Here is a 121,108-nt window from a genome sequence, read left to right on the forward strand (position 1 = left end):
GGGTCCCGCCAGAACCGCATTGTCACAGGAGGTTTAGAATGGATATTAGGCAAAACCTTTTTCACTAGGAGGGTGGTGAAGCACTGGAATGGGTTCCCTAGGGAGGTGGTGGAATCTCCTTCCTGAAAGGTTTTTGAGGTCAGGCTTGACAAAGCCCTGGCTGGGATGCTTTAGTTGGGAATTGGTCCTGCTTTGAGCAGGGGTTTGGACTAGATGACCTACTGAGGGCCCTTCCAACCCTGATAGTCTATGATTCTAAGCCAAGCTGTATGGTACAGAAAGGAGTCCCGTGGACCCGCCATCTGGCACGCAGCTCGGTCTGGCACCTGCCACGTGCTGCCGAGCTGGGCCCGCCCCTGTGCAGACCTGGGAGGACTGGAGCGAGGGCAGGATGCCAGGTCTCCTTCCCCACCACTCTCTGGTGGCAGGGGGCACACGCAGGGTCATTTCCTGCTGGCCAAGGGCACCGGCTGTCTCAGCCTGGGCCAGGCCGTGCAATGAGTTTGGGGCGCTCGGCCCCGAGAGCTGGGGCGAGGTGTTCACGGCACACCCTGCCCGGCCCCAAGGCAGGAGAGAATGAATGTCCCACCAGGGCCAGGAAGGGAGGCAGGAGCCCCATGGGGGCTGCAGGTGCCATCAGTGAGCCCGTCTGCCTGGTGCAGCTGAGCACTTGGGTGTGTTGAGGGGAAGGGCCCCCAGCAGTGAGCGGATTTAGTGCAGCAAATGGCATAAGGGGACGGAGTGGGCCTGAAGCTATGGAAAAACCTCCTCCCCCAAAGGGTGGTGCCAGCCTCGTGTCTGTCCTAGTAAGATGGTTGGTCCCGAGAGGGAAAGTGTTCTCCCGAGAGCAGCCGAGAAGCAGGTTTAAACAGATCTTTGCTCTGTAAAAGAAAAGCTTAAGACAGAAAGGCGAGACTTAAAGAGCCATATGCAACAAAGGCTACAACGCAACGAGAGAAAAACGGAGCTCGAGCAATGACTGGGAAAAATACCGGAAAAACAACTGCCGCCAACGTAACCGGTAGAAAGAAGATGATGACACGGACAAGACCCAAAAGCTTTATATAGAAACACCGAAAAATAGCAATAGTTTTCTCCAGCCCAGGTTTGTCTGTTTTTGGCACCGCTCGCCAGGGGAGAGCGCGAACGCAGTCCCCCACTACCACAAATTATGCAGTCGAGTTTCCCGCATTTGGGGAAATCGCAGGGGTCAGCACACCCGCAGTGCAATGGATGAGCCTCACCCTGGGAAAAACCACCTTCGTGATCATGGTATCTCCCCTGCCAGGTAAGTATGAGCTCCGCCCGCCCCGCCGCCGCCCGCCCTCGCTCGCCCCACACTTTGAACACACGGGGCGGACCGCCGCGCCCCGACCGCCGGCCTCGCCCACACCGGCCCCCACTGCCGACAGCTGCCCCGACGCGTCCGCGAGGTGCCTCCCTTCTCCACGCCGAGCTCCCGGGGCCAAAGTCGGGCCCTGCTGGGCAGTCCGCCTCCGCTCCCACAATGCTCTGCTCGCACACAGATCTGCATACGTGCTCACGCAGCTCCGCCCCTCCACGCGGGCCCCCCCCCCTGCGTGCCCGGTCCGGATGCTGTCCCTCGAGCCAGGGCGGCGGGGACCCCTGCCCCACTCTGGCACAGTCATTGGTGGGGGGCAGGTCCTCAGCCCCCAACAGCATTTGGGGGTCCCGTGGGGGCGTGACCCGGACCCCAGTGCTGTCCCCGCCCCCTGCCCTACAGGAACGTGCCCTGCAGCCTGGGCGAGCCTGGCACCCAAGGGCTTACAGCTGCTGGGGGCGGGGGGCACAGGTTTGAATCCCCCCAGGGGCAGCACCCATCACTCACTCCCCCCCCACCCCCGCATGAGGACAGGCTGCGTCAGAGCCCCCGCAGTAGGGAGAGGGTCACTCTCCAACTCAGCTCCCTTAGCTCCCAGCACCCCCAGCCTGTGTGTGTGGACAGTCCCTGCCCGCCCCCGCCCCAGGCCTGAGCTGGCTCCAGGGGGCACAAGCGAGGGCAGGGGTTCCGAGCAGCAACTGGCCCCTGCGTGGTGCCAGGGGTGGCTAATCCCCGGCAGAGCAGCGGCTGGCTCCTCCCTGGGCCCAAGGAATCCTGGCTGGTGGGGTGGGGTGGGGGGAGCTCCCATTTTCCCCAGGCATTTTCCCACTGGGAGCCAGAACCTGGGCAGGGGATTTGGGGGCAGGTGCTGGAGACAGCAGGTTTTCCCCACCCTGCCCAGCTCCGCCTCAGGTTAGACCCAGGCCCAGCCCCAGCCTGGTTTCTATGGTGCCATAAAGGGACTGGCACCCGTTTCACACACACACCCAGGCCAGTGAGATAAGGAGACAGCTGCTGGAATAACCTCTGCCCCCCACCCCAGCCAGGCTGGGCAATAGGCATGAACAGGGGCCCTGCACCCCACTCCTTGTGGCCTTTGGACTCCATAGTCACTGGGAGTAAAGGGCTCAGCAGGGTGGGGTGAGGTGGGGGGCTGAGAATGGGCAGCACCCAGGTTTGGAGATGCGAGCGGGAGTGGGGGGACCCACGCAGGCATGTCAGAAAAACAGGGCTCCGATGAGAACAGTAGGGGCTTCAGGTAAGAAGTTAGGGCCAGGCTAGCAGGGGCCTGCAGATCAAGATTGAGGGGCACTGTCAGAACTGAGGGGAGCCCAGAGCTGGGCTAGCAGGGGGCTGCAGGTCAGTATTGAGGGGCACTATCAGAGCTGAGGGGAGTCCAGGGCTGTGGGTCAGGGTGGGGGGCATTGGTAATGCCAGCCAAAGTCAGGCAGCAGAACAACAGAGGGTGCTGTAGGCTGGGGCGGGGAGTGTAGGGGCACGGACAGAGCTGGGGGGTGCACACAGGGCCCCAGCTCTCACTCTGCAGCTGGAATAACTCGCTCCCTAAAGCCGCAGAGTCCCCCCGCCCCGGGCTCCAGAAGCCTGCACCAGGGGCAGCAACCAGGCTCCTGGGGGTGGGGCACAGACAGAGCTATGTGCTTGTGTCAGGTCTAGTCACAGCTTCTCAGCTCTGGGCCTAACCTGGCCGGGGCAGGGGGAAGCCAGGTCCCGCAGGGGCAGGGCCGGGGAGCCCCGTGGCCTACGGCGGGGTGGGGTGCAGGGCTGATCGCTCAGCTCCGGGGGGCCTGTTCAGGGGAAAACCAAGGGCCCAATACTGCCCTGGCCCTGCTGACCAGCGTGTTCTTACTGTGTTCTTTGAATGCTGAGTGGGGACTGTTGGCTTGGGACGGTTACAGGGGAGTTTTGCTGGGACTGTCTGCATTGGGGATGGGAGACTTTCCTTGAGCAGATAAGATGAGAACCCAGGAAGGGGGTTGGAGGCCAGGTGACACCTGGGCCCGGGAACCTGGACAAAGGGAGGGGGAGGAGCTGGGGGGAGGCTGAGTGAGAGGCTGCAGGGAGTTTTCAGTTTGGAGCTGGCTGGGAGACTGGAGGGGAGCCCACATGGGGCTCTGGCCTCCCTGATGGACCTGACTGAGGGGGTCCTGTTGTCTGTAGCAGCAAGGCCTGTCTTGGACTGTGTTCCTGGCGTCTGAATAAACCTTCTGATTCACTGGCTGGCTCAGAGTCACGGTGAATTGTAGGAAGCGGGGGGTGCAGGGCCTTGACTCCCCCTCACTCCGTGACAACCAGTTACCCTGTGCACACCTGCATCTGGGCCCAGGAGCTCTCGGCACTGCCTGGTGTGGGGGGTGTGGGAGCAGGGTTACAGGGACTGTTTTAAGGCATGTGATCCACCCTTGATGTGACCCACACAGGAAGGGTTTAGGGCACCAGCCTTCCCACCCCCCCAGTTGGGCGAGGAATTGCAGCCCACCCAGCTGGGCCAGGCCCAAAGGGCTGCACTTGGCTCTAGGTTGAAGTGTGCCCAGTAATGAGCCAGCTGGTGCTGAACGTCCCGGCAAGCGACTCATGATCTTTGAAAAGGCTTGGTGATCGGAGGAGGTCCCGGATGACTGGAAAAAGGCTAATGTAGTGCCGGTCTTCAAAAAAGGAAAGGAGGAGGATCTGGGGAACTACAGGCCAGTCAACCTCACCTCAGTCCCTGGAAAAATCATGGAGTAGGTTCTCAAGGAATTAATTCTGAAGCACTTATTCGACATCAGTGAGGCCCTGTCTGGAGTACCGTGTCCAGTTTTGGGCCCCACACTACAAGAAGGATGTGGAAAAATTGGAAAGAGTCCAGCAGAGGGCCAGAAAAATGATTAGGAGTCTGGAGCACATGATTGTTTAGTCTGCAGATGAGAAGATTGAGGGGGGATTTGATAGCTGCTTTCAGCTACCTGAAAGGAGGTTCCAAAGAGGATGGATCTAGACAGTTCTCAGTGGTACCAGATGACAGAACAAGGAGCAATGGTCTCAAGTTGCAGGGGGGAGGTTTAGATTGGATATTAGGAAAAGTTTTTTCACTAGGAGGGTGGTGAAGCACTGGAATGGGTTCCCTAGGGAGGTGGTGGAATCTCCTTCCTTGTGTCATAAACAGATAGCTAAGGGTTAATGTCTCTTTTATTTGTAAAGGGTTAACAAACAGGGAACCAAACACCTGACCAGAGGACCAATCAGGAAACAAGATACTTTCAAATCTGGGTGGAGGGAAGCCTTTGTTTGTGTTTTTTGGGTTTGGGTTTGTTCTCTCTGGGTCCTGGAAGGGACTAGAGGTGCAACCAGGTTTCTTGCCAACCTTCCTGCTACAGTCTCTTATATATTCAGAATAGTGGGTATTTAGTAAGAAAGGCGGGTATAGTCTTTTGATTGTTTTCTGTATTTGCAAATGTGTAGTTTGCTGGAAGTATTTTAAATTGTATTTTTGCTGAGGGGAGGCTTCTTTCTAGTGTCTATAAGCTGAATGACCCTGTAACTTTTACCATCTAAATCACAGAGATAACTTTTACTTTTTTTCTTTCTTTTTATTAAAAGTTTTGTTTTTAAGACCTGTCTGATTTCTTCCCCTTGTTGAGGCTCAAGGGAATTGAGTGTGTACTTAACAGGGAGGGGAGAAGGGTGGAATCCCTTTGTTTTAGATTCACGGAGCTTGAATCTGATTCTCTCTCCAGGATTACCCAGGGAAGGAGAAGGGAGGGGGAGAGAAGGGGGGGAACCACTCTGATTTCTCTGTGTTGTGATTCAAGGAGTTTGAATCACGGTGATCTTCTAGTGTATCCAGGGCAGGAAAGTTCTGGGAGGAAGAAAGGAGAAGGGGAGGGAAATGGTTTATTCCCCTGTGTTGTAAGACTCAAGGAATTTGGGTCTTGGGGTCCCCAGGGAAGGTTTTTTGGGGGACCAGAGTGCCCCAAAACACTATATTTTTGGGTAGTGACAGTGTATCAGATCTAAGCTGGTAATTAAGCTGAGAGGAATTCATGCTGGTACCCCAATTTTTTGGACTCTAAGGTTCAGATTGGGAAAATATACTATGACAGGTGGTGAAGCACTGGAATGGGTTCCCAAGGAAGTAGTAGAATCTCCTTCCTTAGAGGCTGTTAAGATCAGGCTTGACAAAGCCCTGGCTGGGATGATTTAGTTGGGAATTGGTCCTGCTTTGAGCAGGGGGTTGGACTAGATGACCTCCTGAGGTCCCTTCCAACCCTGATAGTCTATGATTCTAAGCCAAGCTGTATGGTACAGAAAGGAGTCCCGTGGACCCGCCGTCTGGCACGCAGCTCGGTCTGGCACCTGCCACGTGCTGCCGAGCCAGGCCCGCCCCTGTGCAGACCTGGGAGGACTGGGGGTGGGGGGTGGGGGAGATGCTAGGGCTCCTTTTCCACGACTCTTGGATGGCAGGGGGCACATGCAGGGTCATTTCCTGCTGGCTAAGGGCACCGGCTGTCTCAGCCTGGGCCAGGCCATGCAATTAATTTGGGTCGCTCAGCCCCGAGAGCTGGGGCAAGGTGTTCATGGCACAACCAGCCCGGCCCCAAGGCAGGAGAGAATGAATGTCCCATCAGGTCTGGGAAGGGAGACAGGAGCCCCACGAGGGCTGCAGGTGCCATCACTGAGCCCGCCTGCCTGGTGGAGCTGAGCACTTGAGTGGGTTGGGGCAGCCCCGCAGCTGGGTGTGCTGGGGGGAAGGGGGGACCCCCCCAACAGTGAGCAGATCCAGTGCAGCAAATGGTATATGGGGAGGGGGTGGGCCTAAAGCTATGGAAATACCTGCTCCCCCACAGGGTGGTGCCAGCCTCGTGTCTGTCCCAGTAAGATAGTTGGTCCCGAGAGCAGCTTCTATTTGCAGCGATTCCTACGTTTTCTTCTCACTAGAGATGCCTATTTTTTTCGCTGCGATATTTACTGCCTACATTGTTAAGCATCGCTTCTTCCCAAAGCACAGACCTTCGCTCTGGGAAGAAACAAGGCTTAACAGACCCGCAGGCAGTAAATACCACAGCGAAAAAAAAAAAGCATCTGCAGTGAAGAAAAAAAGTAGCAATTGCCGGAAATAGAAGCTATCAACACAGAAAAAACAAGTAAGCCACAAACTTTCATTCGGTAAAAAAACCAGAATATACAGAGCACAGCAAACAACCCACTATAAAAAGTTTTCCTCACTCATTATTGATCTGTTTTTGCCACCGCTCGCCAGGGGAGAGCGCGAACGCAGTCCCCCACTACCACAAATTATGCAGTCGAGTTTCCCGCATTTGGGGAAATCGCAGGGGTCAGCACACCAGCAGTGCAATGGATGAGCCTCACCCTGGGAAAACCACCTTCGTGATCATGGTATCTCCCCTGCCAGGTAAGTATGAGCTCCGCCCGCCCCGCCGCCGCCCGCCCTCGCTCGCCCCACACTTTGAACACACGGGGCGGACCGCCGCGCCCCGACCGCCGGCCTCGCCCACACCGGCCCCCACTGCCGACAGCCGCCCCGACGCGTCCGCGAGGCGCCTCCCTTCTCCACGCCGAGCTCCCGGGGCCAAAGTCGGGCCCTGCGGGGCAGTCCGCCTCCGCTCCCACAATGCTCTGCTCGCACACAGATCTGCATACGTGCTCACGCAGCTCCGCCCCTCCATACAGGTCCCGCCCCCTGCGTGCCTGGGACCAGTTCTCTTCCGTGGCCGGTCCGGGTTCTGCCCGTCGAGCCAGGGCGGCGGGGACCCCTGCCCTACTCTGGCACAGTCATATGGGGGGCAGCTCCTAAGCCCCCAACAGCATTTGGGGGTGACGTGGGGGCGTGACCCGGACCCCAGTGCTGTCCCCGCCCCCTGCCCTACAGGAACGTGCCCTGCAGCCTGGGCGAGCCTGGCACCCAAGGGCTTACAGCTGCTGGGGGCGGGGGGCACAGGTTTGAATCCCCCCCAGGGGCAGCACCCATCACTCACTCCTCCCCCACCCCCGCATGAGGACAAGCTGCATCAGAGCCACCGTACTAGGGAGAGGGTCACTCTCCAACTCTGCTCCCCCAGCTCCCGGTACCCTGAGAGAGAGACTGAGCCCCATGCAGGCACATCAGAAAAATAGGGCTCCGATGAGAACAGGCGTGGCTGCAGGTTAGAAGTTAGGGCTGGGCTAGCAGGAGGCTGCGGGTCGGGATTGAGGGGCACTGTCAGAGCTGAGGGGAGCCCTGGGCCGGGCTAGAAGGGGGCTGCGAGTCGGGAATGAGGGGCACTGTCAGAGCTGAGGGGAGCCCAGGGCTGGGCTAGCAGGGGCTGCGGGTCGGTATTGATGGGCACTGTCAGAGCTGAGAGGAGCCCAGGGCCAGGCTAGCAGGGGGCTGCGGGTCCAGATTGAGGGGCACTATCAGAGCGGAGGGAGCCCAGGGCTGGGATAGCACGGGGCTGCGGGTTGGGGTAGGGGCACTGGTAAAGCCAGCCAAAGTCAGGCAGCAGAACAACAGAGGGTGCTGTAGGCTGGGGCGGGGAGTGTAGGGGCACGGGCAGAGCTGGGGGGAGCACACAGGGCCCCAGCTCTCACTCTGCAGCTGGAATAACTCGCTCCCTAAAGCTGCGGAGTCCCCCCGCCCCGGGCTCAGAGGTCCTCCACCAGGGGCAGCAACCAGGCTCCTAGGGGTGGGGTGCAGAGCCACGTGCTTGTGTCAGGTCTAGTCACAGCTTCTCAGCTCTGGGCCTAACCTGGCCGGGGCAGAGGGCAGCCAGGTCCCGTAGGGGCAGGGCTGGGGAGCCCCGTGGCCTACGGCGGGGTGGGGTGCAGGGCTGATCGCTCAGCTCCGGGGGGCCTGTTCAGGGGAAACCAAGGACCCAATCCTGCCATGGCCCTGCTGACCAGTGTGTTCTTACTGTGTTCTTGGAATGCTGAGTGGGGACTGTTGGCTTGGGACGGTTGCAGGGGAGTTTTGCTGGGACTGTCTGCATTGGGGATGGGAGACTTTCCTTGAGGGAGGATACCTGAGCAGGTAAGATGAGAACCCAGGAAGGGGGTTGGAGGCCAGGTGACACCTGGACCCCAGAACCTGGACAAAGGCTGGGGGAGGAGCTGGAGGAAGGCTGAGTGAGAGGCTGGAGGGAGTTTTCAGTTTGGAGCTGGCTGGGAGACTGGAGGAGGGCCCACATGGGGCTCTGGTCTCCCTAGCCCCCCAGATGGACCTAACTGAGGGGGTCCTGTTGTCTGTAGCAGCAAGGCCTGCCTTGGACTGTGTTCCTGTTGTCTAAATAAATCTTCTGATTCACTGGCTGGCTGAGAGTCACGGTGAATCGTAGGAAGCCGGGGGTGCAGGGCCTTGACTCCCCCTCACTCCGTGACAACCAGTTACCCTGTGCACACCTGCATGTGGACCCAAGAGCTCTCGGCATTGCCTGGTGTGGGGGCAGGGTTATAGGGACTGTTTTAGGGTGTGTGATGTGCCCTTGATGTGACCCACACAGGAAGGGTTTAGGGCAACAGCTCTGCCACCCCCCCAGGCGGGCGAGGAATCGCAGCCCACCCAGCTAGGCCAGGCCCAAAGGGCTGCGCTTGGTTCTAGGCTGAAATGTGCCCAGTAATGAGCCAGCTGGTGCTGAACGTGCCGGCAAGCGACTCATGATCTTTGAAAAGGCTTGGTAATCAGGGGAGGTCCCGAATGACTGGAAAAAAGCTAATGTAGGGCCCGTCTTTAAAAAAGGGAAGGACGAGGGGTCTGGGGAACTACAGTCCAGTCAACCTCATCTCAGTCCCTTGAAAAATTATGGAGCAGGTCCTCAAGGAATCAATTCTGAAGCACTTATTCGACATTGGTGAGGCCCCATCTGGAGTACCGTGTCCAGTTCTGGGCCTCACACTACAAGAAGGATGTGGAAAAATTGGAGAGAGTCCAGCGGAGGGCCAGAAAAACGATTAGAGGGCCAGAGCACATGATTGTTTAGTCTGCAAACGAGAAGATTGAGGGGGGATTTGATAGCTGCTTTCAGTTACCTGAATGGAGGTTCCAAAGAGGATGGATCTAGACAGTTCTCAGTGGTACCAGGTGGCAGAACAAGGAGCAATGGTCTCAAGTTGCAGTGGCGGAGGTTTAGGTTGGATATTAGGCAAAGACTTTTTCACTAGGAGGGTGGTGAAGCACTGGAATGGGTTCCCTAGGGAGGTGGTGGAATCTCCTTCCTGAGAGGTTTTTAAGGTCAAGCTTGACAAAGCCTTGGCTGGGATAATTTAGTTGGGGATTGGCCCTGCTTTGAGCAGGGGTCGGACTAGATGACCTCCTGAGGTCCCTTCCAACCTTATCAAGGTCTATGATTCTAAGCCGAGCCGTATGGTACAGAAATGAGTCCCGTGGACCCGCCATCTGGCATGCAGCTCGGTCTGGCACCTGCCACGTGCTGCCGAGCCAGGCCCGCCCCTGTGCAGACCTGGGAGGACTGGTGGTGGGGGGTGCGGGAGATGCCAAGGCTGCTTTCCCACCACTCTATGGTGGCAGGGGGTAGATGCAGGGTGATTTCCTGCTGGCTAAGGGCACCGGCTGTGTCAGCCTGGGCCAGGCCGTGCAATGAGTTTGGGTCGCTCGGCCCCGAGAGCTGGGGCGAGGTGTTCACAGCACACTGAGCCCGGCCCCAAGGCAGGAGAGAATGAATGTCCCACCAGGGCCAGGAAGGGAGGCAGGAGCCCCATGGGGGCTGCAGGTGCCATCACTGAGCGCGCCTGCCTGGTGGAGCTGAGCACTTGAGTGGGTTGGGGCAGCCCCTCAGCTGGGTGTGTTGGGGGAAGGGGGGGCCCCCCAACAGTGAGCAGATCCAGTGCAGCAAATGGTATATGGGGAGGGGGGGTGGGCCTAAAGCCATGGAAAAACCTGCTCCTCCACAGGGTGGTGCCAGCCTTCGTGGGTCTCAAGAGAGAAACTATTTTCCCCAGAGCAGCCCAGAAGCAGGTTTTAAAAAGATCTTTGATCTGGGAAGAAACGATGCTGAACAGACCCAGAAATGGCCACAGCGAGAAGAAAAACGCATTTCTAGTGAGAAAAAAAACGTAGCCGAAGAGCAGCCGCGCGAAACGGGAAGAAGAAACTCCCGACATAAGAAACCCCCAAAGACCAGAAACTTAGTTCCGCAAAAAGAAAAAGAATCCCAAAGCAGAGCAAACACCCCCTTACAGAGAGTGCCCTTCACTCCTTCTTGCTCTGTTTTTGTCACCGCTGGCCAGGAGAGAGCGCGAACGCAGTCCCCCACTACCACAAATTATGCAGTCGAGTTTCCCGCATTTGGGGAAATCGCAGGGGTCAGCACACCCGCAGTGCAATGGATGAGCCTCACCCTGGGAAAACCACCTTCGTGATCATGGTATCTCCCCTGCCAGGTAAGTATGAGCTCCGCCCGCCCCGCCGCCGCCCGCCCTCGCTCGCCCCACACTTTGAACACACGGGGCGGACCGCCGCGCCCCGACCGCCGGCCTCGCCCACACCGGCCCCCACTGCCGACAGCTGCCCCGACGCGTCCGCGAGGTGCCTCCCTTCTCCACGCCGAGCTCCCGGGGCCAAAGTCGGGCCCTGCGGGGCAGTCCGCCTCCGCTCCCACAATGCTCTGCTCGCACACAGATCTGCATACGTGCTCACGCAGCTCCGCCCCTCCATACAGGTCCCGCCCCCTGCGTGCCTGGGACCAGTTCTCTTCCGTGGCCGGTCCGGGTTCTGCCCGTCGAGCCAGGGCGGCGGGGACCCCTGCCCTACTCTGGGACAGTCATATGGGGGGCAGCTCCTCAGCCCCCAACAGCATTTGGGGGTGACGTGGGGGCGTGACCCGGACCCCAGTGCTGTCCCCGCCCCCTGCCCTACAGGAACGTGCCCTGCAGCCTGGGCGAGCCTGGCACCCAAGGGCTTACAGCTGCTGGGGGCGGGGGGCACAGGTTTGAATCCCCCCCAGGGGCAGCACCCATCACTCACTCCTCCCCCACCCCCGCATGAGGACAAGCTGCATCAGAGCCACCGCACTAGGGAGAGGGTCACTCTCCAACTCTGCTCCCCCAGCTCCCGGTACCCTGAGAGAGAGACTGAGCCCCATGCAGGCACATCAGAAAAATAGGGCTCCGATGAGAACAGGCGTGGCTGCAGGTTAGAAGTTAGGGCTGGGCTAGCAGGAGGCTGCGGGTCGGGATTGAGGGGCACTGTCAGAGCTGAGGGGAGCCCTGGGCCGGGCTAGAAGGGGGCTGCGAGTCGGGAATGAGGGGCACTGTCAGAGCTGAGGGGAGCCCAGGGCTGGGCTAGCAGGGGCTGCGGGTCGGTATTGATGGGCACTGTCAGAGCTGAGAGGAGCCCAGGGCCAGGCTAGCAGGGGGCTGCGGGTCCAGATTGAGGGGCACTATCAGAGCGGAGGGAGCCCAGGGCTGGGATAGCACGGGGCTGCGGGTTGGGGTAGGGGCACTGGTAAAGCCAGCCAAAGTCAGGCAGCAGAACAACAGAGGGTGCTGTAGGCTGGGGCGGGGAGTGTAGGGGCACGGGCAGAGCTGGGGGGAGCACACAGGGCCCCAGCTCTCACTCTGCAGCTGGAATAACTCGCTCCCTAAAGCTGCGGAGTCCCCCCGCCCCGGGCTCAGAGGTCCTCCACCAGGGGCAGCAACCAGGCTCCTAGGGGTGGGGTGCAGAGCCACGTGCTTGTGTCAGGTCTAGTCACAGCTTCTCAGCTCTGGGCCTAACCTGGCCGGGGCAGAGGGCAGCCAGGTCCCGTAGGGGCAGGGCTGGGGAGCCCCGTGGCCTACGGCGGGGTGGGGTGCAGGGCTGATCGCTCAGCTCCGGGGGGCCTGTTCAGGGGAAACCAAGGACCCAATCCTGCCATGGCCCTGCTGACCAGTGTGTTCTTACTGTGTTCTTGGAATGCTGAGTGGGGACTGTTGGCTTGGGACGGTTGCAGGGGAGTTTTGCTGGGACTGTCTGCATTGGGGATGGGAGACTTTCCTTGAGGGAGGATACCTGAGCAGGTAAGATGAGAACCCAGGAAGGGGGTTGGAGGCCAGGTGACACCTGGACCCCAGAACCTGGACAAAGGCTGGGGGAGGAGCTGGAGGAAGGCTGAGTGAGAGGCTGGAGGGAGTTTTCAGTTTGGAGCTGGCTGGGAGACTGGAGGAGGGCCCACATGGGGCTCTGGTCTCCCTAGCCCCCCAGATGGACCTAACTGAGGGGGTCCTGTTGTCTGTAGCAGCAAGGCCTGCCTTGGACTGTGTTCCTGTTGTCTAAATAAATCTTCTGATTCACTGGCTGGCTGAGAGTCACGGTGAATCGTAGGAAGCCGGGGGTGCAGGGCCTTGACTCCCCCTCACTCCGTGACAACCAGTTACCCTGTGCACACCTGCATGTGGACCCAAGAGCTCTCGGCATTGCCTGGTGTGGGGGCAGGGTTATAGGGACTGTTTTAGGGTGTGTGATGTGCCCTTGATGTGACCCACACAGGAAGGGTTTAGGGCAACAGCTCTGCCACCCCCCCAGGCGGGCGAGGAATCGCAGCCCACCCAGCTAGGCCAGGCCCAAAGGGCTGCGCTTGGTTCTAGGCTGAAATGTGCCCAGTAATGAGCCAGCTGGTGCTGAACGTGCCGGCAAGCGACTCATGATCTTTGAAAAGGCTTGGTAATCAGGGGAGGTCCCGAATGACTGGAAAAAAGCTAATGTAGGGCCCGTCTTTAAAAAAGGGAAGGACGAGGGGTCTGGGGAACTACAGTCCAGTCAACCTCATCTCAGTCCCTTGAAAAATTATGGAGCAGGTCCTCAAGGAATCAATTCTGAAGCACTTATTCGACATTGGTGAGGCCCCATCTGGAGTACCGTGTCCAGTTCTGGGCCTCACACTACAAGAAGGATGTGGAAAAATTGGAGAGAGTCCAGCGGAGGGCCAGAAAAACGATTAGAGGGCCAGAGCACATGATTGTTTAGTCTGCAAACGAGAAGATTGAGGGGGGATTTGATAGCTGCTTTCAGTTACCTGAATGGAGGTTCCAAAGAGGATGGATCTAGACAGTTCTCAGTGGTACCAGGTGGCAGAACAAGGAGCAATGGTCTCAAGTTGCAGTGGCGGAGGTTTAGGTTGGATATTAGGCAAAGACTTTTTCACTAGGAGGGTGGTGAAGCACTGGAATGGGTTCCCTAGGGAGGTGGTGGAATCTCCTTCCTGAGAGGTTTTTAAGGTCAAGCTTGACAAAGCCTTGGCTGGGATAATTTAGTTGGGGATTGGCCCTGCTTTGAGCAGGGGTCGGACTAGATGACCTCCTGAGGTCCCTTCCAACCTTATCAAGGTCTATGATTCTAAGCCGAGCCGTATGGTACAGAAATGAGTCCCGTGGACCCGCCATCTGGCATGCAGCTCGGTCTGGCACCTGCCACGTGCTGCCGAGCCAGGCCCGCCCCTGTGCAGACCTGGGAGGACTGGTGGTGGGGGGTGCGGGAGATGCCAAGGCTGCTTTCCCACCACTCTATGGTGGCAGGGGGTAGATGCAGGGTGATTTCCTGCTGGCTAAGGGCACCGGCTGTGTCAGCCTGGGCCAGGCCGTGCAATGAGTTTGGGTCGCTCGGCCCCGAGAGCTGGGGCGAGGTGTTCACAGCACACTGAGCCCGGCCCCAAGGCAGGAGAGAATGAATGTCCCACCAGGGCCAGGAAGGGAGGCAGGAGCCCCATGGGGGCTGCAGGTGCCATCACTGAGCGCGCCTGCCTGGTGGAGCTGAGCACTTGAGTGGGTTGGGGCAGCCCCTCAGCTGGGTGTGTTGGGGGAAGGGGGGGCCCCCCAACAGTGAGCAGATCCAGTGCAGCAAATGGTATATGGGGAGGGGGGGTGGGCCTAAAGCCATGGAAAAACCTGCTCCTCCACAGGGTGGTGCCAGCCTTCGTGGGTCTCAAGAGAGAAACTATTTTCCCCAGAGCAGCCCAGAAGCAGGTTTTAAAAAGATCTTTGATCTGGGAAGAAACGATGCTGAACAGACCCAGAAATGGCCACAGCGAGAAGAAAAACGCATTTCTAGTGAGAAAAAAAACGTAGCCGAAGAGCAGCCGCGCGAAACGGGAAGAAGAAACTCCCGACATAAGAAACCCCCAAAGGCCAGAAACTTAGTTCCGCAAAAAGAAAAAGAATCCCAAAGCAGAGCAAACACCCCCTTACAGAGAGTGCCCTTCACTCCTTCTTGCTCTGTTTTTGTCACCGCTGGCCAGGAGAGAGCGCGAACGCAGTCCCCCACTACCACAAATTATGCAGTCGAGTTTCCCGCATTTGGGGAAATCGCAGGGGTCAGCACACCCGCAGTGCAATGGATGAGCCTCACCCTGGGAAAACCACCTTCGTGATCACGGTATCTCCCCTGCCAGGTAAGTATGAGTTCCGCCCGCCCCGCCGCCGCCCGCCCTCGCTCGCCCCACACTTTGAACACACGGGGCGGACCGCCGCGCCCCGACCGCCGGCCTCGCCCACACCGGCCCCCACTGCCGACAGCTGCCCCGACGCGTCCGCGAGGTGCCTCCCTTCTCCACGCCGAGCTCCCGGGGCCAAAGTCGGGCCCTGCAGGGCAGTCCGCCTCCGCTCCCACAATGCTCTGCTCGCACACAGATCTGCATACGTGCTCACGCAGCTCCGCCCCTCCATACAGGTCCCGCCCCCTGCGTGCCTGGGACCAGTTCTCTTCCGTGGCCGGTCCGGGTTCTGCCCGTCGAGCCAGGGCGGCGGGGACCCCTGCCCTACTCTGGGACAGTCATATGGGGGGCAGCTCCTCAGCCCCCAACAGCATTTGGGGGTGACGTGGGGGCGTGACCCGGACCCCAGTGCTGTCCCCGCCCCCTGCCCTACAGGAACGTGCCCTGCAGCCTGGGCGAGCCTGGCACCCAAGGGCTTACAGCTGCTGGGGGCGGGGGGCACAGGTTTGTATCCCCCCAGGGGCAGCACCCATCACTCACTCCTCCCCCACCCCCGCATGAGGACAGGCTGCATCAGAGCCCCCGTACTAGGGAGAGGGTCACTCTCCAACTCTGCTCCCCCAGCTCCCGGCACCCTGAGAGAGAGACTGAGCCCCACGCAGGCACATCAGAAAAATAGGGCTCCGATGAGAACAGGCGGGGCTGCAGGTTAGAAGTTAGGGCTGGGCTAGCAGGAGGCTGCGGGTCGGGATTGAGGGGCACTGTCAGAGCTGAGGGGAGCCCAGGGCAGGGTTAGCAGGGGCTGCGAGTCGGGAATGAGGGGCACTGTCAGAGCTGAGGGGAGCCCAGGGCTGGGCTAGCAGGGGCTGCGGGTCGGTATTGATGGGCACTGTCAGAGCTGAGAGGAGCCCAGGGCCGGGCTAGCAGGGGGCTGCGGGTCAGGATTGAGGGGCACTATCAGAGCGGAGGGAACCCAGGGCTGGGATAGCAGGGGCTGCGGGTCAGGATTGAGGGGCACTATCAGAGCGGAGGAAGCCCAGGGCTGGGATAGCACGGGGCTGCGGGTTGGGGTAGGGGCACTGGTAAAGCCAGCCAAAGTCAGGCAGCAGAACAACAGAGGGTGCTGTAGGCTGGGGCGGGGAGTGTAGGGGCACGGGCAGAGCTGGGGGGTGCACACAGGGCCCCAGCTCTCACTCTGCAGCTGGAATAACTCGCTCCCTAAAGCTGCGAAGTCCCCCCGCCCCGGGCTCAGAGGTCCTGCACCAGGGGCAGCAACCAGGCTCCTAGGGGTGGGGTTATCATAACCTTAGTCCCAGATTTGGACCTTAGCGTCCAAAATATGGGGGTTAGCCTGAAAACCTCCAAGCTTAGTTACCAGCTTGGACCTGGTACCTGCTGCCACCACCCAAAAAATTAGAGTGTTTTGGGGCACTCTGGTCCCCCTGAAAAACCTTCCCTGGGGACCCCAAGACCCAAATCCCTTGAGTCTCACAACAAAGGGAAATAATCCTTTTTCCCTTCCCCCCTCCAGGTGCTCCTGGAGAGATACACAGACACAAGCTCTGTGAAACTACACAGAGTGACTCCCCCTCTCTGTTTCCAGTCCTGGAAACAAAAAAGTACTTTCCTATTCCCCCAGAGGGAATGCAAAATCAGGCTAGCAATCCAACACACAGATCTCCCCATGATTTCTTCCTCCCACCAATTCCCTGGTGAGTACAGACTCAATTTCCCTGAAGTAAAGAAAAACTCCAACAGGTCTTAAAAGAAAGCTTTATATAAAAAAGAAAGAAAATACATACCAATGGTCTCTCTGTATTAAGATGATACAATACAGGGTCAATTGCTTAAAAGAATATTGAATAAACAGCCTTATTCAAAAAGAATACAAATCAAAGCACTTCAGCACTTATATTCATGCAAATACCAAAGAAAAGAAACCATAGAACTTACTATCTGATCTCTTTGTCCTTACACTTAGAAACAGAAGACTAGAATGTAGAAACTACTTCTCCAAAGCTCAGAGAAAGCAGGCAGACAGACAAAAGACTCAGACACTCAATTCCCTCCACCCAAAGTTGAAAAAATCCGGTTTCCTGATTGGTCCTCTGGTCAGGTGCTTCAGGTGAAAGAGACATTAACCCTTAGCTATCTGTTTATGACACGCCCCCCAAATTGCAGACAGTGGGGAAGCTCACTGGCGGCGATTTCCTTCTAGAACTTGAAAATAAACAGATTAATACAACACATACACCTTTACATATACCCCTAAGTGTATAACTAACAGACTTCTACATTTTAAGAACACTGTTTAACTACTGAATTCTGGGAAACTCTCACGGGAGAGTGCATCAGCAACTTTGTTAGAAGCTCCTGTGATGTGTTGAATTTCAAAATCAAAATCTTGGAGAGCTAAACTCCAACGAAGAAGTTTCTTGTTGTTCCCCTTGGCAGCATGAAGCCACTTTAGTGCAGCATGGTCAGTTTGTAGTTGGAACCGCCGTCCCCAAACATATGGGCGTAGCTTTTCCAGGGCGTACGCAATGGCATAGCATTCCTTTTCACTGACTGACCAGTGACTTTCCCTCTCAGACAGTTTCTTGCTGAGAAACACGACAGGATGGAAGTTGTGATCTGTTGCTTCCTGCATGAGCACTGCTCCTATACCACGCTCAGATGCATCCGTGGTTACTAGGAATGGCTTGTCAAAGTCCGGGGCCCTGAGCACAGGGTCAGACATGAGCATCGCCTTAAGCTGGGTAAAGGCCTTTTGACACTCATCAGTCCACTTAACGGCATTTGGCTGGGTCTTTTTGGTCAGGTCGGTCAATGGGGCAGCGATTTGGCTGTAGTGTGGTACAAATCGCCTGTAGTATCCGGCCAAGCCTAAGAAGGATTGGACCTGCTTCTTTGACTTTGGGACAGGCCACTTTTGGATAGCATCCACCTTGGCCTGTAGGGGGTTTATGGTTCCTCGACCCACCTGGTGCCCCAGGTAAGTCACTCTGTTTTGGCCTATTTGACACTTTTTGGCCTTAACAGTTAGTCCTGCCTGCCTGATGCGCTTAAAGACCTTTTCCAGGTGTAGTAGGTGTTCGGGCCAGGAGTCTGAAAAAATGGCCACATCATCGAGGTAGGCAACTGCAAATTCTCCCAGTCCAGCTAGTAGACCATCTACCAGCCTCTGGAAGGTGGCGGGTGCATTTCGAAGGCCGAAAGGAAGGACATTGAATTCATACACCCCCGCATGGGTGACGAATGCTGACCTCTCCTTGGCAGGTTCATCTAGCGGTACTTGCCAGTACCCCTTGGTTAAGTCTATTGTAGAGATGAACTGGGCACGTCCCAACTTTTCCAATAGCTCATCGGTACGTGGCATTGGATAGTTGTCCGGACGAGTTACAGCATTTAGCTTACGGTAGTCCACGCAAAAGCGTATTTCCCCATCTGGTTTGGGTACCAGAACCACTGGAGATGCCCATGCACTGGTAGATGAGCGGATTATACCCATCTGTAGCATGTTCTGGATCTCCCGTTCTATAGCAGCTTGGGCATGAGGAGACACTCGGTAGGGTGGGGTTCTGATTGGGTGAGCATTACCTGTATCAATGGAGTGGTATGCCCGTTCAGTCCGTCCTGGGGTGGCTGAGAACAATGGGGCGAAGCTAGTGCACAGCTCCTTGATTTGTCGCCACTGCAGACGTTCCAGGGTGGTTGAGAGGTTCACCTCTTCCACGCCACCGTCTTTTTTCCCGTCGTAGTAGACACCGTCAGGCCACTCCGCATCATCTCCCTGGACTGTAAACTGACAAACCTGTAAGTCTCTGGAATAGAAAGGCTTGAGAGAATTAACATGGTACACTTTAGGCTTTAGTGAGGAATTGGGAAATGCTATGAGGTAGTTTACAGCTCCCAGGCGCTCTTGGACCGTGAATGGCCCTTCCCATGATGCTTCCATCTTATGGGCCTGTTGCGCCTTCAAGACCATAACCTGGTCTCCTATTTTGAAGGAACGTTCTCTGGCATGTCTGTCATACCAGGCCTTTTGCTCTTCCTGAGCATCCTTTAGATTCTCTCTAGCAAGGGCTAAAGACTGTCGGAGGGTGCTTTGTAGGTTGCTTACAAAGTCCAGAATGTTAGTTCCTGGAGAAGGCGTAAACCCCTCCCATTGCTGCTTCACCAACTGTAATGGCCCCTTAACCTCGTGACCATACACAAGTTCAAATGGTGAAAACCCTAAACTGGGATGTGGTACAGCCCTGTAGGCAAACAGCAACTGCTGCAACACTAGGTCCCAATTATTGGAGAATTCGTTGATGAATTTTCGTATCATGGCCCCCAAAGTTCCATTGAACCTTTCCACCAGGCCATTGGTTTGATGGTGGTACGGGGTGGCAACCAAGTGATTCACCCCATGAGTTTCCCACAGTTTTTCCATGGTCCCTGCCAGGAAATAAGACCCTGAATCTGTAAGGATGTCGGAGGGCCAACCTACCCTGGCAAAGATGTCTGTTAGGGCCAGGCACACAGTGTTAGCCCTGGTGTTGCCTAGAGCGACTGCTTCTGGCCATCGGGTAGCAAAGTCCACTAAAGTCAGTACGTACTGCTTTCCTCTGGGCGTCTTTTTTGGGAAAGGGCCCAGAATATCCACAGCTACTCGCTGAAATGGGACCTCAATTATGGGGAGTGGCTGGAGAGGGGCCTTGACCTGGTCTTGAGGCTTACCCACTCTTTGGCATACCTCACAAGACCGGACATACTTGGCAACATCCTTGCCCATCCCCTCCCAGTGGAAGGACTTCCCCAACCGGTCCTTGGTTCTGTTCACCCCAGCATGGCCACTGGGATGATCATGGGCTAAGCTTAAGAGCTTCCCCCGGTACTTAGTTGGAACCACCAACTGTTTTTGCGGCTGCCATTCTTCCCGGTGTCCACCAGAAAGAATTTCCTTGTATAAAAGTCCTTGGTCTATAACAAACCGGGATCGATTAGAAGAGCTGAGAGGCGGTGGGGTGCTCCGTGCCGCCGCCCAAGCTTTCTGAAGGCTGTCATCCGCTTCCTGCTCAGTCTGGAACTGTTCCCTTGAGGCTGGGGTCACCAGTTCTTCCTCAGACTGTGGACTTGGGCTTGGTCCCTCTGGAAGCGATGTAGGTGATGGGGTTGTTTCCGTTGCTGGTGAACTGCTCTCCGCTGGTGCACCTGAGGGTATTTCAGGCTCTGGCTGAGCCTTTTGGGTATGGCTGTCTTTTGCTTCTGCCAGTTCTGGCTCGCTGGCGCCCTCTGGCGTTGAGTTTGAAGATGTGGTTGCACTTGCTGGTGCTGGTTGCTGTTCCAGTTCCGGGCCTGGGACTGGAGATGCTGTGGCTGTTTCAGTGGTAGGCATGGAATCCGGGTCCACTACCTCCGTCTGGGTCTCTGGTAACACAGACGGGGCCTCTGTGGACGGTTCAGGAACAGGAATGGGTCTGGAAGCTTGCCTGGTTTGGCTACGTGTAACCATTCCCACTCTCTTGGCCCGCCTCACCTGGTTGGCCAAGTCTTCCCCCAGTAGCATGGGGATAGGATAATTGTCATAGACTGCAAAAGTCCACATTCCTGACCAGCCTTTGTACTGGACAGGCAGTTGAGCTGTAGGCAAGTCTACAGCTTGTGACATGAAGGGGTAAATTGTAACTTTGGCCTTTGGGTTGATGAATTTGGGGTCAACGAAGGATTGGTGGATAGCTGACACTTGTGCCCCCGTGTCTCTCCACGCAGTAACCTTCTTTCCGCCCACTCTCAAATTTTCCCTTCGCTCCAAGGGTATTTGAGAGGCATCCGGGCCTGGGGATCTTTGGGGTGATGGTGGTGTAATGAATTGCACTCGCATGGTGTTCTTGGGACAGTTGGCCTTGATATGTCCCAGTTCATTACACTTAAAGCATCTTCCATCTGATGGGTCACTGGGCCGAGGTGAGTTACTGGAGACTGGTGAGGTTGAAGGGTAGGGTATCTGTGGCTTTACTTGGGTGGTATGTGGGGTCTTTGGCTGTCCTCGGTTGTAGGGTTTATGGTCTGTGTGCCCCCTGGGGTAATCGTTCCCCTTGACAGTAGCTTTCTTGCTTTCTGCCAGTTCCATCCATTTGGCTCCAATTTCCCCCGCCTCAGCGATATCTTTGGGATTTCCATCTTGTATGTACCGTGTGATGTCTTCAGGAACACCATCCAAGAACTGCTCCATTTGTATGAGGAGGTGCAGTTCTTCCAAGGTTTGAATGTTGTTTCCTGTTATCCAGGCCTCATAGTTTTTTGCAATGTAGTAGGCGTGTTTGGGAAATGACACCTCTGGTTTCCACTTTTGGGTTCTGAAGCGCCGACGGGCATGATCTGGGGTTATCCCCATCCTGTATCTGGCCTTGGTTTGAAAAAGTTTATAGTCATTCATTTGCTGCTTAGGCATTTCAGCTGCCACCTCTGCTAAAGGTCCACTGAGCTGTGACCTCAATTCTACCATGTACTGGTCTTCGGGAATGCTGTACCCAAGACAGGCTCTTTCAAAATTTTCCAAGAAGGCCTCGGTGTCATCACCTGCCTTGTAGGTGGGAAATTTCCTGTGCTGTGGAGCAATAATTGGCGCCGGGTTGTTAGGGTTGGCAGGCACATGCAGCCCAGCTTTGGCCAACTCCAGTTCATGTTTTCTCTGTTTTTCCTTCTCTTCATTCTCTTTTTGTTGTTTTTTCCATTTCTTTTTGTTGTTTTTCCATGTCTCGGCGGTGGGCCGCCTCTTCTTCTGCTTGTTTCCTTCGGTAGGCCACCTCTTCTTCTTCTAGTTTTCTTTTGTGTGCTGCCTCTTGGGCTGCCTGTTCTCTTTGGAAGGCTGCCAGTTTGATGCTTTCTTCCTTTTCTTTCATCTCCATCTGTCGCCTGTGTTCAGCTTCTTTGATTTGTTCTTCGGCCTCAATTTTTGCCTTAGAAGTCATGATTCCTGTTTTCTTGTGTTGGGGTGCCCTCCGGTGTTTATCTTCTGAACTGCAGGTTCTCTGTTGCCTCCTGAAGTCTGCCTAGCAACAGTGCCTTTAGCTAATTTTCACTGTTAAGTAAACCTGAAAAACCACTTTATTTGCATTCATATAGTGCTGGTAATGACTCTCAATGGGAGTGCTATTGTGTGACAAAAGACCCTTAACAGTCTGGTAATGGCTTCTTGCTTAACATGCAAGCCACAAACTGCCAGAGAGAGCAGAAAAAAAAATTCTCTTTGGTTCCCTTTTAAAACCAAACTGTTTCTCTCTGCTAAAAAGCCCTTAGCAGAGAAAAGAAAAATATAATATTCCTACTGGCTTCTGGATTCTGTCTATATCCCACCCGCTGCTACACCATATCATAACCTTAGTCCCAGATTTGGACCTTAGCGTCCAAAATATGGGGGTTAGCCTGAAAACCTCCAAGCTTAGTTACCAGCTTGGACCTGGTACCTGCTGCCACCACCCAAAAAATTAGAGTGTTTTGGGGCACTCTGGTCCCCCTGAAAAACCTTCCCTGGGGACCCCAAGACCCAAATCCCTTGAGTCTCACAACAAAGGGAAATAATCCTTTTTCCCTTCCCCCCTCCAGGTGCTCCTGGAGAGATACACAGACACAAGCTCTGTGAATCCAAACAGAGTGACTCTCCCTCTCTGTTCCCAATCCTGGAAACAAAAAGTACTTTCCTATTCCCCCAGAGGGAATGCAAAATCAGGCTAGCAAATCCAACACACAGATCTCCCCTGATTTCTTCCTCCCACCAATTCCCTGGTGAGTACAGACTCAATTTCCCTGAAGTAAAGAAAAACTCCAACAGGTCTTAAAAGAAAGCTTTATATAAAAAGAAAGAAAAATACATACAAATGGTCTCTCTGTATTAAGATGATACAATACAGGGTCAATTGCTTAAAAGAATATTGAATAAACAGCCTTATTCAAAAAGAATACAAATCAAAGCACTCCAGCACTTATATTCATGCAAATACCAAAGAAAAGAAACCATAGAACTTACTATCTGATCTCTTTGTCCTTACACTTAGAAACAGAAGACTAGAAAGTAGAAACTACTTCTCCAAAGCTCAGAGAAAGCAGGCAGACAGACAAAAGACTCAGGCACAAACTTCCCTCCACCCAGAGTTGAAAAAAATCCGGTTTCCTGATTGGTCCTCTGGTCAGGTGCTTCAGGTGAAAGAGACATTAACCCTTAGCTATCTGTTTATGACAGGGGTGCAGAGCCACGTGCTTGTGTCAGGTCTAGTCACAGCTTCTCAGCTCTGGGCCTAACCTGGCCGGGGCAGAGGGCAGCCAGGTCCCGTAGGGGCAGGGCTGGGGAGCCCCATGGCCTACGGCGGGGTGGGGTGCAGGGCTGATCGCTCAGCTCCGGGGGGCCTGTTCAGGGGAAACCAAGGACCCAATCCTGCCATGGCCCTGCTGACCAGTGTGTTCTTACTGTGTTCTTTGAATGCTGAGTGGGGACTGTTGGCTTGGGACAGTTGCAGGGGAGTTTTGCTGGGACTGTCTGCATTGGGGATGGGAGCCTTTCCTTGAGGGAGGATACCTGAGCAGGTAAGATGAGAACCCAGGAAGGGGGTTGGAGGCCAGGTGACACCTGGACCCCAGAACCTGGACAAAGGCTGGGGGAGGAGCTGGAGGGAGGCTGAGTGAGAGGCTGGAGGGAGTTTTCAGTTTGGAGCTGGCTGGGAGACTGGAGGAGAGCCCACATGGGGCTCTGGTCTCCCTAGCCCCCCAGATGGACCTAACTGAGGGGGTCCTGTTGTCTGTAGCAGCAAGACCTGCCTTGGACTGTGTTCCTGTTGTCTAAATAAATCTTCTGATTCACTGGCTGGCTGAGAGTCACGGTGAATCGTAGGAAGCCGGGGGTGCAGGGCCTTGACTCCCCCTCACTCCGTGACGACCAGTTACCCTGTGCACACCTGCATGTGGACCCAAGAGCTCTCGGCATTGCCTGGTGTGGGGGCAGGGTTATAGGGACTGTTTTAGGGTGTGTGATGTGCCCTTGATGTGACCCACACAGGAAGGGTTTAGGGCAACAGCTCTGCCACCCCCCCAGGCGGGCGAGGAATCGCAGCCCACCCAGCTAGGCCAGGCCCAAAGGGCTGCGCTTGGTTCTAGGCTGAAATGTGCCCAGTAATGAGCCAGCTGGTGCTGAACGTGCCGGCAAGCGACTCATGATCTTTGAAAAGGCTTGGTAATCAGGGGAGGTCCCGGATGACTGGAAAAAAGCTAATGTAGGGCCCGTCTTTAAAAAAGGGAAGGAGGAGGGGTCTGGGGAACTACAGTCCAGTCAACCTCATCTCAGTCCCTTGAAAAGTTATGGAGCAGGTCCTCAAGGAATCAATTCTGAAGCACTTATTCGAGATTGGTGAGGCCCCATCTGGAGTACCGTGTCCAGTTCTGGGCCTCACACTACAAGAAGGATGTGGAAAAATTGGAGAGAGTCCAGCGGAGGGCCAGAAAAACGATTAGAGGGCCAGAGCACAAGATTGTTTAGTCTGCAAACGAGAAGATTGAGGGGGGATTTGATAGCTGCTTTCAGTTACCTGAATGGAGGTTCCAAAGAGGATGGATCTAGACAGTTCTCAGTGGTACCAGGTGGCAGAACAAGGAGCAATGGTCTCAAGTTGCAGTGGCGGAGGTTAGGTTGGATATTAGGCAAAGACTTTTTCACTAGGAGGGTGGTGAAGCACTGGAATGGGTTCCCTAGGGAGGTGGTGGAATCTCCTTCCTGAGAGGTTTTTAAGGTCAAGCTTGACAAAGCCTTGGCTGGGATAATTTAGTTGGGGATTGGCCCTGCTTTGAGCAGGGGGTCGGACTAGATGACCTCCTGAGGTCCCTTCCAACCTTATCAAGGTCTATGATTCTAAGCCGAGCCGTATGGTACAGAAATGAGTCCCATGGACCCGCCATCTGGCATGCAGCTCGGTCTGGCACCTGCCACGTGCTGCCGAGCCAGGCCCGCCCCTGTGCAGACCTGGGAGGACTGGTGGTGGGGGGTGCGGGAGATGCCAAGGCTGCTTTCCCGCCACTCTATGGTGGCAGGGGGTAGATGCAGGGTGATTTCCTGCTGGCTAAGGGCACCGGCTGTCTCAGCCTGGGCCAGGCCGTGCTATGAGTTTGGGTCGCTCGGCCCCGAGAGCTGGGGCGAGGTGTTCACAGCACACTGAGCCCGGCCCCACAGCAGGAGAGAATGAATGTCCCACCAGGGCCAGGAAGGGAGGCAGGAGCCCCATGGGGGCTGCAGGTGCCATCACTGAGCGCGCCTGCCTGGTGGAGCTGAGCACTTGAGTGGGTTGGGGCAACCCCTCAGCTGGGTGTGTTGGGGGAAGGGGGGGCCCCCCAACAGTGAGCAGATCCAGTGCAGCAAATGGTATATGGGGAGGGGGGGGGTGGGCCTAAAGCCATGGAAAAACCTGCTCCCCCACAGGGTGGTGCCAGCCTCGTGTCTGTCCCAGTAAGATAGTTGGTCTCAAGAGAGAAACTATTTTCCCCAGAGCAGCCCAGAAACAGGTTTTAAAAAGATCTTTGCTCTGGGAAGAAACGATGCTGAACAGACCCAGAAATGGCCACAGCGAGAAGAAAAACGCATTTCTAGTGAGAAGAAAACGTAGCCGAAGAGCAGCCGCGCGAAACGGGAAGAAGAAACTCCCGACATAAGAAACCCCCAAAGGCCAGAAAGTTGGTTCCGCAAAAAGAAAAAGAATCCCAAAGCCCCGCAAACACCCCCTTACAGAGAGTGCCCTGCAATCCTTATTGCTCTGTTTTTGCCACCGCTCGCCAGGGGAGAGCGCGAACGCAGTCCCCCACTACCACAAATTATGCAGTCGAGTTTCCCGCATTTGGGGAAATCGCAGGGGTCAGCACACCCGCAGTGCAATGGATGAGCCTCACCCTGGGAAAACCACCTTCGTGATCATGGTATCTCCCCTGCCAGGTAAGTATGAGCTCCGCCCGCCCCGCCGCCGCCCGCCCTCGCTCGCCCCACACTTTGAACACACGGGGCGGACCGCCGCGCCCCGACCGCCGGCCTCGCCCACACCGGCCCCCACTGCCGACAGCTGCCCCGACGCGTCCGCGAGGCGCCTCCCTTCTCCACGCCGAGCTCCCGGGGCCAAAGTCGGGCCCTGCTGGGCAGTCCGCCTCCGCTCCCACAATGCTCTGCTCGGACACAGATCTGCATACGTGATCACGCAGCTCCGCCCCTCCATACGGGTCCCGCCCCCTGCGTGCCTGGGACCAGTTCTCTTCCGTGGCCGGTCCGGGTTCTGCCCGTCGAGCCAGGGCGGCGGGGACCCCCCCTGCCCTACTCTGGCACAGTCATATGGGGGGCAGCTCCTCAGCCCCCAACAGCATTTGGGGGTGACGTGGGGGCGTGACCCGGACCCCAGTGCTGTCCCCGCCCCCTGCCCTACAGGAACGTGCCCTGCAGCCTGGGCGAGCCTGGCACCCAAGGGCTTACAGCTGCTGGGGGCGGGGGGCACAGGTTTGAATCCCCCCCAGGGGCAGCACCCATCACTCACTCCTCCCCCACCCCCGCATGAGGACAAGCTGCATCAGAGCCACCGTACTAGGGAGAGGGTCACTCTCCAACTCTGCTCCCCCAGCTCCCGGTACCCTGAGAGAGAGACTGAGCCCCACGCAGGCACATCAGAAAAATAGGGCTCCGATGAGAACAGGCGTGGCTGCAGGTTAGAAGTTAGGGCTGGGCTAGCAGGAGGCTGCGGGTCGGGATTGAGGGGCACTGTCAGAGCTGAGGGGAGCCCTGGGCCGGGCTAGAAGGGGGCTGCGAGTCGGGAATGAGGGGCACTGTCAGAGCTGAGGGGAGCCCTGGGCCGGGCTAGAAGGGGGCTGCGAGTCGGGAATGAGGGGCACTGTCAGAGCTGAGGGGAGCCCAGGGCTGGGCTAGCAGGGGCTGCGGGTCGGTATTGATGGGCACTGTCAGAGCTGAGAGGAGCCCAGGGCCGGGCTAGCAGGGGGCTGCGGGTCAGGATTGAGGGGCACTATCAGAGCAGAGGAAGCCCAGGGCTGGGATAGCAGGGGCTGCGGGTCAGGATTGAGGGGCACTATCAGAGCGGAGGAAGCCCAGGGCTGGGATAGCACGGGGCTGCGGGTTGGGGTAGGGGCACTGGTAAAGCCAGCCAAAGTCAGGCAGCAGAACAACAGAGGGTGCTGTAGGCTGGGGCGGGGAGTGTAGGGGCACGGGCAGAGCTGGGGGGTGCTGTTATAACCTTAGTCCCAGATTTGGACCTTAGCGTCCAAAATATGGGGGTTAGCATGAAAACCTTCAAGCTTAGCCACCAGCCTGGACCTGGTACCTGCTGCCATCACCCAAAAAATTAGAGTGTTTTGGGGCACTCTGGTCCCTCTGAAAAACCTTCCCTGGGGACCCCAAGACCCAAATCCCTTGAGTCTCACAACAAAGGGAAATAATCCTTTTTCCCTTCCCCCCTCCAGGTGCTCCTGGAGAGATACACAGACACAAGCTCTGTGAAACTACACAGAGAGACTCCCCCTCTCTGTTCCCAATCCTGGAAACAAAAAGTACTTTCCTATTCCCCCAGAGGGAATGTAAAATCAGGCTAGCAATTCAACACACAGATCTCCCCGATTCCTTCCTCCCACCAATTCCCTGGTGAGTACAGGCTCAATTTCCCTGAAGTAAAGAAAAACTTCAACAGGTCTTAAAAGAAAGCTTTATATAAAAAGAAAGAAAAATACATACAAATGTTCTCTCTGTATTAAGATGATACAACACAGGGTAAATTGCTTAAAAGAATATTGAATAAACAGCCTTATTCAAAAAGAATACAAATCAAAGCACTCCAGTACTTATATTCATGCAAATACCAAAGAAAAGAAACCATATAACTTACTATCTGATCTCTTTGTCCTTACACTTAGAAACAGAAGACTAGAAAGTAGAAAGTACTTCTCCAAAGCTCAGAGAAAGCAGGCAGACTCACAAAAGACTTAGACACTCAATTCCCTCCACCCAAAGTTGAAAAAATCCGGTTTCCTGATTGGTCCTCTGGTCAGGTGCTTCAGGTGAAAGAGACATTAACCCTTAGCTATCTGTTTATGACAGGTGCACACAGGGCCCCAGCTCTCACTCTGCAGCTGGAATAACTCGCTCCCTAAAGCTGCGGAGTCCCCCCGCCCCGGGCTCAGAGGTCCTGCACCAGGGGCAGCAACCAGGCTCCTAGGGGTGGGGTGCAGAGCCACGTGCTTGTGTCAGGTCTAGTCACAGCTTCTCAGCTCTGGGCCTAACCTGGCCGGGGCAGAGGGCAGCCAGGTCCCGTAGGGGCAGGGCTGGGGAGCCCCGTGGGCTACGGCGGGGTGGGGTGCAGGGCTGATCGCTAAGCTCCGGGGGAGCCTGTTCAGGGGAAACCAAGGACCCAATCCTGCCGTGGCCCTGCTGACCAGTGTGTTCTTACTGTGTTCTTTGAATGCTGAGTGGGGACTGTTGGCTTGGGACGGTTGCAGGGGAGTTTTGCTGGGACTGTCTGCATTGGGGATGGGAGACTTTCCTTGAGGGAGGATACCTGAGCAGGTAAGATGAGAACCCAGGAAGGGGGTTGGAGGCCAGGTGACACCTGGACCCCAGAACCTGGACAAAGGCTGGGGGAGGAGCTGGAGGGAGGCTGAGTGAGAGGCTGGAGGGAGTTTTCAGTTTGGAGCTGGCTGGGAGACTGGAGGAGAGCCTGTCATAAACAGATAGCTAAGGGTTAATGTCTCTTTCACCTGAAGCACCTGACCAGAGGACCAATCAGGAAACCGGATTTTTTCAACTTTGGGTGGAGGGAAGTGTGTGTCTGAGTCTTTTGTCAGTTTTCCTGCTTTCTCTGAGCTTTGGAGAAGTACTTTCTACTTTCTAGTCTTCTGTTTCTAAGTGTAAGGACAAAGAGATCAGATAGTAAGTTCTATGGTTTCTTTTCTTTGGTATTTGCATGAATATAAGTGCTGGAGTGCTTTGATTTGTATTCTTTTTGAATAAGGCTGTTTATTCAATATTCTTTTAAGCAATTGACCCTGTGTTGTATCATCTTAATACAGAGAGCACATTTGTATGTATTTTTCTTTCTTTTTATATAAAGCTTTCTTTTAAGACCTGTTGAAGTTTTCTTTACTTCAGGGAAATTGAGTCTGTACTCACCAGGGAATTGGTGGGAGGAAGAAATCGGGGAGATCTGTGTGTTGGATTGCTAGCCTGATTTTGCATTCCCTCTGGGGGAATAGGAAAGTACTTTTTGTTTCCAGGATTGGGAACAGAGAAGGGGAGTCTCTCTGTGTAGTTTCACAGAGCTTGTGTCTGTGTATCTCTCCAGGAGCACCTGGAGGGGGGAAGGGAAAAAGGATTATTTCCCTTTGTTGTGAGACTCAAGGGATTTGGGTCTTGGGGTCCCAGGGAAGGTTTTTTCAGGGGGACCAGAGTGCCCCAAAACACTCTAATTTTTTGGGTGGTGGCAGCAGGTACCAGGTCCAAGCTGGTAACTAAGCTTGGAGGTTGTCATACTAACCCCCATATTTTGGACGCTAAGGTCCAAATCTGGGACTAAGGTTATCATAGAGCCCACATGGGGCTCTGGTCTCCCTAGCCCCCCAGATGGACCTAACTGAGGGGGTCCTGTTGTCTGTAGCAGCAAGGCCTGCCTTGGACTGTGTTCCTGTTGTCTAAATAAATCTTCTGATTCACTGGCTGGCTGAGAGTCACGGTGAATCGTAGGAAGCCGGGGGTGCAGGGCCTTGACTCCCCCTCACTCCGTGACGACCAGTTACCCTGTGCACACCTGCATGTGGACCCAAGAGCTCTCGGCATTGCCTGGTGTGGGGGCAGGGTTATAGGGACTGGTTTAGGGTGTGTGATGTGCCCTTGATGTGACCCACACAGGAAGGGTTTAGGGCAACAGCTCTGCCACCCCCCCAGGCGGGCGAGGAATCGCAGCCCACCCAGCTAGGCCAGGCCCAAAGGGCTGCGCTTGGTTCTAGGCTGAAATGTGCCCAGTAATGAGCCAGCTGGTGCTGAACGTGCCGGCAAGCGACTCATGATCTTTGAAAAGGCTTGGTAATCAGGGGAGGTCCCGGATGACTGGAAAAAAGCTAATGTAGGGCCCGTCTTTAAAAAAGGGAAGGAGGAGGGGTCTGAGGAACTACAGTCCAGTCAACCTCATCTCAGTCCCTTGAAAAATTATGGAGCAGGTCCTCAAGGAATCAATTCTGAAGCACTTATTCGACATTGGTGAGGCCCCATCTGGAGTACCGTGTCCAGTTCTGGGCCTCACACTACAAGAAGGATGTGGAAAAATTGAAGAGAGTCCAGCGGAGGGCCAGAAAAACGATTAGAGGGCCAGAGCACATGATTGTTTAGTCTGCAAACGAGAAGATTGAGGGGGGATTTGATAGCTGCTTTCAGTTACCTGAATGGAGGTTCCAAAGAGGATGGATCTAGACAGTTCTCAGTGGTACCAGGTGGCAGAACAAGGAGCAATGGTCTCAAGTTGCAGTGGCGGAGGTTTAGGTTGGATATTAGGCAAAGACTTTTTCACTAGGAGGGTGGTGAAGCACTGGAATGGGTTCCCTAGGGAGGTGGTGGAATCTCCTTCCTGAGAGGTTTTTAAGGTCAAGCTTGACAAAGCCTTGGCTGGGATAATTTAGTTGGGGATTGGCCCTGCTTTGAGCAGGGGGTCGGACTAGATGACCTCCTGAGGTCCCTTCCAACCTTATCAAGGTCTATGATTCTAAGCCGAGCCGTATGGTACAGAAATGAGTCCCATGGACCTCCCATCTGGCATGCAGCTCGGTCTGGCACCTGCCACGTGCTGCCGAGCCAGGCCCGCCCCTGTGCAGACCTGGGAGGACTGGTGGTGGGGGGTGCGGGAGATGCCAAGGCTGCTTTCCCACCACTCTATGGTGGCAGGGGGTAGATGCAGGGTGATTTCCTGCTGGCTAAGGGCACCGGCTGTCTCAGCCTGGGCCAGGCCGTGCAATGAGTTTGGGATGCTCGGCCCCGAGAGCTGGGGCGAGGTGTTCACAGCACACTGAGCCCGGCCTCACAGCAGGAGAGAATGAATGTCCCACCAGGGCCAGGAAGGGAGGCAGGAGCCCCATGGGGGCTGCAGGTGCCATCACTGAGCGCGCCTGCCTGGTGGAGCTGAGCACTTGAGTGGGTTGGGGCAACCCCTCAGCTGGGTGTGTTGGGGGAAGGGGGGCCCCCCAACAGTGAGCAGATCCAGTGCAGCAAATGGTACATGGGGAGGGGGGGGGGTGGGCCTAAAGCCATGGAAAAACCTGCTCCCCCACAGGGTGGTGCCAGCCTCGTGTCTGTCCCGCTAAGATAGTTGGTCTCAAGAGAGAAACTATTTTCCCCAGAGCAGCCCAGAAACAGGTTTTAAAAAGATCTTCGCTCTGGGAAGAAACGATGCTGAACAGACCCAGGAATGGCCACAGCGAAAAGAAAAACGCATTTCTAGTGAGAAGAAAACGTAGCCGAAGAGCAGCCGCGCGAAACGGGAAGAAGAAACTCCCGACATAAGAAACCCCCAAAGGCCAGAAAGTTGGTTCCGCAAAAAGAAAAAGAATCCCAAAGCCCCGCAAACACCCCCTTACAGAGAGCGTCCTTCACTCCTTATTGCTCTGTTTTTGCCACCGCTCGCCAGGGGAGAGCGCGAACGCAGTCCCCCACTACCACAAATTATGCAGTCGAGTTTCCCGCATTTGGGGAAATCGCAGGGGTCAGCACACCCGCAGTGCAATGGATGAGCCTCACCCTGGGAAAACCACCTTCGTGATCATGGTATCTCCCCTGCCAGGTAAGTATGAGCTTCGCCCGCCCCGCCGCCGCCCGCCCTCGCTCGCCCCACACTTTGAACACACGGGGCGGACCGCCGCGCCCCGACCGCCGGCCTCGCCCACACCGGCCCCCACTGCCGACAGCTGCCCCGACGCGTCCGCGAGGCGCCTCCCTTCTCCACGCCGAGCTCCCGGGGCCAAAGTCGGGCCCTGCGGGGCAGTCCGCCTCCGCTCCCACAATGCTCTGCTCGCGCACAGATCTGCATACGTGATCACGCAGCTCCGCCCCTCCATACAGGTCCCGCCCCCTGCGTGCCTGGGACCAGTTCTCTTCCGTGGCCGGTCCGGGTTCTGCCCGTCGAGCCAGGGCGGCGGGGACCCCTGCCCTACTCTGGCACAGTCATATGGGGGGCAGCTCCTCAGCCCCCAACAGCATTTGGGGGTCCCGTGGGGGCGTGACCCGGACCCCAGTGCTGTCCCCGCCCCCTGCCCTACAGGAACGTGCCCTGCAGCCTGGGCGAGCCTGGCACCCAAGGGCTTACAGCTGCTGGGGGCGGGGGGCACAGGTTTGAATCCCCCCCGGGGCAGAGCCCATCACTCACTCCCCCCCCACCCCCGCATGAGGACAGGCTGCGTCAGAGCCACCGCACTAGGGAGAGGGTCACTCTCCAACTCTGCTCCCCCAGCTCCCGGCACCCTGAGAGAGACTGAGCCCCACGCAGGCACATCAGAAAAATAGGGCTCCGATGAGAACAGGCGGGGCTGCAGGTTAGAAGTTAGGGCTGGGCTAGCAGGAGGCTGTGGGTCGGGATTGAGGGGCACTGTCAGAGCTGAGGGGAGCCCTGGGCCGGGCTAGAAGGGGGCTGCGAGTCGGGAATGAGGGGCACTGTCAGAGCTGAGGGGAGCCCAGGGCAGGGCTAGCAGGGGCTGCGGGTCAGTATTGAGGGGCACTGTCAGAGCTGAGGGGAGCCCAGGGCTGGGCTAGCAGGGGCTGCAGGTCGGTATTGATGGGCACTGTCAGAGCTGAGGGGAGCCCAGGGCTGGGATAGCAGGAGTTGTGGGTCGGGAGTGAGGGGCACTGTCAGAGCTGAGGGGAGCTCGGGGCTGGGCTTGCAGGGGGCTGCGGGTCTGGATTGAGGGGCACTGTCAGAGCTGAGGGGAGCCCAGGGCTGGGCTATTAGGGGGCTGCGGGTCAGGATTGAGGGGCACTATCAGAGCTGAGGGGAGCCCAGGGCTGGGCTAGAACGGAGTTGCGGGTCGGAGTGAGGGGCACTGGTAATGCCAGCCAAAGCCAGGCAGGCAGAACAGCAGGGGGGTGGATGGCCAGGCTACCAAGGCCCAAGGCTGCTCCTACCTCTCCCCCCGTCAGCCAATGAGTCAGTGAATGCCAGAGGGCACCCAGCCAGTTCTCCACTCCCTGGCCACTTAGCAACCCACACTCAAAACAAACATGAGTGGTAGCCTGGCCCTCCTCGCCGCATGCCCTGAACTCAGCTGCTGTGCTGCCCTTGGTGCTATGGCCACAGCAGGGTGTGCTGCCCCCGGTGCCATGGCCACAGCAGGGTGTAGTGCCCCCCAGTGCCATGGCCACAGCAGTGCGTGGTGCCCCCGCAGCCGATCCCCACGTAGCCCCCAGCAGCTCATACTGCTCCCCCCAGCTAACCCCCACACTGGGGCACTAGGTCAGGTAAGGCTCCCCTCTAGCTCTGCATGGGCCCGGCAGGGTATCACCCCCTACTGAATCGCCATCACCACGTCGTCCTGGTGTGCCCCAGCCAGGTCCTGCCCCAGCCCCACCCCACTGAACCTGGGCACTTGGGGCAGGCCCAGCCCTGAAGCTGCAGCCTGGGCTGAGACCCCCCCGCCCCGCCCTCCCCCACCCCGGTTTCACCCGGGGTCTTTGCTGGCTGCCTCTCTGCTGACAAGTCCCTGGGTGTGAGCAGGAGCAAAGTCCCTGAGCTGGGCCTGCCCTGGCCGGACGCTCCAGAGCACCCTGGCAAAGAAGCCAGTGGAGAAATCCAGCAGCTGCTTTGGGCTGAGCTAAAACTCCCCTGGGCCAGCCCAGGGGCTCAGCTGCCAGTTCCCAGGGCACCAAGAATAGATTCCGCCATGTCCCTGGCGCAGGGCCGGGAAAGAGGAGCTGGAGTAAGATCCCTGCCCTGCCCCCGCCCTGCCTGCAGGAGACAAGCCGGACCCCCTGGACAGGGTGGGCATGCAGGGCAGCACATCCCAGCATTGGCCCCCATTGGCCCCGGAGGAACTGACTGTCCTGGGCAATCCTGGCCTCAGTGTCCCTGCCTGGCTGAAGAAGGGAACCCTGTACTGGCGGGCCCCTCACCTCTGCCTCTGGTCTCCCTGGGGAGCAGGGGAGAGCGCTGCTGGGCTTGGAGGCAGCCTGCTGCTCCGGCTCTGCCCACCTGGAGGGGCTAGCTGCAGGCCAGGCGGAGGTGACCACACCGAGCGCAGACCCTGAGCCAGTGAGGCAGGGGGCATGAGCTCAGCGTGGCCGGGGGCGGGCAAAGGAGATGTCAAGGGCTTGTTGGGCTGCACCAGGCCTTGGCTGGGCAGGGCCGCGGGCTGACTGGGGTCCCTGGAGGTAGAGACCCATCAGTGCCACAGGGACGGCTCAGAACAGCGCCGGCCTCGGGATCCAGCACCTTGCACTGCCCCTGAGTGGCTGCTGCTACGTGTGATGGGCAGAGACTGCAGGGGGCTGGGCAGGCTAGACAGACAGATGCAGGGGGGCGGTCTGGACGTGCTGCACTGTGCCCACTGCTGTGACCCACCCAGCTGTCACGTGCCCTCACTACCAGCCTTGGAGGACCCCTCTGTGGGCCCTGTATGTCTGAGCCTGGCAGCCCTGCCATAGATGGGGAAACGGAGGCACAGAGTGAGCACACAACTTCCCTGAGGTCCCCCAGGGGGCCTGTGGCAGAGGCAGGCAATGAACCCAGGAGTCAAGACCCCCAGCTGGGGCTACAGTCACAAAGGGGAGCCTGCTGTCCCAAAGGCCTTCCCAGGCACAGCTCCAGCGGGAGGCAGTAATGACCAGCGGCCCCTTGTCCCCAGCCCGACTCACCCAGGGATGTGGGGTGCAGGGACGTGGGGTGCTGGCTATAGGCCATCAATGGGCAAATCCTCCCCAGACCCCCTTAGTCTATCCCTGCAGCCCCCTGCTAGCCCAGCCCTGGGCTCTACCCACCACCAGCTCTGCTGGTGCCCCTCACTCCCAAGACGCAGCCCCCTGCTAGCCCAGCCCTGGGCTCCCCCCAGCTCTGAGGCGTTGCTGAAACCAAGACACTGACTCAGCAGTGAGCTCCATGGAGCTTTATTGATCCTGTGTGCGCTGCAGGGCAGCCCCAGGGCCCCGAGTGACCCCCCGGAGGCCTGGTCCAGCATGTGCCAGGGCTGGCCCCCTCCTTCGGTGGCCCTGTGACTTGGTGAGGGGTGTGATGTGGCCCTGGGGCTGGTGGGCCTCCAATCCCCGTCCAGGATCATGCACACGCTGGAGAGGTCAGCCCTGAGGCAGGGCCTGTGCACAAAGGGGCTGGAAAGCAGCTGGCATCCCAAGCTAGGTCTCCCCCCAGCTCAGGGGGGTCCCTGGGCAGCGCACACCCCAGGGGAGGCAGGAGGGGGCTCACCCACGAGGCTGGGCCAGCGGTGTAGCCAGGTGGAGGGAAGAGGGGGAGCGGGAAAAAAAAAAGGCGCCACCCGCTGCGGTGCTTTTACTGACGGGGCGGTGCTCCGGGTCTTCGGCGGCACCTTGGTGGCAGGACCTTCCCTCGCTCCACAGGTCTTCGGCGGCATTTCGGCGATGAAGCTTCAGTGCCGCTGAAGACACCCGGAGCCACTTGTGCTTGGTGAGGGAGCGGCCGCAACTGGGTTGGGCCCTCTGGCTAGTCTGGGCTGCTAGCTAGCCTTTGTTACAGCCCAGGTGTATATTAGAGCAATCCCTGGGCTGCTGTAGCTGGCCCCGGGCTGCAGGAGGTACTAACCTGACCTTCCCCAGTTCCACACGAGATCGGGCTCAGACAGGAGGCTGTCACGTCACCCCACTCAGCCTCCTGTCTGGGCCACAGGAAAATCCAGGCCTGTCTCAATCCACTGCCAGAGTGCGGGGCTGTCGGCTCAGCTGATCTGGCCATGCCTGAATAGGAGATGATGGGTGGGAGCCTCTCCCCGGCCCTGCCCTGCCACCCCCAGCCATGCCAACTGGGCAGCCTACCTGGTCCTCACAGCAAACTCACGCAAGGGGGAGCGTTGTGGGCAGGTGCCATCTCAGCCCTGCCCCCCCACGCAGGACAATGGCAGCCCTGAGCCTGGCCTGGCACTGGCTGGGATGGGCCAGGCCTGCCCCCAGCTCTGGCACAATGAGTGCGCAAGGCCAGCAGCGTCCTGGGAAGTGCACTTTGCCCCGTCACTCATCCTGGAGACGAGGGAACAGCCTTTCCCTGCCCCCCGCGACGCCCGGTGCCTGCCACTGGCTGCCACCTCCTCACTCGAGGTAGCTGTGGTGCTCCCGGGGCTGGGTGCCCCTGCGGCGCTGGCACAGACGGGATGGTGCCCCGCTCCCCTTCTTCAGCACATGGCACTTCCAGGCCTCAGCGATGCACTCGACCTGCAGGGGGGACACCAGGCTGCTGCTGTGCTGGCTGGTCCCAGCCACACCGCGGCTGGCCCTGGGCACACGGCTCACAGCCGGGCCCAGCCGGACACAGGGCCAGGCACCTAGGGTTTGGGCTGCAAGATGTGCCGAGAAGTGGCAGGGATGGAGAGGGCAATGCGGCTGATGCCTGGCACAGGGGGCCGTGGGGCAGACACCAGGGTCAGTGCTGCAAATGTCTCTGCTTGTCCCTGGCAGCAGCTTCCTGACCGCAGTCGCTTGGCATCTCTTGCCAGCCGCTCCACGCCCTGGGGGCACTGTCCAGACCCACCCCCAGGGGCGGCCTGAGGGCCTTCAGCGGATCCCATGTGCCCCCCTGCCAAGGGTGCATGGCCTCACGGACACAGACAGACGGACATAGACAGATGGATGTAAACAGCCAGGGCCACAAGGACAGACGGATGGACACAGACACAGCTAGGGCCCATGGACAGACAGACAGACACAGGCAGACGGACACAGACACAGCCAGGGCCCATGGACAGACAGACAGACACAGGCAGATGGACACAGACACAGCCAGGGCCCATGGACAGACAGACAGACACAGGCAGACGGACACAGACACAGCCAGGGCCCATGGACAGACAGACAGACAGACACAGGCAGATGGCTGCAGCCAGACGGATACAGCCAGCCGGCCCCTCACCGGGATGAGCGGATCCCTCTGGTTGTGGCTCTCCAGGGCTGCCAGCTCATGGGGTGAGAGCAGGGGCAGGCGGAGCTCACGCACCGGCCCCGCTGCCACCTCGGCCACTGGCCGCTCCAGGACAGCCTGGAACAGGAGTGCAGGGTCAGGGGCCGGATCCATGACCCCGGGAGCCAGTGGGTGGGGGGATGATCTGGGGAGCCAGAGGGTGGGCGATAATCTGGCATCTAGCCCTCAGGGCAGACAGGGGAGCACTGAGGGGTGGGCAGGGACTGTCATCACCTGTGCTTGTGCCCCAGAGATTGGGGCCTGGGTGGCAGCCGGAGCCTGGGAGCTGAGGACAGGTGCCCTCACCTGGGACACCGTGGGGCCCTGCGCTCTGCTTTTCCAGGGTGGGTGGGGTGGGTGGGAGGTGGGTGGCTGGCAGCAGGGCCGGCTCCAGCATTTTTGCCGCCACAAACAGCAGGGGGAAAAAAAAAGCCACGATTGGTGGCATGTCAGTGGCAGCATAACCGCCGCTGCTTCATTATTTGGCAGAATCTGGCGGCCGGTTCTTCCCTCCGAGAGGGATTGAGGGACCTGCCCTGAAGAGCTGCATGTGCTGCCCCTCTCCGTTGGCCACCCCAGGCATCTGCTTGCTGCGCTGGTGCCTGGAGCTGGCCCTGGCTGGCAGCCAGGATGCCTGGGTTCTAACCCCAGCTCTGGGAGGTGGGGGGGGCGGGGATGGAGGGATCTGCCAGCCAGGATGCCTGGGTTCTAACCCCAGCTCTGGGAGGTGGGGGGGCGGGGATGGAGGGATCTGCCAGCCAGGATGCCTGGGTTCTAACCCCAGCTCTGGGAGGGATCTGGCAGCCAGGATGCCTGGGTTCTCTCCTGGTTCTGGGTGAGGAGTGGGGTCTACGGGTTAGAGTCGGGGCGGGTCCATTCCCAGCTCTGCCATGCACTCACTGGGTGACCTCCATGCTGGGGGCTCAGATGCCTGCTTGGCCCCAGCTCCTGGGCATGGGGGCTGCCGGCACTCACCGAGCTGACGTGGGCCCATTCCCGCACGGCCCGGATCAGGTCTGGCTCGTCGATGGCCAGCCGGTCGCTGCGCAGCACGGCCACCAGCGCTGCGGCCGACAGCTCATGGAAACTCCGTGTCTGCACCACCTCCTGCCATGCCGCAAACGGACCGGGTCACCCTTGGCAGCCTGGCAGCGGGGCTGACCCCACCTGGCACAGGGCGGGCACAGAAACCCTCCCCACACCTCCCGGACGTGTACCCTGCCACCCCCCCCATTAGCCCCTGTCCCTGTCCTGCTAGCCCTCTGCACCTCCCCCATCCCACCACTCCCTGCCCTGCCCCATCCCATCCCCCCTCCACCGCATCCCTGTCCTGACCCCTTCTCTTGGCTGCTCATGGCGCAGGGCCCATGTGGGGCATTGGCCACATGCCCGAGTCTGCTAGCGGGTGGCAGGGGGCAGGGGTATTGTCAGAGCTCATGGGAGGGCAGGCCAATGCACAGCCCCCACACACACCTTGTGCTCTTAGACCCCAGGGCTGTGCACCTCTGGCCAAGCCCTGCTGCCCTGTGCCCCCCCTTACTCCCTGAGTAACAATACCTGCGTGCAGTCCTCCACGAAAACCAGGCAGTGCTCCTGCAGGTCCGTCTGTCCATAGGTCACAGCTGCCTGTGGGAAAAACACAGACAGACAGCTGGAGTCAGCTGGAGACTGGGGCACTGGCACAGCAGGGGGCTGCGGGTCAGGAGTGAGGGGCAACGGAGGAGCTGAGGGGGAGCCCAGGGCTGGGCCAGCAGGGGGCTGCGGGTTGGGAGTGAGGGGCACCAGCGGAGCTGAGGGTGGGGAGCCCAGGGCTGGGCTAGCAGGGGGCTGTGGGTCTGGAGCGAAGGGCACCAGTGGAGCTGGGAAGCCCAGGGCTGGGATAGCAGGGGGATGCGTGTTGGGAGTGAGGGGCCCCAGCAGAGCTGGTGGGGGGGAGCCCAGGGCTGGGCTAGCAGGACTCCGTGTCGGGAGTGAGAGGCACCAGCAGAGCTGGGGGGGAGCCCAGGGCTGGGCTAGCAGGACTCCGTGTCGGGAGTGAGGGGCCCCAGCAGAGCTGGGGGGGAGCCCAGGGCTGGGCTAGCAGGTGCTGCATGTCGGGAGTGAGGGGCACCGGCAGAGCTGGGGGGGAGCCCAGAGCTGGGCTAGCAGGGCTGCGTGTCAGGAGTGAGGGGCCCCAGCAGAGCTGGTGGGGGGAGCCCAGGGCTGGGCTAGCAGGGCTGCGTGTCGGGAGTGAGGGGCCCCAGCGGAGCTGGTGGAGGGGAGCCCGGGGCTGGGCTAGCAGGGGCTGCGTGTCGGGAGTGAGGGGCACCGGTGGAGCTGAGGGTGGGGGGTGTCTGACTAGCACCTGCCTACAACCTCTCTCTGTCTCAGGAGCTCTAGGGTTCACCCCGTCGCCCCACGCAGCCGGTGGAGCCCAGTGCTCGGTGCCCGCTGGGGCATTGTTACCCTTCGCTAGGAGGGAAATGGAGACCTCAGCTGCTTGCCCGGAGTGATACCCTGGGAGCCCCAGGCTCAGCTCGGGGGCCGCAGGGACATGGGCTCTGGGGGGGGGGAGCGGCACCCCCTAGTGCTTCCCAGCAGGGAGGCTGCCCCGCCCCAGGGAGCCTGTGGGTCAGGGCCACACTAGGCTGGGCAGCTTTGCAGGGATCCCCCCCAGAGAGCTCCCAGGGTCACTGCAGCCCAAGCACTGGGCCAGGGTTTGAGGGCAGCTAGGCTGCTGCTCTGGGTGGTGGCAGAGGGGAGCGTTGCCAGGGCCCGGACCCCCTGGCACTGCCACCGGTGTCTCTCCAGGCACCTGCGATGGCAGAGACTGAGCTGGGGGAGGAGGGAGTTGTCACCTGTGGGGCACTGGCCACACGCACAGATACAACGTACACCCGGCACACACACACAGAAACACACACACACAGCGGTACAGTGCACACACGCACACAGAGATACAACACACAGCACTACAATGCACAGACACACACACACAGACGCACACACACATCAGTACAGTACACACACACGGCACTACAATGCACACACACACACACAGATACAACACACAGCCAGCAGGGGGCGCCTCAGGGCTGGACTGGAGCATGGAGCTGCTCCCCCAGCCAGCACAGGACTTGGCCACTGCTGCGACTGGCACCCTCAGCACCACCGGCCCATGGCACGGGCCAGCTCTGCCGCCCAGCCAGCGGGGTCTCGGAGGGTCCCCGTCCCCAGCCAGCTCGGCTCAGTGGCCTGGGCTCCTCGGGGCGGCTCCCTTCCCATTCCCAGCCCATTGCACCCCGGGGGGCCAGGGTGACGAGATGGCTGGGGCAGAGCTGTGCCTGCTGGCAGCACATCTCCCAATGGGCGGGGATGGGGCACTGGGTGGGGAGGGCTCTGCCACGTCTCCGCCTCCCCTGGGTCTCACTGATCACCCGCTCTGGGGTGGGGAAGGAATTTCACCACCACCACCCCCCCCGGCTCAGATAGGCAGAGACCTGGGCGGTTTCGCCTTCCCCTGGCTGCAGCGTGGGGACGGGTCACTCGCTGGCTTGAGCTGGTGTCAATGGGGGATTCTCGGGGAGCCTGGACACCCTGGTTAGAGGGGCAGCGACGCGGCCAGAGGTTCTGCGCCCAGCCATGGCAGATCACGCTGGCCCCATCTGGCCTCCAAGGCTAAGAGGCTGCGAGAGCAGCGGCTCTGCTGGGTCTAGGCCCCGGCATCACCCCGCTCCCCAAGCCCTGTCCTCACCCCCCATGACACAGTCTCTGGGTGGGGGAGGGGAGGGTGAGCCACGAGGCCTCCAGCTGTCCCAGCACGGCCTGTCCAATGCCCATAACCAGCTGGCTGGCCTGGTACCCACCCCCGGGCACACCCTGTACCCATGGGCCCCTGCCTTTCCCATCGAGTGCCAAGCATCTACGCTGGCCTGGTACCCACCCCCGGGCACACCCTGTACCCATGGGCCCCTGCCTTTCCCATCGAGTGCCAAGCATCTACGCTGGCCTGGTACCCACCCCCGGGCACACCCTGCACCCAGGGGCCCTGCCTTTCCCATCTAGTGCCAGGCACCTACGCTGGCCTAGTACCCACCCCCGGGCACACCCTGCACCCAGGGCACCCTGCACCCAGGGGCCCTGCCTTTCCCATCTAGTGCCAGGCACCTACGCTGGCCTAGTACCCACCCCCGGGCACACCCTGTACCCAGGGGCCCCTGCCTTTCCCATCGAGTGCCAAGCATCTATGCTGGCCTGGTACCCACCCCCGGGCACACCCTGCACCCAGGGGCCCTGCCTTTCCCATCTAGTGCCAGGCACCTACGCTGGCCTAGTACCCACCCCCGGGCACACCCTGCACCCAGGGGCCCCTGCCTTTCCCATCTAGTGCCAGGCACCTACGCTGGCCTAGTACCCACCCCCAGGCACACCCTGCACCCAGGGGCCCTGCCTTTCCCATCTAGCGCCAGGCACCTACGCCAGCCTGGTACCCACCCCTGGGCACACCCTGCACCCAGGGGCCCGTCTGCCTTTCCCATCTAGCGCCAGGACCTATGCTGGCCTGATACCCACACCCAGGCACACTGCCCCCATGGGCCCCTGCCTTTCCCATCTAGCGCCAGGCACCTATGATGGCCTGGTACCCACCCCCGGGCACACTCTGCACCCATGGGCCCCTGCCTTTCCCATCTAGCGCCAGGACCTATGCTGGCCTGGTACCCAACCCTGGGCACACTGCATCCATGGGCCCCTGCCTTTTCCATCTAGCGCCAGGCACCTATGCTGGCCTGGTACCCAGCCCCGGGCACACCCTGCACCCAGGTGCTCTGCCTTTCCCATCTAGCGCCAGGCACCTGCAGTGGCCTTGTACCCACTCCCGGGCACACCCTGCACCCAGGGACCCTGACTTTCCCATCTAGTGCCTGGACCTACACTGGCCTGGTACCCACCCCTGGGCACACTGCACCCATGGGCCCCTGCCTTTTCCATCTAGCGCCAGGCACCTATGTTGGCCTGGTACCCACCCCCGGGCACAGCCTGCACCCAAGGGCTCTGCCTTTCCCATTTAGCGCCAGGCACCTGCAGTGACCTTGTACCCACCCCCGGGCACACCCTGCACCCAGGGTCCCTGCCTTTCCCATCTACCGCCAGGACCTACGCTGGCCTGGTACCCGTCCCTGGGCATGATTGAGCTGCCCCTGCCAGCAGGGAGCCCGCTGCCTACAGCCCGAGGCAGGGTGGGCAGACGGGGGCAGGACGCTGACCCCACGCTGGGGGTGGGATGTTGAATCACAGTCTCACAGGGCTAGAGAGGACTGCCAGGATCATCTAGTCTCCTCTCAAACCTCCGGCAAAGGAGCTTCCAGGACCTCTCAAGGCCTCTGTTCCATGGGCCGACGGGCCTTGTGGTTCGGACGTTTGTCCTGAGATTTAACCTAAATCTGCTGTGCTGTAGTCTGAGCCCGTTGCCTCTTGTCCTGCCCTCTGGGGCAAGAGAGAACGACTTTTCGCCATCTATTTTAGGGCAGCCTGTCAAGTATTTGAAGACTGGCCACGCTCATGTCCCCCCTTAATCTCCTCTTTTCCAAACTAAACACACCCAGGTCCTTCAGCCTTTGCTGCTATGGCTGCGTTCCATCCCTCTGATCATCGTTGTCGCTCACCTCCGGATCCTTTCCACTTTCTCTACATCCTTTCTCTACAGCGGTGACCAAAACTGGACCCAGTTCTCCAGCTGAGGCCTAACCAGCGCCGAGTACAGTGGTACTGTCACCTCCCGTGACTTGCAGGCGCTGCCTTGGCTACTGCAACTGACAATTGCCTTTGCTTTTTTTGCAACAGCGTCGCGTTGCTGACTTATGCTGAGGTTGCAATTTGCTACCACATGGGCTGGACCCGGGCACATCCTGACACTGTGTGTGTATGTGCGCGCACACCCAGCCAAGTGTGTACGTACATGTGTGTAGCTGACCACGTGTGTGCGTACCTGACTTTGGATGCATGCGCGTGTGTGTGACTGATCACAGGCCTGTATGTTTTTGTGTGTGTAGCTGACTCTGTGTGTACATCTGTACCTCACCACGCATGTGTGGGCACCAACCACGTTTGTACCTGACTGCGGGTGCACCTCATTGTGTGCGTGTTGTGTCACAGTTACGCCCAATTATTTTGAGGACAAACAGTCCCACCCCCGGGCCCGCTTTTCCTGTCCCCGCTCTGGGGCTGGGTGACCACAGCCCAGGCAAGTATTTCGGTTCTAACGCCTCCAGGCAACGGCCTCCCCGCCGCAGGGTAAACAGGAAGTGCCTGACTTGCCACAGCAGCGATGTCAGAACGGCCCCAAACACCCCCGGGGGGAGCAGAGCGCCAGGGACCCGGCCCTGCCCCAAACACCCCCGGGGGGAGCAGAGTGCCAGGGACCCGGCCCTGCCCCAAACACCCCTGGGGGGAGCAGAGTGCCAGGGACCTGGCCCTGCCCCAAACACCCCCGGGGGAGCGCCAGGGGCCCAGCCCTGCCCCAAACACCCTCGGGGGACCGCCTGGGGCCCGGCATGGCTACGAACACCCCTGTGGAAGTAAAGCACCAGGGGTCTGGCACAGCCATGAACACGCTGGGGGGAGCAGAGCGCCAGGGGCCTGGCATGGCCGCGAACACCCCTGGGGGGAGCAGAGCACCAGGGGCCTGGCACAGCCATGAACACACCAGGGGGAGCAGAGCGCCAGGGGCCCGGCTTGGCTGCGCTCCAGACAGGGGCACCGTCCAGACGGATCCAGCTTTGTTGAGTGAAATCCCTTCCAGCTGCAATGTCTGTCCTTGGAGCCAGCGAGGCCCCAAGAGCCAGAGACCGACTTCCCGGGAGCTGGGCCTGGCTGGGGGACGCGGCCCAGCAGCTGCATTAGCCGCAGTCTCAGAGCGTGTGGCCGTCCTGAGCACCCCACAGCGAAATACCCCACAACTGAGTGACAGAGTCTAGGTCTGGGCCCTCGCTGAGGTCTCTGACATGGGAGCAGACAGCAGGGAGAGGGGCATCAGGGGTTCTCATGGATGGGAATGGACGGGCTCCATACCCCACCCCCAGCCAGCTGCAGAGGGCGAATGCAGGACCTCGGGGACAGGTCTGTGCACACATCACTGCCAAACCTGCCCTGGAAGGGGAGTCAGGGGAACCCCCCTGTGGGGCGGCTCCTTCCCCTACCAGACGGATTGTTCCACGCGCCAGGGCCCAACCGTCACCTCGCGCACCAGCACTTTCCAGGGCACCTGACACTGATTTCCCCTCCTGCTTCTTTCCGCTGAGCAACACTTCACGTGGTGCCAGCCGCCCGCGCCAGGGAAATCCTGCTGAGACAGACCTGCCCCAGCCGCATCACAGCAACCACAGAGCCGTGAGCCGGGTGAAAGCTGCCAGCAGAGAGAATGATGAGTGCAGCCTCCTTCTAGGGCCTGCTCAGAGAGGGCTCCCATCCGGGTCTGATGGCACCGGGACTCCATTAGCCACGATGCATCCAGCCCTGCTCAAACCCACTGAGGCATGCAGCAAGCCCTGGAGCACAGAAACGCCTGCTCCTCCACTGAGTGCTAGCAGGTGCCCGGAGCCTTGTGGCTTCCCAGTGCAAGAGAAATCTGTGACGTGGAGTCAGGGTCTATTAGAAGTGCAATTGGCTTATTTATCCACATGCACCCAGCCTGGACCAGAGCGGGTCACAACCAGCACAAGGGAAATCCCAGCTCCCAGGGGGCAGCCGCCTCAAACCATGACTCTAATCAGAGCCCAAAGCAGAGAGTAATGCTGCTGCGGCTTGCTCAGCTGCCTCTGCACAGAACCAGGGCCTCACCCACAGCTTGTCTGCCTAAGACTGAGCACTTGCTCTCACGCTTGGCTGGCTATGTAACAGTGCCCACTCCCCCCCACCCCTCCGGTAATGTTTGCCATGACCATCCACACAACAAGAGCCCATGTGGAATGTGCTGGCCTCAGAAATGTCACGAGGCAATGTCCTAAGGACATGGGGCAGCTGTAGCTGAAGAGATCGATCATGGGTCCAGCTGGCCCAGGGGCAGCTCCCCACCCACAAATGTGCCTTGCCCCTAGGCAATGCTCTAGCAGGGGGATCATTTCTCTTGGCTTGTGTAACGTTATTGATATAATCTGGGACTATAGAGAACATGGTTTGCAACCAAGGACCTGTAGTGGCACCAAATCTTATGTAAAGGGGGCCATATAAGGTGTCTAAGACCAGGTTATGGGTTGCTGGTTAGGATTATGCTGTTTGTATGTATGGATCATTTTGTAGTTGAAGTTATGAATATTGGCTCTATCCTGTCTGTATTTCAAACTTGTGCTGTGCTTCTGGGAAACATCCCAGACAAGTGGGTGTTAGCTCTGCCTAGCCTGCTCGATGGCCCATTAAGGACCATCAGCTACACAATTGACCCATTGAGAGGAGGCAGATACGCCTTGTAACTCAGCAGGGTGTGCAGGGACTTGCCCATGTGACTCCAGACTCCATGTTGCTGTAATTTTCCACAATAAGAACAAAGAGGTTCTTACACCTGGAAGAGCCTATATAAGGCTGATGCCTCATCTCCATCTGGTCTTCAATCCTGCTTCTACCTCTGGAGGGACTTTGCTACAAACTGAAGCTCTGAACAAAGGACTGAATGACCATCCCAACGGGGGATGTACTCCAGAGACTTAATTTGAGCCTGCAGTTTTACTCCATCACTGCTACAAGCCTGAACTAAGAACTTTGCCATTACTGTATGGAATTGATTCCATTTAACCAATTCTAGCTCTCATCTCTACCTTTTTCCCTTTATGAATAAACCTTTAGATTTTCGATTCTAAAGGATTGGCAACAGCGTGATTTGTGGGTAAGATCTGATGTGTATATTGACCTGGGTCTAGGGCTTGATTCTTTGGGATCGAGAGAACCGTTTTCGTTTATTGGGGTGTTGGTTTTCATAACCATTCATCCCCAGGACGAGTGGCACTGGTGGTGATACTGGGAGACTGGAATGTCTAAGGAAATTGCTTGTGTGATTTGTGGTTAGCCAGTGGGGTGAAACCAAAGTCCTTTTTGTCTGGCTGGTTTGGTTTGCCTTAGAGGTGGAAAAACCCCAGGCTAGGGCTGTAACTGCCCAGCTCTGAGCAATTGGTCCTGAACTGGCACTCTCAGTTGGGTCCCGCCAGAACAGCATCGTCATAGCTTGTTTCATGCCCTGAGCACCAGCAGCTCCTGGCGGGCTGAACTCTGAGCCCTGCTTCAGGCAACAATTCCTTCGATTTTAACTGGCCTGAGAGAGGGGCACCAGCAGAGCTGGAGTGGGGGGAGCCAGGCTGGACTAGCAGGGGGCTGCAGGTTGGGATTGAGGGGCACTAGCAGAGCTGGAGTGGGGGGAGCCTAGGCTGGAATAGCTGGCGGGTTGTGGGTCGGGAGTGAGGGGCACCGGCAGAGCTGGGGTGGGGGGAGCCAGGCTGGACTAGCAGGGGGCTGCAGGTTGGGATTGAGGGGCACTAGCAGAGCTGTATCTAGGGGAGCCAGGCTGGACTAGCAGGGGGCTGCAGGTTGGGATTGAGGGGCACTAGCAGAGCTGTATCTAGGGGAGCCAGGCTGGAATAGCAGGGGGACTGCAGGTCGGGGGTGAGGGGCACCGGCAGAGCTGGGGTGGGGGGAGCCAGGCTGGAATAGCCGGCGGGCTGCAGGTCGGGAGTGAGGGGCACCGGCAGAGCTGGGGTGGGGGGAGCCAGGCTGGACTAGCAGGGGGCTGCAGGTTGGGATTGAGGGGCACTAGCAGAGCTGGGGTGGGGGGAGCCAGGCTGGAATAGCCGGCGGGCTGCAGGTCGGGAGTGAGGGGCACCGGCAGAGTTGGGGTGGGGGGAGCCAGGCTGGAATAGCAGGGGGTGTGTGGGTGGGGAGTAAGGGGCACCAGCAGAGCTGTGGAGACTCGCGAGCCGGGTGCGGTGTGGCTCTGCATGGCTCTGCTGCAGCCCCGAGCAATGGATTCAATTCACCTCCGAATATCGGACAAATGGCAAGCCAGGCTCTGTGGTTGGCAAACAATGGGGGCTAAGGGGTGGCCCCTCGAGGCAGGCGGGGGCTGCGGTGTCAGCCTAATGCCATGCTCTGGCTACCAGTTTTCGCACGGGCGGGCGCAGGCAGCAGGCTGACACAGACCCCCAGCGGGGTCGCCCGGGGGGGATGCAGCAGGGGCGCTGCTCCAGCAGGACTCGGGGAAAGAGATAAAGGAGCAGGGTAAAGCTGGTTTCCAAGGGCCAGCGTGTCCCTAAGGAGCTGTCAGGAGAGCACAGCCTTCTTCATAGGGGGCACCTCAGCCACTGGGGCTCTGGCCTGCCCCTGGGGCCCGGTGCCCAGGCCAGTGGGGGCCCATCAGCCTGGCTGCTCTGTGAGTCAGCAGGGTCATTTGGGCAACACAGGGGGTCTGATCTCCAGGCCCATGGTACTGCCAGGCATTTCTGCCCAGCCTGGCGAGCTGGGGCACAGAGTCCTGCCTGCTCGTGTCTCGTGGCCACGCCCAGCCCTCCTCAGTCAGCGGGGGGGAATGACACCCGCCAGGGGTAGTTCTCCCGCAGGCACCAGCGGGCGACAGAGCCCCTTCCAGCTAGGAACCCACAGCTCCATTATCAGGGCCCCACCCGCCTGCCAGCGTCAGCGAGCAGAGAGTCAGGCCCTTTGAGCGATTCCGGACTGCACCGGCGCAGGCCCCATGGCTGTTGGGAGCAGAACAGAAACCCTGGCGTCAGCATGTTCTCTGGGGCCTCCTCCTCACCACCAGCCCTGCTCTGAGCCACTCTCGGAATCAATCAGCTACCGAGAGCAGCTCACAGTCCGAGGAGGAAAATCTCCCTGCGCCTCGGAAAGCCACCCCCCTTCCCTCCCCGGCCCGGCCCTGCCCTCACAGACCTGGTGCCCTCGCTGACTCTCTTCCGGCAGAGCCAGGGCCTCCCGCCAGCCCCCAGCTGAGAGCAGGCCCCCCTGCCCTGGGTGCTGTGCAGGGGGACAGACAGCCCCTGCCCCAAAAAGCCCCTCAGCAGAGTGGGAGGGGAAACTGAGACACGGGGAGGGGGAACAACATGCCCAAGTTCCCCCAGCAGGCTCGGGGCAGAGCCAAGAACAGGAGCCAGGTCTCTGGAGGGCCAGCCCAGTGCTCTGTCCACTGTGCATCACTGCCTCTCTGTCAGCGCCTGCTCTCAGCCCTCCCCTGCCCTGCAGAGGCAACCTCCGCTCTGGTGGGAGCCAAGAGCAGCCTGGGTGGAGGGGTGCATCCCCTAGGAGGCCAGGGCATCACCAGCCTGCTCCGAAGCAGGTCTCTGGGGACTGGCTGCAAGGAGTGCCCTTGCACCTCGGTTTCCCCTCTACTCTCCACGCTCAGCTGGCTCCCATGGCCAGACAGAGCAGGGTGGGGAACACCCCACTGCCACCAGAGGGCTTTATGCAGGGCCTGATCCTCCCAGGTCCTGACCGGCTCCCACCTGGTGCTCAGTGCCTCACAGGATCAGGCCCGAGAGTGGCTGATCTGGCCGGATATGGTGAGGTTTCTAAGGCCAAAGGGTGACACCAGTGGATTGCTCCCAGCTCGGCCTGGACATGATCAATCTGCTGCGTGGCCTGCCAGCCCCTCGGTGTCAAACATGGGGGCTGACGTGCCCCATTTTGCACCATGGGAACTTTTCACATCACCTGCCTGGGACCCGCAGCACCCCTGTGCATGGGGCCCAGGGATGAGAGGCTCAGCTTCCTCCCCCGGGGGGCAATGATCACCCAAGAGATGGGATCCCTGGCGCTAAGTCCCAGCAGCAATACAGATGGCACCCAGCTCCTCCCATACCGCCTTGTCCAGCAGCAGGAGCCCTCTCCTCCCACACCTGCCATCCTGCTCCTCTCATTTGTGCTGCCAGCGGCTGGCTCTGTTCCCTGGTCCTCGCCTGGCGCTTGGCCCCACCTCTCATGTCCCATCTGACGCTGAGCGTGAGTGGCGCTCGCCTCCCAGGGCAGGCCAAGCAGGGTCCAGCCAGCCAAGGCAGGATTGTTCCCTGCGTCACGGCATCTAAAGCTCCAGTTGGTCGAGCTGGCAAGGTCCCAGCTGGCACCGTCTCAGCCGCAGACCAACTCCAGAATGAGATGCTCGACTTTTCCCTTCAGGGGGCGAGTGAACCCTTGGGGAGACCTGCTCTGCGTGGTGCCCTGGGCTGGGTGATGGAGGGATCCTGGCTGTCTGTGAGGAGAGGCTCGTCTCTGGGGGGCAGGCAAAGAGACAAGACTTGCGTCGTGGCTCTGTGGAAAGGAAAGCTGCCATCCCCGCTGACATGAACTGGGAGCAGAGGGGGAGCTCACCCTGCTGCTAGCCAGGCCAGCCCCAGGCTGGGCCAAGCCTGCCACCCATCAGTGCTGCCAAGCCAGCACCTTCCCGGCCATGGATGCACAGGCCTCGGGCTGGACGCAGCAGTTCGACCCAGGCCCTGCTGAGCAGCTGGCGGGTGTTTGGCCCAGGCGCCACCAGAGGGAAAGCGACTGTGGGTTTGGTGCTGAGCTGTCTCGGTGCGGCTCTGGCTGCGCTGCACGGCAGACCTGTGACCAGCTCCTCCTTGGCTCCTACTGCCCCGGACGTGCCCAGCTCAGCCTCCCGGTGGCACGTTCTGTCCTCTCAGCATCCTACCATGGCCCCAAGGGATCCCCAAGCCAGAGCCGTGGCACAGTGCAGAGCCATCCCCGCCTCCAGCCTAGGCCCCATGGACATGTGGGTGCAGCTCTGCTGCTAGCAGAGGAGGGGCGGACAGACAAACTCCTTCTGTCAGGGCCGGGGGGCTGCGCCAGCCCAGACCCAGCCTGTGACGAACCGGGAATGTTCTTAATGTTTGCTCTGAATCCTGTGTTGGTGCCTCAGTGTCCTCTATGCAGTTCTTAAGTATCTAGGTGGTGGAATCAGGGTGTGTGATTGCTGCAGAGCAAAGGACCAGTGCACCTAAATGCCTGACACTCTGTCTCCTAGCAACTGATGGCCTGGGCCCCCCTCTGCAAAGGTGCCAGCTGAAGGTGTTGGAGACAAAGGGATCAGGTGACCTCCTGGCCCGGGAAAGGGGCTGAGCAGAGAGGAGGGGCTGGAGGGGCTGTTAGTCTGGAGCTGGCTGGGGACGAGAAGTGAGGGCAGATGTGGGGGTCTGGCTCACTGCCCCCAGAATGGACCCGGCCGAGGGGTCCGGTTTGCGGTACCTACAAGCTCTGTTTTAGACCATGATCCTGCCATCGAATAAACCTCTGTGTTACTGGCTGGCTGAGAGTCACGTCTGACTGCGAAGTGGGGGTGCAGGACCCTGTGGCTTCCTCAGGACCCCAATGAGGCGGGCTCGCTGTGGGAAGCGCACGGAGGGGCAGAGGATGCTGAATGCTCCAAGGAGAGACCCAGGAGGTGAAGACGTGGGAGCTTCTTGCCCAGAACAAGTCTGCTCCAAGGGAGAGGAGGCTCCCCAAAGTCCTGCCTGGCTTGGTGGGGAGCAGTTCAAGAGCATCGCCTGGTGACTCCGTGACACAGCCATCAGCCAGGAACCTGGAGGAATTGCCAGCCAGGCCCTGCCTCACCTGGAGTGGGCCAGGTGCCCCCAGATCTGCCCTGCCCTATTCGCCATCCTCTGCTCCACTCCTGACTCCACCATCCCTCTCCTCCACCCCCAGGCCGGCCCACCGCAGGGTTAGGAGCCCAGCGGACTGGCAGCATAGGAGAGACCCCCCGGCCCAGGGGAGCTGCTTGCCCAGAGGGTTACGCCTCTGGCTAGGGCTGCAGGAGGGGAGTGCACACTGCTTTAATGTCAGCCTGGGGCAGAGACCTGGGGAGTGTCCCAAGCTCGTCACCAGCGCGCCAGGCACTAACGTAAACTCCCCCGGCAAAGGTTACCATGCCGCCCTGGGCGCCCTCACCCCACCCCCACCCGCAGACAGGGCCCTTTGCTGCAAAACAGGAAGCGCTGGGGAACGGCGCTGACCTCACTGTGCTATTATTAGCTCTGCAGCTCGCTGAGTGGGGCACACGCAGCTGTTTACACGCGTCTGCCCCACGCCGAGGCCTGCAGGGAGCTCCCAGAATTCCCAGGAGGAAGCCCAACAGTCTGCTTGTGCGGGGCGCCCAGACGCTGCGGTGATGGGCGCATTGGCAGGGACTGGCTCTGTGGAAGGCCGCCTGGGGCAGTAAGGGTGAGGCACAGATGCCCTGATATACCCAGCGGGGGAAGCTGAAAGGCATCCCACAACCTAGCTGTGCCCAGCAGAGCTCTCCAAGAGGGGTTCGGCCACAGCGGACGATCACCAGCTTGCCGCAAGGGGGTCACAATCCCAGGGAAGTGCCTGGTTCCCGATCTCTTGTTCAGACCAATGATGGCCCCTCCCCAGGGAGGCAGGCTCCCCCAAACCATGAGAACACACATGTTCGGGACTCTTCACATTCTGCTTTCGGAGCCTTTCAGGGTCACCTGCACCTGGTTTTCTGCAGTCATGGGGGCTAGAAACTTGTTTCTTTTGAAATGAAAACTGTGCTTCTGGTGTGACCACTGGACTCCAGGAGCTGGGGCTTCAAGAAAACCAACGTGACGGGGTGCGACTCATCACACTAGCACCTCCTGCTGGCTGTCCTGAGGATTAGCTCTGCTAGCCAGAGCACCCTCTTCTGGTGATGTCTCATCACCATCACTTCTCCGCCTGGACCTGTGTTGTTCCAAGGACTGCAGTGTCCTCTCAGGACAAAGCCCCACCTTGTGCTCTCCCCTTCCACGGGCAGGTACCGCCGTCAGACAGTCCAGCCCCTTCCTCAGAGGTGAGGGAACCCAGGCTCGTCCACTCATCTGGGTCCCAGCCCAGGGACCCTGTAGATAGTAGCCACACAATGCATCCCCTCCAACCTCTCATTCTGCTTCCCTGGGCAGCTTCCAGTACCTTCTCTGACCTTATCTCGGGGCCTCAGCATGCTAGTCTTAGCAGCCAGCCAGCCAGGAGCTAGCTAGCTAGCTAGCTCACTCGCTCGCTCCCCTGATCCCACCCAACACTGCTCTGTCCAAGGCAGCCAGTCCTCTCTTCTTGAGGTCCAGGGAGCAACTGATGCTTCTCTGCTCAGCAGCCCTTCTTATGTAGGCCTGCCCGGCCCTGACTGGCTGCTACTCCCAGCCCCTCTCCTCTTGGCTGCTTTCTGCGCAGCCTCCTTAGGGTCCCTTAAGCCCTTTATAGGCCAGTGTGTGGCAGATGCCCCATCACACACCCGCTACCCAGAGCTGGCACCAGGGGAGCAGAGCTCTTCCTAGGTGCTGATACCCACTAGCATCGGTAGGGCTGGTGAGCCCTGGCAGGCAAGAGAGTTGGGAGGGATTTGTAGAAAAAGGGGCTGCCTCTTCCCGTGCTGGGTCTCAGTGCGAGAGGAATTTGGGAACAGGCTGGCAGAGAGAAATGGGGCAATTTCACTGTCCCTGCTCACTCGGAAGCTAGCACGATTCAAGGCAAGGAGGAGCCGCTTCCTCCCGGGTCTGTCCTCCCTGAGCTGTCTGCCTGGCATGCTGCCCCCGCAGCCCCTCCCCTTGCAGGGACCACGGGGACACAAGATTTGGCAGAGACCAGGCCAGGGGCCCATCTGTCCTGGTATCCTGTTGCTGACAGAGGCCAGGCCCAGAAAAGTGCAGGAAATCCTAGGATGGACAGTCCTGGCAGAACCTGGCCAGTGGGGAAGCGTCTGAATCCACGAAGCAGGCGGGTTTAGATCCCCTTTACCCTCTGGGACACGTCACTGGGAATTCTAACGGGCTGATCCTTCCTGGACCCCTGGTTAATTCTGGGCTGTTGGGACAGTGACTCCTTGGCCTCAGCTGACCGATAGGAGCCCCATTGTGCAGGTGCTGAAGATAGAGACAGTCCCTGCATCGGACAGCTTCCAATCCAAGCAAAACAAAGGAAGGATAATTGTCCCCATGTCACAGATGGGAAACTGAGGCAAGGAGCAGTGAAGTGACGTGCCCAGGGTCACACAGATTGAGACTTAGGCAGAGACTCTGCCGAGACTTCGGCCAGCACCGCATACCTGGGCCAGCTTTCCCCTTTCATAAATGTGTTGCCTTGATATAAACTGGACACTAGGAAGTTTAGACTTGAAATTAGATGAAGGTTTCTAACCATTAGAGGAGTGAAGTTCTGGAACAGCCTTCCAAGGGGAGCAGTGGGGGCAAAAGACATATCTGGCTTTAAAACTAAGCTTGATAAGTTTATGGAGGGGACGGGATGATGGGATAGCCTAATTTTGGCAATTAATTAGGCAATTGATCTTTGATTATCAGCAGGTAAGTATGCCCAGCGGTCTGTGATGAGATGTTAGATGGGATGGGATCTGAGTTTACAGAGAATTCTTTCCAGGGTGCTGGCTGGTGAGTCTTGCCCACATGCTCAGGGTTTAACTGATCACCATATTTGGGGTCAAGAAGGAATTTTCCTCCAGGGCAGACTGGCAGAGGCCCTGGAGGTTTTTCGCCTTCCCCTACAGCATGGGGCATGGGTCATTTGCTGGAGGATTCTCTGCAGCTTGAGGTCTTCAAACCACAATTTGAGGACTTCAATAACTCAGACATAGGTTAGGGGTTTGTTATAGAAGTGGATGGGTGAGATTCTGTGGCCTGCATTGTGCAGGAGGTCAAACTAGATGATCAAAATGGTCCCTTCTGACCTAAAAGTCTATGAGTCTCCGAGGGTATGTTTACACTACGGGATTATTCCGATTTTACATAAACCGGTTTTGTAAAACAGATTGTATAAAGTCGAGTGCACGCGGCCACACTAAGCACATTAATTCGGTGGTGTGCATCCATGGTCCAAGGCTAGCGTCGATTTCCGGAGCGTTGCACTGTGGGTAGCTATTCTGTAGCTATCTCATAGTTCCCGCAGTCTCCCCCACCTTTTGGAATTCTGTGTTGAGATCCCAGTGCCTGATGGGGCAAAAATCATTGTCGTGGGTGGTTCTGGGTAAATGTCATCACTCATTCCTTCCTCTGGGAAAACAACAGCAGACAATCATTTCGTGCCCTTTTTCCCTGGATTGCCCTGGCAGACGCCATAGCACGGCAACCATGGGGCCCATTCAGCTTTTTTTTTACTATCACCGTATGTGTACTGGATGCTGCTAACAGAGGCAATACTGCAGCGCTACACAGCAGCATTCATTTGCCTTTGTGTGATAGCAGAGATAGTTATCTGTCATTCTGTGCTGTCTGCTGCTATCATAAGTGCTCCTGGTTGAGGTTGGTTGGGGGTGCAAAGGCAAAACTGGGAATGACTCTGAGTCAATTTCTCCTTTATAGTTTCTAAAAATAGTCAGTCCTGCCTAGAATATGGTGCAAGTGTACTAAAGAACCAGTGTATCAGAGAGCACAGCTGCTCTGTGTCAGATTCTGCACAAATGATAAGCTATATGCCATTCATGGGGGGTGCCCTTGCAACAACCCCACCTGTTGCTTCCTTCCTCCCCCAACCTTCCTGGGCTACCGTGGCAGTGTCCCCACTATCTGTGTCATGAAGTTATAAAGAATGCAGGAATAAGAAACAGTGACTTGTTAGTGAGATAAAATGAGGGGGAGGCAGCCTCCCGGTGCTATGACAGTCCAGGCAGGACATTAAGCGGTGCGGGGGAGAGGAGCCCAGCATCCCGCTGCTATGATAGCCCAGGCAGGACAGAATCTTTTCTTTACACAGGAAAGGGAGGGGGCTGATGGAGCTCAGCCTCCAGTTGCTATGATGAGGACAGTTACCAGCCATTCTGTACCATCTACTGGGAATGACCAGGAATCATTCCTATTTTTACCCAGGTGCCCCAGCCAACCTCACCTGAGGCCAGCCAGGAGCACTCATGGGCTCATGACAAGGACAGCTATCAGTCCTACTACACCATCTGCCACCAGGAAAGGGAGAGGAGCGGATACTTCTCTTCACTGCTGCAGCATCGCCTCTACCAGCAGCATTCAGTAGACATAGAGTGACATTCAAAGAAGTCAAGAAATGATTTCTTTCCCTTTTCTTTCACGTGGGGGCGGAGGGAGTAAATTGTCAAGCTATTCCCTGAACCACGCTGGACAATGTGTTTGAACCTACAGGCATTGGGAGCTCAGCCAAGAATGTAAATACTTTTCGGAGACTGCTGGGGACTGTGGGATAGCTGGAGTCCTCAGTACCCCCTCCCTCCCTCCATGAGCATCCATTTGATTCTTTGGCTTTCCGTTACGCTTGTCACACAGCACTGCGCTGTGGACTCTGTCTATCATAGCCTGGAGATTTTTTTCAAATGCTTTGGCATTTCGTCTTCTGTAACGGAGCTCCGATAGAACAGATTTGTCTCCCCATACAGAGATTAGATCCAGTATCTCCCGTATGGTCCATGCTGGAGCTCTTTTTGGATTTGGGACTGCATCGCCACCCGTGCTGATCAGAGCTCCACGCTGGGCAAACAGGAAATGAAATTCAGAAGTTTGCAGGGCTTTTCCTGTCTACCTGGCCAGTGCATCCGAGTTCAGATTGCTGTCCAGAGCGGTCACTATGGTGCACTGTGGGATACCGCCCGGAGGCCAATACCGTCGATTTGCGGCCACACTAACCCTAATCTGACATGGTAATACCAATTTTAGCACCACTCCTCTCATCGGGGAGGAGTACAGAAACCGATTTAAAGAGCCCTTTATATCGATATAAAGGGCCTCGTAGTGTGGACGGGTACAGCGTTAAATCAGTTTAACGCTGCTAAAATCGGTTTAAACGCGTAGTGTAGACCAGGCCTGAGTCTATGATTCGTGCCCAGGCCCTCCTTGTCCAACTGCTCCCAGCATAGCCAAGCTCTCTCCCCTCTTCCCGCACAGAGGGTCTTTCCAAGTCGCTGGTCCCTGGCTGCATCCACCCCGCCACTGCTGCCTGTGATCCAAGACAGGCAGCTGGAGCTGACCTCTGGGGCCAGGGCAGGCCGGCACCGCTGCTGTGCTCTGGCTTGTTCTTCCCGTGCCGGGCTGGCATACTCGGCTGCTGCTGACTGCGCTGAGACCTTTCACCGAGCTCCCCACCACGACACCCGGGCCAACGGAGAGCCCAGCGGGGGGCATCGACTCGTTCCTTCCACTGTGCCTGAGCCGCCAGGTCCCCCGCAGGGCATCCTCGCTGGTCCAGACACAGCTCAACACTTCTGGGGCGTCTCCCATCTGGCCAGTTCCTTGTTCCGCTCCGGGCACTGCATTGAGGCAGCGCAGGCTGGGGCTCCCAGGCACCGCGCCACGCCGCATGCTCGGCTCGGGGAAATCTGCCTCCAGGTCTGGATGCTGAGCACTTGAAAATCTGGCCCTGGCTCCTGCTCAGAGTTTGTTACCTCTGTGCCGGTGCCCAGCCAGGCAGTTTAAGAGCCTCACTCATGGGGGACTCAGCCGAGGCCGGAGTACTCATCACCGGAGATTATAAACTCTGCGGGCAGGGCCCACCCCTCCCTGCACAAGGGAGCCCGATACGGAGCAGCTGGGATCCAGTCAGTGTCTCTGGTTATCGCAGGCAGGGCTGTACGCGAGCACTGTCCATCTGTGCCCTGAGCCAGGCAGGGGCCTCAGGCCAGGGGCTGACTTCATATCACTGCGACTATTCGTTCCGGCTTCCTAGCTTCTGCCTCCTCAGCAGCATTCTCCCCGGCCTCCGGGCTGTGCGAGTCTCCTCGTGCGCAGCTGTGAGGTTCACAAACACCTACCCCAGTACAGCCTCCGAGCCGGTTCCCACAGGTCCTGGGTGGGGCAGCGCTCTCCTGTGCCCATAGCAAGCAGCCGGGCAGTGGGGACAAGGCGGACAGCGGCTCATAGAGCCAGGGAGACCCCAGGGCCCGGGCATCAGCCGAACACGCCATCGCCTGCCGTGCGGAGACTGTCCCCGGGGTTACAAGCGGCCAGGCTAAGCCAGGAGGGGCCCTGTGACGAAGTGGGGCTGTTCTTAATGTTTCCTCTGAATACTGTGTGGGTGCCTCAGTTATGGCCAACCCTCTGTCGCCTGGCAACTAATGACCAGGCCCTGCTCCCCTGCAAGGGGATGCTAAAGGTGTGGGAGAACAAAGAGATCAGGTGAGCTCCTGGCCCGGTAAAGAGACAAAGGCCAGAGAGGAGGAGCTGGAGGGAGTTTCAGTTTGGAGTTGGCTGGGGACGGGAAGTGAGCGCAGATGTGGGGGTCTGCCTCGCTGGGCCCCAGAATAGACCCAGCTGAAGGGTCCCGTTCGCTGTATCTACAAGCTCTGTTTTAGAGCCTGTTCCTGTCATCGAATAAACCTCTGTTTTACTGGCTGGCTGAGAGTCACGACTGACTGCAAAGTGGGGGTGCAGGACCCTGTGGCTTCCCCAGGACCCCGCTGGGGCGGGCTTGCTGTGGGAAGCGCACGGAGGGGCAGAGGATGCTGAATGCTCCAAGGTCAGACCCAGGAGGTGAAGCCGTGTGAGCTTCTTGCCCTGGAGACAGTCTGCTCCAAGGGAGAGGAGGCTCCCCAAAGTCCTGACTCGCTTGTTGGGAATCAGTTCCAGAGCTGCGCCCAGGGACTCCGTGACAGCCCAGATTCTCCTTGGGCTTCAGGCACAACCAGCGAGGAGACCTGGCTGCGGGGCGGGCGCTGGTCTCTCCCGAGGAGAACAGGAGCGCGGAGAGCTACAGGCCGTGCTGGGTCCGGGCGCTCAGCAGCAGAAACCCCGTCCCAATGCCTGCACAGAGCCCCGAGGCAGGGGCCTGATTGTGTGGAAATGGGCCTGATGGGGAACTTGGTCACTGCCCCAGCAAGCTCCCTCGCGCAGCCCTTGGCCCTGCAGTCTGTGCCCACTGGGTCACTGCCCAGGCAGCGCCAGACCTGGGCACCAGCACTTGGGGCAGGGCTCCCCAAAGGTGGGAGATGGAGGCGGTGGAGCTGGTCGCTTAGACAGCTCATGTCTCCCACCCCCTGCCCCATTGGGCTGCGAGTGCCTCCCCCCTTGCAACCGCCAGCCTGATGGTCTTGTTCAGCCAGGGAGCAAACGGCCTCCGAGGTGCCCAGCTCTGACCCCCTGGCTTCCAGAGACAGGCAGCCTGAGCCATGCCCAGTGAGCCCCAGTCCTTGCCCCCCCACCTCCCGGTGCCACACTGACCTATGGGCCAGGAGCTGCAAGCCCCATGCCCCCAGGGCAGGTAACATTGCGTCCGGCTCGGGCAGCTCCTGACTTACACCGGCTCCATGAGGGCAGAATTGGACCTAAGCCACCCCCTGCAGCCCCCAGAGCTCCTGTCCAGGGCAGCGCTCTGCACCCGGCTATCCTGGCTGCCCAGGACTTGTGCCTGGTCTCACAAGGCCTGGTGCAAAGGCTGTTCGACTCCAGTGAGCTCTGGATCCGGCCCCAAACCTCTGAGATTCTCAGCCCCTCTGTCCATAGCCGGCACATGGACTCGCTGTCACCCCCATGAAGCAGGGCTGAGGGGAAAGGATGCCACAGCCACAGCTGAGAGCCCAGAGCCAGGGGCCAATCCGCTCCTTCTCGGCCGGGCCTGCCCCAGGGCTGCTCCACGCAGGGTGAGGTGGAGACAAGCAGGCTCTGGCTGCTCCGTCCTGGCACCAAGGGGTTGGGAGCTGGGCTCTGCCTTCTCCTCCAGCCAGGTTTCCACTCTGTGCTTGTCCCACAGCATCCGAGCACCTAGGCAGCATGGAACCTGGCCTCGATTTCCCCCAGGGGCCCACAACCACCACGCAGGCAACGTATCCAGAACACTGGCTCTGTGGGGCTGGGACGTGGTCGCCAACTGACCTGCAAAGCACCTGGCATGTGGAGGGATACTCAAGTCGTCCTGGGATCCCTGCTGTCCACCGTGCCCATGTCCCACCCAGCGTGATGGCTCTAGCCCCATCCCCGAGCCAGTGCTCGAGATCGAGCCAGGCAGCTGCGAGGACAAATCAGGGCAAAGGAGACAAAGTCAGCACGGGCCTTTTGTTAGATCAAAGGGGCCCGGCCCCTGGAGCCTGCGGGGAAGGGACCAGGAGCCGACTGCACAGAACAATGCCCCACTCGGTACCACATGGCACAGCCCGGCTGATACCAGCCCACCCCACTCCTCCGCCAGGCCCATGACCTGACTGCCAGGCCACGCTTCCTCCGGGGCGGGCTGGCTGCCATGGGAACCAACCAGCCAGGGCTTAAAACCTCTCAGCGGGGGCACCGACAGAGACGACCCCCTCCACCAAAAGCTCAGCTCAGCAGACAAAGGGCCGGCTGGTGCAGGGCCCGTCTGCACGCTGCAGCTGCCTGGCTGGGCTCCTTTGTGCCAGCAGGGCCCAGTTCACTTCCTTAGAGGCAGGTGTCCGGGCACAAAGAGCCTCCCACACAATAGGCCCCCTGGGGGGCTGAATGGGGCCTTGGCGCCCCTCCCGGGCAGCGCAGGGTGGATCGAAGCCAGGGCTTGGAGAAGGGCTGCTGCACTCCAGCCCCCCAAGATGCCCGGCCTCCTGCTTCTCTGGCAGGGGGCACGCCGTTGGCCAGCTGGGCCAAGCTGCGAGTACCCCCGTCCCAGGACCTGGGGCCCAGGCTATCTTGGAAGGGGGCTCAGGGAGCAGCCGAGGAACGCTTGGGCAGGGGGGATCCCCAAAGCCGGAGGCGGTTCTCATAAGGGATCCCGCTGGCATTTGCAGGCGCTGGCGCAGGCCCTCGTCCCTGCCGCAGGCGCCTCAGCTGATCTCCGGGACACTTCAGAGGGTCCCAAGGACCCCCCCGCCCCGGCTGCCCCAGTCTTCCTCTCACTCACCTTAGACATCAACCCGCTGCCTGAGGCCAGATCCTGCTGGGGGACCCTTCAGGAGAGAGGCCAACCTGCTCCTCGCCATCAACGCCCTGCCTCAGGCCACGTGCCCTGTCTGTCCAGGGGTTGGCCCGGGCACAGCTGGCAGGGGTTGGGGCCCAGCTGTTTGGGGTCGCACGGCGTGAGGGCAGAGAGCCACCCACATGTCCGGGGCTGTGCATGAGAGCAGCGGAGGAGGAGGAATCACAGTCACGGGCCCCTGGGAACAGCCAGCAGAAGGGGAGGGAGGGGACTCACCTGCAGTGCCTCGCACACCAGCTCCACGCTCAGCGCGCCCGTGAGGAAGTCAATGCACAGCTGCAGGAGACAGAGAGAGACAGACAGACTGTGGGGGCAGAGAGAAGCCACTGTCACTCCCCCTCCCACACCGAGCGCCGCCAGGAGATCCCCACCACGGCTCTGACAAGCACCGTTCCAGTCTGACTCAGCACCGTGGGGAGGCTGGCAGAAGGGAGAGCCCCCAACCCCTCGCCGGGGCCCCTCGGCCAGGTGGATCCGGGGGAGTGTCATGGCGCAGGCCTGGCGTGATGTGAGGGACTCAACGCGGGGGAGGCTGCATTTCGTGGAAGACGGGGCAGGGTGGTGAACACAGCCTGGAAACGGTTGTGCCCACTAAGGCAGGTGAAGGGCTCAGTGAACTGAGCACCAGCCTGGATCTCGGGAAGCAGCACAGAGAGCCAGAGGGTGATGGACAGGGAAAGAGGAGGCTGAAAGGAGCCAGCATGTGGGTTCCTCCCAGGTGACCAAGCCAACCGGCGAGTGTGGGATTGTCACGGAGTGTGGGGGAGCCAGGGCCCTGCACCCCCGGCTTCCTGCTCTTCACTGGGACTCTCAGCCAGCCAGTAAATCAGGTTTATTTAGACGACAGGAACACAGTCCAAGACAGGCCTTGCCACTACATACAATAGGACCCCCTCAGTTAGGTCCATCTTGGGGTAACAGGAGCACCACAACCCCCTTGGGGGTCAGAGCCCTGTTTGTGCTTCCCTCCATTCCCCAGCCACCTCCTGAAACCCTCTCACTCTCCAGCCTTTGTTCAGCTTCCCGGGCAGAGGTGTCACCTGGCCTCTAACCCCTTCCTCGGTTCTCACGTTACATGCTCAGGCATTTTCCCTCCAGCCAGTCTCCCATCCCCCAGTGCAGATCGTCCTCCCAGGCCAACATCCCCCACTCAGCATTCACAGACCACAGTAAGAACAGTCCCAGTTTGTCACAGGCAGGGCCGGCTCCAGGCCACAGCGCGCCAAGCGCGTGCTTGGGGTGGCATGCCGCGGGGGGCACTCCGCCAGTTGCCGGGAGGGCGGCAGGCGGCTCCGGTGGACCTCCCTCAGCCATTTCTGCGGAGGGTCCCTGGTCCCATGGCCTCAGTTGACCTGCCGCAGCCGTTTCTGCGGACGGTCCGCTGGTCCCGCGGCTCCGGTGGACCTCCCGCAGACATGCCTGCGGCAGCTCCACCGAAGCATGGGACCATCGGACCCTCCACAGAAACGCCTGCGGGAGGTCCACCGGAGCCGCAGGACCGGTGAGCGGCAGAGTGCCCCCCGTGGCGTGCCGTCATGCTTGGGGCGCTGAAATTGCTAGAGCCAGCCCTGGTCACAGGGATGAACTGTAGAGCAGCTGCAATGCGATGGGCCAATGTACATACAGGGACCAAGTTTCGGTGTATCCTTGAATCTGGGATGTGCCTGGCTCGGCTCAGCTCAGTCTGGAGCCGAACCCAGTCCTGGGAAAGCCAAGAGCAGAGAGGGCTCAGAGGAAATCCCAGCATGCCAAGCTGATCCTCCGTTTCCACCCACCCTTGCTGTGCCCCCAGGTCCCCGCTGGAGGAAAAGCCCCCCCTCCCTTTGCTCACTGTTGTTAATACCCTCCCCACCCCAGCTGGCTGGTTTTGGGGGGTTAGTTACTTCTCCTGTGCCGCTGGGGTTAAGGAGCCGGGTAAGCCCTCGGGCCTGTTTTTCGGGGTGTTTAAGGTATTTGACTCCAATGGGAGTTAAGCACTCAGAGGCTCTGGGCTTGGCCCTCGAACCTGGAGAGGTTTCACTCCACGTTGGCACTGCACACGGGTTAGCCCTGAGGGGGCTGCTCCAAGGCCAATGCAGACCCTGGCGGGCCCAGCCGGCAGGTGCCAGTGACCAGACCCGGCGCAGCTGCGCTAACACCACTCCCCACTGCTACGCAAACCGTTCGATCCCCGGCCCTGGGTGAGGCAGTGGCATCGGGCCCTGCCTGTGGTTATGCTGCTGCCTTTGGGCTTCATGCTGGGGCCCCAGGGCAAAGGACCCAGCAGTATAAACTATGCCTGGGAACCAGCCAGCAGTGCTGAAGGGACCCAGAGCCGCCAGCCAGCGCAGCCTCCAGGCAAGGCTCTCAAAGCACCTTACAAACATCAGCCACTTACTTTAACCACTAGGCCTTGCTGCTGCTCCCAGATGCGCTGGGCTGGTTGGTTCGCACAGGGAGGCCAGGCAGCACCGGCAAGGATGTGGCACTGTGGCTGGAGGAAATGAGGGGGTTTCAAAGCTCACCCACCCCAAGATGTACTAAAGAGGGGTGGGGCAGGGGGCTCCCGCTGCGCCATTCCAGTGGGATGGCCTGGTGCGGTTCCTGACCTCTACTCCTTCCAAAATTAATGCAGAGGGGGGGTGACTGAAGAGGAATGGGTTTGGCCGACCCCGGTGTGACAGAGTGGAACTTTTCATAATATTTTGTATGACTTGTGTGTGTGCCTCAGTTTACCCGATGTGCTGCCTGGGTAACTGGGGGGGTGTTGTTTTCTTTGCAGGAAGAACCCTGAGAACCAGGTGGGGGTGACACTTAGCTGGCTGGGGCGTGGCCCAGATAATGGCCCGGCCACTGGGGACCTAGCTAGTGATGCCCCCAGCTCTCTCCAGGACGTCAGAAAAAAGGTTCCAGGAAGGGGAGCCCCAGCGTCACCGTGGAAATCCACCCCCAGCTGATCTCGGACTCTGGAGCAGCTGGGGAAGAGGTTCCTCTCGGCAGGCCGATTTCCCAGCCCCAGGCACTCAGTAGCCCCGCAGGGATGGGGCTTGCATCATAGACTATCAGGGTTGGAAGGGACCTCAGGAGGTCATCTAGTCCAACCCCCTGCTCAAAGCAGGACCAACCCCAACTAAATCATCCCAGCCAGGGCTTTGTCAAGCTGGGCCTTAAAAACCTCTAAGGAAGGAGATTCCACCACCTCCCTAGGGAACCCATTCCAGTGCTTCACCACCCTCCTCGTGAGAAAGTGTTTCCTAATATCCAACCTAAACCTCCCCCACTGCAGCTTGAGACCATTACTCCTTGTTCTGTCATCAGGTACCACTGAGAACAGTCTAGATCCATCCTCTATGGAACCCCCCTTTCAGGTAGTTGAAAGCAGCTATCAAATCCCCCTGTGATGGAGCAGGGGCTGTCTGCATGGGGGATGGGAGAGCAGGGGAGGACTTTAGGGATGGACTGTACCTGAGTCTGTAACCTGAGCTAGGCAAGCGGAGTGGGAGGTCAACACTTTTGCCTGGGAAGCTAGACGAAGGGAGGGGCCGGCAGGAGGGAGTTAGTTTCAGTTTCGTTTTGGGGCTGTGTGGGGGGAATTCAGGGTATCCTAAGCTGGGATCCAAGCACCCTGAACCCCCAGAAGGACTCGGTTGAGGGGTCCTGACTGTGCCTGCAAGCTTGTGCTGTAACCTGCATTTCTGTTGTCCAATAAACCTTCTGTTTTACTGGCTGGCTGAGAGTCACTGTGGGCCCCAGGAAGAGGGGTGCAGGACCGGACCTTCCACACACACTCCGTGACAACGGTGGCAGCGGTGGGATATACTGCACCCCGTGGACGGCACTTCCTGCAGTAAGTGACTGGGGAGCAGTAAAACGAAGGGACGATTGTAGGGGTGATTAACCCCTGGGAGTGTGTGCCCAGTGAGAAGGACTTTGCAGTAACAGGGTCCCCCGGGGGATTGCAGCGAGCGGTCCCAGGGGCGGAGGAGTCTGCAGCTCGACCCTGGCAGAGAGGTGGTGACCTCAAGAAGGGCTGGTGCACTAGGGGTCCCCCTGGAAACCGTGGGGAGCGGCGAGCACCCCGGCCCTGTGAGTGGCCAGCAGGAAGATGTATGCCAAGCGGTGCAAGTGCAACCTGGTGGAGCTGTGCAAGCAGAGGGGGCTGCGCCAGGGGAGGCTCAGCAAGGACCAGCTGATTGCCCAGCTGGAGCAGGGAGACCGCATGAATGAACGGAGCCCTGTTTCTGAGGGAAGCAGCCGGGCAGATGCAGCGCAGGCACCAGTGTCTGTCCCCGCTGGGAGTGGTCAGCCGGCGGACGAGGGCTTCCTGAGACCCCCCCTTCATAGGCCTAGGGGAAGGGCGGGGAGGTGCCTAGTGAATACCGAGGGCACCGTGACCCCCCCGGCCAGCAGGGGATCCTCCCGGCGAAGCCCACCCCCCAGCAGAGGATCGTCCCAGTGGCGCTCGGCATCCGTGGAGCGGATGCAGCTGGAATATGACAGGGAGCTGAGACGGGAAGAGCTCGAGTTAAGGAGGCAAGAACTGAAGGAGCGGGAGAACCAGCGTGAACATGAGGAGAACCAGCACCAGTGTGAGTTGGAGGAGAAGGAGAAACAGCGTAAACATGAGCTGGAGCTGGCCCGGCTGGCGAGCACTGGGGCCCCGGCTGCGGTGAGTGATGAAGGGACCCAAGCCTACAAAGAACTTTGATAAGTGCTTGCTGGCCCGGCGTAAGGAGGGGGAGGACATAGACACCTTCCTGACGGCCTTTGAGAATGCCTGCGAGCCGCACAGGGTTGACCCTGCAGACAGGATCTCATTTCTCACCCCCTTACTGGACTCCACAGCCGTGGAGGTGTACAGCCGACTGAAAGGGGCGGAGGCAGGGGACTACGAACTGTTCAAACAGGCCCTGCTCCGTGAGTTTGGGCTGACTCCGCAGATGTACCGGAAAAAGTTCCGGAGCCAGCGTAAAACCCGTGAGGTCACATACCTACAACTGGTCAACCGGGTGCAGGGGTATGCCCGCAAGTGGACAGCTGGGCCCCAAACTAAAGAGGACCTGCTTGACCTATTCATACTGGAGCACCTGTACGAGCAGTGCCCGTCCGACTTGAGGCTGTGGTTGATGAACCAGAAGCCGGAGAACCCGCAGCATGCAGGCCAGCTGGCCAACCAATTTGTGGACAGTCAGGCAGGGGATAACAGGGAGGAGTCTCGAAGAAGCAGGCCTGCCTCAACGCAGAGAGAGAGTCACCATGGGACCTCCCAGCGGGGGCCTATGGAGAACCCTCCCAAAAGGGGAACATCCAGCATCAGGTCCACCCAACCCACTCAAGGGGACCCACGAGACATGGGCTGCTATCACTGTGGCCAACGAGGACATATACGGGCCCAGTGCCCCAAGCTCAGGGACAGACCAAGCAGACCCAACCCACAGAGGGTTGACTGGGTAAAGACCCAGTCGGAGGAGGGGCTACATTCCCAGGAAAGGGGGGCTGGCAGCGTACAACCTGTGAAGGAAGGAGGAGGTCCCCAGGTCAGCTCCTCTGGGGGGCTGGATGCTCCAGGCTCCGGGTTTTTGGTTTACAGGGTGGGCGCGGGGCTGCCCCTCCGGAGAGAGTGCCTTGTTTCCCTGGAGGTAGATGGGAGGAAGGTCACTGGGTACTGGGACATGGGCGCAGAGGTGACGCTGGCCCAGCCCGAGGTGGTGGCCTCAGATCGGATGGTGCCCGACACCTACCTGACCCTGATGGGCGTGGGCAGGACCCCATTCAAGGTACCCGTGGCGAGAGTACACCTGAAGAGGGGGGCCAAAGAGGGTCCCAAGGATGTGGGGATACACCCACATTTGCGCACGGACGTGTTAATGGGAGGGGACCTCGAGGACTGGCCAAGTAACACCCAGAGTGCCCTGGTCGTGACTCGCAGTCAGAGTCAGCGAAGGGCACTGCGCCCCGACAACGGGGAAGGGACTCTGCCTGAGGCACAGGACCCTAACCTGGTGGGGGGGAAACACCCAGGGACACGGCTCAGAGAGGCTGCAGTCTCAGACCCAGTCAGCGAAAGAGAGCCGGTCCCCATTCCTGTCCCAGCTGCTGAGTTCCAGGCCGAGTTGCAGAAAGATCCCTCTTTGCAGAAGCCCAGGGACCGGGCTGATCTTAGTGCGATACAGACCATGAGGAGAGGTTGCAAGGAGAGGTTCCTGTGGGAGAAGGGGTTCCTGTACTGAGAATGGGCTCCCTCAGGGGAAGTAGAGTCATGGGGGATCAGGAGGCAGCTGGTGGTTCCCCAGAAGTTTCATCACAAGCTGCTGTACCTGGCCCATGACATCCCTCTCGCAGGGCACCAGGGAATCCGACGCACCAGGCAGAGGCTGCTACAGAACTTTTACTGGCCTGGGGTCTTTACCCATGTCCGACAGTACTGCCAATCCTGTGACCCCTGCCAGAGGATGGGGAAGGCCCGGGACAAGGGGAAAGCAGCTTTGAGGCCTTTACCCATCATAGAAGAACCTTTCCAGAAGGTGGCCATGGACATAGTAGGACCTCTCAGCAAGACGACTCGGTCGGGGAAGAAATACATCCTGGTGGTGGTGGATTTTGCCACTCGCTACCCCGAGGCGGTGGCCTTGTCCTCTATCGAAGCAGACACCGTGGCAGATGTGCTGCTGACAATTTTCAGCTGGGTGGGGTTCCCCAAGGAAGTCTTAATGGACCAGGGGTCCAACTTCATGTCGGCCCTGCTCCGATCCTTATGGCAGAAATGTGGGGTCCAGCACAACCAGGCCTCAGCGTATCACCCCCAGTCCAACGGGCTGGTGGAAAGGTTCAACAGGACACTGAAGATGATGCTAAAAACATTTATGAACCAGCACCCGCAGGACTGGGACAAATACTTACCTCACCTGCTGTTTGCGCATACAGGGAGGTATCCCAGGAATCTACCGGGTTTTCACCTTTCGAACTGTTGTATGGAAGGCAGGTAAGGGAGCCCCTAGACCAGATGAGAGACGAATGGGAGGGGAAGGCCACTCCCGAGGGAGAGTCAGTGGTGGAGTATGTCCTGACCTTCCGGGAAAGACTGGCCGAGCTCATGGGCCTGGCCAAGGAGAATCTGGCCCGAGCCCAGAGGAAGCAGAAGGTCTGGTATGACCGCACGGCGCGGGCCCGTGCCTTCGCCACCGGGGATCAGGTGATGGTTCTCATCTCCATGAGGAGAAACAAACTCCAGGCTGCCTGGGAAGGGCCCTTCAATGTTATCAAGCAACTGAATGAGGTAAACTATGTGGTGGAGCTGTCAAACCGGGCACATCACCGTTGGGTGTACCATGTGAATATGGTGAAGCCATACTGTGACAGGGGGAATGTGGTGTTGGCCGTGTGTGGACATTGGGAGGGGCAGGGAGATGACCCCTTAGTGGATCTATTCCCTGGGACAAAAGCTGGTTCCCCCCTGGAGGTGATTCCCCTCTCTGATCAGCTGATCCTGGCCCAGCACGCTGAGATCAGGGGGGTGCTGCATCTATACCGACAGCTGTTTTCCAACCAGCCTGGACGCACTCATTTGACTGTCCACAGGGTGGAGACCGGGTCACATCCCCCTATAAGATGCTCCCCTTTTCGGGTCACTGGTAAAACTGCCCAGGACCTAGAAAGAGAGGTCAAGTACATGCTGACTTTGGGGGTGATCCAGCCGTCTTCCAGCCCTTGGGCCTCGCCAGTGGTGCTGGTCCCCAAGAAGGACGGGTCAATCCGGTTCTGTGTGGACTATCGAAAGCTCAGTGCCATCACTGTATCCGATGCCTACCCTATGCCCAGGCCTGACAAGCTCCTAGACAAGCTGGGAGGTGCTCGGTACCTCACCACTATGGATCTTACAAAGGGCTACTGGCAAGTGCCACTGGATGCAGATGCCAGGCTGAAATCGGCCTTTATCACCCCCTGGGGCTCTACGAGTTTCTGACCCTGCTCTTCGGCCTCAAGGGAGCGCCGGCCACCTTTCAGCGCCTGGTGGATCAGCTACTGAGGGGGATGGAGAGTTTTGCCGTGGCGTATATTGACGACATCTGCGTCTTCAGCCAGACCTGGGAGGACCACATGTCCCAGGTTAAACAAGTGCTGGACCGACTCCGGGAGGCTGGGTTAACAGTAAAGGCTGAGAAGTGCAAGGTGGGGATGGCTGAAATATCTTACCTGGGCCATCGGGTGGGGAGTGGCTGCCTAAAGCCGGAACCAGCCAAGGTGGAGGTGATCAGAGACTGGACCGCTCCCCAAACCGAAAAGCAGGTCCAGGCCTTTATTGGGATGGCGGGGTACTATCGAAGGTTCGTGCCCCACTTTAGTGCCATAGCCGGCCCCATCACTGAACTGTGCAAAAAGGGGAAGCCAGACAAGGTGATCTGAACTGAGCAGTGCCAGCAGGCTCTCCGGATGCTGAAGGAGGCTCTGGTTAGTGGCCCAGTTCTGGCAAACCCAGATTTTGACAAGCCCTTTATGGTGTTCACTGACGCCACAGACATGGGACTGGGAGCGGTGTTAATGCAGGAGGATGAAAAGGGGGAGAGACACCCCATCGTGAACCTGAGCAAGAAATTGCTACCCCGGGAGCAGAACTACACGGCCATCGAGAAGGAATGCCTGGCTATGGTGTGGGCCCTTAAGAAGCTAGAGCCATATCGCTTTGGGCGACACTTCACCGTGTACACCGACCACTCTCCCCTGACCTGGCTGCACCAGATGAAAGGAGCCAACGCCAAGCTCCTGAGGTGGAGCCTGCTCCTGCAGGACTATGACATGGACGTGGTCCATGGGAAGGGAAGTGCCAACCTGACAGCGGACGCGTTGTCCCGGAGAGGGGGCCCTGAACTTCCCTAGGTCACTGGGCAGAGTGACCCTGCTCAGTTCAGTCTCGAAGGGGGGAGAGATGTGATGGAGTAGGGACTGTCAGTGTGGGGGATGGGAGAGCTGGGGATGTCTTTAGGTGAGGGACAGGATCTTTAAGCCTGTAACCTGAGCCAGGTAGGGGGGAGGGGGTTAGCACCTTGGCTGGGGAAGCTGCACAAAGGAATCGGCTGGCAGGAGGAGGGGCAGTTCAGTTTGGTTTGGGGCTGTGGGGCGGAATTCAGGGTATCCTAAGCTGGGATCCAAGCATCCTGAAACCCCAGAAGGACTTGATTGAGGGGTCCTGACTGTGCCTGCAAGCTCTGCTGTAACCTGCGTTCCTGTTGTCCAATAAACCTGTTTTACTGGCTGGCTGAGAGTCTCTGAGAGTCCCAGGAAGAGGGGTGCCGGACTGGACTTCCTCACACTCCGTGACAGCCCCCTCATTCTTCTCTTCTGCAGACTAAACAATCCCAGTTCCCTCAGCCTCTCCTCATAAGTCATGTGCTCCAGCCCCCCAGTCATTTTTGTTGCCCTCCGCTGGACTCTTCCAATTTTCCTATATCCTTCTTGTAGTGTGGGGCCCAGAACTGGACACAGTACTCCAGATGAGGTCTCACCAATGCCAAATAGAGGGGAATGATCACATCCCTCGATCTGCTGGCAATGCCTCTACTTATACAGCCCAAAATGCCGTTAGCCTTCTTGGCAACAAGGGCACACTGTTGACTCATATCCAGCTTCTCGCCCACTGTAACCTCTAGGTCCTTTTCTGCAGAACTGCTGCCGAGCCACTAGGTCCCTAGTCTGGAGCAGCGCATGGGATTCTTACGTCCTAAGTGCAGGACTGGGCACTTGTCCTTGTTGAACCTCATCAGGTTTCTTTTGGCCCAATCCTTCAATTTGCCTAGGTCACTCTGGACCCTATCCCTACCCTCCAGCATATCTACCACTCCTCCCAGTTCAGTGTAATCTGTAAACTTGCTGAGAGTGCAGTCCACGCCATCCTCCAGATCATTAATGAAGATATTGAACAAAACCGGCCCCAGGACCGATCCTTGGGGCACTCCACTTAAAACCAGCTGCCAACTAGACATGGAGCCATTGATCACTACCCGCTGAGCCCAACGATCTAGCCAGCTTTCTGTCCATCTTATAGTCCATTCATCCAGCCCATAATTCTTGTAACTTGCCGGCAAGAATACTGTGGGAGACCGTATCAAAAGCTTTGCTAAAGTCAAGGAATAACACGTCCATTGCTTTCCCCTCATCCACAGACCCAGTTATCGCCTCACAGAAGGCAATTAGGTTAGTCAGGCAGGACTTGCCCTTGGTGAATCCATGCTGACTGCTCCTGATCACTTGCCTCTCCTCTAAGTGCTTCAGAATTGATTCCTTGAGGACCTGCTCTATGATTTTTCCAGGGACTGAGGTGAGGCTGACTGGCCTGTAGTTCCCTGGATCCTCCTTTGTCCCTTTTTTAAAGATGGGCGCTACATTAGCCTTTTTCCAGTTATCCGGGACCTCCTCTGATCGCCATGAGTTTTCAAAGATAATGGCCAATGGCCCTGCAATCACACCCGCCAACTCCTTCAGCAGCCTCAGATGCAGCGCATCCGGCCCCATGGACTCGTGCTCGTCCAGCTCTTCTAAATAGTCTCGAACCATTTCTTTCTCCACAGGGGGCTGGTCACCTCCTCCCCACGCTGTGCTGCTGTCACGGAGTCCCTGGGCGATGCTCTGGAACTGCTCCCCACCAAGCCAGGCAGGACTTTGGGGAGCCTCCTCTCCCTTGGAGCAGACTGTCTGCAGGGCAAGAAGCTCACACGGCTTCACCTCCTGGGTCTGACCTTGGAGCATTCAGCATATGTCCCTCCATGCGCTTCCCAGAGCGAGCCCACCCAGGTGGGGTCCTGGGGAAGCCACAGGGTCCTGCACCCCCACTTCGCAGTCAGACATGACTCTCAGCCAGCCAGTAAAACAGAGGTTCATTAGATGACAGGAACACGGTTTAAAACAGAGCTTGTAAGTACAGAGAATGGGACCCCCTCGGCCGGCTCCATCCTGGGGACCAGCGAGCCAGACACCCACATCTGCCCTCACTTCCCCAGCCAGCTCCCAACTGAAACCCCCTCCAGCCCCTCCTTTCTAGCCTTTGTCTCTTTCCTGGGCCAGGAGCTCACCTGATCTCTTTGTTCACCTTTAGCTATCCCTTGGAGAGTGGAAGGGCCCCAGTCATTTGTTGCCAGGAAACAGAGTGTCAGCCATTTATGCACGCTGGAGACTTAAGAAATGCATAGGGGAAACTGAGGCACCCACATAGTATTCAGAGGAAACATTAAGAACAGTCCCACTTCGTCACAGCTGCCTAGTGCAGTAGTCTGGGAGCTGACCTTGTTTGTGAAGGCAGAGGCAAAAAAAGCATTGAGTACATTAGCTTTTTCCACATCCTCTGTCACTAGGTTGCCTCCCTCTTTCAGTAAGGGGCCCACACTTTCCTTGACTTTCTTCTTCTTGCTAACATACCTGAAGAAACCCTTCTTGTTACTCTTAACAAGAAGAAATCGAAACCCTGAGATTCTGACCCAGGGTTGCCTGGGGGGAGCGAGGGATGCAAGTGGGGCAATTTGCCCCAGGCCTCGGGCCCTGCAGGGGCCCCACGAGCCCTAGCCCGGCGGCGGTCCAGGACTTCAGCTGGCATTTTGGCAGTGGGGGGCCCTTCAGTCGCTCCGGGTCTTCTGCGGCATTTCGGCAGTGGGGGGCCCTTCAATGCTGCCAAAGACGCGGAGTGACTGAGGGGCCCCCCACCGCCAAACACCCAGACTGCCACCGGGTGTGTACAAGCACCGCTGCTCCCCTGCTTTGCCCCAGGCCCCCTGGGCGGCCCTGTTCTGCCCGGCAGCCTCGGGCTCTTTCCTCTCCCCTGGAGGCCGGAGGATGGGCTGACTCCTCGACCAGCCAGAAAGCAGGCAATCACATGCTGCCGGTGAGCAAGGCCCCACCGGCAGCACCCTCTCCGAGCGCCCAGTCTCTGGGCATGGCCCACCCTGGCTCTGATGGGTGAAGATGTGCCGGGGGGTCCAGTGCGTGATCCCAACCACGCCCAGTCCGTCCCCAAGCTGCCGTCACCCAGAGACAGAGGGGAGAAGGCGCTCCCAGGAGAAGGGAGTGGGAGCTGGGCTAGGGTTTGTGTCTCTTCCCAAAGGCCCCTCTTCCCTCGGGAGAGGTGCCAGCCCCGGCGGTCGCTGGATTCCCATCACCGGTGCTTTGCTGATGAGAGAGGAGGTTGGAGGATGGGTCCAGAGGCCTTGGCTCCAGGCCCAGCTCTGCTGCCAGCTGGCGGTGACCCGCCCCCAGACTGTGATTCAGTCCTGTCCCTGTCCCACTGACCTGCCCCAGGCTCTGAGGCTTCTCTGAGAGGCTCCAGGTTCCTGCACAGGGAGGTGTGGGAGATCGAGACCATGGTCCATGTGATCAAGGGGAGGAACCTGCTGCCTTTGCCTGAGAGGTCAAGGGAAGGTGGCAGCCACAAAGCCAGGACTCTGCGCTACGAGGTTACATGGTGCAGCAGGAGGGGGAGCAGGCCAGGCACCCACTGGCTCCAGGAGCCCCAGGACCGCTCGGAGGGGACGGGTCACCCCTGCTATGGCCTGGCTGCCCCCTCCTCCTCCAATTTCACCCAGCGGCTGTGAGCAGAGGAAGGAAAAGCTGCGCCCTTTCCAGGACGCCTTGGCGGCTACACCCTGCTCAGCACCGTGGCCAGCCTGCCTGGCCCCGCTCCCAACCGGGCGTGTCCAGCCAGCGCGGCCCCGGAAAGCGAACCACAAGCAAAGGAAATTGCAGCAGAGGGCGAAACTGGCACTAGAAGCCAGGGCTTAGGGATGCTGGCGACTTCCTGCTGCAGCCACGGGTGGCCCCTCTAGCCCGCTGGTGAGGAGTGCCAGGAGGCACTGAGCTGAACCCACCATGTGACACATGGGTGCGATGCCTCTCTTACCCCATCAGAGCCCGCCCAGCCCAACCCTGTTCTGCCACGGCCGTGCCTGCCCCGCCATGTGCCCAATGGCCCCACCCACTCTGCCATGTGCCCCATGACCCTGCCACGGTCCCGCCGGCTCCACCACAGCCCTGCCCCACCGGCCCAGTCACGCTCCCCTCAACCACAACCTGCTCTGCCACAGTCCCACCCGCCATGTGCCCCATGAACCTGCCCACCAGCCACATGCCCCACGATCCTGCCAGCTCCACCATGGCCCTGCCCCACCCGCCCAGTCATGTTCCCCTCAGCCCCGCCTACTCCTCCATGGCCCTGCCCACCCATGCTCCCCTCAGCCATACCTGCCCCGCCACGGTCCCACTCACCTCCCCCCAGTCCCCTGCACTCATGGCAGGACTGAGTATTATCTGGACCATCCCTGACAGGTTTTTGTCCAACCTGCTCTTAAACACCTCCAATGATGGCGATTCCACACCCTCCCTGGGCAATTTATTCCAGTGTTTAACTACTCTGACAGTTAGAAAGCGTTTCCTTACGTCCAACCTAAACCGCCCTGGCTGTGATTAAAGCCCATTGCGTCTTGTCCTATCCTCAGAGAACAATTTACCTCCCTCCTCCTTGTAACAACCTTTTATATCTTTGAAAACTGTTCTCATGTCCCCTTTCAGTTGTCTCTTGTCCAGACTAAACAAACCCAGTGTTTCTGATCTTCCCTCATAGCTCATGTTTTCTCAACCTTTAATCGTTTTTGTTGCTCTTCTCTGGACTTTCTCCAGTTTGTTCCCATCTCTCCTGAAATGTGGCACCCAGAACTGGACACAGTACTCCAGTTGAGGCCTAATCAGCGCAGAGTAGAGTGGAAGAATGACTTCTCGTGTCTTGCTTACAGCACTCCTGCTAATACAGCCCAGAATGATGTTCACTTTTTTTGCAACAGTGTCACATTGTTGACTCATACTTAGGTTGTGGTCAGCTCTGACCCCCAGATCCCTTTCCCCTGTACACTCCTTCCCAGGCAGTCAGTTCCCATTTTGTGTATGTGCAACTGATTGTTCCTTCCTCAGTGAATATTTTGCATTTGTCCTTATTGAGCAATGGGGTGTTGTCAGCCCCAGACACTGGGCCAAAGGCAGCCCGTGGAAAGGAGTGGGCTGGAGCAGCAGGGCCGCACGCCTGTGGCATATACAGGGGCCAAGGGATAAGTGTATCTGTGCAGCCGCTGCCCCACTCGCCCCAGCCTGTGCCACGGAGGGGGCTCTGCAGTGCCCAGGGCAGGGGCTCCCATCCAGCAGAGCTGGGGCACTGGGGAGGTGCCGGGCTGGTCTGGCTGCATCAGCAGCTTCAGTGCCAGACGCTGTGTGGGAAAAGCCGGCTATGGCCTTGGGGCCGTTGCATCAGGGGCTGGGCCTGCCAGCACTGGGAAGGGAGCCTAAACTTCGCATCTGCGTCCCAGCCAAGCCAGGCCGCCTGGGTGGGGATTTCCCACTGCTTCCTGCTTACCCCTCCACCTGCATCCCAGAGGGCAACCCCACCCCCACCCCCCACCTGCTGCAGCCACATCGCCTCGCTAGGAAAGGAGGCAGCCGGCTAGCCGGTGGAGGTCTCTGGTCTAATCACAGAGGCTGGGACTCGTTAGCCACCCCCCCACACACACACCAACCCCCGGATCATTATGCCCACAGGTGATGAGAAAATAGCACAGAAACGCTCTCTCCTCTGGGTCCCTTCCTGATGCACAAGCCCTGGCCTGCAGTCTCCGGCAGCCGTTGCAGAGGCCGATGTTTTGGGTTTCCGACTCAGGCCTATCCCAGCCACATCCGCCCGGCCAGCCACCCAGCCAGGGGGAGAAATCCCTTTGGCTCTGGAAGGAAAAGAGCTGGATTGATGAGCCACAGAGGGAACTGGCCTCCAGCTTCCCCAAACGCCAACTCGAGCGGATGGGCTGACTCGGGGGCTGGGACACACTCCTGGCTGATGGCCCTCATGTGCAATGAGCTGGGTGGATCTCAGACCAGTTCCACCAGGCAGGTGCCCGCATCACCAACAGGCAGTGGCTGGCCCCTCAGTGGCAAGAGAGGCCGAGAGGGACTGGCCTTCTCACCTCTCCGGCTCAGACACGGGGTTGCTCACATGGCTCATGAGAGGCTTTGGGGCTACTAAGCTGTCATGGAGTCCCTGGGCGATGCTCTGGAACTGCTCCCCACAAAGCCAGGCAGGACTCTGGGGAGCCTCCTCTCCCTTGGAGCAGACTTGTTCAGGGCAAGAAGCTCACACGGCTTCACCTCCTGGGTCTCTCCTTGGAGCATTCAGCATCCTCTTCCCTCCGTGCGCTTCCCACAGCAAGCCCGCCTCAGTGGGGTCCTGGGGAAGCCACAGGGTCCTGCACCCCCACTTTGCAGTCAGACGTGACTCTCAGCCAGCCAGTAAAACAGAGGCTTATTCGATGACAGGAACATGGTCTAAAACAGAATTTGTAAGTACAGAGAACGGGACCCCCTCAGCAGGGTCCATTCTGAGGCTCAGAGAGCCAGACAACCCCATCTGCCCTCACTCCCCGGACCCAGCCAGCTCCAAACTGAAACCCCCTCCTGCTCCTCCTTTCTGGCCTTTGTCTCTTTCCCGGGCCAGGAGCTCACCAGATCTCTTTGTTCCCCTTTAGCCATCCCCTTGCAGGGGGGAAGGGCCCCAGCCATTTGTTGCCAGGAGACAGAGTGTTGGTGATTTATGCACACTGGCCTTTATCCCACCACCTAGAGACTTAAGAAATGCATAGGGGAAACTGAGGCACCCACACAGTATTCAGAGGAAATATTTAGAACAGTCCCACTTTGTCAGATGAGCTGGCTCCTTTTCCCAGCACAGAGAGTTAAGGGGAAATCTCTGTGGGATGCAGGAGAGCCCCCGCCCCCCCCAGGCTGGAGCCACTGCCAGGACACTGCTGCATTCGTACACCTGTTGCATCCGCCATGCCGTGGGAGGGGGGGCACAGAGCTGGTAGCAGCCTCTTCCCAGACGCTGCGGGCTTCAAGGCTGAATAAAGCGTGCTGAGAGCACCCGAGGCCCGCGCTGGAGCTCACCCAGGGCGCGAATGCCTGTTCCTGCCCAGTGAGTGCTGGTACAGCCCCAATGGGTGGATGGCGCCCTGCCCTGTCAGCATTTGGCAAGGTGCCCAGCTCCTGTGTGTGGGCCTGGGAGCTCGCAGGCGAAGCTGTTGGCTGTGCAAGGGCACTGCTGCAAGCCGGGCTGACGCCATACCTTCAGGTAGGTGTCAGTGTGGCAAGGATGTGGAAAGTGAGAGCACTCCGGCTATCAGAGGAGCAGCACCGCTGCAGAGCCCCTGGCTGGAAGGTCACTTTTGCTGTTGCATCAACTCCAGGGCCACCCACGGCTTCCTGGTTCTCACCCAGCTGCATGCCAGAGTTACAGATAATGCCACAGTGACAGCGACTCAGAGCTGGCTCCCAAAGCAGCAGCCCCTGCCTGTGGAGCAAAGGGAGACTCCTCATTAGCAGAGAGCAGTATAGGGCCTGACACAGACTACAGCAGGTCTGATTCCAGCCTGTAGGGGGAGGTAGTGCACAGATACACAGCCCAGTTCTTTCCAGTGCTGGCAAACTTTCCCCTCCCCCAGGAGGTGAAGGGCCTTATCCATGCACCACAGGCCTGGGACAACAAAACGCACAGAGCCTAGACATGACAACTGCCCGGCCAGGGGCTCAGGAGCAGATCAGCAGAGGCGACAGCTGCCATCTGTGATGAAGTGGGGCTGTTCTTAATGTTTCCTCTGAATGCTGTGTGGGTGCCTCAGTTTCTGGCCGACACTCTGTCTCCTGGCAACTAATGGCCAGACCTTTCTCCCCTGCAAGGGGATGCTAAAGGTGGGGGAGAACAAAGAGGTCAGGTGACCTCCTGGCCCAGGAAAGGAACTCAGCAGAGGAGGAAGGGCTGGAGGGGGTTTCAGTTTGGAGCTGGCTGGGGACGGGAAGTGAGGGCAGATGTGGGGGTCTGGCTCACTGGGCCCCAGAATGGACCCGGCTGATGGATCCTGTTCTCTGTACCTACAAGCTCTGTTTTAGACCATGTTCCCATCATCTAATAAACCTCTGTTTTACTGGATGGCTGAGGGTCATGTCTGATTGCGAAGCTGGGGCGCAGGACCCTGTGGCTACCCCAGGACCCTGCCAGGGCGGGCTCGCTGTGGGAAGCGCACGGAGGGGCAGAGGATGCTGAATGCTCCAAGGTCAAACCCAGGATGTGAAGCCGTGTGAGCTTCTTGCCCTGCAGACAGTCTGCTCCAAGGGAGAGGAGACTCCCCAAAGTCCTGCCTGGCTTTGTGGGGAGCAGTTCCAGAGCCTCGCCCAGAGACTCCGTGACACTGTCCTGTTGGCCCCAGCAAGGAGGAAAGCAGGCCCAGCTTTTCCCAGCCATAGGCCATGCTGAGGCAAACCTGGGCTCAAAGCAAACAGCTGGCCTTGCGCCTGGGGACTGGCAGCCAGGCCTCTTGTCAAACCCAACATGCCCGCAGCGTGTGCTAGCCCCCCTTGCTCCCACCTTTCTGCCAGGCCCATCTGCCAAGCTGGGGCACACAGCAGGGAATTCACTGGCACCTTCCTAGCTGGGTGTTGGGCACCTGCGGGGCAGGGCTGGCTGTGGGCACCCTGATCCATGGCTCCGCGGGGTCACCCGGAGACCACCCCACTGGGAATGAAACCCCAGAGCACAGAGAAAGGTGCCAGGGACAGAGAGAACTGGGCTGGGCAGTGCTGCGGAGAACATCCCGTCAGCTCCAGTGAGGGGCACGGACCGATTGCCGTTATCAGCAGAGCCCGCGCCCAGCTGCAGGCAGCACATGGAGAGGGCCTTCCAGCAGCACCCTCCGCCCACTACGCTAGGCCAGGACACAGCTCAGCCGGTGCCCCTCACTCCTGACCTGCAGCTCCTGCTACCCCAGCCCTGGACTCTCCCCCCCCCCCCCGTGCCCCTCAATCTGACCCACAGCCCCTGCTACCCCAGCCCTGGACTCTCTCCCCGCCCCCGTGCCCCTCAATCTGACCCACAGCCCCTGCTACCCCAGTTTTGGGCTCCCCCCCCAGCTCCGCCAAGGCCGTTCAATCCCACACTACCCCTCTTATTCCAGTCCTGGCCCTCTCCCGAGCAGGGGCTGCCTGCCATGACAAACTGCACCCCTGCAGAGGCTAGATCGGGCGGCACCCGCATTGTCAGGCAGCCTGGTGGTGACTTGCTCTGCCCTTGCCAATCAGCAGGCGAGGGCTGGGAGCCTTTCCCAGAGAGCGGCCGCAGCTGGAAGGGAGCCCCAGGAGGCTTTTGGGGGTGTGATCTGGGGCAGAGGAAACAGGATTAACTGTCAGCTGAGCATCGGCAAACAGGCCTCTTCTCTCAGTGCCTTCCCATGAGCCAGGGCCCGGGGCCAGCTGGCAGGTCGCCACTGCCCCATCCCGCTGCCCGGAGGTAACACCAGGAGGTGTCAACAGTATCACAGCAGGCTGCCGACTGCAGCTGCTTCCCACCATCCAGAGCAACAGGAAAACCGTAATCCTCCTTCCAGCTGGGCCACAGCAACCCCTCCTCCCCCAATTCCTGCCCCCACTGCCTGCCTGCGGGGTGCCAGGCCATTTCTCCTGGAGGGGGGAGAGGAGGCATTTTCTCAGCAGCATCTCTCTGACTCCTACCCACCACAGCCAGGAGGACAGGACTGTCCATCCCATCAGAGTACCCGACTCTCCATCACCGCCCATGACCCAGTGCCCCCTCCTCTCCAGTCAAAGCCAGGCTCCGGAAGCACCATGGAGAGCCGGGGTGCTGGACCTGCACCCAGTTTCAACGTTAGACGCCTGCTCTGACCCCAGAGCCCTGGAGCCCCAGGCAGCATCGATCCCACCCCCCTTGGCCACGTCTCCAATAGGGCATCGCTGCTTTGGCAGGGCGGAGGGAGCACGCCATGCGGGGGGCTGGTAGAGGGGATTTTAACTTGGGCAAGCCCAAGGTTTGCCACTACCGACTGACGCTCAGGGGGCCGGAGCATGTTCCATGAAGCAGATGGAAGCAGAAGCAGGGAGCGTGTGTGTGGCGGGGGGAGGCGTGGTGGAGACTGCCCCCAGCTGATCGTGCTCTGCCATATGCTGCCAGCACTGCAGCCCCCACCACAGGCTCCATGGAAGAGCTGCCACCCCCTTGGCTGAACCTGCATGTGTCTGGGCACGAGGGTCTCGTCTCCATTGCGGGCAGGAGCGAATTCCCCCCGGAGTGACGTGGTGCGTCGCCAGGCAGAAGGGGGGTCCCAGCGTGAACTGGAACGAGCATCAAGGGCTGGCTATTGTCAGACCAGGGACCAGATCAGAGCTCACGGGCCTGGTCTGGGACCATCCTGGATGCGCCGCTGGGCTGGGCTGAGCCGCAGCCCTGGAGTAGCCAGAGATCTCCCGACCAGCAGGGCCTGCTCTCAGCACCTGGTCTGAGCCCCCCCAGAGAACGTCACCCAGGGCAGCCGGCAGCGAGCCTGGTGCCTGCTGGCTGAGCTCGCCTGGCGCTTACTGGGAGACTCCCCGGGATGGAGAATGCACCACTCCCCTTTGAGGCAGTTGGCGACCCTGCCTGCCTTGGACTTCGCCCCGGGGGCACTTTAACCCGCCGGGGGCTGCTTCTTGCCTGGGGTGCAGCGCACGCCGAGAGGACAATCAGCCACAGGAACCACTTCCCAACGAGCGAGCTCAGCAAACGTCTCATTAACCAACAATGAGCAACGGCGCAGGGCGCGAGCCAGCCAGGCGAGCCGGGCCAACCACAGACAGCTCCAGGGCCGCGTCCCGCGCTGGCGGACACGGAAAGCCAGGGGCCAAATTGGCTGTTGCAGATGTGAGGCCAAATTGGTGCCCAGAATACCGAGGGGATGGGCTGTCCCCTGCAGAGGGGGGAACTCGGAGAGAAACTTTGGCAAGGCAAAGGGAAGTGCAGCACAAGCCGGCTGAAGGATGAGACGGGGAAGGAGCAAACGGCCAGGCCAGGGAGAGCAAGAGCCACCCGACCTCGCCCCCTCCGCTGCCTGACCTCAAATATCACCCGCGATGTGAGACTTTGTCATCCTCCTCCACTCAGCGTGATCTCTTCCTTCCCCCTCCGCCCGCTCTGCGTTTGCCTTCTGTTTAACCAGAGTCTGGCTGAGCCAGTCAGGACGGTGCATTTTGAAACATGGCTGGGAGCCTGTGGCACGAAAAGAGGCTGCTAAATGCAATGCCCTAAACAGCCCAAGGCTGGTATGAGCTAGCCAGACCTCGGAGGGGCTCATAAACCCCTGCACTGTCCTCCAGAGTGCTTGTAACCCCTCCCGGCTTGGTGTCCTGCCCCCACTGCTCTATCCTCCTGGCTCCCCCGCAGGGCGCAGCTTTTCCCGTCACTACCCTGCTCTGCACTTTCCCTGCCGTTTGCTTTATTCTTCACTGGCAGCCGCCTCCATGCACCAGAGCCCTCTCTGGGAAGCAAGCAGAGCTGCTTGGCTGCATGTTCGTGTCCTTACAGTGCTCCTAGTTAATGGAGATTTGCTCCCCGTGCCAGCAGAGGGGCCTGAGCTCGAGCCCCGCTGTGACTGTGAGTCTCCCAGGCGCGCAGCACCATCACCACCCCGGCAGGCGACCACAGCTGTGTCACAAACAGCCTCCGCTTTTTGTTTTGGCTTCCTGCTTTCTGGGAACTTCACAAGTAAATCACTGCCCCCGGCCCCTCCCCTGCAAGGTGGGCAGCATCGTTGGAACCGACAGCGGGGCCGAGAGGAGCCTGCCTCTGGATTCCACGTGCCAGCTGCTCACTGAGACCAGGGTGTGGCTTTCTACTGCCCCCCAGCACCCCCCCCCCCGAACTCCCCCTGTGGGCAGGCAGGGGAGGGAGAGGGAAAGATGGTCGTGGGGACGAGCCGGTTGCTAGGGATCAGAAGCCCAGGATTCTGTTCTGAGCTCTGGCAGACTTTGGCAAGGACCCTTCCCCACCCCCTTCCTCAGTTTCTCCAACAAGGCAAACAGACAATAGCACTGACCCATCCGGCGGGAGGGACTGAGGCTTAGGGTGTCTCACCATGGCGGCCAGTGTGGGGTGGGGGGTCAGCTTGAACGTGCGGATGCAGATATGCAGGGAGGAGGTGTTTGACACCAGTACCAATTATTTGGCTTCACCAGACCGGCATGAGCTATGCCAGCCTGTGTGCTTTTACCCCAGTCTGACTGTGTCCGCGCTGGGGACATCTGCCCCGTGAACCGTGCCGGTTTAGTTACAGCACCAAAGTGGGCCAGGGCGGGCGCCGGCTGCCTGTCAAGCACTTGGAGCTGTGGGCATGGACGGGCCTAGAAAAGGGCCAGGCGTGGAGTATTCGGGTGCGAGTGAGGCACAGCCTGGTCAGACCCCCATGAGCCATACAGACATGCCAGCCAGATGGCCAGGAATGCCAGGGGCGACCTGGGGGCATCGCCTGTCCACGTGCTGCGAGGGCAGCAAGGCGACTGAGGAGCTGAGCCCGATCCTCACTGGTATGGATGTTAACGGGAGTTCGGTGCCTTTGAGGATCGGGGCCCCCCTTGACTACCCCCAGGAGGCTCCTCAGCATCACCAAAGCCTGTGCTGCTCTAGAGCAGAGTTTGCCACGTCACCGCCCGCCCCCACGCTGGGATGGTGCCCGAGCGCTGCCCTGAGCTGGCGCACAGAGCGTTCCCCATGGGAACATGGAGTACTTCACGCAGGGCTGGGCAGCTGCTGCCAGCCATCTACCCCAGGGGCAGAGATTCCTTTCCGCCTGGTCTGCGGGGGAGGGCTCAGCACCGCATGCCCCTGGCCTCTCCCCCACACCACTAGGCTCCGCTGCTGGCATGTCCAGACCTGCTCTTTGTTCCTTGTCCCGCTGGCTGCTTGGCTCTGGGGCAGCAGGGAACAGACATGGGAGACTGGCCCTCTGCCAGGTGGTTAGGGCTGTAAAACACTTTACCTGGCCCCAGAGGGTGAGAGCAGTGGGGGCTTGGGGTAGCCCCTGGCTGTGACCGCCCCACCCCCACACCAAGGCACCTCAAAGCCACTCAGGGGTTTAGACTCACAGCCCCCTGCCCCAGCCCAGGATGGACGTACTGGGGTCTCCATTTGGCACAGGCTGCGAAGTGACTTGCCTAAAATCCCAGTGAGTCAAGACAGAACCATCAAAACCAGAACCCAGGTGTCCAGTTCTCTACTCTAGACCAAACTCCCTTCCCACAGCTGGGAAAGGAACCCAGGTGTCCTGGCTCCCTGTCTGCCACTCAACCTGCTCTGGGGCCTAGCGCTGTGAGACTGCGCACACCTCGCTTGCAGCCCACGTGCGTGGAGAGCCGTGCCTGTCTGGCAGGGCTCTTCTAACACTGCGTTCAGAGCTGTGAGCGTGCAAGGCCCTGTACAGACACTTCAGGCTGGCGCAGCACCAACATGCCAGGTGGAGAGGCCTGGAACAGGAGGGCGGCAGAGCGAGGACCTATGGCTGGCAGGGACAAGGAGCCCAAGGGGGACCCAGGGGTTCCCAGCCTTTTCTGCACTGTGACCCCAGGCTTGAGAGGCCACACACCATGTGGCATCAAAGGGGGTGGTGCCCTGAGCCCAGGCTGAGAATCCCTGATAGAGACATGCTGGCCTGCAGGGTGCAGCCCTTAGACAAGCCAGACAGGGAGCTCTCAGCACAGCCCAGGAGATGGGGGGGGTGCTTACTCAGTCAGGGAGAGGAGGGGAAGTTATGGGGGAAAAAGGGGGCTGTTATCCCAGGAAACGGGAGGAGTGGGGCTGTGGGAGGTTTTGCAGGGGTAGCTACCCTAGCCAGGGGAAAGAAGGGGGAATGGGGGGGCAGTTATCCCCACCAGGGGAAGAAGGGGTGATTGGGGAGCTGTTACCCCAGCCAGGGAGAGAAGGGGGGATTGGGGGAGGCAGTTACCCCAGCCAGGGGGGAAAGGGGATATTGGGGGGATAGTTACCCCAGCCAGGGGGAGAAGGGGGATTGGGGGGCTGTTACCCCAGCCAGGAGGAGAAGGGGGGATGGGGGGGCAGTTACCCCAGTCGGCGGGAGAAGGGAGGATTGGGGGTGCAGTTACCCCAGCCAGGGGGAGAAGGGGGATTGGGGGGCTGTTACCCCAGCCAGGAGGAGAAGGGGGGATGGGGGGGCAGTTACCCCAGTCGGCGGGAGAAGGGAGGATTGGGGGCGCAGTTACCCCAGCCGGGGGGAGAAGGGGGGAGGGGGGCAGTTACCCCAGTCGGGGGGAGGGGGGCTGTTACCCCAGCCAGGGGGAGAAGAGAGGATTGGGGAGGCAGTTATCCCAGCTGAGGGGAGAAGGGAGGATTGGGGGCAGTTACCCCAGCTGGTGGGAGAAGGAGGGATGGGGGGGCTGTTACCCCAGCCAGGGGGAGAAGGGGAGCTGTTAGCTGTGCTCCCTCTAACTTGAGCTCCCCTCCTTCTCCCTCCCAGGATGACCCTTGCTGCGTGTGCGGCAGCCAGGCCCCACGGCACCTGCCCGGTGGGGGCAGAACTGGCATCAAAGCCAAGGCACAGCGCGGGGCGACCCGCATCCTCCCTGCCCCATTGCCCAGCGCTGCAGCTCTTCCCCGGCCAGGGAGAGCAGGGAGCAGCTCCACGCCCTGACTGCTCTGACCGAGTTCTTGGATCCCGCCGGCCCCCGGCCCCCAGCCCCAGCCTGAGCTCCTCTTTGTCTGTGGGCCGGCAGCTGTGCAGTGCTGGCCCCAGCCCAGGGCTGTGGTCATTTCCTGAGCCCCCCGCCCGCCGGCCCACCTGCCTGGCTTTCATTTCCCAGCTCCCTGCCCAGGGGGCACTGGGGGCCTGTGGGCGGGAAGCGGCTCTTCCCAGACACGGGGGCCGGGGGGAGCTGCCAGCTATTTTTCGGAGACAAGATCAACAAAACCCACCCGGACAGACAGGGAACGAGGCAACCTCACAATCAAAACAAAGCGCAGCACATTCCCGGGCATGGGCCTGCTGGGCCCACACCCCCTGCGCCGGCCCCCCAGCCTGAGCCTGCCAGCCCCACTTCTGCCCCACTGCCAGCCCCACATCTCCCCCGCTGCCAGCCCCACGGCTCCTTCACTGCCAGCCCCACATCTCCCCTGCTGCCAGCCCCACGTCTCCTTCACTGCCAGCCCCACATCTCCCCTGCTGCCAGCCCCACTTCTGCCCCACTGCCAGTCCCACGTCTCCTTCACTGCCAGCCCCATGTCTCCCCCGCTGCCAGCCCCCATCTCCCCCACATCTCCCCCGCTGCCAGCCCCACGTCTCCCCTGCTGCCAGCCCCGCATCTACCCCGCTGCCAGCCCCACTTCTGCCCCACTGCCAGCCCCACGTCTCCTTCACTGCCAGCCCCATGTCTCCCCCACTGCCAGCCGCCATCTCCCCCACATCTCCCCTGCTGCCAGCCCCACATCTCCCCCGCTGCCAGCCCCACGTCTCCCCCACTGCCAGCCCCACGTCTCCCCCGCTGCCAGCCCCACATCTCCCCCACTGCCAGCCCCACGTCTCCCCCACTGCCAGCCCCACGTCTCCCCCACATCTCCCCCGCTGCCAGCCCCACATCTCCCCCACTGCCAGTCCCACATCTCCCCTGCTGCCAGCCCCACATCTTCCTCGCTGCCAGCCTCATCTTCCCCGCTTCGAGTCCCACATCTTCCCCACTGCCGGCCCCATGACCCCTGTGCCAGCCCCACATCTCCCTCACTGCCAGCCCTCCGCCTCCCTCACTGCTGGCCCCACGCCCCCCGCCCAGCCTCACAGTTCCCAGGCCCTGGCCTGGGTCTGCCACGTCCGCACCCCCTGCATCAGCCCCACAGCTTCCCCCACTGCCAACCCCGTGCCCCCAGTGCCAACCCCACAGCTCCCCCACTGCCAAACCTGTGCCTCTTGCACCAACCTCACAGCTCCCTGGCCTGGGTCTGCCAGCCCCATGCCCCACGCACTGGCCTTTAGCCGTGGCTTCAGGCCAGTGTTCAGAACATACTCATCTGGGAATTGGCGGGGGTGAGACACACATACCCCCCCACCCCCCACATCTCCGCCAGCCGCTGCTGCCCCACGCGGACTGCTCCTCCTGATCACACAGGATGGGATCGGCGCAATAGCGAGGCCCCTTCTCTCCACTAAGAAAGGGGACTCTGGTCTCCCTGTCCAGCCAGCTCCTGCCCCAGCCAGCTCTGCCTATGGCCAGGGAGCCACTGTCCTGTTAGTCACAGGAGCAGCCCCACATCAGTGAATACAAGGGAAGAAAACTAGCTTTCAAAGCCCCTTCCTGCAGCTGCTTGGGCTGGAGAAGGCCTGGGAGACAAGACCTCCCCAGGCCCAGGAACTCAGGCTGGCCTGGTTTTCAATGACCCAAGAAAGTATCTTCCACACATTGCCTTGCCTGCTAGCCCTCACTGCCAGGCAGCTTCCCCTCCACCCTGCATTGGCCTGGGTTCAAAAGGAAACATTCCTGCACAGCCCTGGGCTCCCAGGGAGAAGGCCCAGGCCCGTGCGCTTCAGGTGGACAAGTCCATAGCCCTGCACGGGACTGGCTGGGTCACTTTCCAACCCAGGTTGGTCCAACACCCAGCACTGGGCCTGGCGAGTGCAGGGTAAGTCATGGGGGAAACTCTGGACCTTCCCAGAACTCCCAGAACACACCACTCAGCCTCCAGCCCATCGTGCAGCGATGCCGGTGTGGCTCAAGGTGGAGAGCTGCATCCTGGGAATTACACTCTCCATTGTAATTCCTGGTCTCATCGGCTCTATTTATGTGCCCATCCCACGTGGCCTTTGGGCTATTGGCAAGTTCCCAGCCTGGCTTTGGTTGACCCTGCAGAAGATACTTTGCTGGGCTCCTTCGTCCCAAGCCTAACCGCTAAGAGACGCAGCCGAGGTGCAGGCCGTAGACGAGCCCTGACTACAGGTTCCCTTGACATGGTGGTTGGGAGAACTAGAGCAGAGGTGGGTTCCCACACCAACCAGCATTGCCAGCCGGGCGGGCTCTGGGAAAGGAGAGGCACTAGTCCAGGAACAAAGCTTCCTCTTCCGCTGGGAAGAGGAAGCAACACATGCAGAGAGTGCTAGTGACACGTGCTCTTCGGGCAGGTTATAGGAAAGGAATGCGGGCCTCTGCAGGAAGGAAGTGGCGAATTCCCTGCTGCTGACACCACCTACGCCCGGAGAGGGATTCCTGAAAAACTGAAAGTGCCTAGAGATCCGCATGGCACGCAGGTTGGGAAAGAGTTGGGAGCAGATAGCCAGAGGCCACTGGCTTCATCCCAGCACCTCTCTGAATCACACCATGCAGGCATGAGGAAGACGCATGAGATCACCATGCCCAGGCCCTGCTACCATGTGCAGAACAGGCGTGAGAGTCTGCATCACACCATGCCCCGGGGCTGTTCCGCAGCCACATGGAACCGTGCCACCAGGAAGCTCAGTCTGATATTCAGCCTAAATTTCCCCCCATCTAAATCTCATCCTACTGTTCCTCATTGTCCCTCAAAGCATGCCTCCAAATTATTCCCCTCCGCCACCGGCCTTGACCCGTTCAGATCAACGCAGGATTCCTATGGCTCCCCTTCCACCCCTGGTCCTGTCTACACTAGAGAAGTTGACCATGCTGAGAACCGTTTTCACCTTTAGTTTGCTCGTAACACACATACGCCCACACACACAGGTTCCAACCAGTTCACAAATGTGCTAAGGGGACCAGTGCGTTTTCAGGGCTAAATCCCAGGTTAGTACCAGTGCCGCTGCAGACCCATCAAAACGGTTCGACTAGTCACCCCAGTGCTATCCCACAGGGCACCAGCCATCTTGGGGCATCTCCCACAATGCAGAAGGCATTGCACCTGAAATGGCTTAGGAAAATGTCTACGGCAGATACATGGAACCATCAGTGCTTAAATCAATTCAATACGGACTCAGCAGAGCCAAGGACCTTGTCCTCGTTTAGCCAAAGAAACTAGGTTAGTTCTTTAAAGCATTCCTCAGAAACCGCTCCCAGCCCTTGATCTTTTTTATGGCTCTTCTCTGAACTCCCTCCAGTTTGTCAATATTGTCCCAGTAACAAAATAACTGAGAAGCAGCCAAGCAATCCCAGAGGAGATTGCAGAGTCAAACAGGGCCTTCCCTCCCTACTCGGTGACCGGCTGATTCTGTGCTCTCAGCTCACAACTGGACAGGATGGGCTTTGATGTGATGTGACACTGCAACTTTCTGCCTATTTTCAGCCCTTGGTCTCCTCCAGACATTGCTCCTCCCCTGCTTTCTCGCTGCATATCTGGTTTGAATTACTTTGCCTTAGATTCACTAGCTGGATGGTTTCTGCTCAGATTTCTAGCTCCTTGATGTGACGAACTAGGAATGTTCTTAATGTTTTCTCTAAATACTGTGTTGGTGCCTCAGTGTCCCCATGGCAGTTCTTAAGTATCTGGCAGAGCAAAGGGCCAGTGCACCTAAATGCCTGGCACTCTGTCTCCTAGCAACTGATGGCCTGGGCCCCTCCTCTGCAAAGGTGCCAGCTGAAGGTGTTGGAGACAAAGGGATCAGGTGACCTCCTGGCCCGGGAAAGGGGCTGAGGAGAGAGGAGGGGCTGGGAGGGGTTGTTAGTCTGGAGCTGGCTGGGGTCAAGGGTGGAGGGCAGACCTGGGGGTCTGGCTCACCGCCCCCCAGAATGGACCCAGCCGAGGGGTCCCGTTCGCTGTATCTACAAGCTCTGTTTTAGAGCCTGTTCCTGTCATCTAATAAACCTCTGTTTTACTGGCTGGCTGAGAGTCACGTCTGACTGCAAAGTGGGGATGCAGAACCCGGTGGCTTCCCCAGGACCCCGCTGGGGTGGACTCGCTGTGGGAAGTGCCTGGAGGGGCAGAGGATGCTGAATGCTCCAAGGAGAGACCCAGGAGGTGAAGCCGTGTGAGCTTCTTGCCCTGAACAAGTCTGCTCCAAGGGAGAGGAGGCTCCCCAAAGTCCTGACTGGCTTGGTGGGGAGCAGTTCCAGAGCATCGCCCGGGGACTCCGTGACACTTGATCATTAACTGGCCTCACAATGCCTCCATTTAGGACCAGCTGCACTGTTTTCCCCCCTCTTCCAGGTCATTAATGAAAATATTCAAAGTGAGACCAGACGACCAACCTGCGCTACCCCTGGACGTTTCCTTCCCGATTAAATACCTTGCAGTGAATCCTTAGCCCTTGTCTACCTCCAGTCTGCAGTCCATGGAACAGACATACCAAAGCGCGTTTGCATTCATTTCAGGCGAGATGGCAAACACCGAGCTAAAATTCCAGTGTGCACTTCACAGCTGGCGTTCCCTGAGTCTGCTCCTTGCATCCACCTAGCCAAACAAGCAGTCAGCTTTGCCTGATGAGCTCTGACATGCTGCTCATAGCACTTGGTTCTGTTCAGTAGGAGCTGGGCGCCATTTCCCGCCTAAGATCAGTTCCATGATTTTACTGGGGGACTGAATTTCGTCCCCCAAAGGGTAACTCCTTGGAGGACCCTCCTTTCCTATTCGAAGATCAGTGTCATGTGTGTTAGTTGACGGTTTTCTAGTGCCGCCCCTATTTTCCCCGACAGCTCTGTGCCTCGGTTTCCCCATCTGTAAAATGGGAGTAATGATACCGCCCTCCTTCAGAATGTGCTTTGAGATTGACAGATGAAAAGCGCTGTATAAAACCTGGGTGTTATTTTAGGAATAACTATCAGCTGTTCCAAGTGTCTGGAAGCTAACACCCTAGGATGCCCATCACCTGGCCATGCTAAGGCGCAGAATCCCTCTCCCTGCTCTTCATACATAGCTAGTTTCTCTTAGACCTTTTGACTGTCCTTCCCTTGGTCTGCATCCCCTCCCCCGCACTGTACCTGCCTATTCTGGTTTGCTTCCTTCTCCTCTTCCACGGCAGGGTTTCGAGCTGTCAGTCCCCCTAGAAGCCCGTGTCAGCTATATCTCACGCGCCTCTTTCCCAGTCTGGGATGTCCGGCGCCTTGGAACTCCCCACTGGCTGGAGTTACCCTTTCCTCCCTTCTCCCCAACTCACTAGATGCTGGAGTCCTCCCGGAGCTCTCTTGCTGCGTTCCCCGGGAATTCAGGTGGTTCATGGCTACTCTCACATCTGCGTTAGTGTCTCCCTTATGGTGAGGAGTATGGCACAGAGAGAGGGGAAACCCTGGATGAGTCTCTGGATCATAAGGCCAATTCCACCCTAACTTAGGAATCTCTTTGATTGCACATATTTGTCTGTGTGCGTAACCCAGCAGAGAGATACCAGTGATTAAAACCCCCATGACTGCAATGTCCCATGCTCTCAAGTCCCTTGGCAGCTGGCCTGGGAAGTTTTCACTCTCCCCACCCCAGTCCTGGGAGTGGGCAAGAGAGTCTGCCTGTCACTTCCCTTTTGTTTTTCCATTTCTCACCCGCTCTTCCTCCTAACCCAAAGGATTTCACTAGTTAGCTCAGACAAGCACAGCCCTGGCTTCCCCAATCCCTGCCCCCAGCCCGGTATCTCTCTGCCAGTTTTCTGAGCTTTCACTTCATTCCCGGTTCTGAGAGGGACGGATCAGCCTGTCTCGGATCCTCTCATGCTGCCTCAGCTGAGCAGGGGAAGTCTCGGCTGCACAAATAAGAAACCGGAGCCACTCCACAGTTAGGCAGGTGTAAATGAAAGGACACGAGCTGCTCATGGCTGCGAGTTGTAGAGAAGTTGGGCATTATAGCAAAATTACATGGTGTCGGTGGGTCCCATGTGGAGAGGACTCGCTGAGGAAAGGCACTTTTGCTGCACTCAGCTAAGTCACAATGGGTTGTCTCTCTAGCATGTCTGGAATGGCCCTGACACATCCTGAGTGCACGTGGCTAGAAGGGGTCTGAGTCATCAGCAGTTTAAGGATCTTACTTAGAAAGCAAGGAAGTAGCCCTAGTGCGGGGCCATCTGGCTTGGAGTGGATGACCTCATGGGGTTTTCCCACCTCAGACCTGGATGTCCTGTGACTCCGTGGCCAGGGAAAGCCGGCCGCATCCACACACGGCAATGGAGGGAAAAGGCTGAAGAACAAGCGGCTTAGCTGCCCCCCTCTGTGACGAACCGGGAATGTTCTTAATGTTTGCTCTGAATACTGTGCTGGTGCCTCAGTGTCCCCACAGCAGTTCTTAAGTATCTAGGAGGTGGGATAAAGATGTAAGGCTGCTACAGAGCAAAGGGCCAGTGCACCTAAATGCCTGGCACTCTGTCTCCTAGCAGCTGATGGCCTGGGCCCCTCCTCTGCAAAGGTGCCAGCTGAAGGTGTCGGAGACAAAGAAATCAGGTGACCTCCTGGCCCGGGAAAGGAGCTGAGGAGAGAGGAGGGGCTGGGAGGGGTTGTTAGTCTGGAGCTGGCTGGGGACGAGGAGTGAGGGCAGATGTGGGGGTCTGGCTCACTGCCCCCAGAATGGACCCGGCCGAGGGGTCTGGCTCGCTGTACCAACAAGCTCTGTTTTAGACCATGTTCCTGTCATCGAATAAACCTCTGTTTTACTGGCTGGCTGAGAGTCACGTCTGACTGCGAAGTGGGGGTGCAGGACCCTGTGGCTTCTCCAGGACCCCGCCTGGGTGGGCTTGCTGTGGGAAGCGCACGGAGGGGCAGAGGATGCTGAATGCTCCAAGGAGAGACCCAGAAGGTGAAGCCGTGTGAGCTTCTTGCCCTGAATGAGTCTGCTCCAAGGGAGAGGAGGCTCCCCAAAGTCCTGCCTGGCTTGGTGGGAAGCAGTTCCAGAGCATCACCCGGGGACTCCATTACGCCCTCCAAGATGGGTGCCAAAGAGCTGAGCTCTGAGATACATGCACAAGGTGAGCCACACGGGGCCTGGATCTACACAGCTGGCAGGTGGTGACCCCATCGGCTCTGGACACACAGGATAGTGCTGTCGGTAAGGCACTGGACGGTCAGTCAGAAGAGCTAGGTTCAACTCCTGGCTCTGCTGTGGAGGACAGGCATGTCATATCCCTCCGTGCCTCAGTTTCCCCACCTGTAAAACAGGGATAATCATCCCTCCTTCATCAATACAGACACTTCCAGTGAGTGACCATCTGTTACTGTGTGTAAATACGGAGCCCAGCACAAGAGGGCCCTGAGCTGCTTGGGCCTCCAGGTGCTTCTGTCGTCAAATAAATACAGTAGAACTGACAGGTCAACCACACACCTGATTTGGAACCGGAGGTACACAACCAGGCAGCAGCAGCACACAAAACAAAAATAAATAAAGCAAATAGAGAACGGTGCTTTGTTAACTGTAAAGTGCTTAAAAAAAAAAAAGGGAAAGTTTAAAAAAAGATTTGACAAGCTAAGGAAACCATTTCTGTGCTTGTTTCATTTAAATTACATGGTTCAAAGCAGCATTTTCCTTCTGCATAGTAAAGTTTCAAAGCTGTATTAAGTCATTGTTCAGTTGCGAACTTTTGAAAGAACCAGAACGTTTTGTTCAGCGTTATGAACAACCTCCATCCCTGAGGTGTCTGTAACTCTGAGGTTCTACTGTCACTTTTCATAACCTCTGCACTTTCGGAGCTGCCCAGGGGAGCCGACGGGCTCAGCTGAGATCACGTCAGGGGAACTCGGCTTCGTTTGCTGGACTGAGAACAGAGAATGAGCCTCCCATTGCCAAGTTTTCCCAGAAATAGCATGGCCCAAAGCCTACTGATTCAGCCTTGGCCCTTGACTACAAACTCCCGCAATGCAATGCTGTCACGGAGTGTGGGGGAGACCAGACCCTGCACCCCGGCTTCCTGCGATTCCCGGGACTCTCAGCCAGCCAGTAAAACAGAAGGTTTATTTAGACAACAGGAACACAGTCCAAGACAGGTCTTGCCGCTACAGACAACAGGACCCCCTCAGTTAGGTCCATCTGGGGGACCAGGGAGGCCAGAGGCACATTGGGAGACCAGAGCCCCATCTGGGCTTCCCTCCAGTCTCCCAGCCAGCTCCAAACTGAAAACTCCCTCCAGCCTCTCACTTAGCCTCCCCCCCAGCTCCTCCCCCAGCCTTTGTGTCCTTTGTTCAGTGTCCCAGGCAGAGCTGTTACCTGGCCAGCTACCGCGCAGTCCGGTCCCACTGGCCTGGCTGCTTTCTCTGCACTGACTCCAGACACTCTCCGGCAGGGCCGAAGCAGCTGGCAACAAACAGCCCTGGTTTGCTACCCCAAGACATTACTTCCCTGCACCCTTAAGCACCTCCAGCGCCCAGCTGAAAGAAGCTACTGGTACCGTTCCCCTGCCCTCAGCTCCCTTTAGAGCTGGACAAGCCGAGGTGTAAACGAGCTTGAGACCGAGGGACACAATCACCCGCTCCTGCTGGGTGCCTTCTGGCGTGGTACCGGCCCAGCCCTCCGATCTGCCTTGCTGGGGTGACAATCACCCGCTCCTGCCGGGTCCCTTCTGGCTTGGTACCGGCCCAGCCCTCCGATCTGCCTTGCTGGGGTGACAATCATCCGCTCCTGCCAGGTGCCTTCTGGCGTGGTACCAGCCCAGCCCTCTGATCTGCCTTGCTGGGGTGACGTGCCCCCTAAGTTAGTAGCCCTATGTCAATCTACAAAAATATACCCACTCGCTCCCTTCCTCCCCCTGGCTAAACGTGCAGTCCCTGGTGCGCCGGACATCACCGCCCATCACCCGCCCATCCTGTCCCCCCAGCAGCCATGTATTTAACAAGAGGCAGCTCAGGCCGCAAGGCGAGTTCCTTACCTTCCTCAGGTCGTCCAACCCGTACTCCACAGCCGAGGTGAGCACCTCCAGGGCCTGTGGAGCGAAGAAACACACCGGTGAGCAAGACAGCGCAGGTGCCAGGCTGGCGGCCTAGGGGCCAGGGCCCTTGGGTCTTTTCTCTGCATCTGTCCCCTCCAGCCGCTCTCAGCTGGTCACACTGCGGCTATTCTACAGCCCGCCCCCTATGCATGGGAAAGGGACTGGCACCTGTTGGGGGGACAGAGTGTCCTGGGGGCTCAAGCAGGGGGCCCCCACCTGACAAACGGGACTTTGGAAACGTTACAAAGGACGCAGGCACCTGCTGGAAGCAGTCTGGCCTGCTCATGGGACCTGAGGTGTTGGCAAATGCCAGGAGATGCAAGTGTCCGAAAGCTCTGCCCCGACGCCCTCCTCCAAGCAGGCACGTGGCCCAGCCACCGCAAACTTCAGCCGCCAACGCGGCAAAGCACAGGGCCCATTCTGACCCTTCGGCATTTCACAAAGCTGCGGGCAGCAGACGGCACAGACATTCTCCTGTTGCCCGGGGGAGGCACTAGCCTGGGCTCTGAGCAATACTCAGGGCTCTGTGCCCGCTCACAGCCGGCAGAACTGCTGCCAAGCACCAGGCGGCACAGATCTGACCCTCAGGCTCTCCTGAGAGCCTGGAGATGAGAGGCCTCTGCTCAGCCCCAGAACCGGCTGATGCTCTGCTTGCACAACTGCCCGTCCATGTGACCCAGCTGTGATCTGGGGCCCAGTTCAGTTTCCATGCTACCATTCGCACAAGGCAGGATGGCTGCTTTCCCCTCAGCCTAGAGCAAAGGGGACCTGGCCATCCAGGGTGGATGGATCCCATCACTGGGAGTTGCTAGCCTGACAATCCCCAGTCCGCAGCTCCATGAGTGAGCGGCTGCATGGGAAGGAGGAGGGAGCTGGGCCGGAATCAGAGGTGCTCCAAGGGAAAGCCACTGCGTTGCCTCAACAAGCCCCAGGAACGCCAGGAAAACTGGAAGAGCCTGATTCTTAACTTCCCAGCAGCAGGATGCAACCCAGCCTCACCCTCTCCCAGAAGTGCTGGGCACAGCGGGTAACACCGGGAGCCTGTGTCATTGGCTTGACATGCACAACTCACGCTGCCGGAGGCCCGAGGTCAGCTGCCTAGCGACCCACCAGACATGCATGCTGGGCACGAGTCAGGAGAGGTCTGCTCAGAGCTGGGGTCAGCACAAGGAGTGGAAGTTGAGGGAGGAGCTGTGAAGACAGTGGCTGAAAGGGGCCCCACGAGCCTTGGCAGGGCTATTATCCAGCCTCCAGCTGGTTTGCAATTTCCTGTCATCCTCTCCAGCCTAAAGAGTGCAAAGGGAGGGACCTATGTAGCAGGGGCAATGGGTCTGCAAGGCGGTGAGACATCCTCTCCTGGATGACACCCCCAGCCTCCTGCTCGCTCTCCCAGTGGGATTATTTCCTCACTGCTGCCTGGAGCTGGGCTGCCACCTTCTTCTGAGCATGTCAGACAAGTGCTGGGACATCCGTGTCTTTATGGTGCGATGCAGCACCAGAGTGAGGATGCTGGGTCCCCAGCCCAGGACACAACTCATGGCTGGGCAGCAGGCTGGGCAGGACCAGACACTGGGTGGGACAGTGCAGGAGATGGACTAGCTGGGACATACCAGACCAAACCCTCCCTCATGCCTAGGATCTTACCGATGTCACTGAACGTTGAGCATTTTGTTTTTGCTCCTGGCAATGGTATTTCACTCAGGCAGCGGATACCGACAGCTGCAGTGATGGATGGCCTGGGTATCATTTCTTCCCTTGGCCGGAGATTCCTGGCTTAGACAGGTTCTGCTCCCTAACCCTGGGCCTCTCATAAGAAGCACTGGTGCGTCCAAGGAGAAGCAGCCAGGGCTTCCCTGGCGAAAGGGCTACACCCCAGTTAAAGGTAACTGCAAATGCACATGCCAGACAGCTCCTTTCAATGCAGTGATTCTTGCCATTAGTTTTACTATTGCTCTTTTCTTGATTAATTAATGAACCGAACCCTAACAAAGAGATTGCCCCTTCCTCTGCCATTTGCCCTGCCAGTCACAGGGGTACTGCAGCAGCTGCTTCCACAGGAAGATAAAGGAGTGGGCATATTTTTAGTTCTGCAAGTGCGAGTAACAGCTGGAAGCCAGGAGGAAGAGCCAGCCCCGTGTGACCAGCCAGCTCTCTGCAGCCACCAGCGAGTGTCCCCAGGCTGGGAACCACTATCTCCCTGCCGGGATCACTGCAGGATAACATGACCCCAGCAAGGAGTGGGCCTAGCCCAGAAGGCTGCAGACTGGCAGTAGGCATCGGGGATGCAAGTCAGGGCTCTTTGGTGCTATTCCTAGCTCAACCTTCTCCGTGCTTTAGTTTCCCCACTGCCTCACAGGTGTGCTGAGAGGCTTCATCAGGTCACGTATGTCCACTGTTTGGCTTTTGATCCCCTCAGAGGAAACAGGCACACTAGGTCAGCCCAAAGGTCCATCTAGCCCAGTCTCCTGTTTGCTGACAGTGGCCAATGCCAGGTGCCCCAAAGGGAATGAACAGAACAGGCAATCATCAAGTGATCCATCCCCTGTCACCCAGTCCCAGCTTCTGGCAAACAGAGGCTAGGGACACCATCCCTGCCCATCTTGGCTAATAGCCACTGATGTTCCGAGCCTAGGGATCTGCCAGACCCGTTCTTCAGATAGAGGGCAAGCTGGCGCCTTAGCCAGGCGTGCACAAGGTCACACGGGCCATCGCCTGCTAAGTGGCCATTCATTGGCAGGGCAAAAAATCTCCATCCTAGCAAAGAAACAGCCTGAGGTGCCCATCCCTGCAGTTTGCCTGTTGCCACGCTCCCAGCTGGAGCTGCTTCTCAAAGCTAGGGGAGGGGGGACTATAAAAAGGAGGGCAGATGCCCCCGAGTTTCCCTGCCATTCGCTCTGTCTCTGGCAGTGCAGACACCTGTTGGGCTGGGGCAGGGACCGGGCCGGAAAGCTGCTGAGGGGTGGGGCGAGAGAGCTTGCTTTGAATGGAACCTGGGTCGTTGTGTCAGGCGTGAGCTGGGTTTTATCGGTATTGCTCTTGCAGCCACTTCTGACTGTTATGCCTCGTGCTGCGCATCCACGTCAAATCTCCCTCTTCGGAGTTAATCAACTCATTTGATCTCATCCGGTGTGAAGGGTTTGGGAAAGTCTGTGGGAGGGAACGGACTCTGTGCCGTATGTCCCTCGATGAGCTCACTGACCTTTGCGAGTTGGCATTGGCCAGTGCAGGACATTTGTTTCTGGGGGAACTCCCAGACCGAGGGTGTGTGGGTGTCCCCAGCTGCAGTTCGCACCCCGCCGGGGCTGTGGGCAGCAATCTGTGAGCAGGCTAGCACTGGAGGCGACAGCAGCACGGCCATGTAAAGGGCACCCCGGGTTCGAGGGCAGGGGAACACAGCTACTCATTAGTCTGGCTTGGACCCGGGGGATGTCACATCCGGCTCTGGGCTGCAACAACCTCCAGCCCCTGGGTCACCAGCTCTGCCCTGTGGCTAAGAGGGGACTCCCCTAAACTCCCCCAGCGCCACTGTGGCATCAGCCAGAGGGGGAACCATGATGCTTTACTGGGGCTGCTGCCAGGCTGCCCCGCCCGCCCTGCAGCTGCCTAGATCCACGGGTGGGGGGACATGAGGATGGCCGTGCAATGGCTGTGCAAATGGCCAAGTGGTGTTAATACTGAGGGGCGCTTCCCCTCCCCCCAGCTGGCTTTGGACTTGCCTCATGCTCTGCCGCGAGAGTGGGTCAAGGGACAGGGACCTCCTGATTCCTACATAGCCCAGGATCCACCTTACAGGGCCGTCGGGGACCAGGGAAAGGCCCTGGCTGTGCCCACACTCCCCGCTGAGTTCTGGGGCCCTTCCTCTTCACCATGGGCGCTCAGTTTGGGGCTGGCGGGGAGGTTAAAATCCGGCCTCGGCACATTTTACTGCAGGAACATAAGGTGATCACCGGGGCTGACCTGCGCTCCTGGGCCTTTCCACGGCTGCCGGGGGGCTCGGATGCCCCCAGCCAAGGCTCAGCAGGTCAGTGCATGAGGCCAGGAGGTGGGGGGGTGCCTGAGCAAGGAGCGTGGTGAGGAGAGCGTGGGAGAGAAAGGGCTGAATTCCCCGGGTGACTCTGCCCCTGGGCAGGGCGATGGCTGGGATGCCCCCGGCTGGCAGGGTTTTCCCGAGGGCAGTTCCCTTTTCCTTGGGCTGAGTTTATCTTAGTTCTCTGAACCAGGTGATTCGCACCCTGTTCTGGTGCTGCATTGGGGGGAGGGGCGCGAGGGACACTGCTCTAAACATAGCCTGAAGCAAGCAGCCGCCAATGCCGTCCCCCCTTTCCCCTTAGCCCCGCGGTGGGCGCCACAGCCCCCGTTCTGAGGGGTATGGAGGATTACAAAGCTGGTAGAGCGGGGGCTGGGACAAGCCCAGCACTCCACCCCATGCCGGCCTCTTCCTGCAGCCCCCAGCTCAGGGCCGGCTTTAGGCCGATTCAGCCGATTCCCTGGAATCGGGCCCCGTGCCTTAAGCGCCTTTTAAACTTTTTTTACTTACCCTAGCTGCGGTCTGCTCCGGGGTCTTCCATGGCCCCGCTCCCCTGACCAAAGCGCCGGTGGGAGCACGGCTGCCCCACAGCCCGGCTCTCCCAGCTGGAGCCCCGGCCGGAGCACGGCAAGCCCCGCAGCCCCGCGGTCCCTGCTGGAGCCCCGGCCGGAGCGCGGCAAGTCCCGCAGCCCCATGGTTCCTGCTGGAGCCCCGGCCGGAGCGCGGCAAGTCCCGCAGCCCCATGGTCCCTGCTGGAGCCCCGGCCGGAGCACGGCAAGTCCCGCAGCCCCATGGTCCCTGCTGGAGCCCCGGCCGGAGCGCGGCAAGTCCCGTAGCCCCGCGGTCCCTGCTGGAGCCCCGGCCGGAGCGCAGCAAGCCCCGCAGCCCCGCGTTCCCTGCTGGAGCCCCGGCCGGAGTGCGGCAAGTCCCGTAGCCCCGCGGTCCCTGCTGGAGCCCCGGCCGGAGCGCGGCAAGCCCCGTGGTCCCTGCTGGAGCCCCAGCCGGAGCGCAGCAAGTCCCGCAGCCCCATGGTCCCTGCTGGAGCCCCGGCTGGAGCGCGGCAAGTCCCGCAGCCCCGCGGTCCCTGCTGGAGCCCCGGCCGGAGCGCGGCAAGCCCCGCAGCCCCGCGGTCCCTGCTGGAGCCCCGGCCAGAGCGCGGCAAGTCCCGCAGCCCCGCGGTCCCTGCTGGAGCCCTGGCTGGAGCGCGGCAAGCCCCGCAGCCCCGCGGTCCCTGCTGGAGCCCCAGCTGGAGCGCGGCAAGCCCCGCAGCCCCGCGGTCCCTGCTGGAGCCCCGGCCAGAGCACAGCAAGCCCCGCAGCCCCGCGGTCCCTGCTGGAGCCCCGGCCAGAGCGCGGCAAGCCCCGCAACCCTGGCTGGAGCCCCGGCCGGAGCGCAGCAAACCCCGCAGCCCCGCAGTCCCTGCTGGAGCCCTGGCCGGAGCGGGGCAAGCTGCGCTGCAACCCCGCTCTCCCGGCCGGAGCCCCGGCCGGAGCGGGGCAAGCCCCGCAACCCCGGCTGGAGCCCCGGCCAGAGCGGGGCAAGCCGCCCCGAGGCCCCGGCTGGAGCCCCAGCCGGAGTGCAAGACCTACCCTGCAGCCCTGCTCTCCCGGCTGGAGCTGTGGGCCCTTTAAATAGCTCCCAAAGCCCTGGGATAGCGGGGGCTCCGGGGGCTATTTAAAGGGCCGGGGCTCCAGCTGCCTCTGCCACCCCAGTCCTTTAAATAGCCACCGGAGCCTCTCCACCCCCATGTAGTCTCCAGGGCTCCCATGGCTATTTAAAAGGTCTGGGGGGGGTAGAAGCAGGGGAGCCCCAGGCCCTTTGAATAACCCCCAGAGCCCTGGGATAGTGGGAGCCTTGGGGGCTATTTAAAGGGTGGGGGCTCCAGCTGCCTCTGCTGCACCCCCTGCCCTGCCTGCACCAGTCCTGCCCCCCCGCCTGCAGCCAGCTCTGTACCCCGTGCCCACAGCCAGCCCCTGCCAAACCCCCTGTTCTGTCTCCAGCCAGCCCCTGCCAAACTCCCTGCCCTGTCTCCAGCCAACCCCTGCCATACACCTCTGTGGCCCTGCTCAAAGCCAGCCAGCCCCACACACAGCCCTGACCGCACCAGCCCTGCACACCCTGCCCGCCCTGCCCACACCCAGCCCCGCACCCCCTGCCCTGTCTCCAGCCAATCCCTGCTGCACTCCCCTGCCTAAAGCCAGCCAGTTCCGCACTCCTCTGTCTCCAGCCCTCTCAACCCCTGCTGCATCCCCCTGTGGCCCTGCCTGAAGCCAGCCCACCACAAACCCCCCTGTCTCCAGCCAGCCCCACACCCCTTGCCCTGCCTGCAGCCAGACCCTACCTCCAGTCAGCCCCTGCCCTGCCTCCAACCAGCCCCATGTCCACTGCTGCCCTGCAGTTCCCAGGGCAGTAACCTGCACACCTGCTTCAATGAGGGGGGCAGGAAGCAGCTGGGACCCACACACGTGCACACCCCCAGGGAGTGGCGGGGACCCACACATGTGAAACAACAGTCATTAATAGCCAATCAACAGCATATATGATGCAATGTACATAATATATAATTGTATTATTTATATAGTTATGGAAAGTAAATAATACATGGAAGAAATAAAAGGCTTTTTTTGTTTACATTTTTTTTTTTTTTTTAGTCATCCCTGCCAGGGCCCCACCGAAAATGTTCGAATTGGGCCCCACGCTTCCTAAAGCCGGCCCTGCCCCAGCTAACCGTGCCTGGGCCGGGGACTCCTCCCTCTCCCCTCAGCCAGGCAAGGCTGGGGGAGCTGAGCGGGGCAGATGCAGCCATAGCTCCCATCAGGCAGTGGCGCTGTCTGGATCCGGCACCGCAGATTCTAACTACACTCTGAGCCACAGCCCATGTACCTTCCCCTGCATGGGCTGGGTTTGAACCCAGGACTTGTGGCACAGCTCTCTACCACTTGAGCTAAAGGACTAGATCCCTTCAGGGGCAGCAGCAGTAGGCTATAATCCTCTCTGTGGCCCAGCTGCTAGAGGGGGATGAGACATGCGCCATCCCCATGTATTGTCCCGCATTCCCTCCCTGCAGCTCGGTTTGGGGTCCCTTGTCATTGCGGCTGACCCACCCCTGCCCTTCCCACGGCGCCCGGCCCCGGGGCAGCATGCGGCACTCACGGTGAGGCTGTTGAGGGTCACACTGTTGGTGTATAGGAACTCGAGGACGGCCAAGAAGACCTCGGGCTGCACATGGCTGAGGACCAATGGGGTCTGGGGGGGCCACGGCTCCTGGGCACCCGTCTGGGGCTGGCTGAGCATCCCCTGGAAGGCCTGGCAGCGGCAGGCGAGGATGCAGCGATGAGCGAACACCTCCTGCCTCTCTCTGCCCACCACGAACGTCACGTCGCTGTGGAGACGGAGACAGGCCAAGCCACGCCATGAGGAGTGGGGATTGCAACAGGGCGGCCGCTGCCTGAGTGCCCCATGCAGAGTACACCGACCCCCATACAGAGTACCCCATACCGAGTACCTCTACTGCCACTCCCCATGCAGAGTACCCCTGACGCCCAACCCCCATACAGAGTACCCCTGCCCCCACATACAGAGTAACCCTGACCCCCATCCCCCATACAGAGTATCCCCGACCCCCATGCAGAGTACCCCTGACCCCCATACAGAGTACCCCTGCCCCCACGTACAGAGTAACCCTGACCCCCATCCCCCAACCTCCCTACAGAGTACCCCCGACCCCCATACAGAGTAACCTTGACCCCCATCCCCTGACTCCCCATACAGAGTACCCCTAATCCCCATCCCCCATACAGAGTACCCCTGACCCCATCCCCATGCAGACTATCCCCATCCCCCATACAGAGTACCTCTACCGCCACTCCCCTTGCAACACACCCACTAAACCCTCATCCCCATGAAGAGTACCCCCAATCCTCAATTGTAAAGATAAGGCCTTGGTCTGCAGCCAAGCAGCAGCCATTAGCTGAGAAGCAGGAAGTCACAGCCTCACATTCCATCTAATTGACATTAAAACAATGTCAGATCCGGCTGTTATGAAGGAGACCTCGTCCCAATGGCCCCCACTATCACCAGATGAAGAAACAGATCTTAAGATGGTTAAAGAAAACTTAGTTTGACAGCATCCTGCCTGGCAAGAGCTCACTTCTCAATAGCTGTGGGTGTGAAATCCTCCCTCCCTTCATTGTGGTCCCCACTTCCCTCTTGGTTACCTGTATGGTGTCTGCCTGGGTCTTTAATTGTTTGTCTGCTGTACAATTCATTGTGCCAGGGGTCAGTAAGTGAGGGGAGTGGGCTACAATGGGTCAGAGAGCTATATTACAACAGGTTAGGATTGGTCAGATCCAGTTCAGTATAATGACTGGTTAAGGTCTAGCTAAGCAGGAGTCAGGTTTCACTATATAAATGGGGGTCCAAGAAGGAGACCAGCTGGGAAGAGCAGAAGAGCTGGCAGAAGAACTCACTCCCAAGACTCAGCCTCAGCCCAGAGCTGTTCAGACTCCTCTGCACCGTGACGTGCAGCAAGTAGGGCCCAGACAAGACCAACCCTGCCTGGCCGACGGAAAGTCCGCCTGCGGGATCTGGGCTGGGGAGCGTGGCACTGGGCGTTCTGCGCGGCGACTGCTAGCAACTAGAGGGGCAGGATATCACTGTGGAAGTCTCTTTCCTTGGTAAAAGGTCCTGCACACCTGCAGAAGGAGCAAACACCAGAGCCCTATGAATTCGGAAAGGGGAAGTGCTTTTCGCTTGGAGCCCCACGAATTGGGAAAAGGTGGGGTGCCCTAAAGAGTGCAGGTAACACATCCCCCATTCAGAGTACCCCCTGCTCTCATACAGAGTACCCCTTCCCCCACACAGAGTACCCCCTGCTCTCATACAGAGTACCCCCTTCCCCCACGCAGAGTACCCCCTGCTCTCATACAGAGTACCCCCTTCCCCCACACAGAGTACCCCCAATCCCCTACACAGAGTACCCCTTTCCCCCACGCAGAGTACCCCCTCTTCTCATACAGAGTACCCCTTCCCCCACACAGAAACCCCCTGCTCCCATACAGAGTACCCCCTTCCCCCACGCAGAGTACCCCCTGCTCTCATACAGAGTACCCCCTTCCCCCACACAGAGTACCCCCTGTTCGCATACAGAGTACCCTCTTCCCCCACGCAGTGTCCTGACTCCCATCCCCCATGCAGAGTACCCCCTACTCTCATACAGAGTACCCTCTTCCCCCACGCAGAGTACCCCCTGCTCTCATACAGAGTACCCCCTTCCCCCACACAGAGTACCCCCTGCTCTCATACAGAGTACCCCCTTCCCCCACACAGAGTACCCCCTGTTCTCATACAGAGTACCCCCTTCCCCCGTGCAGAGTACCCCCTACTCTCATACAGAGTACCCCAATCCCCTACACAGAGTACCCTCTTCCCCCACGCAGAGTACCCCCAATCCCCTACACAGAGTACCCCCTTCCCCCACACAGAGTACCCCAATCCCCTACACAGAGTACCCTCTTCCCCCACGCAGAGTACCCCCAATCCCCTACAGAGTACCCCTTTCCCCCACGCAGAGTACCCCCAATCCCCTACACAGAGTACCCCCTTCCCCCACGCAGAGTACCCGCAATCCCCTATGCAGAGTACCCCCTTCCCCCACACAGAGTACCCCCAATCCCCTATGCAGAGTACCCCCTTCCCCCCACACAGAGTACCCCCAATCCCCTACACAGAGTATCCCCTTCCCCCACACAGAGTACCCCCAATCCCCTACACAGAGTACCCCCTTCCCCCACGCAGAGTACCCGCAATCCCCTATGCAGCGTACCCCCTTCCCCCATGCAGAGTACCCCCAATCCCCTACAGAGTACCCCTTTCCCCCACACAGAGTACCCCCAATCCCCTACACAGAGTACCCCCTTCCCCCACGCAGAGTACCCCCTTCCCTCGTGCAGAGTACCCCCTACTCTCATAGAGTACCCCCTTCCCTCGTGCAGAGTACCCCCAATCCCCTACACAGAGTACCCCCTTCCCCCACGCAGAGTACCCGCAATCCCCTATGCAGAGTACCCCCTTCCCCCACGCAGAGTACCCCCAATCCCCTACACAGAGTACCCCCTTCCCCCACACAGAGTACCCCCAATCCCCTACACAGAGTATCCCCTTCCCCCACACAGAGTACCCCCAATCCCCTACACAGAGTACCCCCTTCCCCCACGCAGAGTACCCGCAATCCCCTATGCAGAGTACCCCCTTCCCCCACGCAGAGTACCCCCAATCCCCTACACAGAGTACCCCCTTCCCCCACACAGAGTACCCCCAATCCCCTACACAGAGTACCCCCTTCCCCCACGCAGAGTACCCCAATCCCCTACACAGAGTACCCCCTTCCCCCACGCAGAGTACCCCAATCCCCTACACAGAGTACCCCCTTCCCCCACGCAGAGTACCCGCAATCCCCTATGCAGAGTACCCCCTTCCCCCACGCAGAGTACCCCCAATCCCCTACACAGAGTACCCCCTTCCCCCACGCAGAGTACCCCCAATCCCCTACGCAGAGTACCCCCTTCCCCCACTCAGAGTACCCCCAATCCCCTACACAGAGTACCCCCTTCCCCCACGCAGAGTACCCGCAATCCCCTACGCAGAGTACCCCCTTCCCCCACGCAGAGTACCCGCAATCCCCTACGCAGAGTACCCCCTTCCCCCACGCAGAGTACCCGCAATCCCCTATGCAGAGTACCCCCTTCCCCCACGCAGAGTACCCCCAATCCCCTACGCAGAATACCCCCTTCCCCCACGCAGAGTACCCCCAATCCCCTACACAGAGTACCCCCTTCCCCCACGCAGAGTACCCCCAATCCCCTACGCAGAGTACCCCCTTCCCCCACGCAGAGTACCCGCAATCCCCTATGCAGAGTACCCCCTTCCCCCACGCAGAGTACCCCCAATCCCCTACACAGAGTACCCCCTTCCCCTACACAGAGTACCCCCTTCCCCCACTCAGAGTACCCCCAATCCCCTACACAGAGTACCCCTTTCCCCCACGCAGAGTACCCCCAATCCCCTACACAGAGTACCCCCTTCCCCCACTCAGAGTACCCCCAATCCCCTACACAGAGTACCCCCTTCCCCTACACAGAGTACCCCCTTCCCCCACTCAGAGTACCCCCAATTCCCTACACAGAGTACCCCGACTCCCCATCCCCCAGGCAGAATATCCCTGTCCACCATGCAATGTACCCCTAACCCCCCATCCTCCAATCAGAGTGCCTCTGACCCCCATCCTCCCATGCAGAGCCTAATGGAGGCAGAAGAGCCCAGCATGTGGCCCCTCACGGCTGCTCCTTCCCAGTAATCCCTCCTCCGCCCCCTGCCAGGCTCAGCCATCTGGGTGCTGCCTCCCTGCACGTGCCTGAGCAAACCTACTCCAGGACGTGCAGCCTTCACCCTTCCACCTCGCCTCCCCCCACAAACACCAGTCACACCATGGGGGTGGGGTTACATCCCACTGGGGTGGGTATGTCCTTGCACACACACACACACACTGCCTTCTACTGGCTGGACTCAACTGCCCAACTGAGTGTCATGGGCCCTGTACTGCTAACAGCTAATGGAGATTCCCCTTGCCTACCCCCCAGCGGTTCGGGAAGTGCTGAGGATTCTCATTGTTTGCATGGCTGCTATTGTTTGTTTGTTTGGTTCAAAACTCCATGTAGGGCAGGTAAACCACTTCCTCTGGAAGATTCATAAAACTACGGGCCCCACACCAGTGTGGAGTCAGAACTGAAAAGGAAAGTGCCGTGGGCCCCTCGCCTGCACGGAGGGGTTTTCACTCCGTGCAGCAGGGAATGGAAAGTCCGGCTGCTGAGAATCACAAATCTGCTTTTCACCTCCTTTGACTCATGACCCTTGAGTCAGGCAGCTGGGCTAGAACCAGAAATGCTGACAAATAATTCCACAGCGGGTAAACGCCTCCAACCTCCCATTCTCCCAGGACGCCAGCAGGTGGGTGCTGCTGCCAACGCCCGCCTGGTGGCACAGTGGGGCCGGGCTGGTTGGGGGCTGCCGCTGCTCTCAACACACAGGAGGAGACAATTCTACCACCTGTGCCCACCTCACCATGGCATCTGGGCGTCTCACACCCAGGCAACGGGCCAATCCACCCAGCAGCTCTGTGAGCTAAGGCAGGGTTTGATGGGCCCCATTTTGCAGGGAAGGAAGAGGGGCAGCTCCTCAAGGGGACCGAGGATTTACATGGAAGTGAGAGGAGTAAAGTCTGGGCCTAGTTTGTGGCAGAGCCAAGCCCAGAAATCACATCTCCTAAGCACCAGGCGGACCCAGCACAAGTGCGCTGGGCACCGGGACATGTTGCTAGGCTGCCTGTGTAGGCTGTGGCCTGAAGGGGTTGGTGAGGCTACTGACCTGGCTTTTGGGTTGAGCCCTTTAAGGGACATTGGTCCTGTTCTGTGTTTAGTGACGTTTGCCATCTCCAAGCGCTAGCGCTGGGGCCCTCTCTCTGCCAGCGCATCACAAGCACACCTGCCATTCCCTGAGCACTCACCATCTCAAAGCACTTCGGGATCGATACACCCATAACGAAATGCAGCCGCCTCTGGTGTGGAAGACATCAACCACCAGCACACATCACGCAGCACCAGCGGAAGGGTGGTGAGCGGGCGCTGTGGACAAGAGCAGCAAGGCAAAGCTACCCTCTGCTGAAGTGTGGGCTCTTTAATACCCATGGAGAGCAGACAGGACCTTGGCTTCAAGGACTCAGCCAAAATGCCACAGGGAGTGAGCAGCAGGGGGGCTGGAAGGCTGAGTCAACCCTGTGGGATCCAGGCCAGAGCCCTGGGAATGCAGAGATGATGCTCAGGCAATAAACCACCCTGTTAGCACTAAGGGGCAGCGCGTGCTGCATTCCTCGACGAGACTGGGATTTCTCTCCATTGCGTCACCCAGTCCAGGTCTAAATGAGCCCAGGAATGGGGCTCGTCCACCCCTCCCCCTCAAACACTCTCTGGCAGCTCCAGCCCAAGTGGCCTGGGCTCTCCCAGCAAAGGCCACTGCAGTGTGGTCCCTATCTCCCGCTGCAGACTGCAAATCCTGGACCGGTCTCACTCAACCCAGCCTGTTCCTCTCCCAGAGCCAGCCCTGGCTCTGCCTGGTGGGCAGTGGGAGCCAGAGGCTGCCCCAAGCAGCTGGGAAAAGCCGCCTGACTCATTGAAATGGGACCCCCGGGTCTAGTGTTCAGAACGTTGGAACTCTTCCTCCGAGGAACTTTGGCCACCTGAGACAAGCCAGTGGCTTGAGCTGTGTCCTTATCCAGCCCCGGCACCTCTGAGCACCTCACTACCTTCAGCGTAGCTTTAATATTACAACCCCCATCATCCTGCTGGGGAGCTCAGCCGCAGAGACTAAGGGACTTTCCCAAGGTCACACAGGGACTCTGTGGCAGAGCAGGAAATCAAGCCCAGATCTCTCAAGTGCCCGATGCATGGGGCCGACCGGTGCCGTCCTGCACTTTACCACGTGCACTGCAGCCATAGAAGGTAATGCGGCTGACAGCAGCCAGCTGGGCCCCTAGGGTGTATTTCATGAGCCTGCCTCAGGGAGGAAGGCCCAGATATCAACAAGCATTAGGAGCCTAAATACCCTTGAGGATCTAGGCTGAACTGTGTAAATCCATCCTTAGCAAGGGGAGAGTAGCCTTCGGAGGGCTTTTGCCTGGCTGAGCAGTTACCAACACGGGCCAAGCTCCGTATCCCAGTGCCTGAGCCTTCCCATTCCCCCCTATGAGAGACCCTCACACGTTGTAGCATCAAAGTGACCCTCACAGCACAGAGAACCCCTGGGAATCAAAAGGGCACCGCCCGGCCCCTGCTCAGGGCAGAGCCTTGCAGGACACGGCAAAAGGCAGGGGAAGGGATCACTGCCTGTTACATTTCATCCCAAGCTGCTTCCCAAACCAGCCTCACACCATGGAGTTCAAAACTGCAGCCATCTCTGGGGTAAAACACAGCAGCTTCTTTAACAGCGCACATCAACATGGCACAACAGCTGAGGCCAGGCCGTGGAGAACATAGGGCCACTGGACAATGCCGGCTGAGTTTGTAATGACTGGGGTTGGACCAAGCCAGGACACCGACCCGACAGTCCCACATCACCTGCATGGCTGCTCCAGCTGCCTCCTTCCATTACGTGCCATCGGCATTTAGGCCTGAGCTTCCCGGTCCGAGTGGGAATAGGAGCCAGGGGAAGCGAGCGCTCAGGCCTGGGCGTTTAGAAATCTGCCCCTTGGGCCACAGATGAAAGTGCTGATGAGGTGCTAGAAAATCTGTTAACCACATTTTTCCACCCGCTCAGCAGGTTTGGTGTTGAGCTTTCGGCAGCCGCCTGAAGCCTGCGTAGTGCTGGAGAGGAAACCCTGCTTCTGCTCACACCACCCGGCCTCCAGGAGCAGCAGCGCCAGGCACTGGAGCCAGCGCTCTGGGGCTCGGTGCACAGGCCGAGGGCGTTGCTTTTCCCAGCACGCCTTGCTAGCTGCTCTCCCTTGGCAGCCTCAACAAAGGGAGCTCCTGAGCGTCGCCTCCTTCCATCAGCTCCAGCTTCCTCCTCCACCGCCGGCTCCACTCCGCTTCTAGAAACGAGAGGCTCTTCTCCAGCCCTAGAGCAGGCAGGGCCTGGGCCAGTGGCCCTGCGCTGCCCCGCCCGGGGGCCCAGAGGGAGCGGATTGCTCACGCCCAGCGGCCTCTTCAGCTCCTGGGCTTCTCCGCTGCAGCTGCCACCGAGGGAGATGATGATGGGCCAATTGTGCTAGGGGTGTTGGGAGGCTCTCTGGGCCTGTCCCCTAGCGAGGCTGGGCAAAGCTCGCAGGCAGGGCTCAAAGAAAGGGGGGACTTCGCACGCACCCCATTGGGCCTGATCGAAGCCAATGGAAAGGTTTGGGTCAGGCCCTTCGGCACGAACCCAGGGCTCACACGGAACAGCAGCTGCTCCTGGGTTTCTTTCAGTGACGTGTTGCTGCACGAATTGGTGAAACCACCAGGAGCAAAGGCTGCTGCTTAGCTTGTCCGAGGCCAGTCCTGTGCGGGGAGGAGCCGAGGGTGGGGCATGCCATACACATCGCTCCTGCCCCGCTGGGCCAGCTCTGTCCTCAGCCCAGGTCACAGCTGGGCCTTGTGACAAGTCCTTCCCTGCTCAGCTTTAGAGTGCTGAAAACCTGCCCGATTTATTGGTCACCCTTCACCGGAACTGCAGATTTCCCCGGGTCGGAGCAAGTCACTGGGATTCTAGTTACTGAACAAAGCAGCTGCAGCGGCGCTGGGGCTGAGCGGTTCTCCGGCTAACTGCACCTGGGGAATGAGATGCCCTCCTTGTGCGCCCTGGTTACTGCATCACACCGCCAGGCTGGGACTGTCCAAGGCCCCTATGCCTCACTGATCTGTTGCCCAGCTCCCAGCTCTGGTGTGCCACAGGCCCCAGAGCCAGCTGGCTTGGGAGGAAGGACCCAGCTGGCGGGAGGGCAGCACTGGCTATACCCGCGACTCTTCACAAATAGATAATGGCCGGGAGGCAGGCATACTCAGGCCCGATGCTGAGACGAGGCATGAGCTATCCAATGGTGAGTGGGGGCAACTGTATTTATGGGTTTGGCTCCACGCAGGGCCTCCGGGGTCTAGTACAGACACTGATGCTCAACCTCTGCCCCACAGCAGAAGGGGGGGTCCAGGGACCCCACACAGAGCAGTGACCCAGTATGGGGCTGGCAAGGCCTGCGGACAAGGGGGTGGCTGGCCAGACTCCAGGCGGCCAGGTTAGTCAGCGTGGCCCCCAAGAGAGTTTTTCGGGGCCCCTGGAGCGGGGTCCTTCACTTGCTCCAGGGGGCCCGGAAAACTTGCGGGGCTGGGCCCCCGAGTTTCTTCCGCTCCTGGTCTTTGCCGGCGGGGGGATCCTTCTGCTCCGGGGGGAAGGACCCCCCACCAGCGAATTACCGCCGAAGCGGGACCTGCCACTGAAGTGCAACCCGGTCTTCAGCGTTAATTCAGCTCCGTTCCGGGACCCACCGCCGAAGTGTCCCGAAGACCCGCGGCAGGGATCCCCCGCCACAAAATTGCCACCGAAGAGCGGGCTGCACTTCGGCGGCGGGTCCCGCTTCGGCGGTAATTCGCCAGCGGAGGGCCCCCGCCACGGGTCTTCGGGGCACTTCGGCGGCGGGTCCCGGAACGGAAGGCCCCCCTGCCGCCGAACAGGGCCGGCTCTAGAATTTCGACACACGGGGGGCGCCCTGCCGCTTACCGGTCCCGCGGCTCCAGTGGACCTCCCGCAGGCATGGCTGCGGATGCTCCACTGGAGCCATGGGACCAGCGGACCCTCCGCAGGCACGCCTGTGGGAGGTCCACCGGAGCCGCCTGCCGCCAATGGCCGCAGGCCCCCAGAATCCTCTGGGCGGCCCTGCCCCCACAGGGCTCTGCACCCCAGACTGAAGCGACTATCGGCCAGCATGTGAAACAGAAGAGGTGTCAGTTGTCTGGAACACAGCGCAGAACAGTTCTTGCTGTCACAGGAATCAGGAAGGTTCAGCAAAGTCCATCTTGGGAGAGATCCAGAGCCCTAGGCTCTCCCCCCGAGTCCCAATCCAGGAGACCGCCTCGCTTCCAGCAGCCCAACCCTAGTCATGCCCAGTTGCCCCTCCTCCATCCTTTGTCTCTTTCCCAGGCAAACTGGTCACCTGGCCTCCATGTCTTTCTTTGTTCTCCAACTCCTTCGGCTGGCTGCTTGCCGAGGATGGGCCCCGGCCATCAGTTGCCAGGATACAGAGTGTCCGGCCATTGTCTGGGTGCTGGCAGCTACCCACTAGGGGTTCTGCAATGATCATGCACCTCTGTCCCACCAGCTAGATATTTATGCAACACATTGGGGAAACTGAGGGACACACAGTACTCATACAAAACATGAAGAAAGTTCCCAGTTCATCACAGCTTGTCCTGGCCCCTCCCACCAACAGAGGTCCCTCACCTCGCCGAGAGGCAGTAGCTAGATCAACGGAAGGATGTAGCGCTGTCTACACGGGGACTTAGATCGGCTTAATGGCGCTGCTCAGGGGTGTAGATTTTTCATCCTCCCCCAACTGACCTAACTGTCTAGTGTAGACTAGGCCTGAGTCAAGGCAATGTGGCTGGAGTTCACGGGGCATTAAGTTCCTCAAAAGAAACAGCCGTGGGCATGTGACTGGCTTCCCACGCTCACCAGCCAGCCACAGCCTCAGCCCCCTCGTCAAGCAGGCGGTTCCCATTTCACAGGAAGGGAACAAAAAGAGCAGTGGCAGCGCACACCTTCCTCACGCCGGGTTCTCTCAGTGGCCATCCCAGGCCCCTGGTTCCTCTGTGAACTCTCCCCAGCATGGCTAGCAGACAGCAAGTGCCCTAACCAGTCAGTGGTGAGCACGCACTGAGCTGGCAGGGCGGGGCCGGTAGCTGCATTCCAGCCTGCTCTCCGGCCAGGAGCAACGCCGCTGGCGGATTTTCCAGGGGATGTCTCCTCTTCAGGCAACAGCTCAGTTCATCCGGTTGACGGTCTCGCCAACAAAATGGAGGTGATGGTATCAGCTCTCAGATCCAAGAGAACAGCGTGACGCTTCAGACTGGGCGAAGCGGCTCCAAGACTGTGGAAGGGGAGCCAGAGGGTGGAAGTCTGGGGTCTGGTGCATTTATGAGTTCCGTATCAGATCCTGCATTGTCTGCCACAAGGACTTCCACCCTCCCCTCAGTTTCAGTGCTCAGATGGGCCCTGCAGACTTCTCCCAGAATAAAGAACTGTCGGTGGCTCAGCTAACAGACCCCCCACCCACGGCCCCATCCCCTCCCCCTCGAATGGATTTCAGTGGGTTACTTGCTTGCATCAGAGCGCAGGGTTGTCCCTAGGTTGGCGAAATCAGCCCTCAGTGCCAGCCAGTTCCGCACACGGGCTTGTCAAATGGTTCTCAGGAAGTGAATTGAAATTACAAAAGTTTGCATAATATTCTTAGCGTGGGGGCCAATGTAACTACAGCTACCCTATCCCGCGGGCTTGCTGTCGGCAGCGGCAGGGACAGCTATTCGTGAGAGTGCTAGGAGCTTATAGATGATCACGCTTGTTTTAAGCATAAAGCTGAGGGTCCTCAGACACTGCGTGGCAACCAAGTCAAACACCTTCTGTGTTGCATTCACAGAGCACCATTCATTCTGACGGAGCCCAGTGAGCTTTGCAAACATACATGGACAGAGATGGAGATTTTCAAAGCAGCCTAGGGGACCTCAACACATGTTTAGATACGTGTCTAAACCTTCTAGGCTGCTCTGAAATTCTCAACCGCCCCACACAGAGCACTTTGTAAAGCACAGGAATGCAGCCATCTCTGGGATGAGACACGGCAACCACTTCACAGCCCACAGCAACGCTGCACAAAGGTTTAGGACAGGAAGCACAGAGGCCCTCAGGAATGATGCTGGGCAGAGGGCTGTGCCCCCACACACTCTGGCAGTGGGGGCAGAGGGAGGGTGGCTGAGTTTCCATAGGGTAGATTTCTGGGACAGGTAAGTGCCCACCCTCAGTAGCAGCCGTAGCCTCTGTGCCCAGGCATTTTCCCGGCCTAGCCCAGCCGCTCCCCTGGCCCAGCTCACCTGAACTGCGGGTTGTTGATGAGGCTCCTGATGGCTGCGGCGAAGGCAGCCGCGTCCCCCTCCACGACGGCTGAGCTGGCGCAGGCCATGGCCTGGGGTGGCGACCAAGGCAGGCGGGAGGGAGCTGGGCTGAGCGTGTGGCAGAGAGAGCCTGCCAAGTTCAGCCTCAGCCAGGGCTGCCCCGGCCTGCGGGTCACTATCTCGCTCAGCGCCTTGCCGAGAGCTGGCAGGAACAGGAGGGAGCAAGGCCAGAGACGGGGAGGAGGCCCCTGCTGCGAGCAACAGAACTCATCACTAAGGAAACCGGCAGCTGCCCAGCTCCAAAAATCCAGCGGCTGCCGACGGGGTGTGTGGGAAACCCGTGAGCCTGAACCAAGAGGAGCAGGGTCAGAGTCTAGAGCGAGGCAGCCAGATGGCCCGGGGTCCAAGCCGAGGAAAGGCAGCAAAGCAGAGGGGAGTGGAAGCGGCGAGACAGGCATTCTGCAGGGGCTGATAATCACGCGGCGGGGGCCAGCTGGAGGGTGACGGGAAAACAGCTGGAAAATCACACCCCCCAGCATCTTGCCAGAGCCAGCCACGGTCTCTGAGCTCAGCAGTTGCTCAGCCTTGGAACTGAAGGGCTGGTCCGCGGCCAGCTCCTGGGGTGAAGCTATGGAGCCCCACCCATCGTTCAGGCCGGCTGGATAGCTGCTGGCACTTCCAGGGGCCCTGCAGACTCTTAGCTCCCAAAAGTAGGGCAAAGTCACAGCCAGGGTCACAGACAGCATGCGTGGGTGCATGGGCATGCACCTTCACTGTGGCATTCTCTGGGCCAGTGCTTGGAGCGGGGCCAGGCCTCCAGGGGAGATCCCGGTGCTTCAGGAAGTGGTGGGGTGTTCTCATGGGAGTCCTTGAAAGCCCAGAGGAAGTCTACATACGCCAGGCCTGTGCCCCTCTTGGCTAGCAATAGCCCGCAGTGCTACAGCAGAGGGGCCCGCGCTCAACACTAAAGCTCTGTCTCCAGCCTCCCCTGCCTGGGTTTTGTCCCCGAGAAGCTGGAACTGAGGCAGCCACTGAGCTTTGCCAGTCCCCTTGCGGCCGGACGATGGAGGGAGAGCGGGGGTGCAGCTGCTTGGACGAAGGATCTTTTTGTGCCATCTGGGGGGTGAGCTGTAAGGAGCCAGGGGCCATGTGGCAGAGAAAGCAGCCTTGCGACGACCGGCCTTGAGTCGCTGCAGGTACTGCTAATGCGAAAGGCAGCCCAGCTGCCATCCTGCACCCAAGCCCACGTTCACGCACGCCCGACCCTGGAACCGAGGCCACGCTGCTGGGCGCTTCCTCGCACCACTCCAAGGGCTGGGGCCACCCCTGTAGCAATGCAGCTCCCTGTCTCCTGACGCTGCTTCGGCGTGTCAGCAGTGAGTCCCAGTGGGGGCTGACATGGCAAAGGAGCATTGCAGCCACCCCTCGTCCTCGCCAGCCTTCCCATGTGGCATCCCACCAGGAGCACACCTGTTCCCCCTCCCTTTCAGCAAATGCCCGGCAGCCTGGCAGAGGCCCTGGATTGCCACTAGCACACCCGTGGCTCCCGGGTGCAGCGCTCCTTTGCAGGGGACACGACCGACCCAGGTGATGCAGTGCCAACACTGATGGTCAGTGGGATAGGCTGGAAGGAGCCAGCTGGGGCCTCAATGAGCTGTGACCCTGCCACCTGCCCTCAGACTGTGCCCTCAGGAACGAGCGGTGCCTGGGCTGTGACCCTTAGGGGCAGGGGGCTGCTCTGTTGAACATCTGGAGGGAAGAGATCAGACCGGTCCTGGTGCAGAACTCTCCTGTTCACAGAAGTCTGTCCACACCAAAGCAGGGCTGGAGGAAGGCGAAAGCACTTCAGGCTCGTGCCAACTCCTGGTGCCTCGTGTCCAGATAAGAATCTCAGCATTCACTAGAAAAAAAATTGTTCCCCACCCTCATGGCTGCAAAGAAATATTTGACATGTGACCTGACTGTAACTGACACCTGCCTGAGTCTGCAGACAACCTGAAACAGTCACTCCAAGTAGGTGTGACCCGCCCCATTCATCTTACCCTTGAAACGTGCTGCCACCCTAGTGAGAAACAAAGACATGATTATGGGGGGTACCCCCTTTGGGGTGTCTGTAGGAACCCAGATTGCTTGAAATTTGGATTTGTTCCTTTCCCCTCTCTCCCTCATCTCCAGTCTTTGGTTCAGGTCTGAATTCAGTGACCCACTGCAGGCAAGAGCAGAGTCCACCTTGAGCCTTCTGTCAGCTACGGTGATCAGAGCCCTATAATTACGTGAGGTGAGAGTGAGCCCACAAGGCCATTCACTCCTCTCCTCACTGGTTTAGTGCATTAAACGAACAAATCATCACCAATACAAGCTAGGCTGGAAGCATGAGGGTGATCAAACTTCATGCTTCAGGGCAGAAGATAATCGCCAGTGAGGGGACAGGAGGAAATCTCACAATGAGGTGAATCATGGCATGAGAGGCGGCCCTGTCTTCCTTCAAACCATCCAGCTCTGACCCATGTTGAAGGCAGGACAGTGGGCTGGATGGTGTATTCTTCTGTTCTGCAACTTCAGGAAGCAGAACGCTGGACTGAGTGAACTGTGCCAGGGGAGGAGCTCCTGCCGCATGGTCCTAGATTTGCCTGCTCACGGGCTCTGTGATGGGCGCCTTGGCCACGTGAGGAAGTGTAAGACATGCTGCCTGAGGCTGCCCCTATTCAAGAGGAACCACTTGTGTTCTGGGCTAGTGTGAACAGCACCTAGTGCAGTGGGGTTCTGGTCTGTGACAAGAGCGCCGATGTGCTATGGGAATACAAATTATAACTAATAATTAAAGGGACACACTCTGCTTGATAGCACACCTCAGTAACACGTGTCCTTCCCTGGGTCACAAACAACACTTCAGATTATCAAAGAGGAAAGAATTTTAGAAACCCATTGAGCTTTTCTCTAGTTCTGCTGTTTGGTCACCCTGCGTGTCACTTTTTTTGGCCAATAAAAGAGAATGAAATCCCGGTCACTGTTCTCAGGGTTCTGGGAGTGCACTGTTGGGTTGCAAACACTTCAGGGAGCAGTTATACATTTAAAAATATCTACTTGGCTCAGATTTTTTTTTAACTAATAGAAACATTTCTACAGGCCTTTAGGTGTTGTACAAGGCTTGTTTGTACAAAGTCTAAATCAGAGGGCAAAGCGGGAGGTGATAGCTTCCCTCTCAAATGCTGATCAGGATGCAGCTAGCTAGATACAGGCCACAAAACAATCATACACCAGAAGAATCGGTTCTTTAGCGTTTACACACGCAGTCACTCCCTGTGTTCAGGGCAGTTTGTTCACACACTCAGTGCTACAGGGAGGGGGGAGACCTAAGTAGCTAGACTAGGTAGCTAGACAGATATAGATTTGGTGTTGGGGTTTGTCACTTTCTTAAATGAATCCCCAAAGAGAGAACATGTGTGTTCGGCAGAATGCAGAGGAGAGCTCCCGGTACCGGGCAGTGAAGAGTTAAAGCTATTCTGCGTGAGGGCCAAAGGATTGCAGAGTCACATAGCAACACCGAATGTTTCACTACAAAATAAACACAATGCCTGTCATTTGTGGGCAGCGTCCCTACTACACAATGTCCCAGCCCCTCCTGGAAAGTCACACAGGAGCTGACGGGGAAAGGTAGGTCTGGCGGTGAAGAAATCAATGGCCAGGCAATGACTCCAGCTCAGGAGAGTCATGGTGGGGCAAGAGGAGAGGGCTGAGACTGGACTGAGTGGGTGGGAGCAGTGGCATGGATGTGACCAGGTAGATGGATGGATGTGACTGGGCAGGTTGGAGGAAGCCAGGAGCATCGGAGAGGACCGAGGTCAGGGGATGCAGTGAGGGAGGGCAGAGGGGCTGCAGGACAAAGCACCGTGGAGATTCAAAGGGCAGGGTGAGCAAGCAGGAAGGATGCGTGGGGACGATGTCTGGGAGGATGCACCGGGTGATGCCTGGGAGGCACTAGTCCTGGGAAGCTTTGCAAACCAGGCCGCGCAATTCTGAATTGAATTCTCATGGAGGCTGGCGTGAGAGGGTCCAGGTCCTCCGAGCCAGAGATCAGTGGGGCCGTGGCATCCCGAAGTCTCTGAAGTGCAGCTAGTGGAGATAAAGGAAAGCATGAAAGGTGCTATGATAGCCAGGGCAGGACGTGATTGAGAGAGGAATACGGCTCTGATTAGAAGCAGGGTCGAGGCCAGGATCCATTCCCGAGAGCGGCAGGGGACTTGGAGACCAGGGACAAGAGCTACCTAAAGTGAGCCCTGGTTTTGGGTGCCTGGCTTGAGACCCCCTAAAGCCCTGGTCCTCTGGAAATCGAGGCCTTTGTGTCTACTCACCCCTTCTGACACTGTTGGCCAAAGCAACGAGGGAGGAAAAAGGCGTCTGGGGTGAAGTGGGACTCCCAGGTTCCTGCTCTCTGCTAGGGCTGGGCAAGGAGAGGGGCCAGGGACATGCTGGCACTAGTGGATATTTAGGTCTATGGCAGAGAGGTGAGGGAGTGTCCTGATGTGGGGGAGGGCCAAAGTCAAGTGGTGAGTAAGGAGGGGCCTGTAACAACAGCCCTGCGTGCTGGGAAGGAAGGTGGAACTTCCTTGGCTGCCAGCCCTGGACACGTGACATGGGTCAGGGTACAAGACAGCGGTACCCCCGGCACATGGCAAGGGCTGGTACCGGCTCCCTCCGGGGCCTGCTGCTCCTTTAAAAAGAAAAAAATGGTAAGTAAACCTGCATCTCACCTCAAACCGAGGCCCCAGTCCTGCCATTAGATCTACGCGGGTCAGGTCTGGGCACAGGAGGGTGCCTGCTGGAATCCGATCCCAGGATTAGGGCCTGGGAGTCAGGGCTGGAGGTGGGGGTAGGTGACCTGTCAGCCCCTGCCAGAGGAGGGAATGGGACAGCCTGGCCTTGCCTTGTAGCAAGCAAACCTTGCTGCCTAAAACGCCACAAAATTCAGGAGAGAAAGAAGGGGAAAACCCAGGACTTCAGAGAAATTGCACAGGCAACACAGTCCGGATTGGAGCCTGCCCAGCCCTGTCTGCCCTGCCCCCACCCTTTTGAAGACTCTTGCATTGAACTGTCACATCAAACGGGCCAATGATTTACCGCAGTGGGGGGAATTATTAAGCCAGCAGGCAGGGGCAGGGGCCTCCAGGGAGTGCACAGCAAGCCAGTGCAAGTGCTGGCGAGATAATGGGCATTAACACTCTTCCCTGGGATATCTCCACTCACAGATCCAGGGGAAGGTGACCCTGCCCGCAATCCCGCAGCCCCGTCGGAGCGGGTGGCACTGCCAGGTCAGGTCATGCCGGAGACTTGCCTGCTGAAGTGACACCACAAATTCCTTTCGCCCCACCCTGGCCCACTGCATTTGGGCTGTTTCCAAGTGAAGGATCCATTATTAATTGCAGGCTCGTTTATTTTCTAGTCATTGCAAAGAAAAAGCAAATGACAGTGAAGCTCAGAAATAACATTGCCCTGGCTTCCATTGTAACTCGCCTGCATGCAGATGGATCCTCGTTTTCTGTGAAAATGCCCCAGCGCAGATGGGACACGGGCAGCGAGGTGTCCTGGTTATTTATTTGTTCCCACTGCATTGCCTAGAGTAACTGAGCCTTCCGGGACTGTGAATGCCCACCCGCCCCCATGCATAAGGGACGTGAGCTGGCACCCGTTGGAGTCAACAGTGAAGCTCCCGCTGAATTTGCCAGTGGAGTATCAGGCACTGGGAGATCCCACCTGGGTCCCAGCCTACATCCATACTCAGAGCTGGAGGTGGGGCACCCAACCCAAGTAGGGTGAGAGTGAGCAGGCTCGGCAGGATGGGCCGTGGTGAGCCGTGGGCAAGGCTAGCCGCCCCAAGTGAAAATGCACTGAGACCCCATGGGTAGCTCCAGGACAGCTAGGGCGAGTTTGTCTCCTGGGGCTAGGAATCTCGCCACCAGTGTAGACACAGCCTGGTGGCTTGTACTCACCTGCTCCCCGACCCCATGAACCAGGCGCACTGCAAGGCTGTGGTCTCTGCCTTTATATCCAGGGCATTTGCAACTGACTCAAAGGGCAGGGAGACTCCTGCCCCTTGGAAAGATGAAGCAGGCGCGCTTTAGTGGCTACATATTCTCTCAATGTCGCCCCCCAGAAATGAGCATGCTCTTTGCATGGGCCAGGTTAAAACTCAGCTGAACAAAGCACTAGAGAATATGTGTGCATTGACCCCAGAGGAACGTCCTTCCTGGCTCCTGTGCGTCTCTGGCTGGAAGTTGTTTCTTATTAGTGCATTTAAAGAGGGAAAACCCCCAAACGTGCCCATCTCTGCTGGACAACCCACGTCGGTAACGGTGAATGGCACTGAAAACTGGGAGAGGAGTGTTAACAACAAGAGGGTGATGGGTGTATTTCAGTGAAGGTCTTGGGCATGGTCCAGCTCAGGCCCCAGAGGATCCACTCCTTAGTCCAACTCTCCTGCCACCTGGCGTAAGGGTGAGAGACTTCCCGTATCCAGCGAGGTCGGAACAGCCCAGAAAGTCAGCCTCCCTCCTTGGCACTTCTGCTTCTTGACTCTGGGCAGAAGTTGAGAGGTGCAGCAGCATCCGTGACAATGAAACCCCAGGGGCAAGCTAGCCAGACTCCCACCCCCCTCCACGTAAGGAGAGAGAATGTTGGGTCAGGGCTTGTTCTGTCCACGCCAGTTTTCCGGCTTCCATTTCATAGGTTTTCAGTCACAAAGGCACCAGATACCATGGTGATGGGCCTGAGGAGTCTAAAATAGGAAATCTCTTGTCAAAGCCAAGGGAGCTGGCGCTCCATTTAAAATGCCCTAGTCACATGCAACGGGACCATCCTCCAGACCTTAGTTACATCCCTTTGACTGAGTTATTGTCCTTTCTTGGAGGCCCTTGTCTTCACTGCCCTTGGCACAGCTGTTCTGTACACGTCTCCCAAAGTGAAAGGGGATCAGCTCTTGGCCATCCTCCCACCAAGCGGCCTGTCAAACGTACCAGCCCCTGGGAGCACTCACACTGGCTCCTCTTGCCTGGGTCTCTCCGGAGACGTTTGGCTCGCCGTGGAATGCAGCGACTTGGGGGCAGTGTAAATACGAGCGAACCAGAATAGAAACTGCCTTGAGATAACAAGCTAAAGCTACAGGGGCTGAGGAGTTGCCTGATGTGTCTATGAATTAACTCGGACCTTCCTGGCTTTTGTGAGCGTTATCCCCAGAGCAGCACGGAGAGCGATTCCCAGGGAACGCACGTAGCGGAGGCCAGGGCACTTAGCGGGAGGCAGCTCTGGTGCCAGGGTTCCTGCGCTATGCGGGTTGGAAGCAGGAGCCACTCGCTCAGGCTTGCTGATGGCCCCAGACACTTTGCTAAGACATTCCAGGGCTATGGAACATGCTTCGAGGTCTCGCTGCACCAGGGAGATGGCCCCTTGTTCCAATGGTTGTCAGTACCAGGTCCACCCAGGTCCCCGTCCCCATTTGGTATTGGAAGCTCCTTGACCATAACAGGACAATGCCATTTCCAGCACCGTTACAGGAAGGCTTTAGGCCCGGGGTCCTGCCTGCCATCGCCCAGGTGGGCAGCGAGCTGGGTGGGTGGTGGAAGTGGAGTAACCTGACAGCACGGCTCTTCTCTTTGCCCAGACCCAGGTGTCACCCCGGGGACATGGCAGGCAAGCCGCTAGCACTGTCCCAGTTCAACCAGGCGGTAGCATCAGAGAACCCAGAGGCCACACGCCTGAGGGCGGGCTCGCTGTCCACCCACCGCAGATCTCACTCGGTGGACAACCCGCCCAGGCCCCTGATGCGGCTGAAGAGCATAGAGGAGGGGAAGCCGCCCTCCCTGCACTCCCGGAGGAGCTCCGTCATGAGCATCACCAATGCCCCCTTCACCAGCCGAAGAAACTCTGTCTCCATGGCAATGGGAGGGAGGCGCCTCTCCATCGGCCCCTGGATGCACAGCGGGCGGGTGAGCTTCTCGGGGCTCCCCCTCTTCCAGCCCATCCGGGAGACGCAGTATGAGAACACCTACAAGACCCGGCCAGACGAAGGCTGCAAATTCAACGCCTGCCGGGCCCAGCAGGCACTGGAATCCACCCTCACCCGTTACCTGGGGGATGCCAAGTACAACCCGTTGACAAGTGGGCAGCTGGCCCAGAGCCTGTCTGAGCTCATCCGCAGCCGCCTGAAGGACCTCACCCCACCCCGCTACAAGCTGGTCTGTAATGTCTTCCTGGGCCAGCAGGGCCAGCAGAGCCTGCAGGTGGCCAGCCGCTGCCTCTGGGACCCAGAGAACGACAGCGTCGCCTCCGCCACCTTCGTCAATGCCTCCCTCTTTGCCGTGGCCACGGTGCACGGGCTGTACTTCGAGTAGCACCTGGGCCAGCACCTGCCAGGAGTGGAGTTCTCCACTCCACCACCGGCACGGCAGGAGAGGCCCAGCCAGAAATAAAGAGAAGCCTGCCCTGACCTTTGGGGCTTGTGTTAACTCACGTGTTTTCTCAACCAGCTGTGGGGCTGGCCAGCAGCACAAGGAAGCCTGGCCTTTGTGCTTTGCTGGTGTGGGGGGGCCTGAGTCAGCAGAGAATGGGCTGCTCTCTAGGTTTCACTCACCCTCAGGGGGTTGCAATGGGGACTGATGTACCAGATAAAGGCCCAGCTGAGCACAGGGCCCCTGTGCCAGGCGCTGTACGACACAGAGGGAGAGCTCAGCATGTGCACTGACCAGGCAGGCAAAGCCGGGGGAGTGGGGACGTTCTGCTCCTTCGCAGAGACAGGAAAGCTCAGATGTTAAGCCTGCCTACAAGGTTTTGATGTCTGGCAATCTCGCCCTAAGGGACTTTCCCCAGGGCACACGGGGAAGCCATAACAGAACTGGGAATTGAAGCCACAGCTCCCGCATCCCCTGCTGGCACCTGAATCATGGCCTGTCCTGCTCGGAAAGCGAGGGCAGAGATTGAGCTCTAGCTGTTCTGAGCAAGGCCCTGGCACCCTCCCAGCCCTGGCTTTCTGGCTACTCCCACAGTAGGAGAGGTTGCTGCTGAGGCCTGAGAACAGGGGCACAGTGGAGGCCCTCCTGCTGCTCCACCTCCACCCAGCCTGCCCTGAGCCACAAGGGATCTGTCTGAGCCAGTGGCCCCAACTCATGTCCATCGGGCCAGAGGGTGACTAGCCCCTAAGGGCAGGCCAAGGACCAGCACAAACCAGAGCGAAGGGTGCTCACAGGCAGACGTTAACACCCTCCCACCCAAGCCCAGGCCTCGGAAGCCTTCCAAAGGGCATGAGTAGAAGGTATGGAGCACCACCCTGGCCTCACGCAGAGCAGGGAACTGGGCACCAGCGAGGTGAGGAGCTTTGCTCCAGGACCCAGCAGCTCTAGGCTCACCAGGAACACTGCCTCCCACTCCCAGAGCCAGAGCACAGGGCCCCAGCTCCTCGTTTGCTGTGTCAGAGCCGCAGCAAGGCCCCGCAGCTCCATCGTCACTAGCCTCCAGCTCGCTCGTGCTGTGCCCGCCGGGGGGCCCAGACAGAGAATAGCTGTGTCACTGCCAGTGGCCTCCCACCCACAGAACAGCCCCTTTGTCTGGACGCTGACAATGCCAGCACAGTGTGCGCGGGCGCCCAGCTGGGAGGAGGCAGGTGCAGCTCATGCTGGCTGTGCTAGCAGGGTCTGCAGGAGCCAGCTCCGGCAAGGAGGGCACTGAGGCAACAGAAACAGGGCAAGGGGTGGCTAAGAAAAGGAGAATCCTGGGGGTGATGACAGCAGCTGCCAGAAATGGCTGGAAAGCTGCAGAGGGGAAGGCACAGCCTGGGGAGGAAGGATGGGCTGGTACTTGGGGAGCAGGGCTAGAGGGACCTGGGTTTGCGGCCCAGCTCAGCAACAGCCACCTCTCACCTTTGAGGGCCCTCAGAAAGTCCCAGTTCCTGGAGGCATGGGGTTACGGGGGCGTCACCACTTCCCCTTCAAAAAGGCA

General features: G+C 59.0%; 2 protein-coding genes and 6 non-coding genes across 8 annotated transcripts; 1 reads left to right on the forward strand and 7 right to left on the reverse strand.

Moving 5' to 3' along the window:
• Positions 1-1,131: 1,131 nt before the first annotated feature.
• LOC127056072 (U1 spliceosomal RNA) lies at positions 1,132-1,296 on the reverse strand. Its single transcript, XR_007775715.1, has one exon. It is a non-coding gene; the product is annotated as a U1 spliceosomal RNA (small nuclear RNA).
• A 5,300-nt stretch (positions 1,297-6,596) lies between these two features.
• Positions 6,597-6,760, reverse strand: LOC127056073 (U1 spliceosomal RNA). Its single transcript, XR_007775716.1, has one exon. It is a non-coding gene; the product is annotated as a U1 spliceosomal RNA (small nuclear RNA).
• Positions 6,761-10,576: 3,816 nt separating this feature from the next.
• LOC127056070 (U1 spliceosomal RNA) lies at positions 10,577-10,740 on the reverse strand. Its single transcript, XR_007775713.1, has one exon. It is a non-coding gene; the product is annotated as a U1 spliceosomal RNA (small nuclear RNA).
• A 3,816-nt stretch (positions 10,741-14,556) lies between these two features.
• LOC127056071 (U1 spliceosomal RNA) lies at positions 14,557-14,720 on the reverse strand. Its single transcript, XR_007775714.1, has one exon. It is a non-coding gene; the product is annotated as a U1 spliceosomal RNA (small nuclear RNA).
• Positions 14,721-25,552: 10,832 nt separating this feature from the next.
• On the reverse strand, positions 25,553-25,716 carry LOC127056074 (U1 spliceosomal RNA). Its single transcript, XR_007775717.1, has one exon. It is a non-coding gene; the product is annotated as a U1 spliceosomal RNA (small nuclear RNA).
• Positions 25,717-31,424: 5,708 nt separating this feature from the next.
• LOC127056085 (U1 spliceosomal RNA) lies at positions 31,425-31,588 on the reverse strand. Its single transcript, XR_007775728.1, has one exon. It is a non-coding gene; the product is annotated as a U1 spliceosomal RNA (small nuclear RNA).
• Positions 31,589-34,838: 3,250 nt separating this feature from the next.
• BTBD19 (BTB domain containing 19) lies at positions 34,839-111,192 on the reverse strand. Its single transcript, XM_050961235.1, has 8 exons — positions 111,104-111,192; positions 99,597-99,825; positions 92,357-92,410; positions 59,985-60,044; positions 38,478-38,546; positions 37,896-38,027; positions 36,873-36,998; positions 34,839-36,178 (listed from the first exon to the last, which is right to left on the reverse strand). The coding sequence occupies exons 1-8, from the start codon at positions 111,190-111,192 to the stop codon at positions 36,056-36,058; spliced, it is 882 nt and encodes a 293-aa protein (XP_050817192.1). The 3' UTR covers positions 34,839-36,055.
• Positions 111,193-114,705: 3,513 nt separating this feature from the next.
• On the forward strand, positions 114,706-119,591 carry DYNLT4 (dynein light chain Tctex-type 4). The gene is made up of 2 exons (XM_050961263.1): positions 114,706-114,778; positions 118,779-119,591. Exons 1-2 carry the CDS (start codon positions 114,732-114,734, stop codon positions 119,506-119,508), a joined length of 777 nt encoding a protein of 258 aa, XP_050817220.1. The 5' UTR covers positions 114,706-114,731; the 3' UTR covers positions 119,509-119,591.
• The last annotated feature ends 1,517 nt before the right edge of the window (positions 119,592-121,108 follow it).

Source organism: Gopherus flavomarginatus, chromosome 7, assembly GCF_025201925.1.
Source record: "Gopherus flavomarginatus isolate rGopFla2 chromosome 7, rGopFla2.mat.asm, whole genome shotgun sequence".
Taxonomy (NCBI): domain Eukaryota; kingdom Metazoa; phylum Chordata; order Testudines; family Testudinidae; genus Gopherus; species Gopherus flavomarginatus.

Bases quoted from the DNA above. Each gene is read 5' to 3' on its own strand.
- DYNLT4 (XM_050961263.1), top strand. From the start codon at position 114,732: ATGTCCCAGCCCCTCCTGGAAAGTCACACAGGAGCTGACGGGGAAAG. The intron at 114,779-118,778 runs GTAGGTCTGGCG...CTCTTTGCCCAG, and splicing joins ACAGGAGCTGACGGGGAAAG to ACCCAGGTGTCACCCCGGGG.
- BTBD19 (XM_050961235.1), bottom strand. From the start codon at position 111,192: ATGGCCTGCGCCAGCTCAGCCGTCGTGGAGGGGGACGCGGCTGCCTTC. The intron at 38,547-59,984 runs GTGAGTCCCCTC...TTTTTCCCACAG, and splicing joins TGGTGTGCGAGGCACTGCAG to GCAGCTGTGACCTATGGACA. The intron at 36,179-36,872 runs GTGAGGGGCCGG...TCCCCCCTGCAG, and splicing joins AGAGGGATCCGCTCATCCCG to GTCGAGTGCATCGCTGAGGC.